The sequence below is a fragment of the Peromyscus californicus genome, unplaced genomic scaffold, assembly GCF_007827085.1.
Source record: "Peromyscus californicus insignis strain IS unplaced genomic scaffold, ASM782708v3 Scaffold_11__1_contigs__length_118956290, whole genome shotgun sequence".
NCBI lineage: Eukaryota > Metazoa > Chordata > Mammalia > Rodentia > Cricetidae > Peromyscus > Peromyscus californicus.
In genome coordinates this window covers 117,185,014-117,329,192 of record NW_026294402.1, presented here as the reverse complement: position 1 = coordinate 117,329,192, position 144,179 = coordinate 117,185,014, and the positions used below count along the sequence as shown (strand labels likewise).

At 46.4% G+C, this 144,179-nt stretch overlaps 1 protein-coding gene and 1 long non-coding RNA gene across 2 annotated transcripts; one reads left to right on the top strand and one right to left on the bottom strand.

Moving 5' to 3' along the window:
• Window positions 1-33,029: 33,029 nt before the first annotated feature.
• On the bottom strand, window positions 33,030-131,852 carry LOC128101896 (uncharacterized). Its single transcript, XR_008215222.1, has 3 exons — window positions 130,350-131,852; window positions 126,167-126,217; window positions 33,030-45,751 (listed from the first exon to the last, which is right to left on the bottom strand). It is a non-coding gene; the product is annotated as an uncharacterized LOC128101896 (long non-coding RNA).
• Window positions 130,430-135,539, top strand: LOC128101880 (translation initiation factor IF-2-like). Its single transcript, XM_052725336.1, has 3 exons — window positions 130,430-130,539; window positions 131,887-131,952; window positions 133,021-135,539. Exon 3 carries the CDS (start codon window positions 133,635-133,637, stop codon window positions 134,346-134,348), a length of 714 nt encoding a protein of 237 aa, XP_052581296.1. The 5' UTR covers window positions 130,430-130,539; window positions 131,887-131,952; window positions 133,021-133,634; the 3' UTR covers window positions 134,349-135,539.
• Window positions 135,540-144,179: the final 8,640 nt, after the last annotated feature.

The window sequence follows — 144,179 nt, the reverse complement described above, 5'->3', positions numbered from 1 at the left end:
AAAGGCATATGCCACCACTGCCATGCACTTGCTATGGCTCTAATAGCTCTGACCCCCAGGCAACTTTATTTAAAATACCACCACATAAAATTGTCTTTATTTGTAGGTGATGTATTTTTCTGTGTGAAAAACAAACAAAAAACCCAAGGTATCTAAAAAAACAAAACAAAAACCTAGAACTAGTAAGCAATTTGGGTGAGGGAGACAATAAGAGAACTTGATATTTATATGACAATAACAAACACATGGAAACTAAAATGAAAAACAATACTATTTACAATCACATTAAAAAAACTTAGGTATAAATCTAGAGTGTGCACAGGAACACTTTGTTGAAAATAGCAAAATACTAGTACAAGAAATCAAAGACCTAAACAATGGAAAGTCAAGTTGTGTCCAGGGACTTAACACAGCAAGGATGTCAGTTCTGTACAAACAGATCTATAGATACAATGACCTATCACCACATACTGCCCACCCCCCATTGGCTACATAAATTAACCCATTTATTGTGGGCTAGGGATGACTTAAATGGTAGTTTCTACTGGTCTTTCAGTTCTCTCAGTCTTCTGCTGCCAGACTTGTCTGTGACAGCAGAAATGGTATTGCAGGTCCAGGCCCTACAAGCCACTGTTTTCACGTGGAAATCACAGTGCCAGATGCCAACAGCCCATCTCTTCAGCTTGGCCTTGCCACAGAAGGAGCAAGTATGTATGAGGTGTAGCCGGTTTCCACAGAGAGGCCCCATAGTGCATCTGGTGTTTATTAGGGATGCCAACTTCTTGGTGCACTTAGTCATATCACCATGACCTAGGCTTAAGCCCAGAGAGAGTTCCCTTTCTCTTAAGTAGCCAAGGGTTCACTACACTTGAGGAACTCTGGAGAACTGGAAAATGAGATTGTCACTACCCAGGCAGTTCATGATGTAGGAAAGAATCAGAGTCCCTATCCCAGGGCCTTTTGCAAGGTGGCTAGAATGTGGTGCTGTGAGCACATCTCTAGCAAGAGGTCAGGATCAGATTCCACCCCCATCCCCAACAAGGCCTAGTTTAGCTCCCAGATGCCCTAGCTCCTGTAGCCCCTTCCCATCCCTCTGCTGAAAGCAAAAGTAGCTCTAGCTACTTTTGATTCCACAGTGATGGCTTGCTTCTGATCTAGCCATTTCTTTTTATGACCTCTCTGATGTTTGGGGACATCGTTCATTCTCTTTGCCACTCTGTTGCCCCAGCATCTACTTGATAGGGTGGCATGGCTGTCCTTTGCCTATTTTAAAGGTCATGCCTAAAAAATCCACATCTTGGCTAAATATGTTTTCCTTTCCAGAGCATGCAGCAAGGGATATCCACGGAGCTTTAAAAAGTTGGGTGTACTTTTCTTTTTTCTTCAAAGACACTTTAAACTCTTTGGTCAACATTTTCATCATTTCCCTTCAGATACCCGGGGTCAAGGGCTATTTTTAGCCCTTGTTCTCCCCAGTGGGGTTATCCTCAGAGCATCCTAACTGCTGGGGCTCCCCTTTCATAAGTTTCTTCACAGCATCTGCATCTCACCCTCCCCTTTGAAGTAGGTTGAATCATTTGCTTATTGCTTTTCTAGCTATTTTTCATTAACTGAGAAAACTGATTGGAGAGATGAGAAGAAATGTAGCTATGGTTGCTTTGAAAGAGTGTACTGTTTACCAGATGTCCTAGGGAGACACAGGTGCCTTTGAAAGCAGTGCTTTGTCAAACCCTTGGGAAGTGTTAGGAATCTCCAGGTGCCTGAGAATAGAATAGTCTGAGAAAGAAAAGAGCAGGGTTTGCAGGTTGGTCATCGTTTTTGAGAAGGGGAAGCACAGAAAGGAAGGAAGAGGAAGAGACACAAAGGGAACAGCTGTCAAGACAGCAGAAGGTCACTTGTTCTGAGACACAACCCATCACATGGTGGCAGGAATCGTTGGTGATGTGAGACTGTATTAGTCACTGTTTGGGTGATGTGATGAAATATCTGACAGAAGCAATGAAAGTTTGTTTTGGCTCTCAGTTTGAGGGGAACAGTCCACCATATGGTAGTAGGAACACAAGGCATCTGGTCACATTGACCTCTACCTATGGCTATTGACAGGGATTGTTCCATGACCTCCATTCCTGGCTGTGACCTGCAGGCAGAGCTTTATGGAAAGGTCTTATGTGAGCAGACACTGAATTCTCAGGCTGTATCCCCTCAAGACTGGTGAGCTCAGGTGTACAGTCTCATTTCCTTGTCTGTGACTGTGACACACTTTGGTTAGACCCAGAGTGTCCCCAGAACTCTCCAAGGTGTTGATCCCCTGGGATCAATGCCTGGGAGGGGGCATTGTCTGATACCCGATACTGTTTACAGTCTGGTTTCTTCTCACTCCTCTGTCTATTGTCTCCTGGGTGTGTTTTCTGATAAATACTTAGTTGTGGATCCTTACATCTGGGTCTTTTAGAAGAGATTCAGGCTGAGGCAGCCTATTTTCTTTTTATTCAGCATCCAGTTGGAAACCCAGTAATTCTACTCTACTCTAAGGAACCACATTAGTTGGGTTATTGATTTGACTCCAACAGAACCTCAAAAAACTTGATTTATCATGATGAATGATTCTTTCTGGTCCTGAGACAACCTTTGAGACTCCATGATACTGAGACCTGGGTTGAGAGGTCCCCCATTCCTCAGCGTTGGTGGCTTTCACCTCCATGGTATGGACAGCTCCCTTCACTTTCACCCTGGACATGAGGAAGGTGGGAAAGTTGCTGTCTTCACAGATGCATGGCCACGTTTCACAGGAATGGATGCTAGGTGAGTGAACACATCTAGATTATAACCTTGAGCTCGGTCATCGCTGGGGAAGATGGAGAAGAGACTTCTCCTCAGCTGGCACACTCACACCTTGCTTATGCGCTCCCTTGCTTCTGGAGAGAGGTTGGCTCAGCATCTACATTGCTCTATTTCACTTCCCTTTCATCCTGTCCCCATACAGGCTCAAATGCTGAGGTATGAGTTCTCCAGGGGGACTTGGTCTTAAGTTGGTCTTCCAGAAATGGGGTTTACTCCAAGTTTGTCATTCATCTCAAAGCCACTGACATTCTGTACTAAGCAGAGTGACATAAAAGTAGAGGTTTGGTTTCTTCTTTTCTTAGTTTTTAATTCTTGCAGGATAAGAAAGCAGTGAGGAGTGGAGGAAACAGAAAAAGAGAGGGTGATTCAGAAGGGGAGATTTGGGCTGGTGAGATGGCTCAGTGGGTAAAAGCAATTGCTGCCAAGCCTTAAGACCTAAGTTGGATCCCTGGGACCCATGTAGTAGGAGAGAATCAATTCTTGCAAGTTGTCCTCTGACCTCAACATGCATACTATGCACAAGCAAATACACATGCATGTGGAATAAGTGAAATATAATAAACGTTTAAAGATTTTAAAAGAAAAAAAAAGACGAGAAAGAATTCAGGTGAACCTACATTTTGTCTTAACCAGAAGTCCTGGAGCATGAGCTTGTTGGAATAGAGGCATGTAAGCTGAGTGTTCTTGCATGCTCTTTCACCAGCCATGCATTAGCTACAGAGCCCAAGGAGGCCAGCTGCAGGGGAACTACAAGGAGCCAGTAGGGTCCTTCTTATGGGATTCTCTTCTTGGAAGGAGTAGTTTCCGGTTCTGTGGGAGCAGTATTCAGACTCCTTGCAGCTTAGTTTCTGGGCTTTCCTCTGGATTCTGTTTGCTCATTCCAGAGGCAGGATTAAATTGGGATAGATCAGTGAGATCTGGAGTCCTGTGTCTACAGGGATGACTGACTTGACCATCTATCTACCCAAAGGGATAAATGCTATGACACTGGGGCTCCTATCCCAGGCATATTCCATCAAACAGAGTGGGTGGTAGATAGAGTTTAAGGGATTCTCCATGTATCTGTTTCTAGGTATGTCTTTTAAATTAGTTATGCTTAAATTAGCAGTGATCTGCTTTTAATATTCTTCTCTCGAAGCAGCTAGTGCAGTTTCAATCAGGCACCTGATTAATATGCAAAATGATTTGTTTTGATTTGTCTAGTAGACTTTTTTCTTTTCTTGTCCCTTTCTTCCTCTCTTTCTTTTCCTCTCTCTTTCTTCCTTCCTTCCTTCCTTCCTTCCTTCCTTCCTTTCTTTCTTTCTTTCTTTCTTTCTTTCTTTCTTTCTTTCTTTCTTTCTTCTTTCTCCCTCCCTCCCTCCCTCCCTCCCTCCCTCCCTCCCTTCCTTCCTTTCTTTCTTTCTTTTTTTCTTTCTTTCTTTCTTTCTTTCTTTCTTTCTTTCTTTCTTTCTTTCTTTCTTTCTTTTTCTTTCTTTCTTCTTTACCAAGTTCCTTTGCTTATAAAGGACAAGAAGAAACACCTCTCCTTGAATTCAGAGGGTCCAGTTTCTTTGAGAGTGCAGATGGGAAGGCCTCTTGGAGCTGGTGTGAAATTCCAACAGCATGGTCTAGTCAATAGCAAGACTTTTTTTAAAAAATAGTTTTCAGTCTATTAAAAAGTGCCAGCCCTCAGCTTTAGAGATAGCTCAGTCAGTAAAGTGTTTGCTGTGCAAACATAAATTCAATCCCATAGGCATGATGGCATGGGTTTGCAATCCTAGTGATTGTGAGGCAGAGACAGGAAGGTCCCTGGGACTTGCTATCCAGCCAGGCTCTCTGACCTCTGTTTCCCACATGCATGTTCATGTACTTTCAAGTCCCAGCCCTACCTTAAGGTATAATCAGCCTCCATCAATACTAAATCTGGTCTACGGTGAGTCATAATTCACATACTTTGTTCTGTCAATCTTTGTAGTTTGCTATTGACTGTGTGCTTTTGAGTTATTTAACATCTCTGAATGTAACCTACTATCTTTAAAAGGGATTAATATTACTGGGGACTGTGTGAAGTATAAATCTGTAATCCTTTGTCTCAAAACCTCAATATATCCAGAGTTCAGAATTTTGGAGGTTGTAGGAAGGTAATTCAGCATGTATATCATACTCTTAGCACCCCCAGTGGAGCCTGGAGAGGCATGATATCATCAACATATTAATATTTCTGCAGCCAAATTCATGAATATTCATGTAGCATTAGCATCAAGACTAAAAATAACCTCTCAACAGTGGAGGGCAAGGTTTGTAACTGAGTTACAAATGAGTCTTTCAGAGCCTTTGGATGCTGGGGCTGGAAACTAGAGGCTGTGACTCTGTCAAGAGACAGCTTCTGTGTCCATCTATCCCTTTCTCAGCAAGTTGGAAGATCAGAGGACCAAAGGGGGTGCATGACATTGGAGGACACAGTTTGCACTTGCTGTTTCACATTCCTCCTGCTTGGGCTAGGCTGGGCCTTGGTTAAGTCTTTTCTTCTCTGACACTTTAAATATTGTATGTGCAGAGGTCTGGTTCTGTATAGACTCTACTCTTTGGGCACAATAGAAGAGACACTTGAGAGGATCACAGGGACTTCTAGGTTGGCCTGGGCTATATAGAGACCCTGTCTTGAAATAGATGAAAGCAATCAGGCATACAAAACCACCCAAACCCAAATACATAAAGTTGATGGTTTTTAAAATCAATATGTGGAAATGTAGAAAGCTCTAATTTTCTAAATGACTTTTCTCAAAGTTCAGACCTAAATACACAGTCAAAGATAACACTTCCAGTGTCTGAAAGCCTGTGGTAAATTTCCAGACTCCCATGGTTCCTCCCTGCTCTGCACATAGTCTGCAAATCCTGGCTAGCCATGCTTGACACTGACAATGTTTCATCTTGGTTTGTTATGATATCTCCAAATATACGATACACAGTGTTTATGGTAATTTATCAACGTGATGAATCCCCTACACAATTCCACTTACACCACACATTCTCCTGAATATTTCTTGTGAAAATTTAAGTTGGGATAAATAAATAAATAAAATGTCCCAGGGATAGTGAATCAGAGGCCTAGATTACTTTTGGGTTGTTGGTTTGAGGTGTTGTCTTATTCTACTAAATTTTATTATTTTGCATTTATTAATCAGTTACTGTATGCTAGGGAGCATTGTTAGCATCTACAGTACAAGCTCAAGGATTCCTTATATAAATCAGTTAGGGCCAGGTGCCTCTGTGGGTTTTATCTTATTTATTATTTACTTTAAAATGTAACACATAAATAATCATACATATTAATGGGGCTAAGTGTGATTCTTACAAGCACACACTGATCAATTCCAGTTCCCCCTCTCTACCCTCCCCTCTCACCAAACTTCTGGCAATCCCTATTCTACTTTCAGGCTGACTTTTCTTTTCATGTCGCCTTCCATATGTGAGGGGAAACATGTGGTATTTCTCTCCCTGTGTCTGTCTTATTTCCTATACATGACACCCTAGTCATCCTTACTGCTACAAATGACAAGATTTCATTCTTTAGTATGACACACACACACACACACACACACACACACACACACACACACACACATGCTTAGTGTAGTGGCACACACCTTTAATTCTAGCATTTGGGAGGTGGAATCAGGTAGATATTTATGAGTTTGAGTCAAGCACGGTCTACATAGCAAGTTCTGGGTCAGTCAAGGCTTTATAGTAATACCTCCCTGTTTTGTTTTGTTTAAGACAGGGTTTCTCAGTGTAGCCCTGGCTGTCCTGGAACTCGCTCTGTAGACCAGGTTGGCCTTGAACTCAGAGATCCGCCTGCCTCTGCCTCCCCAGTGCTGGGATTAAAGGTGAGTGCCTCCACGCACAACCCTATCTCAACCATACACAACAGACAAATGAATACGTACATAGAGATGTGGACACACAGCCACACACTGAAAGAGACTCTCAGAGAGATTATGTTGCTTGTCCAGTGTCAGACCGCTGGCCTCTGGCAGGGTTGGTCCTCAGGCCTCTCTGACAAGAAGCTCTCTTCTGTCTACTTCACCACCTCTTTGGAACTAAGACACCTGACCTCACATAGTCAGTGACATCTGCTGGTACTAAAGGGTATGCTCCTGTCCACTGTGGGAGGGTCTGCTATTCTCATTCTCCCTGGTCCCTCCTCTGCTGCCACACAGAACTACATTTTTGGATGAGACTTTCCTGTTGGATTTCAGTCAGGCTTGGCCAATGTGAGGCACTTGAAGGAGGGTGGAAAGTGGGAGAGGCAGAAGCCAGCACGATCCTGTTTCTGGAGATGTGATTGACTCAGGGTGGCTTTGCAGATTTCAGCAGCACTTGGATTTTCCAGAGGGGTGTACAAGGACGCCACCTTTTATGATCCCTACAATCTCTTTATGCTCTGCCCTCTGCCCTAAGCCCTTTGAAAAACAAGTTATGTGCCCCCATAAGGATAACCAACAGAATACACAATGGTCGCCCAGTCACAGAGGGGAAGCACGGGTATATTGTGCCTGCACTGTCATTGCCGCAGTTTCTGATTTCAGCACCACGGCGGTGGACAGCTCCAAGCCAGCTGAGGTGTCCGCTCAGGCTAAGAAGTAGATGCTGAAACAGAACTAGAGGAGAAAGGGGTTTATTTAGGGAAAGCTGCGAAGGATAAAGGGAAAGAAGCAGGAGTTAGTAGAGAGAGCCTCAGGTGGCAACAGGAGTATAACCTCTGAATGGTTACCCACGTACACGTACTTACATATGTACGTACGTACGTGTGTGTGTGTGTGTGTGTGTGTGTGTGTGTGTGTGTGTGTGTGTGTGTGTGGTGTCTATGGCTCCCTTCATATCTTGTCTTGACTGGGCTAACAGAGAGACCATGAGCAAAGACTGTCCTCCAGAGGGGTTTTGCACAAGGTCAGAAGGTCCTGGTTCCAGTATTGCTGTTATGGTCAGTGGTTGAGTGGGAAGAGTCAAGAGTCAACACATAGCCATGGCATGTGTGCACATGTGTATGGTGTGTGCAGCAGGTGACTTACACCTCTGAGCAAGTTCCACAGAAGTACAGTGGTAGACGTCTATGGATGTTCCAAAGAAGCCCAGAGCTTCCAAGCTTTTCTCAAACTGAAGAGCTGACTGGACTTGCACAGACACTTTGTCCAAAAGCACAGGAGAGATCATGGGGACCTGTGGATGAGTGTACAGCTTACCACCTGAGGCAGGGTCCCAGTAGAACTGAGATCACTGTCCACAGCAGTGATCTGTTCATTCACATACAATTCCTCCACTTCCCACTGCCTGGCTCTTGTTTTTTGAGGTCACTCTTTAGGTGCCCTACTTGCACACAAGCCCTTATTTTAGAATCTGAATTTGAAGGGAGATGTGAATGGACTGACTGAGGTTGAGCACCCTAGAGGAGCTCAGTGGTGGTGTTCAGGGAAAGAGAACTGTAAGACTGGGGAAATGGGACTGACATTCCAGGGAAGAGCTGAGGTTTCTACCAGGGTAGATGTTGAATGGTAATAGAATTGTTTTATTTCATATATATATATATATATATATATATATATATATATATATATATATATATGTAAAAGTACACACGCATGCAGGTCCACATGGAGACCAGGGGACGACCTTGAGAGTTGGTCTTTAGGGGCTGTCCACTGAAGATTTTGGAGACAGGATCTCTCATTGGCCTGGGACTGTTTTCACCTCTCCAGTGCCGGGACTATAGAGACATGCCAACACCAACAGAAAGGAACGTAGGACAGAGGTTGTCTTCCATATCTGTGTGGGCATCTAAGGCTCCCTGTGTGTCTCTGACAGCATTGATTGATGAGGAGAGGAACTTATTGGAGCCTTCTTTACCTGGAATTATGGGACTTCTTGACCTTTGGTCCTTCCCCTATCAACCTAGTTTGAAATATGTGTACAAACCAGAAGGCTCCTTTGTTTTATCCCTTTTACCCACTGCAAAGAGGAAGCTTTTGTTTAGGAGGCCACTGGAGCTGAGATATTGTCCTCCTGGGCTGCTGTTAGGCCAGCTGCACTGAAAACTGTTCAGTGAATCTCTGTGCATCTATCTAGCAACACTTTAAAAAAATATTCCTTCAATACTTTTTAAAAACATTCCTTTATGACATCATTAGCTGCTGGACATGGTGGTGAACACTTTTAATTCCCAGTGCTTCAGATGCGGAGCCAGTTGGATCTCTGTGAATTAGATGCTAGCCTCTGCATAGTGAGTTACAGGTCAGCCAGGGCTACATGGTGAGGCACTGTCTAGAGACAAAACACAACAGAACACAATACAACCCAACACAGGGAAGAATGAACTCAGAGGATTTGGAGGGGGCATTATTTGTTTTTTAAAGTAGGGTGTGCTGGATAGTTTTATTTGATATAAGCTAAAGTCATCTGAGAGGATGAAACCTCAACTGAGAAAATGCCTCCATAAGATCCAGAGGTAGACAAGCCTGTGTTAGTGATTGATGGGGGAGGCCCCAGTCCATTGTGGGTGGTGCCACCTTTGGGCTGGTGGTCCTGGGTTCTATAAGAAAGCAGGCTGAGCAAGCCGTGAGGAGCAAGCCAGTAAGCAGCATACTTTTATGGCCTCTGCATCAGCTCCTGCCTATTTGAGTTCCTGTCCTGACTTCCTTTAATGATAAATAGTATGTGGAAGTGTAAATAAAACAAACTCTTTTCCCCAAAAGTTACTTTTGGTCACAGTGTTTCATCGCAGCAATAGAAATCCTAATTAAGACACAGTATCTCTCTATGGAACTCACTATGTAGAGCAGGCTGGCCTTGGGCTCAGAGATATGCCTCCCTAGTGCTGAGATTAAAAGTGTGTGCTACCACACTCAGATAGAGGTCTTTTTACTTATAACATCATTCTCTATCTTCTAAAAATAATGATTTACTTACAATATTTATTTACTTTTGTTGATGTGTGCATGTGCCACAGCAAGCATGTAGACAATCAAAACAGAGGACAACTTGTGGGGTCAGACCTTCTCCTGCCATGTGGGCTCCAGGGATGGCGCTCACATTGTCAGCAAGCACCTTTGCCCACCGAGACCTCTCACCAGCCCTTTGTTAGCTATTTTGATGCAGATATTTTTCTATTCTCCTGGATTTTGATCCAAATGGAGGTTATTACATGCCAGAACAAACAGGAACCTAAGGTGTGTACAGATGGACTATTCCTGGGCATACGTACCGAGTGGAGGGATGAAGTGTTCCTCTTTCAATATCAGGAAACCTAAGAACTGTCTGCAGTGTCCACCTGCACATCTCTAGCAAACACCTCCAAGGGAAGCCTGTGTGTTTCTGCTGGGTGGGATGTGTGTTCTCTTCAGAGGCTACACACCATGGCAAGCCCAAGCCCTGAAATCTATAAATAACTACAGATTTAAAAATCATATTCACTCGCCAGAATAGGAATGAATAAACTGGTTCATTTGTGGGTTTTTAATCCTTGAGGTACACATGCTTTGTAGAGGATCAGATTTCCAAACCGTTTTGTTTGCTTTTGATACACAAGCAGTGGTATCCTGTGATCTGTTCAAATACCTGTGGGTGCTGAGTGGAACCAGGGCTGGGAGGGGTGGTGTTCTAGGGACACCTGTCTTTGAGAGATGCTAATATAAGGGGACACAGCCAGAATCTAAAGGTGACCTTCACTGAAAAGGACCAGCATTCCAGGTGGTAAAGAATCTCAAAGACCCATGGGGTGGGACAGAGAAATTGCATTTAAAAGTCTCCACCTTTCCTCTAATGCTCATCTGTCCTAAAATCTGAAGATCTCTCGCTCTGAATGGGGACGGGGTAGCAGGTGAAGCAGGCAAGCCTCACTTCAGATTTCTGATTCAAATACGCTGCTGCAGGTGTCTGATCCCCTTCGTTTTCTTTTCTGCAAACACACAAAGCAGCTGAGTAGAATTAAAGACACAAAGGCTGACAGTAAACAGAATCAAGGAAGTTCATATTAGGGGTCAGAAAATGTGGCTTCTATTCAACGTGTTTGCAGGTTTGTGACTCCAATTCTATTTTTCTAAAATATGGGTAGACTGTGGAGTAGAATTTGAAAATCCATGCTAGTGGCTGGGGAGAAAAGTGCCCAGTACACAAGCTGGAGGACCTGGTTTGATCCTTGAGACTAGGAAGCTCCCAGAAGTTGGGGTGGGGTGATGCTCACTTGGCACAGCTCTGGGAAGACGGAGACAGGAGGATCCCCGGGGCTGGCTAGTCTTGCCCCATTTATGAACTCTAGGTTTAGAGAGAGATCCTGTCTTACAAAACAAGGTGGATGACTTCTGGGAAAGAGGATGGCTTGCCAATGACCTGCTCCCAGCCGGCCCCAGACAGCCATGGCGCGTGTTCCTTTCCCTCCAAAATTAGAGACAGTCAGTACACCTTAGTACCGATTTGCTCAGGGCATACCTCTGGTTTTCACAGCTGAGGTAGGATAGATTGCAGGAGCAGTACAGTGCTCTCCTGCCTGGCAGAGGGCGGGTCAACAGAAGGGTGCTGGAGAGAGTCTGAGGTGTGAAGGGAAGAGGAAGCACATCGTTTTGCCTGAGGACTTACCTGGCTCCCACAACTTCTGCTTTGTGTAATTGGGGCTTTTTATTAGGGAAACTGTTTTCAAGATGGAATCCTTTTCTTCCTTCCTTTCTTTTTTTGAGACAGGGTCTCGCTATATAGCCTTGGCTGGCCTGAAACTCACAGAGACCCACCTGCCCCTCTCTGAAGTCCAGGGTTTCCTTTTCTACCATTCTTATGAGTTTAGGGAATTTGTCACAGGAGCATCTGTAGCCCAACAGAATCCCAAAGCAGAGGCCCTTCAGAGAGTGGGGATGCCTGACAACCTTATAAAGAGCCCACTGTGCTGACAGCTTCCTGTGCCTTCCTGGTTCCTCCACCACACTCAGGGCACTGGGGATGCTGACTCCCTACAGGCTGTGGGAGGCTGGCGGGGCTGGGAGCAGGACCTCCTGGCCACTCCTTCGTCCATTAGAGACACTGAGGGAGCACCGCAGTTTGCAAGCCACCTGGACAGTGCACAGACTCTCCAGGCCTCTCTGAACCGTGGTACTGACTGTAACGTGAGACACAGGGAGAGACATGTGCAAGCACTGAAGGCCAGTTTCTCAGCCAGGAATGGTCTGTTCGCTCTTTGAGCCCCAGGGTGGCCCTTGCTCACTAGGGCTTCTCATTCTCCCTTCCTGAGGGTGTTTTCTGTGTGACTTAGAATAAAGATTGGACTATGTAGATGTTACCATGGCAACTAGTGTTTTAAATAAAAATAGTGCTACACCCCCGGTAGCCTGTCAGTGTGAAATGTGCCTATCAGCATGAAGGGCTGGGGGCACCTTATTTCTTCAGCTCCCAGCATCCATCTCCTGCACTTCTCCGGGCCTAGAGGGTAGAACTGGCTGCACTGACAGATGCCTGGCTCTGGGGCTCCTTGGGAAGAAAGTGGGTGCCTGGCACATGCAGGTCCTCCTCAGCCAGCCAGGGGACTCTGCTTGGTGCCTCTTTCTAGGGCATCTGCCAGTGCAGGAGGGTGTTGTATTCTCTTTCTGGAGAGAAACTTTGATGGAAGACTAGTTTTGTCTGTTTCTAGGAGGAGCACAGACCAGGGTGCATATGTTAGTGTTAGGTCTCAAACCTGGGACAAAGGCTGAGGTGCTTACTTAACACATCAAAGCAGACCTGTCTGTCAGGTTCTCCCAGCATCCCTCAGTCCCTACCTGTTACAGGCTATGGCTGGCATACCCTACCCTACTCTAAACTTCTCCAGCCCAGGGGTTGGGCTGCTCTTCCCCTAGCTGCCCCTCCTTATATAATCTAACCATTTTTGGTTACCTGGTCTCTTTTTGTCTACCCTTCACCTTCCCGGCCTCTTGGTCTGGCTCTCCCTTTCCCCTCCAACCTCTCCTCACATGGCTCAGGGTCATGTCTACTCTGGATTCTTCTAGATGTCCCTGCCTCTGGCTATGCTCTCCCTTTTATCTACAATAAACTTTCTCTTGTACCATACCTAGGAGCAGTCATTTTTTCTTTTTTTAATTTCTGTTTTCATTCATCTGGTGCTGAAACTCGGGACCAGTCATGTCCCTTCCTTCCTTTCTTTTTTTCCCCCCATTCAGTTAGTAAAGGTAATTTTGTGAAAGTGATTGTGTGGACATGCAGAGGACAGTCTTGCCAAGACCAGGTTGCTCAGGTATCCCCTGGGCAAGAGAACAGCTATCACTATCATTAGATGCAGCTCCTTTCTGAGGCATTAACTTTGCACTTTCAGCCTGACTTTTTTTCTTTTTATTAAGAGATTTTTCTATTCAAGTTTTACATATCAAACATGGATTCCCCTGTCCTCCCTCCTCCCACCCCCCAGCCTTCCTTCCCAACCCACCCCCTATTCCCACCTCCTCCAAGGCAAAGTCTCCCTTGGGGAGTCAGCAGAGCCTGGTACACTCAGTTGAGGCAGATCCAAGCCCCTCCTCCCTGCACTAAGGCTGAGCAAAGTGTCTCAGCATAGGCACTAGGTTCCAAAAAGCCGGCTCATGCACTAAGGACAGGTTCCGGTTTTACTGCCTGGGGGCCCCATAAACAGTTCAAGCTAAACAACTATCTCACTTATCCAGAGGTCCTAGTCCAGTTCCATGGGGCTCCTCAGCTATTGGTTCAGAGTTCATGTGTTTCCACTAGTTTGGCTAGTTGTTTCTGTACTTTTTTCAATCATGGTCTCATTATCTCTTGCTCATAGAATCCCTCCTCTCTCTCTCTCTCTCTCTCTCTCTCTCTCTCTCTCTCTCTCTCTCTCGTCGATTGGACTCCTGGAGCTCTGCCTGGGGCTTGGCCGTGGATCTCTACATCTTCAGCCTGACTTTTTGAACGATCAAAGCTAAAACTTCTGAAAACCCACAGAAGTCCCCAGGCAGAGAGCCAAGGGGTTAGAGCCTATGGCTTTAGAGGTGAGTAGCTACTTAAGAGGGTGTGGGCTCAGGGCCATATCTCCTGCTAGGGCCTCCCTGCCAAGCTGCAACACAGTGGACTCCACACAGATCAGATCACTGTATTGGGAAGAGGAGCCTGATCTGAAAATCTGGAGGGATCTGAAACAATGTTTAAATGTGACGTCAGCCTGAGTCTTGTGAGAGCCTATTGGTGCACTCGGGTCAGCTGCTCTCCATCACAGCAACTGGGGAAGGGCTGTGCTGGGGAAAGGTAACCCCAACAGGTGTTTTCTGTTTTTGTAGGTGTTTAAAGCTGGGCTTGGGGTACTCACTTGTAATGCTGTCACTTAGGAGGTGGAGGCAGGTGAATCATGGACTCAATTTTATAAAATGAACAAAAAAACCGATCTAAAAAGGCACCATTATGCACAGTTCCAACCATACAGTCCCTCTGGGAAAGGACAACCAAAGCAGTGAAGGAGTGGTTGTCAGGTGTGTTGGGGAGAGAGAGAGAGAGAGAGAGAGAGAGAGAGAGAGAGAGAGAGAGAGGTGTAAAGATGGGAGCCTCCAAGGGCAGTGCCGCTACTGATACTGACACACTGAAGAGTGTGTCACACATTGAGTGAATCCTGATGTGAACTACCGACTTTGTGTAGACTCATCAGTTATAATAAATGTGTCACTCTGGTCGGAGATGTTGACAATAGTGGAGACAATGAGTGTGAGTAAATTTCTGCTCCTTTCACTCAGTTTTGCTGTCAGCCCCAAACTTCTCTTAAAAACAAAACAAAACAAAACAAAACACCAAAATACCCAAATCGATTAAAAACAACAACAACAACAAAAACAAAAGGGGGTGGGAGGGCCAGTGAGATGGTTCAGCTGGCAAAGGTGTTTGGCACTAAGCCTGGCAGTTTGAGTTGGATCCCTGGGACCCACATGGTGGAAGGAGAGAACCAGCTTCTGTGAGTTGTCCTCTGACCTTCACAAATGTGTCCTGGCCTGTGCTCACCCCACAAATAAATGTAAAATAAAGCAAAATGGGGAAAAGCAACAAACCAGACCAGGAAACTACACAACTGTCTCCTGTTTGGATCCCTCAAAACAGACTCTGAGACCGCAGTTTATTTGAGAGAACATTCCAGGAATCACAAGTCTGGGGTAAGCAAGGAATGGATGAACCTTTCAGGGGCATCATGGGCAACGAGGCTCTATCTGCAGGAGAAAGCCTGGGAGCTGTGCTGAGTGTGGGGTGACCGCCACCCCCTCCTCCGTGGTGGAAGGCGGCTGGGGTTGTAGGAGAGGGTGAAGGAGAGAGGCATTAGCTCCCAGGCACTTCCTGGATGACAGGGCTTGCCCCCAAGCTGCTTTGGCTCTTAGGTACAGGCACAGGGCTTAGGAAGGCTGGGATGAGGCTGCGGCACATGTCTCAGGAACTCAGAGGTGGCTGGGATGATGGCAGGGTGTCTATTGCCCATGCCATGTGTGTATTTGAGATTTATGGAAAGAATCTGACTTCAGTTTCAGGGTGTGTGGTATGACTCAGGTTTTGGGAGAAGTAGCAGCCATGAGTACCCCATGGCCCAGGGCTTTCATAACACAACCTACCAACAGGTTAGCGAAAAGCAGCAGGTATTTCTTAGGTGCTTCTTTGTTTGGAGTCCAGAGGTGTCCAGGATCAGGGTGTCTGTGGGTTTGCTCTCTCCCAGGACCTCTCCTTCTTGTAGACTGGTACACTCCTGCTGTGTCCTCATAAGGCTTTTACTCGACTCTATTTATATAGAGGTCACTGGTTGCATTGGATTAAGGCCCTACCCTTATGACCTAATTTAATATTAATTACTTCTTTAAAGGTCCTATTCAAGGGCTCAGAGCTTCATCATATTGTAGCTAGAGTTTTCCAATAATCTATACCTTGCCACATGGCTCGTGGCTTACCGGTATCTTCACATTCTGTTTCTCATCGTGGCGGCTGGCAGCGTCTCTCTGACTCAGCCTTCTACTTCCCAGCTTTATTCTCCTCTTTGCCCCGCCTACACTTCCTGCCTAGCCAATGGCCAATCAGTGTTTTATTTATTGACTAATTAGCAACACATTTGCCATACAGAACATCCCACAGCACTTCCCCTTTTCTTTTCTTAAAAAGGAAGGTTTTAACCTTTACACATCTCCAAAGTCAGCTTGGTATATTTGGGAATTTGGGCGTAGCTTCTCTTACTACTTCCTGCTGGAGGGGGGCGCTGTATCTTCTGGGGAAACAAAGAAAATTTTAGGATCATGGAGTAGTCCGTGAGGCTGTATCATCTGAGCCAGTTGTCTTGAAACGGTTCTGGATGTTGGATCATCTGGGCCATGGTGTCATCGGAGACTTTCAGGGGGTCTTGGCTGGTCAAACCTGATGTATCTTACTCTGGAACAAATCCATAGCCCCTGGCTTTCTGTGGGAACAAAAGCAGAATCTCCTTTCCAAAGCAACATATCCTTATATCCAAATTTTGAAGTCAAGGCACCTTTAAAATATGCATATTGGTTTAACTCAGCTTCCTTTACAATCAAATATCTCTCTGTAGTTAAGAATCCCAAAGACAACATAATCCAGATTCTCTGTGTGATATCCATCTTTACGGGGCTTATTTTTTATATTAATTTTACTGTCTCTTTAAAGACTTTATTTTTTAAAACTATGTATTTGTTTCTGTAACTGTATATATCACCTTTTTTGTCTCTTTTAAGCCTACGTATATTTTACACACATTTTAAACTATTACATCTGAATCTGTCTTATTGTGACTCTATTGCCTTAAACTGCAGCAGCTGTGGCTGCTGGCTCCGCCCACCTCAGCTTCCCAACATGACTGTGGTTTACCGCCAGCTCTGGGAGCCATCGTGGGTCTATGCTTTTATCCAAGCAGCATGTAGCCCAGAAACCTCTTTTTTTTGTTTTGTACTAGCAAAGGCTAAATCCACCACACAGCTTAATGTGCCACTTGCAGAGGCCTCATTCCCGCCATACTGCAGGTCGAGCGCGCACGCCAGCAACCCGCCAGTAGCTCAAACCGGCAGCTGCCGCTCATTTGAGAGAGACAATTAGGAAGCTGTTTTTAGCTCCGTTTTAGAATCTTTTTTCTCAGTTTTTAGGTGGAAACTCTTGCCAACACGTTGGGCGCCATTTGTAGCTAGAGTTTTCCAATAATCTATACCTTGCCACATGGCTCGTGGCTTACCGGTATCTTCACATTCTGTTTCTCATCGTGGTGGCTGGCAGTGTCTCTCTGACTCAGCCTTCTACTTCCCAGCTTTATTCTCCTCTTTGCCCCGCCTACACTTCCTGCCTAGCCAATGGCCAATCAGTGTTTTATTTATTGACTAATTAGCAACACATTTGCCATACAGAACATCCCACAGCATCATATACTCTTAGTGGGACACAATTCAGTCAACAGTTGGAAAGAGGAGAAATCCTTATGCTCAAAGTAGCAGGAATCTTAGAGAGTCTTACTAATAAAATCAAACCCGGAGCCAAGTATTGGAGTGAAATGCTGGAAGATCAGAGAGACAGAACAAGCCACAGCTAACCTCACCTGGCCAACTTCTCAGCTGATCTTGTTTCCTCAGACTGGAAGCCTCTGTGACCTCATATCCGAATGGCTCTCAGCTGAACTGTGCTGCTAGAAAGCCTGAAAGCTTAACCAGCCAAATGCTTCTAGTTTCTGGTCTTCACGCCTTATATACCTTTCTGCTTTCTACCACCACTCCCTGGGATTAAAGGCTGCTTTCTGGGATTAAAGGCGTGAGTCACCATGCCTGGCTGTTTCCAATGCGGCCTTGAACTCACAGAGATCCAGAGGGATTTCTGTCTCTGGAATGCTAGGATTAAAGGCGTGTGCTAACATTTTCTAGCCTAAGTATCTTGTGGCTGTTCTGTTCTCTGACCCCAGATAAGTTTATTAAGGTACACAATATTTTGGGGAACACAATACCACCACACTCGACTTCTTCTGTCTACTGGTACTAGAAAACAGCTTGGTGAGAAGCCAGAGGCCACACAGCTAAAGTGGCAACACTATGTTGAGTTGGAATCAAAGCTGTATGCCCAGGGTGCCTAACACACTAGGGACCTTTGAGACCCATGGCCTACTCCATGGCCACTATGCCTCCAAGCCTGAGATCCTGGGGCTAACCTCTGGTTCTGAGGCCTAGGCTCCAGGGCTAGCCTTGCCGCAGGCCTGTGCAAGTGCTTCCTTCCGACCTCAGCTGGGCAATCAGCTAGGTTAAATTGCCAGTAGATGGATCTGCTCCCCTGTGACCCATTTCTCAGATTGGTGAAAACTTTGGGGAATGGGCATCCGCATCTGTTAGTGGGCAGGTACACTGAGCCCTCCACAAGGAAGGCAACTTGGCTCATATTCAGACACTCTTGGCAGTCTCTTTGCCATAGTCTCAGAAGGGAGCTACTGGACCCAAGTTTAGCTGTAAGTTGACATGGATCACCTTCTCCCATTTTTTCTTTATTAACATCAGAACGATTAATACCAAGGGACCTGGGAAACAACACCTTATTCAAGGGCGTGTGCAGACACAAAGCACAGTTCTGCAAAGAACATTTCATGAGCTGGATTTTTTTTCACACTACCAGAAAAGTCTAATTTCAGAGCACCCTACCATGTGGTCCTATCCCTGTTAAGTATGAAGAGTCAGATGAGTAAGCCAGGAGAAATCAGTGCTTAGTTGTGAAGGAGTGTGGAGACTTTAGATCTTTTTCACCCCCCTCCCCCCGCCTCCTGGCCCAGGCATGTCAGCCTGGCAGTTAAAAATCTATTTATTTTTATTTTGAATGTATGTTTGTCTGCATGTATATATTTGTACCACATGCATGCAGTACCTATGGAAGCCAGAAGAGGGCGTCATATCCCCTAGAGCCAGACTAAGATGGTCCTAAGATGCTGCCTGGGTGCTGAGAATCAAACCTGGGTCCCTTGACAGGACAGCAAGTGCACTGAGCTGTCTCTCCAGACCCGTACATTTTACCTGTTCCTTTTGTAAGACGCCTCACAAAATAGTTGCTATGTTAAAACCAGTTGTGTGTTCTCGCAGATGCTGCTGGTTGGCAGCAATGAGGGTGTCAGGGATTGCTGCTTTAGCTTTTTACTCCTTATAGTGGCATCTCAACTTTCCCCAATGTTCCTAGTTCTTGGGCCCAGGGATGGAGTTCTGCCCAGTATTCCCAAGTCTGCTGGGTTGGAATGTTCCTGGGAAGGTGGCATCATTTGATGAAAGGAGGGCACATTACTGGCCCCTCCAACTCCCCTTTATTCCTCTTGAAATATGGAGGTGCTGACTAGAAGGCCAGCATCCTTTCTGTGACCACAGAGGGAAGGGTCAAAGCTTTTGATAATATCCCCGAATTTTTGCATCAACTCCTTGATTTCTGGCTTCTTGATCCAGTTAACAATTCAGATGGAATAGCTGGGTTAGCAGTTATTTAAGATTTTGGCTGCAAGTGACAATGTTGAGACCTCCCCTCTAGGTCCTAGATCACACACCATTCCACTTTCACAGTGCCTGCAAGGAGAGAGGTATTTTCCCCACGCTGGCAATACCATCCACTTGACTATGAGCACTGCCCATGTTTTATTTACTGAGGAACACAAGCACTCCACATGCTAAACCCAGCAGGACACTGTATGAGATGGCAAGTCACATGTCCTGTAAATGCTATATGCCAGGTGATGGGGGACAGAAGAGCCCCACGCTCTGGGTTCCAGAGGCTTATTTCACACCATGATGGCTGTGCACCCTGTTGAAGGGTGTGGTACCACGTGAGTGTAACAGAGGAGCCTGACTGGCTTTCAGGCTCATAAAAGGTAGCAGGGAAGCTGCTTCCTGCCTTTAATAAGTTCAGCAAGACACAACTAATTACCAAGACTGTCTGTGACAGCCACAGAGTCACTTCTAGAGGCCTTTGCTTTAGTGCCCAGATTAGTGAGATAGGGTTCTACTGAGCTAACATATGAAGACAGTCTGAGTCTTCCATGAGAATAATCTAGATATGGCAGACTGGGACATTGGGAAGGCTTTCAACATTCCAGCATCGACAGTAGAGGAACCCATGATTGTTCATAGAACAGCCTTGCACCAAATGTCAACTGTGTACTAAGCTCTACTGTGTTGGCTTTGGGTACACTCAACAAAGTAGACAGTGAATCCTGCCCTTGGGGACTCATGGTCCTGTGGGAGGAAATGAGATCACAGGTGACTACTGTGGGCCCACATAGCCTCTGCTCCAACAAGGCATGATTGATGGTTGCTTTAATTTTTATTTTTTCTCACTTTCAGCATGCTGTCCCCAAGCCCCAGGTTTCAAGTTGGAGACAGTTAGGAACCTTTGAAATTAGTCACTTCTACATAGCCTGGGGTGAGTGGCAGGAACTGATCACAAAGTGTGTGCAGAATGTCCTTTAGGCAGGCAAGCAGCATACCTCCTCGGGGCATGATAACCAACTGCCAAACTATGGGACCCTAAGCAAGTGTTTTCATTGTCCTGAGCCTGGTCCTTACATAAACACTGGAAGAATGCTGCTTCCCTTCCCAGGGTGCTTTGGGCTCTGGAACAGTACAAATGTTTAGTACATGGTAAATATTACCGGGGTACTGGGGCCACTGCCTTTGTCCTGGATCATAAGAAGCTTTGGTTCTGGAAACAAAGGGCCAGGCTGTGTGGCCCAGGGCAGATTCCTTAGCCATCCTGATCTACTTCCTTGGCTATAAGATGTTGCTACTCGACTAGCCACCTAGCAAGCTCCAGAGATTCACCTGTCTCCCCTCTCAGCCGCTGGGATTACAAGCACATGATGCTCCGACCACCTGTTCTGTGTGGGTGCTGGGTAACCAAACTCAGGTCCTCATGCCTGTACATCAAGCGCTTTTCCACTTAGTGCTCTCCCGGCCCTTTCATGCTGATGTCTTTAAAAATAGCACTTCAAGCTCTGTGTGATACTCTTTCAGGAGTTTTTGTTTAGGGGATAGAGGGAGCAGAGGGTCAGATTATTTTTCCTCTGAAAATCCGAATTATGGTGAAGACCTGACTTCAGTTCTGTCCTCAAGGCCCACATGCTCTTCCCTCATTAACAGTGTGTGAAGTTTCCTGGGTTGTGATGGGAAGTAGGACACAGCTTCCTCCTGGTCTCACCACAGTGCACATGATGGAAAAGGTCAGAACTCTTGATCTAAATTACTGTGCTTTTCTTAGGGACACTTGCCTGGGTCAGCACCTACTGTGGCTTAAGGCTGGAAAGATCTTTGCCTCCAGTTTATCTGTTGTATGTATGAGATCATCCACAAGGTGAGCATAAAGGCTATTGATAACTACCACCGAGATAACAAGGATGATAACAAAAACTCATTCCGAGGTCAAAGAGGCACAAGATGTTCACATTCAATTGCAGTCACCACCTAGTCTCTAGGCTTCAGGTCAGGGTTTTCTGTTAGGGACCGATCATAAGTGGTTTTTCTCTGATCCCATGGACACAGGTGCTCTACACTGGACATTCTGGCTTCTCTGTTTCATATTTGTTCACGAAAGAGGGGCCAAATGAAAGGCAGGGCCAAGCGAAGCACTGGAGACAGCAGGTTCATGATTGCAAGGGTAAGCAGCCACTTCCACCTGGGGGAAGATTATTAAACCTCTCAAGATCCTCTTCTTAGAATGAGGTTGCCTCAAGCCCAGAGTGGAGAATGTGAAACCTTTGCAATGTGCCGTGTGAGAAGAGATGATAAGGCTTTGCATTGGTACCTGCGGCCTCCCTGGGGCAGGGATCAAACATGCCCTGGACATATTATTCAGAACATAGGAGAGGTCAGGACTCCATAGCCCAGGGCACCTGGAGATTTACTCCTAAGATTTGGAAAAACGGGTTATAAACTGTTATTCAATATTCGGTGAAAACCATAAGCATCTCACACTGCTGAGGATGGTGGCCTGGGAAGCTTCACTGTCACATGGTGCTGAAGCCATTTTATTTCCTCCCTCCTTTCCAACAGGTTCTCGCTGGCTGGGTTTGGTGATTTTGTGTGGAGGTGTTAAAGGTGTGCACTATCATGCCTAGATTTTTCTTGTTCCTGTCATCAGTATGATTTGGAACTCCTTTGGAGTGCTGGCCAACATTCAGCACAGCCAGGGTAGGGCTGGTGAGTTGCACACCCAGTAAGTTCCCATGGGTGCTGATAAGGTTGCCAGTCCCAGAAACACAATTTGAAAAACACTGTTCTACTTGGTATTCAGTATTACAAGGAAATGTCCTTTCTGAATCCAGCTTTTTCCAAAAGTACTGGCCATGGCTAGCAGGTGGTAGCCAATCTGAAAGGTCAAGACACTGGGTGTCAAAGTGTGTGTGTGTGTGTGTGTGTGTGTGTGTGTGTGTGTGTGTGTATGTGTGTGTGTGTGTGTGTGTGTGTGATAAGTCCACTGTGTCCACAGCTTTTTGTGGTCTGCATTGGGCCATGTTAGAGACTCTGCTGTTTGGAATGTGGCTTGCTGCAAATGTAAGCCTCACAAAACGTACAATGCAGAGATTCTAAACTTCCAATGACATGGCTCCTAAGAGAAGGCTACAGAAAACAGTGGCTGTATGGTCTTGCTCCCTTCTGATAGATATCATCAAGTCCACCTAAGTGGACAGTGTGGAATGTTCTGGGGCTGCAGTTGATGTTCTCAGTGAGACAGAATGCACATTAGAATAAAAGCCACACTGTGAGCAGATGTGTGTGGCTTGGGGTGGTGCTCTGGTGGGGTTAAGGACTGAGAAGAAAGCCCAAAGTTGTGTTCTCCCAAACACTGAGTTCTGAGGGGGCCCTCATCTGAATTTGCAGCTTTGGTATTTGAAGGTCACACATAAACCTCAGAAGAACTTACTGGTATCATGCCAAATTAAAGTCCACTTTCTTCTGGGTCTTATATGATTCCCTCATTTTCTCTGGGTGTGACCCCATTTATATTTTTATAAGGTTTTAAGTCAGGTCCCATTTAGCCTTTCGAACAAGGTTAAAACCTCTTACAAATGTGTGTTAGTATGTGTGTGTGGGACCTGGTTAAAGACCCCAAGGTGGAAGATTCTGAGAATAAAGAGGACTTTGCTAGGTCCCTAGGAGTGACCAGCTCCTCAGCATCATGGCACAGTGGCTCAGGGCACAGACGTCAGGGCCTAGGTTTGAACAGCAGGGTCACTGGTGACCAGTGGTATGGATGATATCTCCTTGGCACTTTCTGTAAGGGTGGTTCCACGACCCAGCTGATAGGCAAATCTGAGGCTGATTTGGTCAAATGCTGAAGGCAGCACCTGGCAGAAGATAGACTCTACACGCGGCTGTTGGTACAACATTGCCAAAAGGAAATAAACGACGCAGGACTCAACAAAAAGCAAGAGAGCCTTGGAGGATGCTCACAGCTTGGGCACACTCACCCATGCATTTAGCAGGCATTACTGTTCTCAGTTCTCAGTGAGCTGGGCCCAGGCTCTCACAGTCATGAGCAGAAGCCCTGCCCTCCAGGCAAAGACACATCCTGAAGTGGAATGCAGAAGGGCAATGGTGTGGGTAGGGGTGATGAATACTCCAAAGGACAGGAATTACATCTTGCCATATCCATGGACTGGTAGCTACCTGTCCCTCTCAACTGGGGAATTATATCTCTCTGAAAATATATAAACCATCAATCAGTTATCAATCATGGGAGGATGGGCTAGGAGTATCCTAACAAAGGCCTGGGTGTGGAGAAGGGCAGGAGGGATTTTGGAGAGAGAGGAGATGGATGGAAAGAGAGGGAATTGGAAGTGGAAGTAAGGATCTGTACCCCTCACCAGTCCTTCTCTGGGGAGGGTGATGCCAAGTCCTTGCAGATAGCTCTAAGCCTATGGAGGAATTGCAGTTCTTAAGGAGTATTTTTGAGAAGATGATTTGAGCATACAGAAAATATGGGTTTGGAACAGATGTTGGTGAGGATGTAGGGAGGCCACAGAGACAAACAGTGAAGGAACCCTGGACAGACTGCTATCAGTTACCACTGGCTCACTGTCCCTGTGAGTCTGATGGGGCATGGGGCCAAGGATCCATGTGTGCCCCATGCTGAAGCTGTGCCCAGAGGCCGAGCCATGAATGAATGGTGCTGGTCTCAGCCCTTGTGGTATCAGGAGTCAGGAATAGATGGTTTGTGTATTCTAAGGAGATGGTAGGAAAGTCTTTCTGAGAACTGGGCTCCTTTCACACAGAAAGCAAACATAATTTAGTACAAATGCCACATCTACCCTTAGGGGCTCAGGAATGGGGTGAGGAACAGGAGACTGTAGGAAGCAAGAGGCTCTTCTTCCAGACTCTAAGGTGACAGAGACAGAAGTGGCCCAGGATCTGTCTGGGTGACCTTCATGCTGGGCAGTATTTGCACAGGGCTTGGTCTTGTCCACTTCTGCTCCCCATGGAACCTCAGCAAAAGCCCTGTGCAAACAGCTTACAGTACAAGGATCATCAGAGTGTCGTGGCTCTTTATCCTACACAAAGGCAGAGAGGAAGATCCTTACTTTTCCTTGGTACTTCAGAAAGGATGTCATACAGCTCTTGAGAGTCTGCCTGGGCTCTGGAAAATAGTGTCACAAGTAAGATTTATTAGGCACAAAAATACTCAAGTTTGGGAGACCTTAGGTCTTCAAGTCTAAAGGGTGGGGCTAGGACACCAATTGCCAAAACAAGTAAGAGGAGCCTTGGACACCTCAGTGCCCTGCGACGCCTTGTGCTTGGCCCTTGTTGGTCTTTGTGTTGCTGGTAACTGTGCACGTACGTAGGGCAGAACTGTGGAAATCTCAAAGGATGGAGGCAGCTGCTTAGGGAATCTGGGACCATTTGGGACGAAACACAGGCTGCCCCTGTAGGGGAGCCCTTTGAAGGTTCCAGTGAAGTCACCCCTTAACCAGGTTCTCCCTCCTCCACTGCCAATATCAAAACCAAGGGCTGGGGAGCCGGCTCAGTCGATAAAGTGCTTGCTGGCATGAGGACCAGCATTAGGTTCCCAGTACCCACTGGTGACACACTCCAGTAATGCCACTTCTGGGGAGGCAGACTCAAGAGGGTCCCCAGGGCTTGGTGACCAGCCACTCTAGCTGAATGCATGAGCTCCAGGCTCAGTGAGAGACTCTGCCGAGAAAATAAAGCAGAGGATGGGTGAGCCGGCTAGCAGGTGAAGTTACTTGCTGCCAAGCCCGGGCCCCACGTGATAGAAGGGGAGAACCAACTCCTGGAAGTTGTTCTCCGACCTCTACATCAGCGGTTCTCAACCTTCCTAGTGCTGTGAACCTTGAACACAGTCCCCCATGCCGTGGTGATCCCTAACTATAAAATCATTTCGTAACTACTTCATAACTGTAATTTTGCTATGTTATGAATCGTAATGTAAATATCAGTGTTTTCCCAATGGTCTTAGGAGGCTCCTGTGAAAAGGTAGTTTGATCCCCAGAAAGGGTTGAGACCCACAGGTTGAGAACCACTGCTTTGCATATGCTTGTTATAGCATCAACGTGTACATGTGTGAGCACACAGACCAAACAAACAAACAAACAAAATGGAGCCGTGGAGTTAACCATCTGGGGTTTAAGAATGCTTGCTGCTCTTGCACAGGACTGTGTTCAGTTCGCAGAACTCACATGGCTGCTCATAACCCCCTATAGCTCTAGTTTCAGGAGATTTGACATCACCTTCTAGACTTCTTGGTCACTCGCACACATGTAGTACACATAAACACACATAGGCACATACACACAAATAAAAAATATTTTAAAAAGAGAGCAATTGAAGATACCTTTGGCGTACACACACACACACACACACACACACACACACACACATACACACACACTCATACCTACACATACACAATTTTTAAAAAGGAGTAACAGAAAAATAAAAAAGAAAGAAAACAAAAAAGGACAAAAAGGACCTGGTTCTATTGTCTCCACGTGCTTCCAGCCCCTCTGAGGAGACATTCAGCTGAGAGTGCTCAGCCTTTCTAAGGGCCTGAGAACATCTTCCCTCACCCTGGGAGACCTGTCTGCACTGCTGCCTTTGTGGGAAGCTAATGCTGCCTGGAGTGGTGTGCTCTTCTGAAGATGAGCTATTTGTGTTGCAATAAACAGCAGCTTCCGCTGCCCCATCGGAGCAGGAGTTGGAAAGTCACCACATGGGGCTGGAGCCAGCTGGGGGAGTCCTGGAATGACCTGGGGGTGAGGAGGTTGTCTTACAGGCTGGTGTCCAGGTGCTCAAGTGTCCGGATGCTCGATGCCTGTAGTGCAGTGTGACCCTGGTGTTGTGAAGTAGCCGTTCTCTGATTGGCAACGGCCTGATTCACAACACCAGCTGTCCCGCTACACCATGCCAGAGGTCTCTGGAGTGGCCGATGGAGGAGGGGTCGACTCTGCGGTACCTGAGCTGCTGCTGGGAGGTCCTGGCGATGGGTAGATAGTTGATGATTCAAGGGTGCCTGCTGGGAAGAAGTAAAGACAGGATGACAGTGCAGTCGGACCAGGATGCTAGCCCTGACTCCTACTGCAGAGACTTTTCCGTGTGTGTGTGTGTGTGTGTGTGTGTGTGTGTGTGTGTGTGTGTGTGTGTGTGTTCAACCTTCTGTGTCATTCCTCAGGAGCCATCCACACATGCCAAACAAACCAACAAAAACCGAGATAGTCATCAAGTAGTCCTCATGAAAAAGAGGGGTTTCGGAGACATCTGTAGTGAGTTAGATTCCTAGAACCCACATAAAAGCCAGACTGGTGCATAGCAACATGGGGGAGGCAGAGACAGATGGACCCCTAAGCCTTGTGGGCCAGTCAGCTTAGCCTATTCAGTGAGTTCCAGGTCAGTCAGAGACCCTTCCTCAAAAAGCAAGGAGAATGGTGTTCTGAGAACCAACACCCAGGGTTGACTTCTGAACTACACACACACACACACACACACACACACACACACGCACACATACTTATGCACTAGCTGGTAGAGAAAATCCCTTTTCACTATGGCTGCCTGCAACAAAACAGAATGTAACAGAAAACCCACCTCCAAATGCAGGGGAAGGCAGGGGCTACGTAAATGGCCTATAAAGGGTCATGATGCTGGGGGCTTGGGGCTTTTGAGTCTCAGACCTGTTCAGCTTTGTAGCTCACTTCTGTTCTTGGGGCCATCTTTCTCTTCCTTATATTTCTATCCCCATTCAGTGTTCCAGTTCCAATTCTTTGTTGCAGTACAGAAGAACCTGGAAACCTCAGTGGGTGCTGCTCACACCCTGACTCACATCTTTTATATCCCAATGGCCTCAGCAAACCTGCACACAGGCTGTTACCCTGGATCTAGTGGCTTCTTTGGGGGAGTGTGTCTAGAATGTGTGGCAGGAAATTACCCTCCATGGACAGCTACCAGCCAGGGACAGTAGGGAGCTGGTAGATAACTACCAGGCTCTCTTGCTCTTTGGGTGGAATGATCTGAGATGTGTTTTACAGGGCCCCTCAGAGATCCTCCCCTGCCTAATTCTTCTCCTCTATTGTTCCATCCCTGGGACTATACCCAATACTCGGCTGCCTGTTGGAAGTGTATTGATTTTGAATGGGTATAGTTACACTCTTCCTATGGTAACCCACAGTAGGGTAGTCTGAGGGGCAATGCATGAGTCCTCATGTGTTCACCTTGTTCTGAGAATGAGCCAGACCTGGTACCTCCTGAAATGTCACATCACTGGAGTCTTGCTTGCTCATGTTAGTCCCATACAGACTTTCAAGGAATAAGAATACACAAGTCAGGTCAACAGCCTGGGTCAGGTAGGCATTTTCTTTTTAAATTTTATATTTTGTATTTTATGAGTTTTGCCTGCATCTGTATCTAAGTACTATGTGTGTGCAGTACCTGTAGAGGCCAGAAGAGGGCTTCAGATTCCCTAGAACTGGAGCTAGATAACTGTTAGCTGTTGTGTGGGTAATTGGAATTGAACCTAGATCCTCTGGAAGAACAGCCAGGGCTCTTAACCACTGAGCCATCTCTCCAGCCCCAGGTAAATATTTTCTACATGGGTTTAACCTGCATTTCTTCATTGCTTTTTCATAGGTAAATAATCCTGTAAGTGGGACCTTGGCACCTGAGTTTTGAGGCATTAAGGATCAGTAAAGGGCAAGTGCTGTAGCAGGCACTGAGCCCAGAGTGGTTACTTGAAGACAGTAACAAAAATAAACCGAAGGCAGCCAGTCTGCACTCACACATCTTGGCGGATGCCACCAAGATGGGGTGTGCAAGAACAAAGTCATGGTTCAAAGAGGCTACCAGGCTGTTGGAGCCCAGCCTGAAGTTTATTACTACGGTTAATATTGCATGCAAATAGATTTCCCCACTTTGGTCATATCAGTCCATTAATTCGGGCCCTGTCTGCTACATCTTTATTCTCAGCAGGTTAATCCTGCCAAATGCCTTTTCTGGAGTTCACATCATGCTGTGCTTGTATGTAACAAAGCAATTGTGCTAATCCTGTCCTATCAGCTTTGTGGCTCTGGCTGGTCAAGGGGATGGTGGAGGAAGGGCATGTGAGACTTTTGTCAGGATCTTTCTCCTGCTCCGGTGCCTGCCCTGCCTTGTCTTTTTCTTTATTTCTTTTTAAATTAATACGTTTTTCACTAAATGGACCTAGAGTCAACCATAGTGTTGGACATCTGCCAAGGCCAATGTTTTGTGAAGAGGAATGCCAAAGCTCTTGGTGATCTCCAAGCTTTTTCTAGCAGCCCCGCACAGCCATCAGCTAAACGTGCCAATGAAGGCTTAAAATAGGATGCTTGGCCATCTTGGGCCTTTCTAGGCAGAATCATTAACATGGGCTGTAGAAAGATGGCTTCCGCCATCACCAGATGGGGGAGGGGCATGTCCAGGTCCCATAGAATTCGGTTCCTCTCATCCACAGCCCAGTGCTGTTAAGGTCTTGGATTTGAACCTGGACTTATCCCCAGAGGAGGGTCTGGGAGGTGTAACTCAGTTGGTAGAGTGCTTTCCCAGCACTCAGGAAGCCCTGGTGTGGTGGTGTGTACTTATAGTCCTGGTACCAGAGGCAGAGGTACTAGGGAATCAAGTTCAAGGCTATCCTCAGCCACACAGTTGAGTCTGAGGCCAGCTTGGGCTGCATGAGACCCTTGTTTGTTCATAAAGAAACAAACATCAAAGCAAATCCCAGGGAAGCTGCCTTCTGCCTCTGACTTTGAGCATGCTGTTTCCTCTCTGGCCTTCACGTGGCTTGTTTATAAACTGGTCACGGGCTGGAGGGATAGTTCAGCCGTTAAAGGCTAGGCTCACAACCAAAATAAACCGGTCACACCGTAGACCCCTGCATATGACATCTGCAAGGATTTAGTTGTTGAGACATGTTAGTCATGCAGAACACTGCTGGCATGCACTCAGCAAACATCAGGTGAAGGTTAGCTCACATTTTCATGGATCAGGAAACTATTTGTAGCTTCCTGTAGTACCTACACTGAGTACATGGTGAAACTCCACACAGGCATGTCTTTGAGGGTCTTCAAAGGGGAACTCTACTCTCTTTTCTGTTAGTTACAGAAACACAGCAATGCGGAGGCCTGTCTACCTTACTCCTCACTGTGATGTGGTCTTCTGCATTACCCTGGCAGACTTCACTGGTCCCAAGGAGGCACTGTAAGGGAAGTAAGCACCCGTGACTCTCTCCCAGCTCTGGGTCCTTTATCAGCTACTGTGACCCTGGGCAAATTAGTCAACCCAAGGCAAAGGGGTCTTGAGTTTCAGGTTATCCTGGGATACATAGCAAGACCCTGTCTCAAAATAAAAAAATAAATAAATAAATGAAGTAAGGAAAGGGTTAGCTGAGGTACCTGGCACTCTTCTACCAACACAGTGGTGCCTTCTAGTAATGGCTATTGGGACTTTGTGGCTATGGAATCCCCTTCAAGGTACCACAGCTTGTTTTCTAATCCTCATCCACCCGAGTTCAAGGCTGCATTGGAAACAGCCAGGCATGGTGACTCACGCCTTTAATCCCAGAAAGCAGCCTTTAATCCCAGGGAGTGGTGGTAGAAAGCAGAAAGGTTTATAAGGCGTGAGGACCAGAAACTTAAGCATTTGCCTGGTTAAGCATTTGGCTGGTTAAGCTTTCAGGCTTTGGAGCAACACAGTTCAGCTGAGATTCATTCTGGATAAGGACTCAGAGGCTTCCAGTCTGAGGAAACAGGACCAGCTGAGGAACTGGCAAGGTGAGATAGCTGTGGCTTGTTCTGTCTCTCTGATCTACCAGCATTGACCCCAATAACTGGCCTTGGGTTTGATTTTATTAATAAGAACTTTTAAGATTCCTGCTACACACCCGCCTTCTCGTCTCTCCACAGCATTCATGGAGATGCTGTTAGGTGGGTTGTGAGGAAATCCATCACATAGCACCCGGCTTCCAACTCAGGCTAAGGAGGTGAAGTGGGCCCATTGTCTCACTGTGGACAGGCGGCTTGTGTCTGAACATTCCATAGAGCCTGTCCATGTGACTCAAGCATGTGAGGGAATGCTTTTAATGTATGGCATTCATGGATAGATTTGAAACCTCCCCAAGTGTGACACAGCTGATTATGTTCGTGGCGTGAATGCTCAACATCTTTCTGGTGACCTTGAGTTAGAACATTGAACCTATCTGTACCAGGACAAGACTTTCTACCTTGCCCTGGAGACAGAATTACTTTGCTACAAGGAGGTGCTGTATGCTGCCCTCAGCGGCCAAGCCACTCTCCTCCCCACTTCCTCTCCCGGATCCTGATAGAGCGCCTCAGAAACAAAGTCCCATCACGAGTTGAACCCACATTATGTCCTTATCACCAGACTCCACATCACATTCCTTATCAAAGACCACTTATTTACCTATTGTGTGGGGTGCAGAGGGAGGTGTGCATGCCAGGTCGCTTGTGTGGAGCGCCAAGGACCACTTGTGACACTTGGCTCTCCCCTTCTACCACACGGGTTCCGGAGGAAGTGCACTGCTGCTGAGCCATCATGCTGGCCCCCCAGTTAATTTCCTCATTTAGTTTCAACTAGAGTGAGACACTACTGTTTTACCAGTTTCTCACCCAAGGAAACAGAGGCGTGGCGTGGTAATCAGCTTAGCCACAGCTGCAGATAGCAGATGCCACAGACCGAGGCTTGAGCCCTGATCTGCTGGCTCGAGGCCACTAAACTGCAACATGCATCTTTGGTGTGATGTCATGGCTGTGGTGACATATTGTGCACCCTAATAAAATTTGCCTGAAGATCAGAGAGACAAAGGAACAAGCCCTGCCATGTCTTACCTCTAGGACTCCTCAGCTTGAAAAGCTCTAGTTCCTGTCTCTTCACTCCTTATATACCTTTCTCGCCCAGCCATCACTTCCTTCCTAGTGCTGGGATTAATGGCGTGTGTGCTTCCCAAATACTGGGATTGAAAGTGTGAGATCTCAAGTGTTGGGATTAAAGGTATGTGACTCCCAAGTATTGGGATTAAACCTTCATGCCACCACTGCCTAGCTCTGTTTCTCTCCTAGACTGAGTCAATTTCATGTAATCTAGGGTGGCTTTGAACTCACAGAGATCCAGACGGATCTCTGCCTCTGGAGTGCTAGGATTAAAGGTGTGTGCCACCACTGCCTGACCTCTATGTTTAATCTAGTAGCTTGTTCTGTCTTCTGATCTTCAGGCAAATTTTATTAGGGTGCACAATATATCATCACATATGGCTGCTATGGGGCATGGGTGGGCTTCCCAAATTATCAATTTCATCTAGCATTTCCTTATTCCAAGTTGCAGCTATGTCTCCCGCAAAAATGCCAACCTCATGTTCCCCTTATTGTATATTTTTAAGACAGAGTCTTATGTATCTCAGGCTTGCCTCCAACTTATTATGTAGCTGAGGATGGTCTTGAACTTCTGATCCTTCTGCCTCCAGCTCCTAAGTGTTGGGATTATAAGTATCCATCATAACACTATGTTTATGCAGCACTTGTGCATACTAGACAAGGACTCTACCAACTGAGCTACATCTCCAGGCTCCTTTTATTGTTTTGATGAATATTGTACTTAGGTTGTTTTGGGGGGGCAGATAGGATGAGGGTATATATAAAAAAAGAGGGGAGGGGTAAAATTAGACAACCCCAGTACCTAACATACCATAATGATCAGAACAGGAACACACGAACACACACACACACACACACACACACACACACACACACACACACACACACACACAATCTTAGCCTAGTTTTCACTTGCCAATCTGTTGAGTAGAATCAGTCAGCAATACCATGCTAATTAAAACATGATGGAATCAGGCTATTTGCAAAATTAGCAGTTCTGACTGTCTGGCCTCAGTGGCTCAGGGGAGGCCCACTGAGGCCTGCTTCTGCATTGCCTTGTCATGAATCTGTGCTGAGAAGACAGTTTCTCCATCATGGCTGGAGCAAGCCTTGCCTACCTAGCAGACTGCAAACATCTCTGAACTTTGTTCACTGGATAAGAGACGACATTAACTTCCCATTAGCATCCCTGCACATTTCCTCCAGGAAGATCAATCACACTGCAGGCCAGACACATGGCCCTGGCTCATAATTCATCTTGGGAGGAGGCATAGCTGTTCTGTGATGGATCTAGGCATCTGGGTGCAGCTTTGGTTGGGGAAGCAGAGGGAAATTAGGTTTAGGAGCAGAATAATAAGTAGGGCTTTGGGAGAACACTGCTTTGTGTCATGTGGCCAATTTACTGTCAACAAATTTGCTTTATGCGTGCATGCTACTGTGAGCTTATGATGCCTTCTTTTCCACACTTCAAATTTGGTGTCTTATGTATGTGCATGTGTATGTGCGTGTGTACATGTGTGTGCGTGCATACATGTGTGTGTGTGTGTGTGTGTGTGTGTGTGTGTGTGTGTGTGTGTGTGTCCTCCTTTCTCTTTTTAGCCCAGTCAGTGTTGGCTGTGCTCCATGTCTTTGGTGTTCTAGGGGTCAAGTAAGAGAAAGTGTTTAGTGTTCTCTATTAAAATAATTCAAATATGGCAATTTTAAAATGTCCTGACTTCCTTTTACTTTGTTGTTGAAATTCTGCTTTTCTGACTCTGCCCCTGCCCCTGCCCTCTCTTCCAGCACTGTTCTCATCTCCATCCTGGGCTTCTTAAGGGCTGGATAACAAGAGGAAGTGAAAGCCCCACAGAAATCTGTCAGCACCGAGGAACTGTGGGGTGAAGGGTTCCCTGAGGAGCTGTGGGCTCCTTGTCTCCCTGAACCACGTTTGCTGCTGTTTTAAGGACCAAGAAACATGCAGGGGAAACGTGCTTTCTAGAAATTCAGTACCTGAACACCTCCATCTACAAACACAAGAAGCTGCTTCCCCTGGAGCTACCTCCCGCCACCCTGGAATCCCCGAGAGACACACTATATTGGGACCCGCTCCCTGGGTAAAGAGCTGCTGTCTGCATACATCCCTTCACCAGCCCAGGGAGACATCAACAAAGGGGGGACGGGCATGGACCACAGATAAAACTGTTCAGAGCTGAGACAATTCCTCGTAACCATGCTGACCACAAGGACCTACAGCTTCCCTTCCCTGCCTGTCCCATCAGAACTTCCAGGGGAGTCCCAGACCTTCTGGAAGGCTCCAAGCCCAGGGCACATGAGTGGTTGTCCTTTCCTGTGGGGGCTCTAGGCAATTCCATTTTCACAGCACCAAATGTTCCCTTTTCAGATAGAATATAGAAAGAAGAAGCTGGAAGGAGCAGTTTTTCTCATGGAAGACAAGACGTTTCAGTTGGGGTGGGGTTGGGGGTTGGAATCAGCATCAAGACCTGAGCTGCCTGCCTGGTGCATCTGTCTTCATCAGACCCACTTTCTCTCCTCCAAAGTCCTGCTTCCTTCCCACAGTTCAGCTGTGGAGCCCTGTGAGGCTTCTCTTGAAAGGTCTCGAGACTTTCGTCATGACGGGTTTGCAATCTGTCCAGTATTTCTCCTAGGAAATTCTCTTTGTAAAAGTGCAGCCATCAATATAGTCACAGAGGGAGACAAATCTTTAATGGATGGAACATTTACAGATCAGCAAGAAAAATCCTACTCTAGGACAGAATAAGTTACCAATAGACACAACCAGTGCTCAGGAACAGCTTCTGAGAATGAATGAGGGAGTCCCTGCCTCTCACACCCGAATCCCTGAGCTGGGACGACAGTGGAAACATAGACTCACGCCAGTGGTGTCAGCAATGCCACTGGATCACTTCAGATGTGCTGGCACACTGCCAGCCACTACTGAGGAAAATCATCAGCCAAAGCGAAGGTCAAGTCTCAAGTTCACATCTCCCTGCACGGCGCCACTGGCCTTGCAGACCTTGATTAGACGTCACTGGGATATTACTGTAGCAGCAGCAGCTGGGAACCACTGCAGCCCTGGGCTATCTACATCACCTCAACAGTGTGTTTAAGGGGCTGGGGAAATGGCTCAGTCAGGAAAGTGCTTCATGCAAGGCCCTCAGCTGTATTACAGATGTTGAGGGGAGGAAGACAAGAGGTTCCTGGGACTTTCTCAACAGCAACTCTAGCTCAACCAGTGAGTTCCAGGTTCAGGAAGAGACCCTGTTTCAAAAAATAAGATGGATGGCTCCTGAGGAATAACACCTGATAATGATCTCTGGTCTCCAACACACATGAACACACCACACACACACACACACACACACTTCTGAGTTCTGGGAACAGGAGGCAGCTTACTGCACACAGAGGCACTCTAGGCCTGAGTAGAGTCATGGGAGGAACAGGAAGGTGACAAGCACAAGTGAGATACCATTAAGGGAGCCACGTGGCTTCCCTGGTAATCCTATTGAAAATGAATCTTTGTATAAATATTGATATCATTAAATAAGGACTACTTAGACAACAATCCCAGAGACTTTGCTCAAAGTAAAGCCTTTTTGTCACAGAGGACATCAAAACACATCTCCATAGTCCAGAGAAGATGTATTACCTAGAAATGCTACATCCTGTGCTGGTCAGTGCTCCACCTGTGCCTCGGTTTCCCCATTGCTAAAATGGGACTGGCAACGCCTTTGAGTCTCAAAATCAAACACTATGTAACTGGTCTGAGGATACAGCTGTCACCAATTCAGACCCCATCAGCTGGCTCGTAAGTAATGCCTCTAGGCACGGGGTCCATTATTTCACAGGATCCATGACATTCTTGGAAATGCTTTTTTCCAATATCAAAGCTTGGGAAGACAGCTGGGTGTGCTGAGGGACACCTGTAAATCCCAATGCTCAGGAGGCAGCATCAGAAAGATGGCCTCAAGTTTGGGGGTGCACAGATTAAGGCTCTCAGAATAAAAGCAATGGGCAGTGTTAGACAACCAATGATGCCATCATTGGGAAGACTTTTTGGAGCCCATTAGCCACCACAACGACCTCATACCCAGTAGCTGGCAGCTGAGAGCTTGTCTCTCGCCTCTGCTTCTCTGTGACCCATCATCCCTTTTGAAATCAAAGAGCCCCTCTGTACTGGGTGGTTTTGTGGTCAACTTGACACAAGTTAGAGTCATCAGAGAAAGGAGCCTCAGCTGAGGAAATGTCTCTTTGAGATCCAGCTGGAAGGCATTTTCTCATTTAGAGATCAATGGGGGAGGGCCCAGGCCATGGTGGGTGGTGCCATCCCTGGGCTGCTGGGCCTGGGCTCTATAAGAAGGTGGGCTGAGCAAGCCACTGAGCAGTTCCCCTCTATGGTCTCTGTATTAGCTCCTGCTTCTGGGATCCTGCTGTTTTGAGTTCCTATCCTGACTTCCTTCAGTGATGAACAGCAATGCTGAAGTGTAAGCCTAATAAACCCTTTCCTCCCTAACTTGCTCTTTGGTCATAGTGTTTCGTCACAGTAATAGAAACCCTGACTAAGATACCCGCAATGGCAGACCCCTCACCTGGTGCCCAGCCACCCCACACTCTGCTTTGAGGTGGTTGCTCTCCTCAGTCACACATTACCAGGGACCTTTGTAAGAGACATCCTCCAAGCCTACTGTGGAGACAGGCTAAGGAAGTGGACATGTAGCATGCTTATGATAAATCCACTACACCACATAGATTCCCAGAACGTTTCATATACACTATGCCAAGAAAGTCTGGAAGTAGATCCTGGAGTCCTACTTCAGCTACTCAGATACCCCTGTGGCCTAGGGGGCAGATACCTTCTCCCCTTTTAGGGCTGAGGTAAGGCTCTCAGACCCTAATTGTCCTGTCTTTCCAGGGACCTCTGACATTGCTGCCGGTAGTAACAGTTCTCAGGAACTGAAATCCTGACAGATACTTGCTTCTATTCTAGTGTCTTGCCAGAGGTGAAATCCTGATTTCGAAGCTGAAGAATCCTTCTGACCCTAGAGGGACTGGAGAGGAAGGAGCCTGAAGCAGGGTTCAGCAGTTCTTTCACCAGACCCAGAAGCCTGAGGTAGGCCATCAGCATGCTGACTGAATCCAGGAGTCTGAGGCTCTTCCCTAGTGTTCTCTGGCCCAACCCAGCTGCTCTTCTGAATTAGTCTTCACGGGCTGGGACCTAAGAGACAATGTTCACTTCCACAGCACCTTCTTGCTCCAGACACCAGAGACTCAACCTAGAAAAATCAGCAGTAACCTAGTTCAGGGCTGCTGAGGAGGGACGGAGACACTCAGCCTGGCTTGAATATTCTAAAAAACACCACCAAGCTCCACTGCTCACATATACCTCCACTCCTAGCCCTGTAGTCATCCAGTGTGCTGGCTAGTTTTATGTCAAGCTAGAGTTATCTGAAAGGAGGGAACCTCAATAGAGAAAATGCATCCTAAGATCTACCTGTGAGGTATTTTCTTAATTAGTGATTGGTGGGGGAAGTCCCAGCCCATTGTGGGTGGTGCCTTTCCTGGGCTGGTGGTCCTGGGTTCTATAAGAAAGCAGGCTGAGCAAGTCAGTAAACAGCGCCCCCTCCACGGTCTCTGCATCAGCCCTGTTTGAGTTCCTGTCCTGACTTCCTTTATGATGAACAGCAATGTGTAAGTGTAAGCTGAATAAACTCTTTCCTACCCAATAGAAACCCTAAGGCCAGGCATGGTGGTGTACACTTTTAATCCCAGCACTCAAGAGGCAGAGGCAGGCAGATCTCTCTGAGTTCGAGGCCAGCCTGGTCTATAAAGTGAGTTCCAGGACAGTCAGGACTAAAACCCTGTCTCAAAAAAAAATCAAAACAAACAAACAAACCCTAACTAAGACATCTAGTGAGGAGGTATCATCAACCCTAGTTTGGGAGTGAGAAAATGAAGACATCCCCACCACCTGCATATGCTTCCTGTGATAGGAGGCCAGCCAGGATGCCTGCCTGGCTTTGAGATCCCAGACGGCGGCCTGCAGCAGCGTGCCCATCACAGGAGTGTGAGGGTAGACAGGCTCTGGCTCAGACACTCCTGCTGTAAGCCCCTCCCTGCATAACACTAAATGCACAATGCGGCCTCCGCAGTGGACTCAGCTCTGGGAAATCCTCTTAGACTTTAAGAATAATTATTGACCAGAGTGTGCAAGACTAAGAATTTTTAAAGTTCAGTATTGGTGTGCAAGTACAACAAGAGGCACATCTTTCTCAGCTGGTAGTTAGCTTATTTTTATTTTCAGTTTTTGGCAATGAGGATAAATAAATTCCTAAGTTATAGTTACAAACTTTGTGTGTGTGTGTGTGTGTGTGTGTGTGTGTGTGTGTGTGTGCCTGTGTATATGCCTATGGAGGCAAGAGGCCACCTTTGGGTGCCACTCCTCAGGAACTATCCTTGTGTTTTGAGAAAGAGTCTCTCATTAGTGCCTAGGGCTTGCTCGTTAAGATTGCGAGTCAGTCGGCCCTTTGCCTCCCCAGTGTTGGGATTATAGGCAGGTGTCACCATACCCAGTTTTCCCCTGTGGCTTCTGGGAATTAATCTTCGGTCTTTATGCTGTGGAGAAACATTTTAACAAACGAGCTATCTCCCCAGCTTCTCATCCAACTCCCCACTTTTTGACAAAATGTTGTTATCCTAGGCTGGTCTCACACTCACGGTCCCCCTGTCTTTGCCTGTCCTCTGCCTCTGTGTCCCTGTGCTGTGATGACAGGTACCTGCTGTCTGGTAGTTACAATCTTTCTGAAACATAAGCTTTGGAGAGAACATTGGGACTCTGGGTCAGCGATGCTTAAGCTTGCTTCTCAGCTCTGTATTTCCCCTGCTGCATGCATCTGTCTCCTCTTGGGTAGAATGGGGACAGTGTGTCCTTTGGAGGGCTGCTGGGAAGATCACTCCAGATGATGTGGGGGAAGAGGAACCATCAAAGGGCACCAAAGAGAACAGGGGAGTCCAGAGCGTCTTAGTTTATTCTTCTTACCTTTGGGACCTCTGTTCTGGTCACAAAAAGAGAATTTTCCACCTGGTCTATGATTTCCTGTGAGAATTCCTTTCTGATTCAATGTCTAGGAAGCTGGACTCGATACTACAGAATGTGTTATTCAAAAAACAAATCAGCAAAGAGCACGTAAGCATCGAAGTTAAGCCAGGAGCATGGACACTGCCACTGTGGTGAGCAGGACACCCAGGTAGCCTGTCAGGCTTTCTCCTGAGGATTAACAGACCCAGGCATTAACTGTCAGCTACGCCATGAGAAAATCAGTCAGCGATTCCCAGTGACAGTTCTTCTCCAAACAGTAAGAGAATAATCGAACACCAAGTCCTCCCAGTGAAGCTGAAGAGCAGGATCTGAGGAGTGAGTGCATCCCACCTGCCAGTCACTGGGAAGGAGGGGCAGAGGTCTGCTCCAGCTTCAGCTTTTATTGAGTTCCCAGGATTATCAGGGTCTGGACATTCTGAATGCAAAAACCACAAAGGCAGCGTGTGGTATGAGAGTGCAGCAGGTGGAGGCTTCCAGGTCTGGTTTGTGTCTGGATGGAGTCAAAAGTGTAACTATTGAGTCATAACTGCTAAGGTCCTGGCGCACCAGGGTCTGCTCTTCCCCTTCCACTGAGATTAGACCCATCACAGAGGCTTTACATGCACTGGTACCTCCTGCGGGGGCATGGCCTGCTGGAAATTGTGTTTTATGCTTTGGGTCTGATTACCCTGGAAGGTCACCCACCTTGGCATCTTGATTTTGTTTCTAGCCCATCTTTGGACTTTGCACTGCATGCCCTTCCCCCAGCCGTCAGTCCTGGCTGCCAGGGCTGAATTCAAGAGTGTGAGTGTCATTAATTGACATTCATCAAAACACTCTTCATTGTTCACAGACACTCCGGGCCGAGAGGTGGAACTCACTCGGTATTTCATGTTAATCTGCATTGAGGACTTGCCTGACAAAACACATTACTGTAAGAATTGCCAGCCTGAAAATGAAGCTATGTTTATGGCTCACCCCTATTTTTCTTTCCTAAAGGAAATGACACTTCCCCTCTCTATCCTTCCCAGCCTTCCGTGGCTCACCCTCCCCTATCATCCACACAGCCTCAACATTTAATTTTTCCTTCACAAGTAAAGCTTTTGTTGGTGGTGTCGGCAAAATTATAATAAACATCTTGGGCTTCTGCACTGGTGTCTGAGATTAAAAACACAAAACAATGAGCCTCGACATACTGCTTTTAATACGGTGTGATAAGTGGCATTTCCCAGGGGACCACATTGTGGCCATCTAACTGCAGCTCCCATGGGCTGTGTGCTGGGGCGGGGGTGCGGGATGTGTCTCGCAGAGGAGGCTACAAGCCATGCTGAATGGTGACAGTCAGGACTCAGTGTCCATGTGACATCTGCAACACAGTGTCAACTTGTGTTTCAAATTACTTTCACATGTAAAAACAAACAGGGTTCCTCTCTCACAGGGAAGATCTTTTATGTTCGTTTGGTCTGTCCTCTCTGGATGAGGACACTTCCCTAAGTGCCCGCCAGGCACAGCTCACTCTGTTGCTCCTGCTCCTTTCTTACCTCTCTTGCTTCTCTTGTCTCTCTGTCTGTCTGCCCGCCTCTCTCATGTCCCCACTCTGACATGGCTTTTCACTTCCCCCTCCCTCCTCCCCCTTCCCCAAAAAACCTCTTGTGCTAACTCTGTTGTGATGTGGCATGCCTTGGCACACACCTGTTTGCTCAGCGGCACACTTGGCAGGGTCCACCGAAGGTACCCACTTTGCTTTCCTTTTTTTAATCCTTTCAGGTGGGCCAACCATATGTCATGGGAAACCCTAGTTCTTGTGACAGGGAAAAGGTTACAGGGAATTATGAGCTTTGTGTGGGAAGGACTGGTGGGGTCTACTTCAGACTGTGCAAGCCTGTGCAGAAGCCAGTTTTGGAGGCCCCGGAACCTGGCTGGATATGGTGGTTCTATTGGCTCCTTCTGCCGGGTGAGTGCCTTAGATCAAGTTGTGGTGAAAGCATATCTGCTTTGGAGACCCTGGATATAAAATGGCTCACAGCTAAATTCATAATTCAAGCATCCCAGGTTGGTGCTAAAAGAATCCATTTCAATGACTTAAGATGTTTCTAATTAAACCTCGATGGGTACAGCTGTCCCCTCCTTTGGTACCAAATCCATGCTACCTAGGTGATTTTAAAAAGACATAATTAGTTTTTTTTATTGCTGTGACAAAATTTCTGACAAGAGCAATTTAAGGAAGGGAGGGCTTACTTGGCTTGTGATTTGATGGTTCATTCAGTGCCCTGGGGATGGCAGGGCAGCAGGATCCTTATGTGTCTGGTCACAGTGAGCTTTCTCTTTTTTCCCTTTTTATTTATCGGGGACCCCTGAAGGACAGCACTCCTCACCTCCAGGTGGTCCTTCCCTCCTCAGTCAATCTCTCTGGAAACATCCCAACAGACAGACACTCAGTGCAGATCTCAGGCAACTCTAAACCAGCCAAATTGACAACGAAGAGTGGCCATCAGGATGTGAAGAAGTAACAACTTTGCTGTTAGAAGCAATAACTGCAGTCCTTTACCTTCTGAATTTGAGGAATAAATAACAGAGGAGAGTCTTGCATGGCTTGGAATTGGGGCAGATGGATGAGAGCAGTGAAGACTGACTAACACTGACCAGCCACACAATGTCTAGACAGCAGGAACATCTATTCTAATCTAAGCACTGTTGTCTCAGTTAGGTTTCTGTTGCTGGATAAAATACAATGACCAAAAGCACCTTGGGGAGGGTTTATCTCAGGTCTCACTCTACCCCGAGGAAAGTTAGGGCATGAACTCAAGGGAGGACCCTGGAGGCAGAAACTGAAGCAGAAGCCACAGAGGGACTCCACTTACTGCCTTGCCCCCAGGAGTGGCACCACCCCAGAGAGCTGGACCCTTGCATGTCAATCGTTAATCAAGACAATACCCCACACACTTGCAGACAGGCCAATCTTACAGAAGGCCATTTCCCCAATTATAATTCTCTCTTCCCGGGTATGTTTATATTTGTATCAAGCTGACCATAGTTCTGATGTAAGAATTAGGTTAAATAAATATGCTCTATGAACTTCTTGAACAGATTATTAAATGGATATATTCAGACCCCTGACCCAGGCTCAATCCAAGATGGCCACTCTGCCTTGCCTTTGAGAGCTAGCTATCAGAAAGCTTGATGCCTCCACAGGCTGTCTGCAAAGAACTCCTGGACCATGTTGACTGCTGTCTGCAAACTAACCTCAAATCCAGTCAAGGGAAAAGAGGGAGCAGACAGGAGGCCTGAACAGAGATGTGCCGGCTCAAACCCCACAGGCAGACTATCAAGCGGAGACCAGACCCGAGCCTGCAGAAGATCCTGCTGCTGCTTGTGGACTTTCATGCCAGCGCATGATTCTTATTATAGCATTTATGCCCATCTCTTGTATTTCTGCACTAGGCACATCATATCTCTCCACAGGAACAGAGGATCCACAGGGATGGGGGTTTCTTTGACTTGCTCAGCTCTGGAGCTCGAATACTAAGCTCAGCGTCTAGCATGTAGCAGATGCTGAATCAGCTTGCTGAATGGATGAAGGAGTGAATGATAACGGGAAGGTGCATCACTGTTCCTCAGAGCTGCCCTCTGTACTTTTGGTATTTGCACAGAAGTAAGGGAGGCAAAGAGAATTCATGGAAGCTGATACAGAGCAGGTAAGAATCTACTCTATGTCAAAGGTAAAAAGTCTATTATTGTTGTTGTTTATCTTTGTTGCACTGTGAACTGGGCGTCACAGCCTGTTGACTGTGCTGTTTCCAGCCTGTTCTTTTAAGACTGGTAGTTACTGCAGAAACATGGTTGGGTAGGGGAACAGCAGGAGAAAAGAATGAAATTGGATGCCAAGCAAAGCATGCTTGAACCGAGAGGACAGAAGGGTCTCTTAATGCTGTCTGGAACTCACCACATACATGTGCTGGTGTCTGTGGGTGAGAATGACCCAGGGTCAGTGACAATTCATGGCTTAGAAGGCTCAGATATTAAAAATTCCCGTTCTAAGGGCAAGGGGGTTCTTTAAGCACTTCTTTCAAATCCAACTATGTGTAAACATAAATTTGTGTGTGTGCACACACACAGCATCCACAAAACCCTTTCCTAACCTATCGCTGAAAATCAAGGTGTATAGTGGAACCAGGTGTATTCAATTGAAGACTGGCAGGTTATATATTTATTTCCCTGGCTTGAATGTAAATCTCCATCCCCCTCCTCCAGTGTTTCACCCATGCTAGGTAAGCTCTCTTCCACTGAGCTGGAACACAGCACCCATGGACTTCTCTTTCAACTGTTATTTACTAATTTTTTGGCCTTACTTTACTCGAAATTCTTAGCTCTTCAACTGACCAGCCAACCTTTCTGTAAATGGTTAAGATTCTTATGAAAACTAAACTTATGGACAGAAGGTCGGATTCATTTGCAAACGGAAGCGACTGCTTCTTTTCCAAGCTCTACAGCTCCACATGGGAGTGAAAAAAAAACAAAACAAAACTGGCTTCATGCTCAGCCAACTGACTGCTTTTCTATGTTGGAGCAAGTCCCTGCATGCTTGTCAGGGGATGTCTGCTGCAGGCTGAGTGGTAACACATGAGAGCTGAGACCAGAGCCTGAGCACAGGGTCCTAGGCTAGCAGGATGGTTGGGCACTCAGAACTGAGAGCCATGCCTAGCTTAGATATACGTTAGTGACAGGACTCATCTTTGCTACCCGTTTTGAATGTGATGATCACATAAAGGGCTTAGATAGGAACACGGCACAACATGATTAAAAATGTGCCTTCTGCAGCTGGAGAGAAGTTGAAAAACCAGCCTGTCTCCATCTTAGATAAAGCCATCTTATAATAAAGACCAACTAGGTTCATTCATATTTATGATTAAGTCTGTTTCTCAAGGATTGGGCTCTGCCCCACCTGTCACCTTAACTACAAATGGCTCTGTACTGCCTGGTCCAGGAATGTAACCATGTCTTTGTTTTAAAGTTGTTAAGACCACCTTGCAACCATGTCATTGTTTCAGGGGTTGTTATGACCAATTTATTATGCATATGTTCTGCTTTTATAACCTTACCTATTTGCCTGCCAAATCTCCCATTTAGAAATTCCCTACTTATCTATAGCCATTCCACCCTGAACGTGCCCGATCTTGTCTGAAGGGCCCCCTACTCCTAAACTAAAAACCCTTATCTTTCCCATGTCCAATGTTGATCTCTTGAACCCCACCTTTAAGGAGAGAGAGCCTATGCACATGAATAATAAAGCTTGCTTTAATTAATTTGGCCATGGTGATTTGGGTCAGTGGTATTTCTCCTTGCATCCATGGGACTAACAATGGCTCAGAGGTTAAGAGCAACTCTGCTCTTCCAGAGGATACAGCTTCAGTTCCCAGAACCACATGAACCAGGCTCACAACTTCTGGTAGCTCCACTTCCAGGGGATATGAAGCGCTCTTCTGGCCTCCTTGGGCACTTGGCACACACAAAGTGCACATATATACATGCAGGTATACACACACACACACACACACACACACACACACACACACACACACACACACTTAAAAATAAATAAATCTTTAAAAAATGTAAAAAAAGAAAAGTGTGTCTTCTATTTAACCATGGGGAAAGAGCAGAAGAATCCAATTAGAGGCACATTCTCAGTTCTTACAACAAAAATGCCAATGTAGGGGTAGGAGCTTGGGGCTCAGCAGCAGAGCCTGGGCCATCAAGCTGGAGGCCTAGGATTCCCTCCTCAGCACCAGAAGAGAGGTGTGAAGGAGGAAAAAGGCTTCAGGTCACACCCAGTCAGAGACCTTCTGGGCAAATGCAGTCTGTGCTACTGCCTGGGTTCAGAGAAAAGGAGATGGCCAGGTGATGGTGGTGCACACCTTTAGTCCCAGTACTTACTTGGGAGGCAGAGGCAGGTGGATCTGCATGAGTACAGGGCCAGCCTGGTCTACAGAGTGAGTTCCAGGACAGCCAGGGCTACACAGAGAAACCTTGTCTCGAAAAATCAAAAGAGGGATGGAGAAACGGAGGAACAGAGGAAGGGAGAGAGAGAGATATTTCTGTAAAGCACATCATTGGGGTAAGGAGGAGAATCAGAAGGTAGACCATGACACTGTACCAGCTCAGCCAACACAATACAGCCAACAGCTGAGCTGAGACTACCCTACCTCATTATCACACTTTCCTAACTGTGCGTACTTTGTGTTCTCAGTAAACAGATGCTGAAATCCTAAAAGATGTATGAACTCCCGAAGAGTTTACAATTTTTTGAGATGTATTTATTTTTATTTTATATTTATTTGTCTTTGTGATGGCACTGGATCCCCTGGAATTGGAGTTACAGATGGATGCAAGACACCATGTGGATGCTGGAAACTGAACCTGGGTAATCTGGGAGAGCAGCCAGTACTCTTGACCACTGAGCAGTCTTTCCTACACTCTTGTTTTCCTTCAGTTCTGAAACATGCCAGCCATAACCACATGCTTCTCTCCAAGGAAGCAAAAGCCACATGGGAAATAACCAACATTACTACAATACCTATTTGTGTATTGTGGTATTTCTGTAAATGCCAGTATCATGTGACCCCAGTGATTGCTCTCTGTGTCACATAAAAACTTAAACTGTTTCCTAACTTTTGGGGTATTGTTAGAAAAACTGCTTGGGAAGAGAAATGACATTTTTATTTTATATGACATTAAGTAAAACAGATGATTTCTGCTTTTCTTCCCATAATATAACAGGGCTGGAATCATATAATGCCTTTGGTTTTTTAATTATGTCAGAAAAACAAATTCCAGAGTTATTAGTATCTTCTATTTGGGCTTCTGAGGGCCAGTGTGGCATCTGCCCTAGAAGCCAGACCATGTCTTACGCATGTTCAACCACTGAGGAGAATTCACTTTTAGCAAGGAATACACACACACACACACACACACACACACACACACACACTCCTGGACACTAAAATATACTTTCTTCCATTCAAGTTGCAGATAATCAAAAGGATACAAGCAAGAATATTTTGCTTGGCATGTGGCCTAAAAGTTCTAAATTTATGTATTCTATTTTTGCTTCTTTCTTAGACTGGATTAGTTACTAGGCAACTGAAGTATTTAATTTCATTTGCTAATAGTTCCATGTGCACAGTGGCAGCTAAGCATGTGGGACTGTGGACGCCAGTACAAACACAGCCCCCCACCCAGCCTCTGCTCAGTCCTCACTGTACCCCAACACAACCCATCCTTCCGGTCTGGGTCTGACTTGTGCTTATGAGGAACTCACATTTCTTGTGGAAATGTTTATGGTGCAGATGCTCTCGGGGTCTGTCACCCTCACTCTGAGATCCTTGTGTGCAACATTCACAACCCTTTTTCAGACTTCTGGTTCAAGATGGCAGACCATGCACATATGTTTTCTTCCCTTCCTAGAGAAAGGAAATAAAATCTTTAGTAATATACTACGCAGAAAAACAAACAGGCCGTTGTGAAAAGAGCGATCTGAGAGCAAAAAGAATCCTCGGGAATCAAGAACATGTAAAAATGTGCTCAGGGTTTGTCTTGAGGGGAGGGCAAGCTACAAATTCTGAATAAAATTGCATTGTACTATTGGTGGCAAGGATTAAATATCCTGCTTTAAGTAACAAAAGTATATCAGTAGAATATAGAAATTCTAAATCACCTTCTCCTACCAAACACACACACACACACACACACACACACACACACACACACACACACTCACTCACGAATGCTACTTAAGCAAACCAACCCCGTTGAATACAGTGAAACAGAAAAGGTGGGTAAGGAGATGATCATTGAAAAGCATGTTAAGTTAAGCAGGAAACAAAAATAAATGACAGGGACAAGCCTAAATACCAATGGCACAATACAGAGGACTTACAGTTCTCCTATTGAAAGACAGACTTTCAGATGGAAATGTATACAACCACCTATATGCTACACTGAAAGGGACTTAAAATGCTATGGCATGGAATAATTGGAAATAAACATAGTGTGTTATCAATAAGAAAGGAAGGAAGAAGGAAGGAAGGAAGGAAGGAAGGAAGGAAGGAAGGAAGGAAGGAAAAAAGCATTGATATAATTAGACCAAAGCAGAATCCTGGGACAAAAGTGAACATTGTTATGTGGGTTTGATTGAAACTCGAGGGGGCACCTGGGAAACCTGAGTTCAGAGGAGGGACTTTCCAGGCTTCTCGCTCAGAAACCCATGATTCAAGCACAGGAAACAGAGGTGGCTTGAACATACAGGCACTGAACTGGGTGGTTTTCAGATTCCAACTCAACTCTCAAATAATAGCACAACACATTGGTGGTTAAATCTCCACAGAACACCTTGAAAATCTCACCAGTACTAGGTCACAAGTAATATCTCAATAAAACTTACTTGAAAAGAGAATTATTCCAGGCCTCCTGGAGCTCTAACTCAAGAGTAATTTATGGAAGGAAATCAAAGGTGAAATTAGAGACAGTACTGTGATGAATGGCTACGGAGCACTCAGCTCAAAGTCTGCAGGAGGCATCAAAGAGACTCCAACTTTAAATGCACCCAGCAAGGAGAGAAGCCTGAATATCACTGTTAGCTCAAGAAAAAAATTTTAAAAGTTGAAGGGATTCAATAAAGAAAAAGATGATGAAAGAGAAACAAGTTGGTTTGATCGTTGGATCTTAAAGATGTCACAATGAGTAAAAAGGCAAGTCTAAAACAAACAAACAAACAAAACCAAACAAACAGAAAACTAAAACTTAAAAAAGGTTGAACAATGCAAAATTAAGAATAGGGCATTGCAGACATGGATTGATTTCAAAATTATAAGATGCATGTATGTGAAAGTACTAATAGTACATTTGAAAATATAAATGAGGAACGGAAGTAAGTGGTATTCTAAGAACATACACATTACTCTAATGAACCAGCAAGGGGCAGAGAGAACTAGGAAGCAAAGCTGGAGGCGGAGGGTCCCACATGCAGATGGTTTGGGGACTTGGCGTTTTCTTTGTCCTTTGGCAGTCTCTAAAGTACACTTTTGCTTCTGTGCTCTCCTGAAGAGACATGAGGTTATCAAAAGCTTTTCTGTTTGCTGCATGAAGCTGGAGGAACCTGGATACTCCAACAGCTTGAGAGATACATTTTTGAGGAAGTCGTCCTGTATCCACATTCCACTGAACTAAGAGGCAGAGAGTAGAGATAAACCTGACTCAGTCAGGACAGCTACCAGGCCTGGGTGTGCCCCCAAACACTGTGGCTGTTGTTTCCTCCCTGATTTCCAGGTCATCTCTGACAAAACAGTGATTGACCCTGGATTGAAAAGAATAGGTGACATCCAAAACAAGTCCAGAGACTGTCAGGTAACTAAAAATCACAGTGACCTGTGATATCAGCAGCATCTACCTAACTAAAAGTGAACAGTCCTTCTTGCTCACACACCTTGCCTAAGTGTTCCAAAACATGGCAAACACATTTGTAAAGCCATCTTCGATGACCGTGTGGTTTTAGAAAATCAATTGCTTTCTGCAGGCCAGGATGTAAATTCCTTCTTGCACCTGGGAAATGATGTTGACAAATTACTTATTATGTTATTAATTTTCTTCTTAATCTCTGTGCTCCTGCTAGATCACTTCTCAAATGTGCTCATCTCAGGGTGGCCTGTGTCCATCCATGAGCAAAGTGGACAAGATAGTAACACCTTCATTGTGGACATTTTAAGTTTACATTAGAGCATACCTCATGGTGCTCTTCTGGGAGCCTTCACCCACAAACCCTTTGGAAGCAGGTAATAACCCCGGGAGGCAGGCAGAACTGAAGTGATATCAAGAATTAAATGACTGACGCTAACATTTCCCAGTCAGTGGGTGAGTCAGAAACCAAACGAGATGCTCCCGCTTTCTATCATAGCATGCTTCTTTTTCTGGAAAGCATGGTGGGGAAGATAAGTATCTTCCTTATTACTCTCTACAAGATAGGAGTGGTCAGTGGCAGCACAGCTGTCCTGCTTTATGCTTTCCAACACTGGTTTCAACTTTATACCTGTTCTGCTCAAACATGAAAAGTTTAAAAATTGGTAGATATTTATTAATGATTCACTGTAGTTAATGACTTAACATTTTCACTGTGGAAGGGCCTAACTTAATTTCTAAAACAACACTTAGTGGAAGAAGCAACCTAGAATAAGGGGGTTCTTAACTTAAAATATATATATATATATATATATATATATATATATATATATATATATACACACACACATACATACACACACACACACACACACACACACACACACACACATATATATATATATTTATATATCCACACCCAGAGAAATGTTAGGGTAAGTAATTCAATTCAGTAATTCACACATATATGAGACTGGGCATACACACATGTATGTATGAATGTATGTATGTTTGCATGTATGTAGAGTGGCATATGCCTATAATTCCAGCATACAGGAGGCTGAGGCAAGAGGGTCACAAGTCTGAGGGCATTATTTAGTAAGACTTTATCTTGAAAGAATATGTGTGTGCATGCATTCATGTGTGTGTGTGTGTGTGTGTGTGTGTGTGTGTGTGTTCGTGCCTGCCCATGGAGGCCAGAGGCACTGGATTCATGGGAGCTGGAGTTATAGGTAGGTGGTTGTGGGCTGCTCAGTGTAGATCCTGGGAAATGAGCTCCAGCCTACAGAAGCAGTCTTGGCTGCTGAACCATCTCCAGCCCTCAGAATGTGTTCTGGCTTTTAGAAAAAATCTGCTCAGCACAACAAAGCAACTCCAGTGGGCCTGGGACGTCTTTGCTGCCGTTGTAAAAGAGGCAGACTTACTGAGTGGGACCAAGAGTGTATGCTCACCTACTGCCTAACTTTAAACTTTCTTGGGGAGAAATGTGACCAGAAGCTGCCGGACCACCTTTGGAGAGAGAACATGGCTGACAGAAGTCACATGACACAAATACAATCAAATAAAACCACTAGGGACAATATTGAAAACAGTGAGGAGGGCATCCTGCTCAGCAAGAGGGAACTGGGATGCAGCAGGAAGGCTGCGTGGGTGAGAGGCTGAGGAACGGGCTGGCTCAGAGGGAAGGAGGCTTCTTTTAGCAACCATTGAGAGAACATGGTTTGTGATGAATCATACATCCAGCCTCAACTCGTGTGTTAGAAACATACATTCCTTAGTGCTTCTTAAGCCAATATTCACTATAGGAAAAGAAGCCTGGATCAGGCCTGGACTAAAAGTTCCAAACGTTTAAGACGTTTGCTTTGAGAGCAGTGGCTCCCAAACACAGTTGCATGGTGGATGCTCAGGAGCTACTTGACCAAGTTGTGTAACCATGTCCTTTCTCCAGCTCTGTCTCCTCAGTTTAGGGCAAGTCTTGAAGGGTGCTTCTTTTCTCTTCCCTTTTTCTTCTACTTCACCTTTTCTTTTCCTTTTTGTCAGATAGGGTCTCATGTAGCTAGCCTTCAACTCACTATGCAGTCCAGGCTGGCCTTGAACTCCTGATCCTGATCTCTCCCAGGTGCTGGGATTAGAGGTGTGTGCCTCTTTATTCAAAGGGTGCTGGGAATCTAACCCAGGGTTAATCTACCTCATGCATGGTAGGCAAGCACACTACCCACTGAACTACATTTGTTGACCTTAAACTCAGATTCAAGCAATTCTCCTGCTTCAGTTTCCCCAGGAGCTGGGACCACAGTTACCACCACACCCAGCTAGAGAAAGCTCCTAAAAGAGGGGTTCACCCAGGTACTTAAATCCACTGAGGCATAGAGGAGCATCCTGAGCCCTAGATAACTGCAGACTGGGAGCCTTTTCCACACCCCTCTCCATCCTGTGCCTGGTTGCAGTTACCAAAAAAACCTGAAGGGATGGCAGAGAGTGGAAGAACATAAGGACTGCCACCCAAGGAGGGATGTCCATCTTTCCAGGCAAAACCAGCTGTGAAGTACCTTGGGAAACCTTCACTTTGGCCTTTACCTAAGGATGTCGAAACAAGGTAGGAATGAGGCTTGGTGTTCTCTGCCTTATGTAGGGCCCAGCCTCGGGGGTGTGTGTGTGGGGGGGAAGTGCTAAAAGTGGCCTCCTAATGGTCTTTCTTAAAATTTTCAGACATTTTCATTTTAAGCCAGTGGAAGGGCTAAGCCATTTATCTCTGCCTCGATCTGTACTGGAAAAAATCAACCTTGGAGTTCACCTGACAAGTCCCATTTTCCCACACCAGCCTGAAGGACTGTTTCTTCTCCTGACATAGATACATATTCTCTCTCTCTCTCTCTCTCTCTCTCTCTCTCTCTCTCTCTCTCTCTCTCTGTATCTCTCTGTCTCTCTCTCTGTCTCTCTCTCTCTCTGTCTCTGTCTCTCTCTGTCTCTGTCTGTCTCTCTACCTCTCCCCTTCTCTCTCTTTTGCCAGGCCTACTGGCCATCAAGCTCCAGGGCTTTCTTTGTCCCCACCTCACCAGCTGTCACATGGGTGATGGAGACTGAACTTAGGACCACATGTGGGTAGCAGATACTTTACTGGATGAACCATCTCTCCAGGCCACTAGAAATCTCTTGAAAAACAATGTGAGTTGAGAAAAGAAGAAAACATCTCTTCCTCCTCCAGCTGCTGTGGGTGAGATAACCTGGTTAAAGAACCAAAGATCTCACAGACAAGAGATCAGTTTGCTAAAGTGAGCATAAAATAAAGACACAAGAGAAGAAGAGACACAGATGTGTAAAGGCCCCTGAGCTAAGCACAAAAGGTGGGAAGTGAGGCTGGGATGCACAAGCAAGGGCCCCAGGGATGCTGGAGAGCAGCACCAGCTGACCTACTGACTTAAGATGAAAAACCAAGGCTTTGATTAAGACCATCAAATAAAAAGGCAGAGATTACCAAAGCCTTCATGTCTCAAATGCTTTTACCCTCCTGTCTCCTCCCACAGGTCTTTAGAAACAGACAATTAAGACAAATAGCAGCTAGAACAGTTGATATCTTGGCCAGTCTTGGTCAGGCCATTCTGAGGGCTGGGGACTTGGGAGTTGGGATCTGTTCTCAGTCCTATTGGCCTCAGATCCACACAGTGCCTGTGCACCAGCCGCGGTTGATGCTCCCTCTGCCAATTAAGTGTTTTCGTTATCATCCTTCCCACTACTTATTCATCCAGCATTAATCCCCTTAAAATCGGTCTTTGCTAGGGAATTTTGCTTTTTAAAACCCAGTATGCATTTAATAAAAGCAGCTGGCCACGGCCCCAGCTTGGCTGATGGGCAGGCGGCCTCCCTGCTTCTCCTTGTCTGTGAGTCCCACCTGTCTCTGCCACTTGGTCAAAATCTTGCCTTTCTAGGTTAATAGACTGTCTTCAAAAATGGCAGTTAATCCTGGGATGACAAAACATTAAGCCGCCCAAGGAAGAATTAAATATTTCAGAAGAAGAGGCGGTTAAAAATTGGCAAGTGCTATTTTAGATTCTTTGAAAATTTAAGTAGAAAAGCAAAAAATAGAAAATGGCTTGTCTCGGGTAAAATGGAGCAGAGTTCATTTATGAGACTCTTAAAAATATGGGGAGGGGGCAGTCAGGGACATATGGCAACAGCAGCTTCTGGATACAAAGTGATGGACCACTAAGTCCAAGCACACAAGTGGGGATGCTCTGGTTGGAGGGAACCAGTTGCTTGAGTTTGGGATATCTAGAGACTGCTGGAGTTCCTCCAGCATGGCAAGGAAATAGGATTTGAAAGCTGAAAACTGAACTGATTTCTTCTCATGGAACAGAAAGCAACCCTTGCGTTGTTGGAGAGTAGGTCCTGGAGTCAGGGTTGGGTCCTGGGTTTGAACTTTGTCTCTACTGGGCTGAGTTAAAATCAGGAAGGCTGTGACATAAGTAGGTGGAGAGGGTAAACTGCTCGGCTGCAGGCCTTGAGGTATCAAATCATCAATACAAGCTAGGCTGTGATGATACAATAGCCACAGACTTAACCCGACACAGTTTTTACTTCGTACACAGAGAGTGAGAGAGAGAGAGAGAGCACTTTTCCCTCCACGGACAGAGGGAAACCAGGTAATTGTAAAAACGCTGCAATCATTTTCCTACCCTGCACTTTAACAATCCAATTTATTGCTCTGCTCCTCACAGCTGCTTTCTAGGGCTACAGACTGAGGTTCAGACCTATTAGTGGGATCCGAATGTCAGGTTTGAGGATTTATGTATTTATGGCTCACTTCAGAGGCACAAGTGATGTGACTTCAATCGTTTTAATTTGCTATATCCGGTCTCCAGCTGCCTTGGAGTGTTTAGAAGGGGCTGGAATTCCCTGGCGTGCTGCTACAGGGGTCTGGGTGGTATTCATGGGCTGGAGGCGGCACATTCTGGGCACCATTCATGGTAAGTGCAGCTCAGACCACCCAGAAAGTGACAGGTAGAGTTCCTGAAGGCACCTCATGGGGTGCTGAAGGTGATGTGGCTCCAGGACACTAGAGTTTGTGGCCGGAGGAGGGACAGACCCCACACACTATCCATGCCCCAAGGATTCTGCAGGGCATGTGGCTTTCCAGGGACAGTTCCCCTGCTGCAGAGAGCCAGGTGTGGGAGTGGGAGCAGGGGTGGGGACGCAGTCCCTCAGAGGACACAGTGTGTTTCATTCTCCATCTCGCATCTAGATACGTAACTTGGGGCCAGTCCTTGGCCTTTCTTGGCCCCAGTTTCTCCACCTGTTAGATGGAGATTATAAACCTACTGCTGAGGGTACAGTTAGGATGGTGAGAATTCAGTGAGAATGCATAAAAGAGACCAGCAGGAAGGAGGGGGCACAAAAAGAGGGCATCAGCGTATGTGTAAGTGTGCATGTGCACAAGCGCTCATGCAGATACGATGTGTGTGTATCATATACATTATATATATAAAATGTATATATATAAATTACATGAAAATGTCATAGTGAAGACAATCATCTGTACAATTTAATATACATAAATAAAACACCTTTGAGTGCTGGGAGGGAATGTGGGACTCTAGATGTTGGCTGTGGTTTGAGAGATCACATGCCTGCTTCTCTTGAAGACTCCCTGGCTGTGGTGCATCAGGCCCCCATATGCTCCCATTTGTCTACTACAGGAGAGACCTCTCCATGCAGTGCACTATCCCTTCGGGGCTTTGACTCCTTGCCTGGTTTCAGTTTCCTACCAGTTGCCACCTCCTTCTTATGTGTCCCTGCTCTCAGCTGTCCTGCCTCCCTGGCTTCCTACACACAATATAAAGCAAATGTGGCAGGCACCATGCCATGACCACACCACTGCCCATGACTCCTAGGCCCTAGACACAGGCCCATGTCTTAGAGGACCCTTCTGGCCTCTCCACTGAGCCCCATGTAGGGCTTAAACGATGCAGAGTTACACACATGGGCCCCATCTTGCATCCTCTCATTCCGTGAAATCACCGGCTTTCACAGCTCTCTGACTTAGAGGCCTGACACTTTCATGGGCTAGACACCCACCTCAATCAGACATAAAAAGATACACTCCAAGCAGACTCTTCTAGAACCAAGGCAAGGACTCAGGACTGACGCTATCAAGTACTCAGAAAAAGTGCTAACCTCTCACTGCATCTGTGTACCTGGAAACGTCCATGGTGTCATCAGTGGGCCTGGTGCTGCTCGCTGAAGGACTGCACCTAGATGCAAATGCTGGTGAGACACACTTGAAAGGTACATGGACCCTGCTTCTACATCAAGACCTTGATGTTGTTGGATTACAATGCTTTGATTAAGAGGCTATTGTAATTTTAACTTCTCAAATGACCACGGATTTGGGGCTGCATCTTTGCTCAAATGTAAGTAGCTACTGGTTAGGGATTGGGTGCTGGAGTCTGTAGACCTGATGCCTAGTCTGTGCCGAGGATTCAGGCATGACCCCCCAGACATCTCTATGACATGAGGATTGATGGTACCCTAAATCTGACCCAGCAGAGGGCTGTACTGTGTGGAAAAATTGGGCTGGGAGCTTACAGCAGCCACCATCCCTGTAGGATGGTTGGAATGGAGGGTCAAGTTGGGTCCTCGTGAAGTAAATGAAGCCCCCACAATCTAGCATAAGTCAGAGATGATGGGTGACTTTGTTCTGCTTGGTCAGTTTAATTGGGTGCATAGAACATAAATAGGAAAGAGAAGAAATGAAAACAGAGTCCAGGCTAGAAACCAAAACACACCCCACCCCCAGGCACCCCAAAAGGCAAAAACAAAGATAATTTAAGAGATGACAGAAGAAGAAAGGTTATGTATTTGTGGCTCACCTCCAAGAGGCATGAGTGAGGAGATCTGCTGTTTTAACTTGCTACACAAAAGTGGGTAGAAGAAGATTGGACAGGCTTTCTTTTCCATAGACTTAAGTTTTGAAAATACCTGTTCTCACAACATTAACCACATCCCTAGCGTCCAGCTCATTGCTAAGTAGTCATAGGAAACAACTAGTTGGCAAATCTCAGCTTTTAATCCACACAGGTTGTCTGTCTTTAGGAAAGAGGCTAACAGCCAGGGCTTGAGAAATTGCCAGCCAACCCCTTTGCTTTTTAAAACCAGAAAAACCACAACAGCCTCTTCAACTAAGACACTCGATGGGTTCAGATTTGCTGGTGGCAGAGGGATTGTGAGGCCCGCCTGCCTCACGGTTAGTGGTGCTAAGGAGGTGGGTAAGGGAGGCTGTGAAGTATCTGCCTCCATTCCCCACTCAAATTACCCCAAGGAGCCAGAGGAAACCACTTTCCGAGTGTGCAGCAGGGGAGGGTGGTGCTGGGGAAATGTCTGGCTGTGAAGCAGAGTGCCATTTCAAGAAGGAAATCAGCAACCCACGGGCCATGCTATTTACCATGGCCCTGCTATTCACAGGTAATTTACCGAGAGCATGAGAGCCTGCTGCCCGCATCCCCTCTGGCTTTCATGTAGCCGCATTTCTGGGTCCCAGTGGAGCCTGGCTCCTGGGGCTGCAGGGCTGTTTGTTCTGAAGGGCGGCAGAGCTGTTTCCTCAGGGAGATGTTCACCATCTAGTTTCCATCCTGTGAACACCTCACCCCATGTTTGACTTTTTTATTTTTTATTTTATTTTATTTTTTAAATTCTAATCATGGGAAACAACAACAACAACAAAAAACCATCTTGTTTCTAGTTTCTCATGGTGGCTCCAGAGACCAACATCATCTCCCTGGGAGCTGGTTAGACAAACGCTAACTGTGGGAAATGCTTTTTCACAAGATCCCCATGTGGTGCACCCACAGAACAGCAGGAATCCCATCCCTATGTAGGTTCTCATGGGCTGCTTCTCCTCAGGTGATTTAAGTAAATTAGTCTACACTGTGAGCTGGGTCAGCTCTTCAGGGAAAGGGAACAAGAGAGTAGGTGGAGTTTGGGCATTGTGGGTTCTTGTCAATCCCCTCTCTCTTCCTTCCTTCTCCCTCCCATTCTCCCCTCCTCTACATAAAACAGGGTTTTTATGTACTCCAGGCTGGCTTTGAACTCGCTATGTAGCCAGGGATGATGCTGACCTTCTCATTCTCCAGCCTCCATCTCCTGAGGGCGGAGATTCCAGTCAGAGTATGTTAGGCAAGCACTCTACCGACTGAACTACACCCCTAGCCTGATTCTTATTAATTTCATAAAAAGAACACCGCAGGGTAGAAAGCCTCCTCAGCTGCAGGGAGGCCACTGGGACTCTTCACCCTTACCTCAGCCACATGGGTTATGCAGGTACACATCTATCGTTATTACTCTTACTCTGGAGGGAAGGCTGACCACATTCTGCTTGACTCCGGGACTCAGACCTACCCCTTTCCATCTTGGCTGTCCTCTGGTCATGACCCTGATTTCTCTTCCATGTTGTCACTACAAGAGTCACCACTGGCTTCCAGTTTCCATCCACCATGGGCTGGGGTTGCCCAGGACTCATCTGCCTCCACTCACCCTCTCCATTTTCCTGCCACTGTGTCATCGGGTGGGGCGCTCAGTGCTCCCTCACCTGACAGTCTGACTGTGATGCTTCCCCCTCCCACCTCTGCATACCTTCTTCTCCCTGTCACCCTGCTGTGGCTTTTGGGAGGATGACAGGAAGGGCTTCCTCCCCTCCTGGCAGCATAGAGAAGCCAGGGTTCAGGTTCCCTTTCTACACAGACCCATCAGCTCAGATCTTTGCATCTCTCTCTGGTACCTGCAGGTCACTATAGTTCCCAGACTAGACATGGCCTCATCTCTGCAAGTTCCTTCTGTTTGGTTCATAATCCCTTTATAAAACTTTTAATGCAATCCCAGTGTGGCATCTGCTGCCTCCGGGGCCCGACCAGGCTGCTCTCCACACATCACATTCCTGAAGGTCCCACTGGCCATTTCTCTCTCCTTTGTTCTCTGTTACACCCGATAGACAGTTCCCCTCACAGCCTCACACATGGCATGTTCAGAATGTCCCAGGTAGGTCCTCCTGTTACTCCTAGCTGGCCAGAGTGTTATCACTTGCTCTGTCCAGGTTTTCATCTGCCATCACTACCCATTCTACCTTTGACAGCATCTCAGGAGTCAGATGGGGAGGGGCCTCAGACTTCTCGTTCTAAATCAGGTCTGGAGAGTACTCTCCCAAGCTCCCTAGCTGGTGTAGAATGTGGGGGCCCACAGACCTTCCATGTCCCATCTCAAGTTCCTGATCCCCTAAACTGCCCTCCTGATGGCCTCTCCACTCCCACCTCTTATTCCAATCAATCCATCCCTGTGACAAAGACACTTTGGAATGTCAGCCCAGCTTAGACACTTCCTGAGGTCCCCAGGATGCTATGTCCTGGCATACAATCTAGGTGAGGTGACCATCTTCCTAGCGAGGGGACAGCCAGCAGGCCCTCTCTCCACTTCAGTCCCTGGCAGCCTTTCCTCCCTGCTGCTGCCCAGTGGAGGCTCTGTCTCACTCCTGATCATCCCTTTAGAGTCTAGACTGCTTGGGAAAACCCCAAAGGGCTCTGTCTTTCTCTCATTTCCTACAGACTCTTACTTTCTGTCCCACTTACCATTAAACAATTAATTACGTCCTACTTCTGGCTGGCTTGAACAACCTCAAAAGACACAGTTAACTCTTTAGCAGTCTAGGCCCGATAGCCCCAATCACACTATTTTCCAGAGGTGTGGCTACTCCACCTGAGCATTTCTTCAAACCCCTCAGCATCCAGGATCCAACAGGGTAGGCTACAAACCAAAGATATGCACAGTCCTCCCACTTTATGACATGACATTTATAGATATAAATTGGTAAAGGCCTTCTTTGAGTCTCACAGTGCCCCTGTGAGCTGAAGAAGGCACACTGAAGGGCACTCCAGCTTCCACTGTCCTCCCAACTGCCCAACTTTCAATTGTCTCCTGATTTCTATATAAACCTGGCCTCATTACAGCTGATTAAACACACTGCAATTTCTACTTGAATATAGGTTGTGATATAAACATCTTTTTTTTTTTCTGAAGACACCAAAGTGCTTCTGTGTCATCCCTCATGTGACACCCTGCTGTGCAACAGTTATACACCTCTGCCCCAAGGTGCAAGATGCCTCACTACATCCTACCTTGGAGAAAGCAATGATTTTTAACAGGTTCCCCTTCCCTTCTGCCACCCAGTCAAATCCACTGTCCCCATGGCAGCAAGAAGGATTGAGCAAAGAGTTGATTAGGTTATTCTCCACCATCTCTGTTCCTACAAAGCTGCCCTACAATGTTGTCCTGCCCGGAGGATCACCACCACCCCAACTCTTCCTCAGTCCCTCATTGAGTGGCCTCATGAACCCATCCATCCTGGTTAGTTTTTAGTGTTAACTTGGCACAACCTAGAGTCACCTGGGAAGAGGGGCCAGGAGCCAGTAGATGGATTAAAAGAGGAGGTCAGAAGTACAGAAAATGAAGAGTGGGGCCACAGTGGCCACAAAAGCATAGACTCAGGTTCTTGGAAGACACCTTATAGACAATGCCTCTCACTATCCCGTGTGCTCACACATCACCTGTGTGTTCAATGTGGTACCCTTGGGAGAGCCCAACATCTGATCTAACAAGCTCCAGTGATCTTACCTTGAGCCCCAAGATTCCAGGTAACCTAATTCAACTATCTGGTTTTATAAGCTGAAGACAAAAATGGTCGGGCAGGAAGGTCAGTGTAAGAAATGGGAATAATCTAAGGCAGCGCCTGCAACTCCTGCCCTCAGACCCTTTCAAGAGAACCATTAAAATGGACACGGATGATGGGGTGAGTGCTTCCTCTGCCCTCACAGTCAGCTTTGGGTGGGATGTCACTTGTAGACACTGCTCTGTTTTGAGGCCTGGTAAGAATTCAAAGCCTGAAAAGGAATTGATTTAGCGGCATGAACCTAAGACAAACAAACAAACAAATAAAAAATCTGGGACTCTTAAAACAGAGGACTCTCAGGATCATGGAAATTGGGTGAGTGACCTGGGACACACAGGACTCAGATGCTGCTGGAATGAGAACCTCTTGCTTTAACAAGACATTTGCATAGCATTCTTCAACACTGCCAAGTCTTACTGACCCAGGATGCTAGTTACTTGTCTTATTTCTGTGATAAAATACTCGATTCAAGCAACCGAAGGGAAGAGTGATTGCTTTCAGTTCAACATGGCAAGGAAGTCTTGGCATCAGGAACAGCCATGGCTGTGGCAGTGGCAGTGTAAGGTGCTTGCTCACATCTAGGCAGATCATAAAGCAGAGACATGACAGGAAGTAGTACGTAGCAATAAATCACAGGGCCCGCCTCCTTGACTTCTACTACCTTCAACTAGGCTTCATCTCCTAGCGGTTTCAAAACCTTCCCAAACAGCACCCTTGGCTGGGGACCAAGTGTTTAAACATATGAGCCTGTGGGGAACAGTTCACATCCAAATCATGTTGGAAAGGAGAACAGGAATCGGCTTTTGGAAGTTTATCATTTCCAGTGGGAATGGTCCAGCAGCTCAAGTGACTTGGCAGTTTCCAAAAGATCTTACCCTTCAGCTCCACCCCTGAGCCTGGATCATAGAACTGCAATGAGCAAAACCCTGTACTTATTACCACATCATCCTAACCCTTAATTAACAGCTTAGTAACCTGTGCTCTGGGATAAACCACTGTTTGGTCCAGGCCCAGGCTCAGAACCCTGACAGCTCATGTTAATGCCTGAGTTCAGGGCCCACCAGGCTAGATAACCCCCTTCAACTGCATTTAGCCTGGGGTGGGGCAATCAAGGACGCAGTGTTGCCTGTGTGCCCTCTGGTGGTCATATCAGAAGGTGAATCCAGCTGAGGACGGGTGGAGCACGCCTTTAATCCCAGCACTCGGGAGGCAGAGGCGGGCGGATCTCTATGAGTTCAGGCCAGCCTGGTCTACAGAGTGAGTTCCAGGACAGGTTCCAAAGCCACACAGAGAGATCCTGTCTCAAAAAAGCAAAACAACAACAACAACAAACAAACAAACAAAAACAAAAACAAAAAAAGCAGAAAGAAAGAAGGTGAATCCAGGGGCCCATTGCCTGAGTTGAGGAAGGAGAAAATGAGGGTGGCTGGGATCCTCTACCTTCTGATTCTGTTTGAGAAGGAGCAATATCACTAACTATGAGGACAAAGAGCCACCTTCATTATGGGAAAGGCAATCTAGATATTTTAGAATGTATCAAATATGAAGAAGGGATCAAAACTGAGTTGTCATCTCAAAGAAGAGAGGGAGTTGTTTCTAGAAGGTGCTTTTCAAGTGCATTTGCAACTAACTGAACATTTGATGTCGGACAGATTTCCCCTGCACGTGTGAGCAGCTTGCTGAATGAATTCTGAGCCATGTAGAAAAGCACAGCTGTGAGGACAGTCCATGAGGAGGGGTTCCATATCTCCCCATCCACAGGGGAAAGCAGAGGAAGAAGGCTCCACCAAGTGAGTCTCCAGGGATGAGGAACTGAAGCAGGAGCATTACTAGCTCCCATTCTTATACTATCCCCTTCCTCTGTCTTGAGAACTTGCCTTTGCACTCACAGGCTGGGGAGCATCCTTGTCTGCCCCTTGACTTTAGGTTGCCCAGGCAACTTTCTTTGGCCAATAGAATGAGGCAGGTGGATGGTGTGCTGCTCCAGTCCTTCTTAAGAAAACTCAGATGTGTTAGCTTGTTTATCTGTTGTTGCTGTAAGCAGAGCTTGCCTGGTTACCTGCTGGACCATGGAAAAGGTCCATGGAAAAAGAGCCAGATGAGTGGAGGTACTCAACCAACCCCAGACCTGGGGAGTAGGGAACACAGACACACAGCTGTGACACCTGAAGCTCTGGGACCCACTGAGTCAGCCCAGAGGAGCTGAGCTATAGTAGTCCTGTGGGCCTGTGATAACACTTGTGGGACCTGGAACAGATGCAACTGGCACCAGCCCTTCTCAGGCTGCCTGGTCAGGGTTCTGCTCCAGGCAGCTCCTTATCCCACAAGGCAGACTACTGAGCTACTAGAGGAGGAGCTATGACAACTTGAGTAAAGGGGTCATTGATGACTCTAATTTCATTATCCAATTGTCTTTGTTCCAGCATTCTGCTGATATTTCTACACAGTATGCAAAGAGAAATGAGACTTTTCGTCCTGCCCATTGGCTGGAGAGAGGGACACTTTTGCTAATAATGAACCTGCAATCATTAAAGCTTTGCCATGCCACATGCCTTCCCTCAGGACTCCTGTGTCTCCTAAGCACTTCCTCATCCATCATCTGGAGGTCTATAGCTCACTTCTGCACTGTGGGATCTCTCCCAAGCTCTTCAGTTAACAGTTTTCTGGGAGGGAAGGACAAGGAAGTGCCCATGGTCTCACTAATTAAATGACTCCCTACCAGCTCAGTTACTCACCACAAATCTGGCTGAGGTCTTCTTTATGACTGTCTTATCTTAGGAAAATCTAATTTTCTGTGCCTCTCATTCCTCTACAAAAAAAGCTTAAAGGTTGCTGTTGTGGTTAAAATAGCACACATCTAAGAAAAGCCCAAGCCTATGTTTACACATGGAGATACTTGTATTAACATTATGTTACTGTATCAAAATGCCTTATACAAGAGAAACGCTTTACTTTGACTCACAGGTTTAGAGGTTTTAAGTCCATATTTGGTTGGGTCTGGTTGTTTTGAGCCTGTGGTGATACATTAAGGTGAGAGTGTGTGGTGGCACAAAACTGCTCACCTCTAGGCAGGGAAGAGAAAGAAAGAGAAATGAACTGGGAAGCCCATTGTCCCCTTCAAGGACATTACCCCAGTGATCTAATCTCTTAAAGATTCTGCCACTCCCAATAGTGCCATTAACAATTCTTTAACACATGGGGACCCTTGTTGGGTAATACTCAAGGGTAGCCATTTGGTTTAGAAACACAAAGTAAGCAGGGTTGCCATACAAGGCATTGGGGTTGTGGTCTACATAAAGATTCCTGGTCACAGAGTTAAATGGTGCTAAGACCCAGCTCTACATGGCCTAGGCCTTGTCTCCCTTGAAGCCTGGAGCTGCCCAGAAGGACACCTGCTTCTAACTTGTACAAAGGCTTTGTGGCAGCATGCCCAGGGCAGTAAGCCTGAGGATATATTTGATATGTTTTCAGGCAAAGTGAAGAATATCCCTTCACTCAGTGGCTTGAATAAAAAAATAAAAAAGAGGGACTAGAAAAAAGGCTTCCCCTTTGCCCCAAAGAGTTTAACAGGGTGTATGGAGAGACTGGGACTGGAGTCAGGGCCTTGCTCATACCCAGCAACTACTCTGCCACTGAGCTACATCCCTAGCCTTTGCTCTGTATGAACGTGTGTGTGTGTGTGTGTGTGTGTGTGTGTGTGAGCAAGTGAGTGTCTGTATATGTGTGTGTATGTGTGTGTGTAACTCTGTGTTTATGTCTCTGTGTATTTGAGTGTATGTGTGTGAGTCTGTGTGTGTGTGTGTGTGTGTGTCTGTGTGTGACAGTGTGTGTGTGAAAGAGGGTGAGAGAGGGAGAGAGAGAGGAGGAAGGGGAAAGGGAGACGGAGGGGGAAGAGATATTGAGAGAGAGATATTAAGAGAGAGAAGGAGATATTGAGAGAGAGAGAGAGAGAGAGAGAGAGAGAGAGAGAGAGAGAGAGAGAGAGAAAGCTCTTGTGCATGTACAACTTGTGCAGAGGTCAACCTTAAATGTTGTTTCTCAGAAACTGTTACCCTTGTTTTTTGAGATACCTGGCATAGAACTTGTCAAGTAGGCTAGCTGGCCAGTGAGTCCCAGGAAACCGCCTCACTCCACCTCCCCGGTGTTGAGATCACAAGTGTGCACTAACACACTTGGCTTTTTAATTTTTTTTTAAAAATTCTTTTATGTGGGTTCTGGGGCTGGTACTCAGATCTTTGTGCAAACCTGAGTTATCTCCCTCAGCCTCCTCGGCCTTTTCCTTTGTTTGGTTGTTTTTTGAGACAAGATCTCAAGATGGCTTTGAACTCATGGCACACTCCAGGCTGGACCCTGACCCTGCTGCCTCTGTTTCCCAAAGGGCTGGGATTCCAGGCATGCACCATTTATACTCCATAGGCCTTGGAATGTCCTCAACAGCATCTTGGGAGCTGTTTGTACACAACTAGGTTTGAGAAATGCTGTGATGTTTCTGGTCTTTTTGATCTAGGTTTAGATTCTCAGAAGCCAACAGCAGGTCAACCAAACAGACCAAAAAAGAAAAAGAAAAGAAAAGAAAACAAAACAAAAACCCACCTCTAGCAGTTTATGTTTAAATTCTAGGGTTAAAGTTCCAGCCATATCTTTTCTGTCTTGTTAACAACCCCCTTGTGAGTCAGAACCTCCCAGTGTTTGGGCCAGGGAAAGGGACAGGGCCTGGAAGGGGAAGTTGGGTGAGCAAACAGCTTGGGAGGTGGCCTGGTCCCTGCCAAGTGGCCTCTGATGGCACACTAATGATAGGAAAGAGCTCGGCCACCGAAGGCAATTAGGGAGGATGAGACACCGCACACGCCAGGCAGCCGGGGGAGCACAGGGGGATCTGATTATCCCTCTGTCTTGTTTAATAGGAGTTAATAGTTGGAAAGGAATAAAAGAATAGTGTGTGAAGTTCACTGCCAATACAGTCTAATATGCATGCTATGTTTTTATTTCAAAGAGGATAAAGGCCCAAATTTTATACTGAAAACAAATGTTAAAAATTAATTATAAAGGAGATACCAGAGGGCCTCCAGCCTGTTCCCTGGGTGACTGATTAAATGCCTGCCTCATTTAGGCTGGTATAAACCCAATCTGTTGGAAGGAGGCCAAAACTACTTGCCAACGTCCACAGAGACTCTCCAAGAAAATGATCTTGGTGCCAGGGAAGAGAAAAACATACTTACCGCCACTGCCCGGAGCCAGCCACCACCACAGGGTGCCACCCGGTCACTGGAAGGACACTGAGCCATTCTGCAAAGTCACAGGGGGGCAGGAGTGTCCTTTATCAACTGGCCACCAGTGAGCCAAAGGAATGGTGCTGCTCAGGCCAGGAGGAGGGAGCCTCCACAGGCTGGGACTGGATGGGGTTTTTTTTTTAAATCCATCTTTGAGTTTTGTTTGGTCTTGGAAAATATCTTCCCAATTCTCAGAACATGCAAGCTCTAACTGAAAAGCTTTTCCAGAGCAAGCCAGGAAGTAAGCCAATGACTCCATTTATTCTTTGAATTTTGAAATTAATTTTAATGTCAAGATAACATTTTTTTTGTTCAAATAAAACTAGAGGATTGCCCCACAATGATCACAGCATACACTGACACTCCTCACCCCAAACCCCACCCCAAAGGTAATTGCTGTGAACAGGCTGGTGTGGGTCCTCCCAGTCCCTCAGAAAACACAAACATAGAGGGTTATGTTGTGTATTCTCTAGTTCACATGTAAGATCAAAGTGGCCTATTTTACTGTAACTTGCATTTTTTTGTTGTTGTTGTTTTTTGTTTTTCGAGACAGGGTTTCTCTGTGTAGCTTTGCGCCTTTTCCTGGAACTCACTTGGTAGCCCAGGCTGGCCTCGAACTCACAGAGATCCGCCTGGCTCTGCCTCCCGAGTGCTGGGATTAAAGGCGTGCGCCACCACTGCCCGGCGTAACTTGCATTTTTTATAAAACAGCAGATCACAGAAATTGACACACACCATTACTTACACTAAGTATGGCATGGTTATCCAATATGTGGACTGACCATGCCATGTGATAGTTATTTGGTGATGTATATAATGAGGCCCTCACCTATGTTTTCAACGGTCTGTCACTTGCCCCTCCACTTCTCCAAGACACTAAACACGAGCTGAATGACCCATCTGTTGACCCTAGGAAAGGAGGCCAGGCATTTCCACAGAGACCACAGTGTTTATGTCCTTTAAGGGCTACTCTCTACTCTCAGCTGGTGGTCACTACCCACCGCTCTGACTTCTGGTCCCATGGGCCTCACCTCTGCCTCTTCTGTTGCACTGCTGAGCAGTTGTGGGAATTATAGGTTATTCTCACCTACCCCACCCCTCAGTTTTGAAATAGGATCTCATGGAGTCCAGGCTAACATCAACCTCTATGTGCAGCAGAGGATGCCCTGAGTTCTGGATCCTGCCTCCATCTCCTGAATCCTCAGATCACAGGTGCATGTCCCTATATGGCTTATTCACCTTCCCACTTCAGTGGGCGGTTCCTTAAGAGCAAGAATGAATAGGAAGGATGGAACAGATGTTCAACAAATTTTTGTTCAATTAAAAAAGGCCTGGGAGCTAGCTCAATGAGTAAGAGTACTTGCTACACATACATGCATGTGCATACACACACACACACACACACACACACACACACACACACACACACACACACACTACACCAGGGCATGGTCACACAGGCCCTTAATGCCTAGGTGGTAGATGTGAAGACTGGAGAGTCACTGGGGTTTGCTGGACATCAGATTAGATGAGAAAAATCAGCAGATGTCCTGGTTGCAAGAGGCTACAGAGAAGCAGGCCATTGCTTGGAACTGGGTGCAAGGCCTTGCACTGGCCAACTAAAGAAGCAAGTCTGACCAAATGGATGGCCAGTTAAGGGAAAGGCTGATGTCTAATTCTGACATTATATCCCACCGGTCTCTCCTCACTGAGCTCTCTAAAGTCCACAAAACTATCCCTTTCTTTCCAGTGTGGATACATCTCCCAGCCCTGCCAGGTCTCTGCAGTAGCATGTGTCTAGTACCCCACTTCCATTTACTCCACATTAGTCTGGGCATCTCTGGGAAACAGCACTGTCCTGCCAGTCATTCATCTGGCTGTGGCTTCTTATTTCCTACAAGTTTCAACTCTGCATTAGAGACTGTCCCCACTGCTCGTGTGTGTGTGTGTGTGTGTGTGTGTGTGTGTGTGTGTGTGTGTGTGTGTGTGTGAGTCTGCTTGTCTAGATGTGCACCACATGTGTCTGGGTGCTCTGGGAGGCCAGAACATAGCATCAGATTCCTAGAAACTGGAGTTACAGGAAACTGTGAGTCACCCAGTATGGGTGCTGGGAACCAAACGTGGGTCCTTTACAAGAGCAGCTGGTGCTCTTAACCACTGAGACATCTTTCAAGTCCTTATCTGTACTTTTGATTATTCTGCCTTCCACCTTCCATGCACCACCCCTGCCACATACCCTCATCCTCTTTTCTTAAAACAAATCAGTGTTGGTGTCCCTGTAGGTTGCCTGGGGACAGGGACAGTGATGACCCGGTGCCAGCATAGGCTGAGCTCTCTGCCAATTTCTGATACTTGGCTGAGTTTCCAGGGATACAGTCAGTGTGTTCTAATGGACACACCCTCAAGAGCCAGCCAGCTTGGAATTACTGAGCAGAAAGTATAGGTTTGAAAGGATTCAAGCAAATACCGACATGAAGGACCCAACGTGCTTCTGCTGCTAGGATTGGCAGACAGGAGGCAAACCTAATTCCCGTCAACCTTTTCCAGGATATGCAAGCCAGAGCTGTGCACACAAATGGGTGTCCACATTACCCTCGTTGTTCTATAAATCACAGTTATTGCACAGGTCTAATGATGTTATCTTTGCTCCCAGGTCCGAGAGTCTGTAATTTAACCCAAGCACTTTTCCACAAAGTGTGAGCCAGGCTCATTCACCAGCTCTCTCAACTCCCTTTGTGCTTCTAAATTAGAAAACTAAAATGTCACTTCTCTCAGATCTAAAAAAAAAAAAAACAAAAAACAAAAAACAAAAAACAAAAATCCAAAAACCTCTCAAGGTCAAGGGAAAAGAATCAAAGCAATTAACTTCTTGGATAAATCACACGATGGTGGTAAAAGGATACACCTGAAAAAAGTGCTTAAGAAGTAAAAGCCGTTCCTGAAGTGACCTCTATGCAGTTCCTTCCCTGGGCTCCTATCACGTGAGCAGCCAGGTAGAGGCATCCCCAGATGGCTGCAGGAAAGACGGCCGTGGGGCACACTCCTGGCTGTTTGGTGAGGCACATCTGTGGCTGATTTCTTTGCTTTTCTTTCTTTTCTTCCTTTTTTTGAACACCTTCTTTCATCTTCCCTAAAAACACGAGTTTCATTTCTGGATTTCCAGGGGGCCACTGTGGTCTAACAAATGATGCATATTGACTGTGTACATGACCTTCTGTCACTAAGCCTAGAAATTAGGAAAAACAGACTTGTCTAGAAACAAAAGGAGGAAGTAGGATTCCAACTAGTTGATCACATCTTTGCCTTTTCTCCACTAGCTTTGATTCATATGAGGTTTAAAATTTGCCTTCTCCTAGTGTCTCTGTACAAGTGAAAATGCATTTTGAATGGCATGTTTCTTTCCAATAGCCAGCATGGTAGCTTGGAGGGCTAAAGGTACCTGCTGACCACATTCAGTGGGTTTTAAAGTCACAGCTTAAGCTAGGTGTGGTGGTGGACAACTGTCATTCCAGTACTTGGGAGGTTGATGCAAGAGGGTTGTGAACTTAGGGTTAACCTGGGACACATTGTGAGACCTTGACCTAAAACACAAACAACAAAACCTACCTTGAGATGCATGCAGGGCTAAGGTCAGCATCCTGGAATTTCCATATTCACATGAACCTGACCTGGGCTGGAGATGTAGCTAAGTTGGTAGATTACATGCTTACCATACTCGAAGTCCTGGGTTTGATTATTGGCACAAATGAATGCGGGGTGGCGGCTACACCTGTCATCCCAGTACTTGGGAGGATCAGAAGCTCAAGGTCACCCTCAGCTACACATGAATTCCAAGCCAGCCTGGCCTACCTGAGATGGAAGAGTACCACAAAATGTGGTCTCCTGCACATGGTGTAGCTGTTGAACTCATGAAGTCACACAGTTGTGCCTACTTGTACAAGACTAGGCCTATCAACTGTGAATATTGGAGGGTCTTGAGAGGTCCTATTTGCTATTAATGGCTACTGGGGATGGGAAGTCATTTTCCTTAATGGTGTAGCCCCTGGTCAATTGCTCATATTCCAGTAAATAATCTCTCACCCATGCTCAATCCTAATTAAACTTGGTGGGTCACATCCCCCACTGGGAGACAAACTTTTGAGAAGAAGTTCAGTAGGAACTAGAGTGGGAGAAGCAAGTAATTGGGAGTGAGTATAATAAAAATACAATATATGCATGCATGAAATTATCAAATGATAATTTTTAAAAGTAAGCCAACTATGAACCAAATATACATGGCATAAAAATTTTAAATTACCAGAGAGAAAAAAAATGTAATTATAAACTTGATTACTCTAGTAAAGAAGGAATTCAAAAGATTAAATGTAGTAAAACCAAATGTAATTGATAAAAAATTTTAAAAAGAGAAGGGGGAAAAGACACCTAAAGTACTTTGATCTGAGAATACTAGATAGTGCAGAGTAAAGCTGTGCCTGACCCACTCAAGGGTGTTTCTGAAACAGGCAGGACCCACCCCAAGTGGTGTCCAATCAAGACCTTGGTAGGTCTTATCACCTTGCTGCTATAGCTATGGTTTCATTCATAAGAGTGACACACACCTGACCCTGAGGGCTATGAAGTTTCTGTCCTGGTGGCCACACGTATGTCTATGAAGCTGTGGCCCATAGGTTCTCAACAGACACTGGAGAAAGACAAGTCTGGCCACAGAACTGTTTTCCCCACTTACTCTCAGCCAAAAGGTACACAGACCCCTGGGGCTTGGCTTGTAGTAATCGGAGGTCACCCACTCCCATGACTTCCCAAACACATCTGGAAGCAAAGGCCAGTCTCACTTCCTCCATCCTCCCTGGTGGAACCTACGTTTCTAAAACCAGCCCTTAGTACTACAAAAACACCTCATGAGCAGGCTCTGCAGAGATCCCACCGCCATGCTCCTTTCCCCTCCCCCATACAGACAACAGCCAGTGAGTCTCCATTCCTGGGTGTAGACAATGCTGAAGTCCACAGGTCAAGGGTGAGGTTGGACGAGGTGACTGTCTGGTGCCAGGGACCAGAGGGACTGCATGGAGAAGACAATGACAAAGGGATCTGCTTTCAGAAAGCCCTTGCAGACACTTACCTAACCTCTCAGTTGGGGTCCGCATACTGTTGGGCTGGGATGAACACTACTGGGCGTCACACAACACCTCACAGCACTCTCCTCCTTTGGGGCTGGCAAACTCACTCCTAGGAGCGGTGAGCCCAGCGGATTATGCAGTGCCAGGCAGATTGCCTGTGCCAGGTGTGCAGGTGGCAGGAAGCCCAAGGAAGAAGGCTGCTCACACCCACCTGTGAGCCCCAGCCTGGTATGCTAAGGAGGACAGAGTCACTCTGGCAGGCACATTCTGTCTGTGACTCATCCAGCTTTGCTCTTAGGACTGTTTAATGTCTTTTATCTTCCACAAACGATCTTGTTAGGCAGCTGGGAGGTGTGAGATGTTCAAGCAGGCTCGGGGTGTAAGCATGCACACACAGCATCCTTTGAACAGCACAGTTGTCTCACTTGAAAAACAATAAAAACAGCACACCTGCTTGTCTTAGAGTGCTCAGCGAACGAACAGCCTTTTGGTGACATCCCAGCTCTGCTTTCTCCCCCCCCCCCCCCCCCTCCGTGGGAAACGACTTCTTTTCCCCTAAGATAGCCAAGGGCTGGCTGTATAGCCAGTGGCAGAGATGCCCTGGGTGTCATCCCCAGCCTGGAAGCAAGAAAGAGTGGGGCACCTTAGAAGTGTGGTGGGCAGGACGGAGGCAAGGAGTGGGCAGAAATTAAGATGGGCTAGGTCAGTCGGCTTGAGCACAAACACTGCCAGTGTTGGGCCACCTACTGCCCTGGGCATTGGGCCCCGGGGATGGATCCAGTGTGGGGTTATCAGGGTCACTAGCAAAGGAGCTGAAGAGTGTTAGTGAAAGAAAAATGTGATTTAAAAACTTACTCTCTCTTTATTCCTTATTTAATAACTAACAATGGGGGGAAAATAGACAATATTTTCAAGTCACATGAAAAAAAAAAAAAAAACAAAAACTAAGAAGCCTGAAGCCACCTGGATGGAGGCGGGACTCCAACCTGACAGGAAAGACCCAGTTCCACTCCAGAGGAGCTTATTGAACAGCACTGTTCTCCTAAGAAGCTTAGAATGTCCAGAGAGAGGAAGACATGTAGGAAAAACAAGAAATAAGGTAACCATAATGATTAATCTTAACTGTCAACTGGACTGGACTTACAGTCACCATGGGAACACACCTCTGGTGCTTCTGTGATGTGAGGGCATTTCCAGAAGAGGGAAGGCCCCTGCTAAATGTGGGGGGTACCATTTTATAGGCCAGATTTCTGGCCTGGATAAAAGGGGGAGGAGCCAGCTGAGCACCAGCACTCAACTCTGTGTTACTCGAATGTGGACACAATCTGACCATCCACCTCAGGCTCCTTACAGCATGCTTCCCCAACATCACGTATCCACAAACTGTGAGCAAAAATAAACCCTTTCTCTCTCAGTTGCTTCCTCTCAGCAATAAGAAAAGTACCCACTACAATAACTGATGTAAGAGCAACCCCAGAAACACACTGTGTAGACCCCCCCCCCACATAGATACTCAGAAAGGCCCCAGCAAAGAAAGGCTGCCTGGTCCTCACAGAGCAGTGAGGGACTGCAGAAAGAGAGAGCTGGCAGGATATCTGGGGTCTGAATGGCTAGTGCTGGCCCATGAGTGGCCCATGTGACACAGCTCAGAACCACCAGCTCCTGGCTGGGGTGGTGGCCATCAGTAGAGAGAGAGAGAGAGCTGATGGCTCATTAAATGTTTCTTGGGGTGTGTTGGGCAGTAGGTGACTGTTCTCAACGTGAGAGTCTGCCTGGTGAAGAAGGGGGACTAGAGAGAAGGCAGAGTATAAAAAAAGAACAGGCAGTATTGAGAGAGATTTGGAAAGGAAGCCGAGGTCACAGGATGAGGTGGGGGAATTAGGAAGGCAGTAAGAGAAATGGGTCTGCCAGAGAGAAGCCGGGAGCAGTGCTGGTGGTGGATATGGCAGATCCGCCAGGGTGGAGCAGAGGTAGAAACAGACAGCAATAGAACAGAAACGGGCACCTTGGTGAAGACTGTCCCCATCTCAGGGCTCCTGGGCAGCAGGGAAGCCAGCTTCTTCCCCGGGCCTTTACACCTCAGCATTAAGATGAGGGTCAGCTTGGCTGGCAGAGGCCAGCCACCTACCACAGAGCATCACTGAACACTGCCAGCTTAAAACACAGACCACAAGAGCTTGATCAAGGACATACACGGGGTCAGATGTGAACAGGGAAGCACAGGAGACAATTTTCAAAGTAGAAGACAACTTTTAAGGCAAAAGAGAGCTGAGGCCTGTTGACAGCCTGTCCCAGAAGCCCAGGACTCTCACTTCACTGAAGGAAGGCTGGCCCAGGAGTCTTCAAGCAGGATGAGAAACAGCTACTGGGTTGCTCTAATTTCTAGAGAGATCCAGGAATGATTAAGGAAATAGGGTCTGTCTTGAGGGAGTACCAAATACTTCATAGAATTTATATTTTAGAGTAATACAGGCTTTTAATAACACTGGATTCCTGGCAAGAAAGGGGCTACCGAAATCAGGCGTGTTTAATCTCTGTTCTTACTAGAGGCATTTGTCTGCTTTATTACCCCCACAGTGGTCCCATATCCTACACTGGGTGTGGTCCCACCACTGGGGGAGCTGGAAGAAAGACTGCCATGGGTTACAAGCCACCCTCACAGGATTATACACTGAGACTTTGTCTCAAAAAACCAAAACAGAACAGCAACAAAATGCCATAGGGGTTGCTGAACCCTGGCTACCTGTTCCATGTCTGTTAATACTCCACAGAGCACAGCCCTCCGTCAGGGTCTCTCAACGACCACAAAGTGGACTTCTTCTCAACCTCTCTGGACAAACCACACTTACAAAGGAGAAAAATGCAGGAAGTATACCAAATGTGCTCTCCGTGGGGTTGGCTGGGTCCTCGGCTTCCCTTCCCCCGTGTGTGTGTGTGTGTGTGTGTGTGTGTGTGTGTGTGTGTGTGTGTGTGTGTGTGTGGTGTGTGTGTGTCTCTGTGTGTGTATATGTATGTGTATGTGTGTGTGTGGTGTGTGCGTGTGTGTGGTGTGTGTGTATGTGTGTGTGTGGTGTGTGTGTGTGTGGTGTGTGTGGTGTATGTGTGTGCTGTGTGTGAGGTGTGTGTGTGTATGTGTGGTGTGTGTCTGTGTGTGTGTGGTGTGTGTGTGTATGTGTGTGTGTGTGGTGGGTGTGTGTGGTGTGTATGTGTATGTGTGTGTGTGTGGTGTATGTGTATGTGTGTGTGGTGTGTGTGTGGTGTGTGTGTGTATGTGTGTGTGGTGTGTGTGTGTGGTGTGTGTGTGTGTGCGTGTGTGTATGGGGGGCTGCCGGAGTCTTCTTTTCCCAGACTGTCCTGGAACTCAGCATGGTAAACACTAGGATATCGGTGTAAGTCACCAACCCAGCACTACACTGTGTTTGAAGAAATGAAATGAGTAACTGAAGGAATACAAGGGTTCTGCTCTCAAGGTTCCAGTTCACAGAATACTGATGTCCCCAGACAACCCAGTCATTTCAGAATAAAACCAGCTCATGGGTCAAAAATGAGACTGCAAAGCTGATTCAAAGAGAAAAGCGCACGTGCTGTGGGCCGCTTGCCACCTCCATCAAAGGCCGATGTCCTCTAGCTTCATTTCCTTGACCCTTTGAGGTCCCCAAACTTTTTCATCCTTTTTTGTTTCTTTCTGAGACTGGATGTTGTGTAGCTGAGGATGACCACAACCTCACCATGACAAGAATAAACGGACTCCTGGTACTCTTGCCTCTATCTGCCAAGAGCTTCCTTCACAGGCCAGTGCCACCACAGTGCTGGGGCAGGGCTTACAAGCATGTGAGTGCAGTGCCTGTGGATCCTCTGGAGCTGGAGTTACTGATGGTCATGACCTGCCCCACATGGGTGTTGGGAACCAGATATAGGTCTTCTGGAAGAACAGCAAGGTCTTAATCCTCTGGCCATCTCTCTAAACCAGAAACAATAACTTTAAAATGAACAATTAATGGGTGGCCAGGTTAGTTTACTACAACTTTAATAGCACCTGCTATACTGGCTCCTTAACTTTTACTTTGATGGAAATCTTTTGGGGGTAGAATGAACGGCCAGGAGGTTTGGAAAAGAAAGGAAAATGGCAGATGCATAGTGTCTGGGCTTTCTCCTTCTTATGCCCTTGGCAGACATTAATAAACAATTACAGGACCCTTGCTGAGTGTTGATTAGATCTCAGATTTCACCTCAGATGCCAAGCTCAATCAGTCCCAGTAGCTCTAAAGAAAGATCCTCTTGCCTTTTTCTGTTAGATCTAGATTTTTAAAAGCAACACTGTTGAAAAAAGGACACAGGGTAATCCCTCTGGTTTTACTGTCATGTTTTTATTTTTAAACTCGTCTCCCTTCCTGCCCTGATTTCCGTGGCCCTCTTGACAGCCCGTGCTACCCTGTTTAAGCAGAACCACACCCTGATCTCGCTGGCATTCCTTAAGGATGCTCTTGGTTCCTGCCTGGCACCCAGGCTCCACTCGGCCTGGGGTCACCTCCCACACCTGGCAGGCCTCCACCAGCAGAGCTGGACATTAGAGAGGGAAACACACGGTCTTATTGGTTCTCTAAGCACAGGAGCTCAGATTTGCACTTTTATGATGCGTGAGACCTAGCTCTCCGAATTAGGGTTCTCCTCACTAACTCTGGGGGTTGTGGAGTCAAAATGTTCTTGGAGTTAGAGTCAGAACCTAACCTTATGGCCAGGCATATCGAATAAATCTTCCTTTTCTGCTTTGTGCTATTAAAATTGGCTTACAAGGGTGGGGTGGGGGTGGGGGGCACGGGAGTAGCTCCCAGGTGGACCCATGGTCCTGTCACATCAGAAATTTCTCCCATTCAGCTGTCAGCTGTTTGTCTCTCCCAGGGATGTAAGGCTTTGCTGGGCCACTGTGATCTTACACGATCCCAACCCATCAGCAGTGGATGCAGACGTGCAGACCTGTCGGTTAGTGATGCTTGTGAGACCTCTCCACAGAGGTGTGATGAGTCTACAGGAGGAAAGAAAGCAAGTCCCCACCTCTCAAACACACAGAACACGGGAGGTAAACCCAGAAGCCAAAAACTAGCCTGCCCAGCTGAAGAGAGTAAGGGCAGACAGAGCTCTCCTTATCTCCTTCCCCCGGGGACAAGCTGAGAGCCAGAAGGGCTGTAGCTTTCCAGTCAAGAGGAGGCTAAGAGGTTTCTGCAACTCAGTATTTATAGCCCAGGCTGCCCTTGAACTCCTGATCCTCTCTGGGTGCCACAGTTCCAGAGAGGACACATTTAGGGTCCATTTTTAGACTAGACTGGACTAGGAAAGTTTGACACCTTGCCCACAATTCACATCGGGAAGACCCGGGCTGAGAAGAGGCTTCAGGCTCACTGTGCTTGGCCTTCCCATATTGCTTTTCAACAAACACCCCCTTTGTCTTCTCTGTGTTTCTCAATGGCTCCAAGGTTGGATTCCAGCAGAGGGAAAATCAAGACAATTTTCTTAGCTTAAAAAACATCAGTATGGCCATGAAAGGGTCTTGTGTAGGCTTCTAGTGCCTGGGACTCAGTCTTGACTTTTGTCCTGAATGGGGGTGGCACCATCCCATGGGTTGGGCTCCTGGGATGACTAAGAAGGAAAAAAGAAGGAAGCCACCGTCTCCTGCTCTGTTTACTGGTGTCCTCAGATGTGAAGGGTCCCAGCTGCACCTTTCCGCTGCCGTGAACTCTGCCTTGCCTTTCCTGCCATGACCGACTGTTCCCTCCTAAAACACACCTTTCTTCTATTAAGCTGTCAGATATTTGGCCACACCTGGACACTAAGTCATCCTTAGAGGAGAGAAAGATCCTGGAGAGTGATGGGCCACGAGGTTGATGGGAGACCCTGGTGTCAAAAGTCTGTTGTGTGGCAAAATGCAGTAAGTGGGTGATACTGTCCTGGTGAGGCAAGGGGGACAAATATAAGGAGTGGGGTGTTTCTTGGAGAAAGTATACTGGTGCCGAGTATAAGGACTGGGGGCGGGGGTGGCCCTTGGGTAGGGGAGCCCTGGCTTCAAAGCAGGTCATCTGGCTACATGGGAGAGGAGGGTAAACACACATCCTCAACCTCTAAGAAGTCAAGACTTGGGCAGACCTGCACTACAGGTGGCATCTGGGGAAGGTCACAGTGGCTCTGCATCCTCAGTTCTTGTTCCCTGCCGCTCATTCTCTCACGGTGGCTCTGCATCCTCAGTTCCTGTTCCCTGCCACTCATTCTCTCATGGTGGCTCTGCATCTCCAGTTCCTGTTCCCTGCCGCTCATTCTCTCATGGTGGCTCTGCATCTCCAGTTCCTGTTCCTTGCTGCTCATTCTATTCTCTCATGGTGGCTCTGCATCCTAAAGTGCCAGGCTGGTCTCACTGTGATGAGGTCTGGGATCTGCAGACTGCGCCCAGCCGTCCTGGCCCTATAGGGTGCTGAACTGGGGATGACAGGAACTCTCAGTCATGCAGGAGTTGGGGCAGAGAACCAGTGTGGTATTCTAGCCCTCAGGATTGCCTGTCTCCAGAGCATCTGGGGCAGACTTTGCTCCGGAGATGGGAATGCAAATCCAAGGGGCAGACAAGGAGGCCAGCTCCTGGAGCCCACTCTAACTGGGCTATTTTCACTGGCTACAGTCGCCTTGCAAGCACTCAGTCACATTTAGACCGACAAAGGCCTTCAGTTCCTCTCTTGGTGGGTATTCAGTGACCTCTGGGAGTGGGAGAAATTAGAATGCCCTGATGTGTTCATCCCAGGGACTCCCACTAGGGACATCCAGAGCTGGGTCCCAGGGCAGAGGAGGTGGAGCTGTTTACCTGCAGGCCCTTCACAGCCTTCATCTTCCTCCCTTCATCAACAGTGCCTCATTCTGGATCTGGGCAGAGATTCAAGACACTAGCTTCTCTACCCTGGCTGTGGGCTACCCTCCTCAAGACTACAGTGTCCCCCTTATTCCTTCAGGGAAGGAAGGATCCAGAAAGCAATAAAAAAAAGTCACACACAACAAACAAACCAACAAACCATCTTTCATTGTACACACCCCTGTGTTACATAAGGACAGTCACACAACTGTACACAGCATGTCAAGCCTGTCCCCTTACTGCCTGTCTTCCTTTGTCCCACCCCCCACACCCTTAGTTCCCTTCATTCCTCCATCTTTACTTCTGGTTAACATATACATACACAACTTTATGTAACTCTATATCTAGGAACCACAAAGGTGAGAAAACATGATATTTGTCTTTCTGAAACTGGCTTAATTCATTTAATACAACTATCTTTGTTTGCATTCATTTTCCTGCAAAAAAAAATAGTTTCATCCCTCTTAATGGCTGTGAAAACACCATTGTATATATACACTCTTTTAAACCCACTCCTTTGACGATGGGCGCCGAGGTCTGTTCCATAACTGATGGTGAATGGTGTTGCACCAGTGTCCAGGGATCTCTGTGCCGTCAAGCTGATGCTATGCCCTTCATGCTTTAGAGACTTAGTGGAAACAGAAAACAGACCTAAAGTTTGGGGCCAAACTCAGTTCTCCAGTGGCAGGTGTGGGGCTTACTGCTCCAACAGCTGTGTATGACAGTGAGGGTGTGTTGGAGAACATTATACCAGACTCTGCTTTGTGTCAGCAACAGGCCAGCTGTGCAGCCTGGGAGGGTGGGCAAGCAGCCACATCAGGGCTGGAGATGTCTGAGGAATCCAACTATCTGATTCACTGCGACTCAATGGGAGGCCATTTGTGATGGTCTTGTGCTCTGGGGCACGGACATAAGGCCCAAGGAAGAAGGACCCATTTCAATTCAATAAAAACGTATTGAGATCCCAGGTGCCGGCATCGTGCTCAGCACAGGGAGAAGCCAGCTGAGAGGAGAGAGGACAGTTGTGTGAGGGCTGCAGTACAAGCATGTCTAAGTCAGTTGAGGCCCTGGCATTGCACTGCACAGACTGGACAGTGGGCTCCTCACATGCCATTGTCTTCACGAGGCAGGCCACTCACTCTAGAGTGGGAGCACTGTGCGCTTTGAACAAATGGACACACATTGCTTTCTGCTCAGGACACTGCTTTGCAGCAGCCAGCACTGACAAACTGTCCTCTGACGGGCAACAGTGTGGATGCCACAGAAGTATTCAGATGCTCAGACAGGCTGGTGTCTCTGCCAAGTGCTCTCTTCTTACACTTCTTTACACCCTGTGCTCCTCATCACACCATGTGTGGTGGTTAATCTTTAACTTGACTAGATTTAGAATCACCATGGAAACACACCCCTGAGTGTGTCTGTGAGGGTGTTTCCTCTGAGAAAGGAAGACCCATCCTGAATGTGGGTGGTACCATGCCACAGTCTGGGGTCTCTGATGAATAAAAAGTGGAAATCAAGCTGAGCACTAGCATTTGTCTGTCTCTTCTTCCCGTCTGGGTGAAACATGACCAGCATTCTCATCATGACGGACTATACCCTCAAACTGTGAGCCAAAATAATTACTTCCTTCCTTAAGTTGCTTTTATCAGTAAATTTGTCCCAACAAGGAAAGTGACGCACCAGGCGACAGGCACTCCTTGGCCACTGCTCCTTGCATTTGCATCTGTGAGTCTTAGCAGCTTGACAACTTCTGACAAGAACTGAAGATGACTTTTCAGATTCGATGAAGCATTTCAACTCTTGACCATTAAGCTATTCTTGAAATGTGAGGACCAAAAATTCTCTAATGAATTTGTAGATAAAATTCGTTAGAAATAGGAGAAATCTTTCTTGCATGATTCAAAGAAACCATCATACAAAGATATGTAAAAATACCCACATTAAAGAAAAGAAACAAAGATACATCTACTCATTTACTCTGGTCTTAAAGGATTTTATGCAAAAGTACAAGTACGCCAAAATAATAAATGAAATTTTATTCCTAAATCAACCTCTTATGGAAACGATCATAAGGTCTCCTCCTAATATCCCTGAGCTCCAGTCCATATTGTCCTAAGACAAGCAATGACCCCAGAGAGCTTCTGCAGAGGAGGCTGTGGTGGTTAATCTGTATAAAGGTTCTTATCTGCTAAGGGGAGAGCCCCGTGGAAAAAGCTCTGATCACATTTGATAGCTCTGCCTACAGAAGAGCAATCAACTCACATGCAGATGTGGAATAGACTTCACAGAACCACATGCTTCTTGTGCTACTGAAAAAAGATGTTGGCTCTGTGACAGGAGGGTAATCTTTCACTTGGGAAAACAAATGCTTTGATCAGATGTTGCTCAGCATTCAGAGGCTGACTCTTGGTAACTTCCGGCTAGTCCTTCACTAACACAACCCTTCACCAAGGCACTGTGAGATCCCACCACTGCCTGGCAGTGGAACAGGACCTTATACAGGAAGGCTGTCCCTGAGATGACAGGTAGATAACAGGCTGTCACTCCCTAGTTGTACCCAGACAGAGACAGTGTGAATCAAGGGGATGCAACCTCTTATTTCCCCACACCTATCTCAAGTAGTAATTCACTTCTGCACGCCTCAGTAACCCTGCCCCTCAACTAGGACAAGAATGTCTCCTCATTTCAAACCAGAGAGAAATCTCCTTATCTACAGCTTATGGACCCCAAGCCCAGGGTCCCTGCTAGAGAAATGGATTGTGGAAACTTTGTACCTACGGTTGTCTGATGTCAACCATCAGTCCTGTTCAGAACTGCAAGAATGGACCGTTTGAAGAAAGCTGGCTCAAAGAACTTGGTAGAAATACCAACACAGCCTGGCAACACTGGACCCTTTGTTTGTCTGGACTACTCATAGAGAACAGTCCCATTCAGAAGTATTTACAAAGAGCTGAAATGGCCATTCACCAAAGACCTCTTGGGTTGCTGTGAATTGATCAGTGATGGAAGGTTCAGTCACTGAGAAGACTGATAGAACATGCTTGTCCCAGTGCATCCCCAAGACAAGGAGGCTGTCATACAAGGCATAAAATTGCTTCTGTGTTGGCTTGATTCTTTGCCCTCCTCCATCCCAAGCCTTGTTGGTCATCATGTCAACTCTGGAGCTGCTGAGGGTCTACCTTCCACCCTAGAAACATGATGCTAGGTTGAAGTGAGACCCTTGACTCTCCAAACATGTGGATGCTACTAACTGAATGATCTGTGAGGAATGTGGGTGCTAATGATACTTTTAGATGGTTGGATGAATTCAGTAAGGTTCTTCTAGCTCCTATGTCTTCCCCTGGATAAAGTGCCCCCCCCATTTTTCATGTGTATGCATGCCTATATATGGAGGAACAAAGTGGATCTCAGGAAGCATCCATGATAACTCTTCCACCTTATGTTTTGAAGTTGGGCCTCTCTATCAAACCCAGACAGAGCTTGCTCATATGGCTAATTTTATTGTCAACTCCACACAAGCTAGAGTCATCTGAAAGGAGGGAACCTCAACTGATAAAATGCCTCCTTAAGATCAGCCTGCATGCAAGCCTGTGGGGCATTCTCTTGATTAATGATTGATGGGTGGTGCTACTCCTGGGCTGATGGTCCTAGAGTGAAGAAGGAACAAACTGAGCAAGCCTGGAGGAGCAAGCCAATCAATAGCATTCCTCCATGGCTTCTGCTTCAGTTCCTACCTTGGCCTCCTTTAGAGGACTGTGATGAGACATATGCAAGCCCAAAGAACCCTTTCCTCCCCAAAGTGCTTTTGATTGGTATTTTATCACAACATTAGAAATGTAACTAAGACACCTTGCCTCCACCATCTGAGGATGCATTTACAGGCCACCACACCCAGCTAGTATTTACATGGGTTTCTGGGAATCTCAACTCCAGACCCCACACTTGCCTCACTGGCAAGGGTGCTTTAACCACTGCTCCATCTCCCTTGCTTGGAGAGGGTTTTCTTGCTAAGAAAATCAGCAAATAATCAGAAGGTGGTATGTCACACTCCGGCTTTTGAGGCATGGTGTTGTATCAGACAATAACTTGAAACCAGTAAGAGTGAATAAGGTGTTAAAAATCTAAACTATGCCGGGCGGTGGTGGCGCACGCCTTTAATCCCAGCACTCGGGAGGCAGAGCCAGGCGGATCTCTGTGAGTTCGAGGCCAGCCTGGGCTGCCAAGTGAGTTCCAGGAAAGGCACAAAGCTACACAGAGAAACCCTGTCTCGAAAAACCAAAAAAAAAAAAAAAAAAAAAAAAAAAAAAAAAAAAAAAAAATCTAAAGTATGATTGACTTAAAAATAGCAATTGTCAGGCTTATTCATATAATCATATTGCTTGCATTCTGATGAGACTGCTGCAGTGGGGGTGGATGGGTGGACTTTCAGTGACTCCCATGGGCCTGCTCATAGCTGGTGCCCTGCTTTGCCCGCCCTTGGTTAGTAACCACTAATCCTGTTCTGCCAAGTGGAGGCAATTGCTAAGGACTTTTGTGCTTCACTGCCTAGCAGGAGAATTTGTTTTTTGCTGGTTTTACTGGAATCTAAGGATACTCATGGCACTGTAGCTCACATGTCAGTGTTACCTAACGCCTGTGTCTGGGGCGGGGGTGGAGGAACAGGTTTCTCTGAAGCAATCAGAATTCCTTTGATGGAGAACTTGGAGCTGGAAGAAGTAGGTCAATACTTGGAGCAGTTGGTTACAGCTCAGCCCAGGAGCCCCAAACCCTGTGTGGCTGGGATGACTTTGGGTTCAGATCAAGTCCATGACCTTTCAAACCCTTACCTCAGTGTGGTTTTTGTTACTGGGAATAGGGGACACAGCCGGGTCTCTCAGAACGGTGGGGTGGTGCATGTGTGGGAGCTGCCATTCAGCTGAAGGTTGCTGGGGCATTTAGATTTACAAAGGTGTGAGGAAGGCTGACTTTCTCAAGTCTTACCTACGAGCTAAGAAGTTGCCACCTTTAGAAACAACCTGTTCCTACTGTCTTTTTCTCACCTTTAGGCAGGAAGTACACACATACAGAGACAACCAGAAAACTGGGGCTATAAAACACTGTTTGGGAGACAGCTTGGGTGGTAAGGTGCTTGCCTCGTGTGCATGTGGGCCTGAGCTTGGATCTCCAATCCCACATAAAAAGCTGCATGTGACTGATGGCTCTTCATCCTAATAGTGAGGAGGCAGAGACAGGAGGACCCTGGGCTCTTCCTGGCCACCTATTCCTACTGAACCTGAGCTCCAGGTTCACTGAGGGACCCTGTCTCAAAAGACTAAGGTGGACAGTGACTGAAGACACCTAACATTGACCTCTAGCCTTCACACAAATGCACACACGTGTGCGCACATCCCCCCTCCCACGTGCACATATACATACATGAATGCAGCACACTGCAAACACACATACTGCTTAACATAATAACTTGAGAAGTCAAAAACGTGTGCACATAAAGAAAGGTATCTGAAACAGGAAACAATATTAATAATGGGTCTTCCCAACACCTTGTGCTCAGTCCTTTTCTCAGACAGAATGATGCTGATGACACTGTGTCCCTTTAGAAGGTTCTTTAGTCTATCATACAGAGCTAACAATAGACATCAAAATGACATCTCACACCCCAGTCTTCTGAAGGAAGTAATTCAAGTCGACACCACGTAGCACACAGGCTTAGAAGAAAATCACCACACTCCTGCATACGACTGAGGCCTTAGTGTTTTTCCATCCAGCGTCTCTAGATTCATGATGGCTGGCTGATGAAGTAGTTGTCTGTTTTTGTTGGTTTGTTTTAAAGGACATTATCCCAACAGTTAAAAAAAAAAAGCTGTTATCCTAACCCAGACATGTGTATGCTCTACCCGGCGCGTACTAGGTTCATTATCAGTTATCTGAGGATGGACAGTTACTATCTGTGAAGCTGCATCTTTTCTGTACCACAGTGGGTTTTCTTCTGTTTAAACAGCTAAGAGAGGAAGATGTTCAACACAATGTGGCTGATGCTAACTTGCAACCTGTGAGGTTTTGGAGACAGGGGCTTATTCCACTGGCATGCAGAGTTTACCAGCCATCACCTTGGAAACCCCCAGCCAGATATATGGAAAAACAAGTTATCAACAGGACTGCATTCTACCTTGGGCTGAAAGTCTCTCCCACAGGACTCAGGGCAGCTGGGACCGGGGACCTCAGCATGGGTGGCAGGGATCAAGAAGGAAAGCACTTCCCAGTATTTTTAGGGGATTATCCACAAGACGGTTAAATAAACAGGCTTTAAGGCTTCATTTTCTGCTAGAAATACACAACCATGAGGCTGGAGAGATGGCTCAGTGATTAAGAGCACTGGCTGCTCTTCTAGAGGACCCAGGTTCTATTCCCAGCACCCACACGGCAGCTCACAACTGTCTATAACTCCAGTTCCAGGGAATGTGGTATCCTCACACCAACATACATGCAGACAAAACACCAATGCTCATAAAAATAAAGTCAAAAAGAAATACACAACCATAAATAGAATAGTTTTAGTAGTAATACCACAGAATTTCAATGTTCCCATAAAAAACTGGTATCAATTAGGACATCAAGAAAAGTCAAAATAACTCAGTGTAACCCAACTTTCAAATAGTCAACATGAAATATGCAGAATCTGTGTGATTTTCTGTTTCATTCAAATAGGTTCTGAGTATCATGGGGAACCCCTTCAAGTCCAAATCTTAAAAATAGAGAGTAAAAGTTAATATAATCTCAATAACGCAGACCCAACACAAAGTGTCACAAAAATGTTACTTAACTCCATTTCCACCTGCATCAGGCAGAGACTCTAAAAATGTCTGAGACCACCCCCCAGCTCAAATTTAACACCCAAGTGTCAGCAGAAAGTAGAACAGCAGTGACCTCACTGTAGGATGCAGGGTCAAGTGGCCACCACAGAGGACAGAAGTCCAGGTATAAGTCTGAATGCCCAGTGCTCTGTGTCACAGATAAGCCTGGCTTTCCAGGGCCTCCTTTCTGCTAGAAACATCAATGATGGTAAGGATTCTCAACCTCACTGCACCAGCAATGAGGACAGATGACAGGGAACCCCCTTCAGGGTGCTCTACCACAGGCCTGAGCGAGCTGCAGAAGGAGCCCTAACCCTGCCTGGCAGAAAGTTCCATGAGGAGCCAGGCTGTGCTGGGTAAGGAGAAGTCTAGTAAGTCTTGAAGAAGGCTGCCTCTCAGGGCAGCCTTCCAGGCTAAGGCATTTCACCCTACCCAGCAGACAATGAGTTAATAGAATTGGCTTTAAGTAGGACATAGACCTCTCTTTCTGTACTTTTTGAAAATATGACTGGATTTGGAAGCAAAAACAGAAAAAAAAAAACAGGAAAAAAACCCTCAAATAATGTTAAAAGTTGAGATAGCCAAATAATTTATCTGCTAAGATAGGTCAAAATTTCATTTGGCTGTGGTGATATATTGTGTCCCCCAATATATTGTGCACCCTAATAAACATATCTGGGGTCAGAGGACAGAACAACCACTAGATAGACATAGAGGCCAGAAGATGGTGGCACACACACCTTTAATCCTAGCATCCTGGAGGCAGAGATCCATCTAGATCTCTGTGAGTTCAAGGCCACACTGGAAACAGCCAGGCATGATGACACAGGCCTTTAATCCCAGGAAGTGATGGCAAGAAGCAGAAAGGTATATAAGGCATGAGGACCAGGAACTAGAGCCTGGTTAAACTTTTAGCAGTTCAGCTGAGATCCATTCGGATGAGGACTCAGAGGATTTCAGTCTGAGGAAACAGGATCAGCTGAGGAACTGGTGAGGTGAGGTGGCTGTGGCTTGTTGTTTCTCTGATCTTTTAGCATTCACCCCAATACCTGGCTCTGGGTTTGTTTTTATTAATAAGACCTTTAGAGATTTGTGCTACATTTGGTCATTGTTATTTTGGGGCAAGATCTTGTATATAGCCCTGGCTGGCTTGGAACTCACTATGTAGGGTAAGCGGACCTTAAATTTAAGGAAATCCTCCTGCTTCAACCTCCCTGGTGCTGGGTTGTGAGCCATTGTGCCTGGCTAAATATTACTTTTGTTATTTTGTATTAAGGCCTCAAATTCTAAGTCATTAACAATGGGGCAGGGACATTTCATTGATTAAAATCCACCCAGTGCTGAGCACATGCTGGTGGCATTCTGTGGGTGGCTGTTACAGTGACCAATGTGAATTTAAAGCATGGAGAGAGAACCAAGGTGCCCCATGTTTGCAGGTGTCATAACTGAACTTCATCTTGAGAAAGTGACCAAAGTTGCTCAGAAATGTATCCAGGAGAGTCCTCATGGAAGAGACTGTATGCAAAGCATGGTTAGGTTCCTTAGGAAGGATGTTTAGAAACTTCCTGTGTTAAATTAAAAACCAGGAGGGAAAGCAAGGAAAGATGCCACTGGTCCTCAGAGACACCAGTGAAAAGCTAGCAAATTCCCCCTAAAGGGCAACGTATGTGGAGACTGCAGCCATGCTGGAATGAACATCAGAGAGGCACTCTTTGAAGACAGTATGGGAACTTCCTATGTTGGCTGAAGGGCAGAGGAAGGTCACAGACTGTGTGCTCCTGGAACTCTCTTCCTGTCCTGGTCAGTAGGAAGGTGACAGGTAGGAATTTTGAGGAACAGGTTTCTATCCTCAGAAAGGGCTCAGCTTGTCCAGGTCACTCTGCCAAGAGGAGAATAGTGTGCATTGATCATGGGGAGGCAAGGGATGAATTGTGTCAAGCGTGATGGTTCATGCCTGTGATCCTAGCCCTTGGAAAGTTGAAATAGGACCAGCCGAGGCTCCATGGTGAGACCTATCTCAAAAAAGAAAAAAAAAAGGAGTAAGAGCAGGAGGAGGGAGAAGGAAGGAGGAAGAGGTAGAGGAGGCGGAGGGGCAGTGGCCTTCAGCTGAGCTACTGGCTACACGCTGCGCTGTGTTGGGCGCAGAGCCTCCTCTGCTGCGCACTGCCCCCTTCTGGGTACTCAGGAGCATGGAGCATGTCTTTCCTCTTCATCCTCATCCTCAACATCGCACCTGCCTGAGGGCGACTTCCATCTCTGTGTCTCTGCCCCTCCAGATGTGTTACTAAGGAGGGTGTGTGGGCCTTACAGGCCTCTCAGAACGATGTGCTGCTCCTGAGTTTGTAGATAACTTGGAGTTTGTTAGCTTGTCACCTGGACATCAAACACTGGCCTGTGAGTCAAGTTTTGAAGAGAAGTAATGGTCTACCTCTAGGGCCACACTGTCCCAGATGAGCTCTTCAGGGAGCGAATGGGAAATGGAAGGAGGGCCAAGATGGGCAGAGTTTTGCTCACTCTCAATTGACGAATACAAAATGGGCTAAAACCCAGCAGGTGGAAGTAGGATTCTAATCAACTCAGAAAGGTGGGCTGTGGTCACAGGGTGGCCTTAGCCTTCACTGGGAAATGTGGCCTTCTGGTGACGCAAAGGTTCTCCGATCCTGTCTGCCACAGCAGCCACACAGCAGGATTCTCCATTAGAAAGCCCTAGAAGGAGCCTTTCACTTTATACACAGACAAGGGACCCCATGAGACACCAGGCAAGTGACCTCAACAGTGTGGTAGGAACAAGAATCGAGGTGTCCTGTTGTTGAGTAACCCTTAATTTATCTCTATAGTGCTTTGCCTGCAAGTGTGCATACCCACAAGATGTATGCCTGGTATCCTCTGAAACCCGAAGAAGACACCAGACATCCTGGAACTGGAGTTACAGATGCCACAAAGGGCACCATGGTGCCTCTCTCTGTTCTCACAGAGAATGGAGTAGAAAGCTTAACAGAGGAGTGGGTGGGATGCTGGGTTGAGGGTACAGCCTGCTCCTGGGTAGCACTGCCAGTCAACCTTCTAGCTAAGGTGTTGGCTGTGTCTGTTGCCTTTTAAGGTTATAATGTCCATTTCCTCCTTACCAATTGAATCTCTTTTTGAATGCCTATGCACTACTAACTAATTCATTTTTTCCCCAGTGCAGCGGCTTAGGCTTTTTACCCGGCTCAGCTTCTCAGTGGTTCAGATTGACTTCTAGGATCCCTTAGGAGAGTCTCAATCAGTTCTTTGTTAAATGTTGGGAACACCCTCACCAACCCTTTCAACTCAGTTCCCACTGCATACATCAGACTTCCTTAAATCATTGGTGCTTTTGGGAGCCTCTTTTAAGACATGCTTCCATGTCTGAGGTCATAAAGACATGTACACTTTCCTTCTAAACATTTTAAAACGTTGTCTTACATTTAGTTTTGGATCCATCTGGAAATTTATTTTTATGTCACATTTGAGAAAGCTATCTAAATTTATAGTTAGTTCCCTGTATGGAAGAAAACAACACAACAAAAAAAAACCAAAACCAGGCATCCCAGTAGGGTGCTCTGAGCTGGCTCCCTTCTTACACTGATTGACAGTGCCACCCCTGAAGATGAACCTGGACATACTCCACACTTCAAGGACAGAACCCAAGCATCACAGGTTCTTCTCTGCAAATGCTTTAACACTGTGTGATTCAGGATTGGTTGGTTTGTTTGTTTTTCTGCCAGGTCTTAGGTAGCCCAAGCTGGCCTTGAGCTCCTGGTGATCCTCCTGCCTCTACCTCAGTGCTGAGACTACAAGTGTACCCACCCCAACCATTTATGCTGAACTGGGCTCCTTGCAAGCTAGGCAAGCACTTTACAGCTGAGCCACACCCATTTACTCTTCCTGCCTGGTTAGCTTTTGGTCTTATAAGACAGGGTCTTGCTGCGCTGTCCAACTGTCCTGCCTCATCTACCACCACGCCCAGCTTGTCTTCCTTACTCGGTCTTTGGTTTTCGGTATTCAACATGGATTTCTGGATCAAGTCTGTGAATACCTTTATTGAAATTGTATCGAAGTAATATGCTAATTTGGGTGAAATTGCTGCCCCCTTTGCAGTATTAGTTTGTTTTAATTTAAATATTCTTTCTTTCAATGAAAAGCTAACAGTTCCCCACACTCTCATTCCTTTGCTATTAGATTTATTTCTGTTTCTCACTTTCCAGTTAATGGAATCCTTCAAACTTCATTTTCTTCTTATAAGTCGGGAGCCCTTAAGAATGTTACTAAACTAGTCTCTGTCAAAATTCCCAGATGCATGGAATGCTTCTAATTATGTAGATTATCTGGGATTTTCTAGGTAGACTGCCATATGGGTTTTTTTTTTAAAGGAAATTTCTCTTCTTTTCACCCTCTGTTCCATTTATTTCTTCATTAAGTTCACAGACTCTAGCCCTTTAGGACCCAGGAACCGGTGTCTTTGCATTTCTTACATGTAACATATTACTTACCGGTCAAGGTGTTTACTCTAACTTTCTGTTAAATATCCTTCTATTCACATTGGTTAGTAATTTTTAAAACTGAAAATGAATGTAAATTTTTGTAAAAAAATCTTTTTACTTATTAAACACTTGAACACATTAGCATGTGACTGAGGTCAATCCATTTACATCAGATTTTTAATGTAAAGCTACCCATGTGTCTCCTAGGTATCTCATAGGCTTTCTTAATAGATTTCTGCATTCCACTGACTTGTGGGCCATTTACGACTCCACTGTTGCTTCTGCCTTAGAGCCTTCATGTGTTCATGTGTATGTGTATGTACTCACGTGTGTATGTGTGCGCCATGTATGCATGATATCGAGTCAGACATTTTCAGAAGTTTTTAGTCACATGAGAAAAATTTTTAAAAAGCTATTTTCATGGTAGAGTTTTACGAAGGTACCCTGGCATCGTGCTGTTATTCGATTTTGTCGGAAAGTTCGACTTACATCTGAGAACCTACCATCAATGAATGCTGAGACCAAACGCAGGCTGGTGGCAGTAAGGTCGTTTCCCTGCTCACCCCTTCAGGGCCAACAGGCAGGTGAGCTGGTCTAAGCTAGTGGGAGCTCAGGGAGGCCAGGTCCACCTGGGCCTCATAGCATCCTGGTCCTTTATTCTACTTATCAATAGAAAAGAAGTTTGGCATTCTATCCACTCCTAAGAGATGGCACACAGCTCACAGGGGACAATGTCCCTCTCGGTTTCTTGCTTCCTCTGAGTGCCAGTCAGAAATAAAAGACAGACCTCCTCCATGGGTGATTTGTTTCTGGCAGCTTCGCCTCTCTTGCTCTACACCACAGAACACAGGAGAGAAGTCACTTAACCTGCAGGAAGGACACCTACAGGAAGCTGGGGAGAGAAGCTGGCAGCTACGGGAGCTAGGAACATATCACCAGGGATGGCTATAGTCCTGGTGACCCTTAGGACTCTGTGCAAGGAAGGCTACTGGATTAGTCAGTGTTTGCTAGCATCACACATACTCCGGGGCAGAATCTTGGTTGAGCCTAGGATCCAGCAGCTCCTTCCTTCTGGAAGATTCCATCATTTCAATCAAGGCTTCTAACTTCAGAAGAGAGATATAGAGTGTTACAGAAACACACATACAAGATGGAGGGGACCAATTCTGAAATAAAGTAAGGCTGTGTGAATTTTACAGAGCTGTGTAGTTTAAGTCTCCTGTCAAGGGTACAGATCTGTGGCTATGAGAGATAAATCCAGTAGTTATTCATTGTTATGGAATGTGGTAACATCTTAAATACTAGGGCATCTATGAATTCATTTGATTCTTGCTCCCTTCCTGAGTAGTGCTGCCATTATCCCCACTAACTCCTCAGAAAGGGCAGCCAGCCCAGAGGCACAGGGCTCCTGTGTCAGGCCTTTTAAATACCAGCTGTACTTCTCCAGAGATGGCAAAAGCAGCCTACGGGAATGGCCTTGGGGGAGCATATGTGATGACCTTCAGAAAGGGCACCCCACACTGATGCACAAGGCTGGCATCTGAGTGACCCTGAGTGTGGCAGCCTCACACAGCAGGCCAGAGTAACAACCCAGTGCACTGTGAACAGCAGTTCACAGGAGTGTTATTGTGAATCCAACCTGATCTTTGAGGAGTTGTGGGGAGTGTCTTCACCCCATCTCACCCCAAGTGATTATTTTAGAATTCTTCTACGTGACACCTACAGAGGTGTTCTGGGAAAGCCAATCTCCCCATGTTGGGAAGTGTCCTAACAGGGCAACTACGTTAGGGACACTAATATGACCGTCCTTCATCCACTGTCACCTCAGGAAGCAGTGAGATAGGCTCTCACTTGGCTCATGACCAGCATTCACTGGCCTGATGAGATGCCCCAGACAGATGTCTTCCTGTCCATCTCCCTAGGTCCACACTCAGTGTGAACTGAACAGGCTTTGTAAGATGGTTTTCTGCACACATCTCCAGTCTACACTGCTCCTGAACAGAGGCCGTCTCTTTCTTGGTGCCTTGGCAACCAAGCCCAAGACAACTTGTTAACTGGGTTGTCATCAGTTCTGTGCTCAGAAGCGCTCTTCTTCTCAGTAACAGAACTGGGAAAGCCTGCGTGTGGGAGGGCTGCATGTGGGTGGCACAGGGCTGCAGCCGACAGCGCCTTCCAGCCTCGAGCACAATGTGCAAAAACCCACCCCAAACCTCAAACCGTCAACCAAACCTGCAGTAGCAGGGCCTGTCCCTACTACAGATGGCCACGCCGGTCAAGTACCGATCTCTGCACATGAGTACAAAGCACAACACGTAATATGTACACGGAGGCCAGAGGACAACCTCAGCTGTGGAGTTTCAGGTGCCATCCATCTTCTTTTTTTAGACAGGTTCTCTCACTGGGACCTGGAGCCTGCTGACTAGGCTAGGCTAGCTGGCCACTGCTGGGATTATGAATGTGCATAATCTTTCTTTTTTTAAAATGTGAGTTCTGGGGTTGAACATGGTTCCTCTTGCTCGCCTACAAAGGACTTTACCAACTGAATTATCTCCCCAGCCATTCCCCTCCAAACTGTGCTTTCAAAGTGGTGGTGGTGGTGGTGGTGGTGGTAGGGAAAACAAAATGAAACCCAGTGCTTTTCTGTTCTAGCATAGGATGCTGGTGCTTTCATTTCTCATTTTCCCAGAAAAGGCATCAACAAGCACTTGAGCTCTGGGTGCAGGTGGATGATGGGGATCTGGTTCAAACTTTATTGGCCTTAGCCCTATGACCTCAGGCACTCTCTTCAGGAGACTGGGACTCAGTTTTCTCAACTTCAAAACTTGACTGCTAGTATCCCCATTGCAGGGGTGCCTTTGAGTACTGGGCAGAATTATATGTGGAAAGTCCTTGGAAGTTAGTAGCAAACGACTGAGCACAAATTTGATTTCTAGAGAAAGGAGCGTTAAATGTTCAATACACTCCATGAACTCATGTGCAAAATGCACTTGGAAGACCTGAGTGCTATCCTGTATGCACAACAGACCTTATTTTTAAAGTGCAGGGCTGGAGACAAGCCTGCAGCTTTACAACAATGAACAATGCCTATTCACAAAAATCTGGAAAGAAGCGTTTGTTTGTAGGGGAACAATTAAACACATGTAGCTTATATCCAGTCTTCCGAGTTCACTTGATTAATGTCATGAGAACATGCTCAACAGTGGACAGAGAGTGGGAAGTGAACAGGATGTGAACCCCAGCTTCGACCCTGTGTTAGCAGAGACCAAGGCAAAGGGACTGGATCGGAGGTGGCCTCTTATTGTCATAGGGTATGGCTGTGGGTGGTATATATTTTTCCTGTGTGCTTTGCTGTACTTTCCAAATTGTCTAAAATGAACATTTCTTACTTTTAGAATCAGAAAAAAAATGGATAGTAAAAAATAAATGTGTGTGCCACACAGCACTTGGGAGCAGTGATGCTATTATGGAAATGAGGTGCGCTCTGCGGTACTGTACTCCTAAAAGGGCGTGGGTGTGGGTGGGTGCGAGATGGAAAACCTGCTCACTACTCAGCACCATAGAAAACAGAGGCTTCGGCTCCAACTTCAGGACAGAAAAACTGGGAAATGGGCTTTGAAGAGTATAAAACTCACTGATCCAAAGCCCAAGGAATTATTTGCACTATCTAATCAGGAAATGAGAAGCCAGGAAGGAGAGAAAAGTCACAAAGTAGTTTCTCAATGAAAAATTGTTGTCAAACAATTGTTTTATATGACATGGAGAATATTCAAGAATTGCCTTTTATTATTATTATCATCATAATATCATTTTGAAAAACATGGGCTGGGGTGATAGCTGTCAGTAAAGTACTTGCCTTGTAAGCCTGAGAACCTGAGTTCAACCCCCAGAATCCTTGTTAAAACATCAGGTGGGGATGGAGAGAGATGGATCAGTAGTTAAGAGTGAGTGCTGCTCTTCCAGAGGACCCAAGTTTGGTTTCTAGCACCCAATGGCCTGCAACTCCAGCTCCAGGGGATCCAAGACCCCTCTTCTGGCCTCTGAGGGTACATGCACAGACACTCCCTCTCTCTCTCTCTCTCTCTCTCTCTCTCTCTCTCTCTCTCTCTCTCTCTCTGTCTTTTTCATATATATTATATACACACATGTGCACACACACTTGTGCACATGCACGCACACACACATATATAAACAGTAAATTTAAATTTTCTGAAATAAGATGGCTTATCTGAACTTAAATGATGGGAAATTGGATTTTATTCCCAAATGGAAATAATATAAAATCCCTTAAGCTATGTGCATTTACACTGGGTGGAATTTTTCACTTATAAACTTCTTCTTTCCAAAAAGATCTGAAGTAGAGTATCATCTTTGATTTTTAGTTTTTGTATCAAAATGTCTGCAGGGACGACATTAAAGAAGGCCAAAAAAAGTGAATTCTCTGGTCCCAGCAACTTCACCATGGTGGTGAGGGAGCACATAATTAGTGAGGCAGAGTATGTGGGGCTGCTGCTGCTGTGGGGGAGGGGCTGCAATGCTCCACAGCTTCCTTAATCCACCTGCAACTTCAGTTTATGGCTGCTTTGTTTATCTGTTGTCCTTAGAGGATGCCACGATGGATTTTGTGTTGGCTAGCCCTTGCTCCCATGGCAGGGCAAAGTGAGTCGCAGCTGGACCCAAGAGGCACTGTGAAGTCACTCCAGAAACTGTGGCACCTCAAGAAGCTGGAATGAGGCAGATGGACCACCCTGAAGCTCCAAGGAGAACACAGGAAAGGAAATTCGGTACATGGGCCATTTTAGGAGCTAACTTCCCACAGATAAGAACTGTGCAGGTAACAGAATGTGGGTTTCTGCCAAAGGCTGGTGATCCTGTCAAGACTGGTGGTGACACCATCGGTCACAAGGAGCTCAATGCGACATTCCTGACCTGCCTTCCATGAGAACTGCAAAGGGTTTCATTTTTCATCTTATGATGATTAAGCCAGGAAAACTTCCATCCATTCATCCATCTAACCATTCATCATCCATCCATCCACACACTTACCTATCTACCCATCCATCCATCTTTCTATGCACTTATTCATCCATCTATCTGTCATCTACCCTACCATCCATCCATCCATCCCCTTCATCCATTTATCCATATATCCATTCATCCATCCAACCATTCATCCACCCATCCAGATATCTACCCAGTCATTAGTTACCATTCACTGTACTGGGTGCTAAAAGCATACAGCAAGATTTATTATTTCCTAGCCTTGAGATCAGAATTGAGTAATAATAATAATATTCGGTAACAAGACATCTGTAACATCCCGTGATAAAGAATAACAGGTTGTGATGTGGCAGAGAAAGACTCTGTCACACTGACAAGGACTTGTGGGTCTTGGTTACAGGCTGGACTGGGGAGGTCAGTAGCATTCATGCCTTGGTTGTTTCCCACTTACCACTGGCAAACTCCTGCTTTATACTCTTGTTTACTGTTGTTATTATTTGAAGTCCTGGGGAGCGAACCTGGAGTTTTATGCAAGTCAGTAAATCTTCTATTGCCGAGCTGCATCTCCAGCCTTTTCAATTTTTATTTTGATACAAGGTCTCACTAAGTTGCCCTGGCTAGTTTTGAACTCAATTCTTTAGACCTTGAATTTTCAATCTCCCTACCTCAGCCTCCCAAGTAGCTGTGATTACAAGCCCATGATACCAGGCTCAGTTGTATCCCAGCTTCTGTAAAACTCTTTAAGAAAAGCAAGTACTTTGGAAGGCCTGGAGGGTTGAGTGATCAGAGGTTTGGCATTAAAGGCAGATGGAGGGACCCAAGTGGACCTGGCAAGGAGTACCACACTCCACACGAAGGCCTCCACAAAGGGGAAATTAGGAGGCACAGATTTTGCCTTGTTGTCAATGAGAGACTTGGTTTCAGATCTGAGCTAAGTGCTCAGTGGCACTTGCCCCTAAGGGTGCAGCTGAGGAGTGATGGGCTCATGCAGGGGTTGTGCAGTGGGCAACCTGAATAACAAAGGCCCTCTTCTAGAGACATTTGGAGGTAAGCAGGGCAGTATCCTCTGGTGTGTGTGCTGCACAAGCCTCCAGCAAAGACCCCTCCCTTTTCCCCTCCCCTTGAATTTCTGAGCAAAAAATGACAATATTAAAGATTTTACTTCTAGGTCAACAAAACGTCTCAGGAAAAGGTGCCGGCCAACAAGCAAGGCGAGCTGAGAAGAACCCCTAGGACTCACAGCGGAAGGAAAGAACTGACTTTGGAAAGATGTCCTCTGACCTCCACACATGTGCCATAGCATGCTCGTGCCCACATATGTGCATGTGCCTGCATATAAAATAAATAAAAATATAGTAAAAATTTTACTTTAAATAATCTGGTACCCTTTATTAATTCTACCCATGATAACAGTATTAGAAGGGCTCTTGAGGTAGGGATTGCCTGACCTGTTGCAAGCAGGAAGCTGAGATCTGGAATATAGCAGCCAGGGCTGAATAGGTGAAGCAGTGGGAGAGGCCTTTGAGGGGAGATGCTGGAGAAATGACAGAAGGCAAGTGGTGTGAGAGGGGAGATGCTATGATGTTGTGCAAGAGCCTGGTGCCTGGCTGTGCTGCTGTGAGATGAAGAAGCAGTGGGCCAGGAGAAGGCTAAGCTCGTCATTGGAACAGTTAATGCTTTGGTGGGATACACATGGGAAAGCCCAGCCAGACTCTGGAGTCCATTACTTGGGATGACTGACAAGCCACAAAACCCAGTCCCCGTTTAGAGCTCTGGGCTGAAAGATCACTCCCCTCCTTCCTATATGGAGCACACTGCACATACTTCTGTGTGAAGGGCCCTGACCAGGTTCTGGAGGTGCAGGAGACAGCAGACTGTCTCTGGACCTTGGGGCAATTCGTTTCTCCCTGGATGACTTTAAATAGCATAAAGGAGGCACTTCTGAAGAATTACCTTTTGAGCTGAGATCTGAAGACCACAAATAGAGAAAAGGGTTAGATTTCAAGGCATGAACCTTATGCTGAGGGGGCTATATGGCTCATCCAAGGAAGTGAAGAGAGACCAGGGTGGTCTGAGAGTATTGGCAGTGGGGCTAGGTATGGAAGGCAGTAGAAGGAGCTGCATCTTCCTTTCACAGGTAATGAAGAGCCTTGGAAAGCTGTTTCCCCTACTCTGAGAGATGGTTTCTACCTGGTGCCTGCCAAAGAGTTTGATCCTTTAAGGGAAGTGACTACTATAGCCTGAGTCAGGCTGTTATTTTAGTAACTCCCTCATTCAGGGGCCTGAGCCTGAGCCTACCAAAGACACATCATCCATGCTGGGGGAGGTAAAGAGAACCAGGGGTAACAAATACTTGAGTTGAAATGCCCCTCTGCTGCTAACCCATTGGACTTCTGTGTCTCAGTTCCCTCCACGTTTGCTTCCAGGACATTTTTTACACTTGTGGTCTCTTATCTAAGCAGCATGCATCTTGGTTGTGGACTGAGTCTATTCCCATTGAATAGAATTATCAACCATTGGTCTTAGTGGGATGACCCACACCATTTGAGTCAGAGTGCTATGTCCACCTTCTGTCACAGAAGCCTACCTTTAATTAATGGTCCTTGTTATTCTAAAATAGTCTAAGTCTCTAGTAATCACAATAATTCAGGGTACCTTTCAAGTGACTGGCGATGAGGTTTTCTGGAATCCTAGCAGAGTAACTCATGAAGGAATCTCAATTCTGCATTTGGTTGTGGGTGGTCTGCAGTGGGAGTCCAGCTTCAGGCTGGGGCTATACAGAAGCCAGTAGGAAGGAGATGAGCAGTACAACCAGGGAAAACCTGCCTTGTGAGTTGCTGAATTAGAGGGAATTTGGAAGGTTCTGGAGAGTTCTGGAAGGCTGGATGGTCGAGCGAGAGCTTTGGAGAGGCAATTCTCTCCCTAGCTTTAGGAAGTAATCTTAGAGCACACTGAAGATGTGTGTGACCAAAGTTATCTTGAGGGCTATGAAGAGAGTGGGATCTGACTGACAACCTTTCTACCAACCAAACCACAATGCTTTCCCTATCTGGGTCAAAAACAAATGATGGGAAAAACAGTTCTCATTGTTTTTCAAATACCTGGAACTATGGGAGCTCTGTATATGCATGGGAGACAGGACTGGAGAAAAGAAGGGAAGGGAGAGGGGGGGAGTAGCTAGGGCCTGGCACTCTAATGAGAGGTAAAGATGGAGAAGGGAGTCATGAGAATCTTGCCTGGAAACTAGGAATAAAATATTTTTCAGCATCTGTCTACCCAAGGCAGGTTGACCTTAGCTGAGGGTGGAGAGCAGAAAATCCAGAAGGAAGCTGAGAACCAAACCCACTAATCCAGCAAGCCTTAGACTGTCTCACTTCATGGTTCCCATGGCCCTTGCCCACACGTTCTTTCAGTTCCTGCCAACAACCCTGTGAAATAGAAGCTATTACTCTTTTTAGGGATGTGAGAACTGAAGCTAAGAAACCAAATGAGACTGTCAGTCACTGGCATCAGAAGGCTTAAAATGCAAACTCCCAACTCTGCCTTCAGAGGAATTAGGAACTCAGGTCTGGGGAACAGTAGGCTGAAGTTCCAATTTACATTCTTCATCCCCAGGTAGTCTCAATGCACCTCCACTGAGGGACCACTGAGTCCCTGTGATCCTGGTGCTGGGAGTCACCCTATCCTCAGCTCTCCATTAACCCACCATTTCCTAGAGACTTGTTTCTTGACTGATCATGAATTTCTACCATTTGGTAACTCCAGTGGGGCCAGATTTAACCATCATCCTGGGAACAGGACCATGAGATGACCCAAGAAGTCTGTGAGGGCTAACTGAAGCCACTCTACCTTATTTATTCTGATCACAATGTGACTTTGGAAGGCATTTCATTCATGCTATACTGATAACAATAAAACTTTAAAATGATAACCAAGAGGAATTAATGGGTTTAAAAATGGTCCTATATACCAACAAAGAATCAAATGCAAGAGGAGTAAGAAAGTCTATCACTTCATATGTAAGATGCCTCTCAACTGTACAGGAGCATCTCATCTCCTGCAAGGGAGCAGGGAAGAGCAACGGAAGCATTTGAATAAATCATGAATGACAGCTGCTCTTCTGCTTACACGGACATGTTCAGCTTTTGGTGATTTTGTGCTTCTAACCTGATGACCAGTTAATGGTTTCACTTTCTAAAATGCAGCTTTTTTTCATTTTGGGGTTTTTAAAAACATGAAAATTGGTTAGATTAAAAAAGAAATCTAAAACACTTGACCTAGTTCTCCTGCAGCACTTAAAAACATGGAGACATTTCCTCAAATAAAAGAGGGTGAATTAAATCACAACCATGAGGTAGAGAAAAGATAAGGAGTTGGCCTGAGCTACAACAGCTTGAAGTACATGCAGACTTTTGCTCAAAAGATGTTGGTGGCTTTGCCCACTGGCTGTGGGAAGAAATACAGAGTACCACAGTGACGAATGCACCCAGCAGCAGGAAGAGGAAGAGAGCAGCTTTGCTTTTAAAAACTTGACTCAGTGTGCTGATGAGTAAGAGGAACATGGAGCCATGAGTAAGCCTTACAGACAGTATTTTAAAAGCATGCCTTAGAAAGCAATAGTAGGTGCCTTGGTTACTTTTGCTGTGGCTGTGATAAAACACCCTGACAAGGCAACATAAGAGAGAAAGCATTTGTTTCTGGCTCACAGTGCAAGTGTACAGTTATCATCGGGGGAAGTCAAGACACCAAGGGCTTCAATGGAAGCAGCTGGTCATATCACATTTGCTGGCAAGAAGCAGAGAGTGGCAAAGGTCTGCACTTAGTTCACCTACTCCTTTTTATAATCTAGGACCCCAACCTAGGGAATGTCACCACCCACAGTGGGTGGGTCTTTCCTTCTCAATGAATTTTATCAAGGCCAGGATCTGTCATCTATGTGATTGTAGATCTCATCAAGTTGACAAGTGAGATTAAGCATCACACTAGGTAAGGAGTCTTTTTGGAGCTGCGGGATTTCAAAGGCTCCAGTTGTGTTTTAGAGTAACCTTTTCTGGGAATGACAGCAAAAGATCTAAAAGGAGAGAAATGCCTGATATGTCTACTTATGTTCCATAGAGACCAGGGATCCTTTCACTAGAATCAAGGAACAAATTTAGAGAGCAAATATCTCCAAGTGTGACTTTGTTTTACACTAGAAGTACAAGTAAGACACACCATCCCATTGTGGACAAGAAAACAGGACTGAAGACAGGAGGAGGAAGGAAAGCCAGATTCAGAAAGGTGAATGTCTTGTCTTCTTTTACTCATGGAATCTAGACTGAAGGAGGACTATCAAAGAAGAGGAAAAAGAAAGTGGGAGGGAGATGGAGAAGGTGATGCAGGTGCATATGAATGAAGTGATCATTGTATGTATGAAAGTGCCATCATGAATCTCATTAATAATTATCATATGCTAATAAAAAGTTTCAAGAGACACCAAGACAATTTATCTACTGCATATGCAAAGGCTCTAAGTTTTCTTCTTTCTTATTTTAAGTGTGTGTGTGTGTGTGTGTGTGTGTGTGTGTGTGTGTGTGTGTGTGTATCTAAGGAAGCCAGAAAATGGCTTCAGATACCCTGGAGCTGGAATTAAAAGCAATGGTGAGCTGCCTGGATGCTGGGAACTGAACTCAGAGCCTCTGGAAGAGCAAGCACTCTTAACTAAGCTGTTTCTAAAGCCCTATCTTTTCCAAAGGAAGGTACTTTTTTCCCCCCACATCATTTTGCTGGTTGTTTATTCTTTGGTTTTGTAAAGGGAATGGCATGTAATTTAAAGCTGTCTGATGCAGTAGAGCCCAGAGTCTGGATGGATAAATTATTATCTGTCATGTCAAGCGTTCTACGCAGTAAAGGAAACTGGCAGTCCCCAGAAATAAATGCTGAAATGAGAAATTCATGACGTGCCACCGTCTGAACGCACTGGACACTTTAGTTCTTCTGGAAGCTCAGATACACCCTCTAGCTTCTAGTATGACCCTGTGTGAGTGGCTTTCTCAGCAACTAATACTACCCCCAGAAATGGTGGTCCAAGCCTGAAATCCCATTATTTAGGAGGTGGATGGGGGAGGATCAAGAGTTCAAAGCCATCCTCAGCTACATAGTAAGTTTGAGGACCCTGTCTCAAAAAACTCAAAAAGCTTCCAGGACAGCCAGGGCAGGGCAGTTACAGAGAGAAACCCTGTCTTGAAAAACCAAAACCAAAAAAAAAAAAACCCCAAAAAACAAAACAAAACAAAAAAAACCCAAACAACAACAACAACAAAAAAAACCCACCATCACCATCAACAAAAACCCAAAAAGCAAACAGACAAATTAATAAATATTCCCACCAAGTTCCACTCAAAACCTAATACCAAATCATCTGTGATCAACATGCATGCAGACAACATGTCCACCCCATGCAAACAAGGAATGAAGCGCTTACGCTGGTGATCACCAACCACAGGCCGCACGGCAGAGCAGTGGGGGTTCAGGCAGAGAGGAGAGGAAAGACAATGGCGGCACCCATTCCTTCTGTGTCCCCATCCTCTCCTACTAAAGGCAGAAAGACCAGAGGACAGTTGACTCACCTCGTGCCTCACTCAGTCGTCCCCAGTGTGACCTGTGAGGGCACAATCTGAGGCATCTGGGCTCGTGATAGTGCAGGTCACTCACGTTTGTCCCACCATTGACACGTCCAGGCCCTCACTGCAATAGGGACCCTCATGTGGTGGGGTGTTCAGGATGACAGAGCCACCCAGCTGGTGAAAGTGCTGGGGCCAGTGTGGTGTGGGCTCCTACCCATCCCTGCACATTCGGAGTTAACAGGGCAAAAGGAATGGTTAGCACCAGGTCCTGGTCTCCTACGCAGCCACTTTAAGAGATTTGATTCGGCAAAGAAGAAATGCAAGGTCGGTGAGACAAGACGGGAGGGTCAAACGTTGTTGGTGCAGCAGCAGCAGCGTGGGGAGCAGGAGAGAGGGTGTGGCTCACCAGCACCTCGCCTGGCTAGCTGTAGGCTGCTGTGTAACCTAGCACCAGCTACTCACTGTCCCTGTGCTCCAGTTTTCTTACCAACCATCACATGTCAGCTGACCGACTGTGGAGTACAGCAACTTAACTGAACAGAGTCTTTTAGAAAAGTACCATGATACCCAGCACGCCCCTGTGAGTTCATCTCATTCACTAGCCTGAGTTCCACTCGAGAACGCTGTCTGGAACCAGGGCTCTCAGGCTGACAGTTCAGCAGAAGTGGGGACAGGAAAATAGGTCAAGAAAACATAGGATCTATGCACTGTGAGCGACAGGGCTGAGTCTTTCAAGGACCAGCCAAGGATCCCAAGCAGGTGGAGATGAGTAGAGAGAGCAGCTCTCCAGAGGCCCCACCATTCCCAGGTGAAGGGGTCTGACTTAAGTGCACAGCTAACACAGGGCTAGAAGTGGGAGGCAGAGCATCGCTGGCTCACCCACAAGAAGCTGCCAGAAGCCGTCACTAGGCTCTGCAAGGCTGCACCTGTGAGGACTCAGAGCGTGCACAAAGTGCCCAATGTAGTCCATTAGCAAATACTAACCACCTGCTTGGTCCGGTGGGGAGGCCCAGCACAGAACAAGGCCGTCTTTCTCTACCACCATAAAGGAAATGGCAACAGGGAAACAAGCAAGTGAAAATGAGGCTTCCTGCCAGGTTAAAGCACTACGAAGAAGAAAATAAAATGGGGCGATGGGACTAGGCAGAAGATTTCCTGTAGATATAGCAATGGGCCCCTCTGAGGACGTGAAATTGGAGTTGAGGCCCAAATTATGCAAAGGAGCCAGCCATAGAATACAGAGGCCAGTGCAAAGGTCCTGGGGCATAAAATGGCTGGTGAGATACAGGGCAGCTTAGGAGGAAGTGGGAGATTCCAGAACCACAGGAGGCAGGACCATCTCTCGGAAGGTATCAGAGGAGAAGCCATCGGAACATCTTGAGACGGAGAGATTACATGATCTGGTTGCTTTTTGAAGAAATGAGGCAACATTAGAAACAAGAATTAGCATGTGTTGCTTTTGTAGGCTGGACACAGGCAGATGCAGCTCAGCATGAAGCCTGTCCTAGGGACCATCACCGAGAATAAGGGCAGAATCTTCGGGGAGGAGCTGATCTTGAAAGAGCTGGTGGTGGAGGTTCTGTGGGAAGGCCCTTGTCATGTCCTGCCACCCACCAGCACGTGAGAACTCATCTATCAGCTTCCCTTCCACTGTTTGCTGGAGTCCCCTGCTCTGCTAACACAGCACGCATGTGTGCACACACACACATACACACACACACACACACACACACACACACACACACACACACACACACACACTCATGGTGACACAGATCACCTGTTTTGCCATTCATACAACACAGTGGGGAAAGGACTTGGCAGGATCTCTTTCCTCCTTCATCCTATTTCTCTTCCTGTTTCTGGGGTCTTGGAAGACAGAAAATTCCTGAAGGCAGAAAGACAGATCTGTTTAAGAGGTGACCAGGATGAGCCTCCACTTGCAGTGATGTGGTCCCTGCTTTAATGACTTGGGGGTTCAGTGAGATTCACCCTGGTCAATTCCCAAGGCTAAATTAGAACTCAGACCAGCTCTGCACACGGTTCTCTTCTTCCCTGCCACACCCTACTTAGCTGTCGCTGGTGGCTCTGCATTGGTGTGAAGGTTATGCTTTAAATATGTGTAAGAATATGTCACAAGTTTCTCTTTAGGCTGTGGAACCTCATCTAAGATGCTGTGTTTGGCAAGCTTTCTTCAACACTCCAAGAGACTATCACTGCACTCAATTTCTAAAATCTTCCACTGTCTAAGCACTCAAAGATATCTTAGTGAGGCTGTGCCCTTTGACCTCACTGTGCACTTTAACCTTGTGGTCATCCTTGAAGCACAAAGGGAGAGTGTGTTTGACCCCTCTGCCACCTGGAGACTGGTGCAGAAATCTGAGGAATGACATGAAACTTCATCTTACATTAGATCCCATACAAGCCATGACCACGGATTACCCAGTGGTCACGGGGAGAAGAGTCAGCGACTGTCCACTGTGAATCCATGAAGAACGGGCTGATTAGAGCCTTTGGGGTTTCTATGAAATGATTCCTAGTTATATTTTTCCAAGACATGTCAAATTGTTAACACTAGTCAAGCATCTCAAGTAGATCAAAGAGCCACCGACCCACAATTTATATAACAAAGGGATTATAAGGCATCTCATTGCTGCTGAGAGCTAAAATCTGCAAAACTACACTCAAGCCTTGTTCAATCTCTCACTCTCTCCTCCCACCCTCTTTGTATGGGGGAACCAGAAGCCAACCTTGTATGTCATCCTCAGAAACACCATCCACCTTGTGTTTGGAGACAAGGCCTCTCGTGACCTGGAACTCAGGAAGTAGGCTGTACTCCCAGTGCTAGGGTTAGGTGTGGTTACCATGCTCAGGCTTTTTAACTTGGGTTCTGGGGCTTGAGCTCTGATCTTCCTGCCACACGGTTCCTGGTAAACATGAGGGCAGCACCAACATGCCCTCAAAGTGTCCTATCTTACTTTTAGCTACAGTTAAAAACACAAAAAATAGACTCACATGCCAGTAAAGTATCTATGTAAAAATTTCTACATTCTCCAGAGGTACTGTCCCCTCCCCACACCATCCCCAACAAATGTGAAATCAACAGGACTTTCAGAGTGGAATCGATTCTCCAGATCCCTGATGCAACCACAACGGAACAACCTACAGCCTTTCACATTAACCTATCCCTTTTAATTATTCATCAAAATGAGGTAGTGCTTTTTACTTTAAGTGAATATTTGAAACGATGGTTTAACATCAGGCAGGGCTAGGATGTTTGCCTCAAATATTCTGAGACTGAAAGAAACTTTATTTTAATGGTTTAGACTGATTTTTTTAATCTAAACAGGACTATATGAAGGCAATAATATCCAGGTTGTTGTTCAATGAATGTGCGTTTGCGTGTATGTGTTTTATAGAATACAATAGAATTCAGGCCATCAGTAAAAGATTTTATAGACCACAATCCTCCCCAGGGACCAAGTGCCAACTGCACCACAATGAACAAAGGCCACATACAGAGAGGGTCACTATGGTCTGCTCTCTCACAAAATCCACATTTTAAACCATAGTATCTCTTATACTGGAGGGAGTCATCTCAGTCTCATTTTAAGCCCCCTCCTCCCTTCTTCTTGTCCCTCCTTCCTTCCTGGAGTCTGCTGTAAGGTTCTGTTCTCCTCAAGCTCTCAGAAAGATGTTTGCACGGCTCACTATAATAACCGCATTATTGCTGTGTGAACTCTATACGTTCCTTCCACGTGTAACACATCAGTATGGTGGTTCAGACAGGGAATGAGCTTTCCACACACCAGGCACAAAGACACCACACTCACTCAGTGTCTACTGTCTGGCTCCCCCATAAGCATTGCTAACATCTCCAACTCAGATCTACAATGATGCTCCTTAAAAACTAACCCATTCTCACACCGCATTCACAGCATTAACCCTAGGGTGACTTTTCTACTGACCATAAGGGAATTTTGACAATTTTGTAGTTAAATAAGCAAAATGAAAACAGTATATTATTGATCAATAAATGTTCTGCTTTTGTGTCATCTGTTCAGTGCTCTGCTGTGAATGGTCAGCCACCAGGAAAGCCTGTTGGAGAACGACAGCTAGGGACGCTTTTTGGTTCCTTATCATGCCGCTTACTCACAAATATTACTCCAGGGTGACTTTTCACTCACTCCTTCTCATCAAGGCATCCACTTCCTTATGGCTACCCGATGGCTGTCATTTCTACCCACAGAGTAAGTCACACATGTACATATGCACACTCCATCATCTATCTTAATACAATAGAGACGGAACACATGTCAGTGGATCATTTTTAAAAAGTGATAGGCACATGTTGGGTAGAATACAGAGTGAATTTACAGAGAATGTAAACCCAGAACAAATGCTGCTGGGCCTAATTCAGTCTTCCACCAAGCCTCCTCTCCAAATACAACAAATGCATTCCAAGTGTTTAAATTAGACAGGTATTTTACATAGTGAAATGTCTATTTTATTAGATGAGCTATTCCATACAGAGCATGTATAATACTTTAACAGTTAACAATATACATACATTTGGTTAGAAGGATCGGTTAGAACCAGTTGGTTCGAGCAAGCTTTTATAGTGCTGAGACTAAAAACAGGTTCATCAGATCTGAAAAGACATCTCTGCTAAGTGTTCACTGGCCTAAAAATAACCTCTTAAAACAATTTAGATGATTTGGCTGGGGTGGGGCATGACATATGTGCATGTTGACCCAGGCTGCGGTTTCCTGGTGCCACCAAATCCATAGCACAATCCAGGCCAAGTGTACAGACACAGCAGAGACCTTGGAAGTGACAAAAGAGGTTGAGGTCATTTTACTTTAAGTGATGTAGTTCTGGATAGAGGAGCAGGAGCCGGGGAGCATGGCCAGATGAAACCCAAGTTAAAGCCAGAATAAAGGGGGCGCCAACAACTCATGTCCCATTTCACTGTCACCGTAGGGAACATCTTTTGTAATATTTATTTTCATATACCTTATTAAACTATGCAAAATGCCCACCCCAACCTGGGAGTCATCTCTAAACAGAAGCCATACAGTGCCCTGTCCAATCTTTACATTACAGGCCAGACAGAAGCTGTTACTTGTCAAATGTTGTTGGGAGGGGATAGTTGTGTGCATTTTAAACATATAGGAATCCAAGGAATCTCAGAGGAGATATATATATATATATATATATATATATATAACATATAATAAAATATATAATATAAAATACACAATATATAAATATTATACACTCATAAATACATATACACACTTATGTGTGTGTATTTTTGTCCTAATTAGCTCTTCATAGAGCAACATATGTCTGGTCACCAAGCCATGGAAGGCTGGGCGGCACCTTTGTCTTTCTTTTCTAGTCATGAACATGCCTGCGAAGTGCAGGGCACTCCCATGAATCCTGGACTGCCTAATACCTAAAATAAAACACACTGTGCCAGGAAATCCATAACTCAGTCTGCAAATGTCAAGCCGGGCATCAGGCTCCAGGTTAGATGGGCAGGCAGGGCTACCGTGTCCCAGCACAGCCTCTGGGACTGGGCACCAAACCCCAGAGTACAGCTCCAGGAAGGCATCTGTGATGCCTGGGGAGCAGGGACTTATAATTTACCCCCAGGGGAAAAAATGCCGTGAGAGGTCGGGGGGAGGGGCGAGCTCACCTTGCAAAGTGGAGGAGATGAGGGTCTTGCACCCGCATCTGCTAGGTTCCCTGTTTGTTCCATGCGCACAACCCCAACGCCGGCTGGAGCGCGGCTCCTACTTACCGGTCCGCGTCATTAGCAGATGGAATGGCTCCATCCGATGCCGGAGGAACCTCTTTTTGTGTGTGTAATAAGGAGATTCGAAGTTAGAGGAACCCCGCAGCTGTAGCAAGCTCGCCTCATATGGACAGGCACTCGCCGCCGGCCCCCAACTCCCGCGGCGCCAAAAAAAATCAATGGGAAGCACTGCGCGGGGTGCAGACAGACAAAGACGCTGCCCGCCAGGGCCCGACCGGCTGGCGCACAGGGAGCAAGGGTTCTTGCATGCTGCTTCCCTCTGAGATTTCTCTGAAGACACCGGGAAGCATAATCCGGACACTGTCCCACCACAAGCATTCCTGGGTTCTCCAGATGACTGTCCTATGCCCTACACGAGAGCATCGTGGTCTCTCTCACACTCCACGCCCCGTGAACATACGTTCCTGCCAGGACCCACTTTGCCAGTGGCCAGTCCTCTGACACCTCCCCAGTCTCAGAGCAGCCTTCAAAAGCCCCTAGGGTTTGGGGAGGGAAGAAGGAGGGAGGGAGGAGGGAGGAGAGTAAGAAAGGAGGGAGGGAAGAGAGGAAGGAAAGGAAGGAGGGAGGGAGGGAGGGGGAAGGATAGATGGAAGGAGGAGGGAAGGAGGAAGAGGAGGGGTGAGGTTCTAGGCTGGTTAAGTAGGTGGTTAATACCAACCAACTATTGCTGCTTTTAATTCCAAGACAAACTGCCTTCTTAATGAATTAGTGAGGACAGGAGAAGAAGAAAAAGGAGAGGGAGAGGGAGGAGGAGGAGGAGGAGGAGGAGGAGGAGGAGGAGGAGGAGGAGGGAGAAAGTCTTGATAGAGGAGGTGTAGTCTGAATACATGTGAGCAATAAACACATTGAAGTGTGGCAAGGCTGACAGTGGGTGGCACACTCTCTAGATGGGCCTAGACTATCTTGTTTGTTACAAACCCAAGACCCAGCAGGGCCTGCTGAGCCGGTAACTGAAGCAGCCTTCATCACACAGCTTCATGGAAGATTCTAGTGATGAGGCCACTAATTCTGAGACCTGTGATGAGTAAATCAGAGTCTAGCTCAGGTAGACCAGCTGGCTGCTACCTGTCCTGATGCTGGGGGGGGGGGGGGGGTCTTCCATGCAGCTTAGGGGAGGTGCCCAAGGCTATGGCTTCTCTTCCTTTGACACATCTTCCAGTTTGGGTCTTGTTTATTAAGGAGGCTTTGTAATTATACAACCATGTGGTGGTTATGATTTTAATTAAGTTATATTCTATTTCATATTATTCACTAATAACTACATCTTTCTCATAAGCAGCAAGACACCATTAGTCCAATTACTATTTCTCAGTAAATCAGTTTGGCCCCTTAAACAAGTTCCTCATCAGTAAAAATACATGCAGAGAAAATCCGAGCTTTTCATTAAACCTTAGAACAGTGATTTTTCAACCTGTGGGTCGCAACCCCTTTGGGGACAAACCACCCTGTCACAGAGGTCTCCTAAGACCATCGGAAAACACAGATATTTACATTACGATTTATAACATTAGCAAAATTACATTTATGAAATAGCAACAAAAATAACTTTTTTGGTTGGGGGTTACCACCACATGAGGAACTGTATTAAAGGGTCGCAGCATGAGGAAGTTTGAGAATTGCTGACTTAGAAAGTTTTCATGATACATCACAGGACAGGATAAAACCTAGTAAGTTTCAGAATCGCAGATATTTGTAGAGATATACAAATAAATGGCTAATGTACTTTTTTAAAAAAATGGCTTTTACTGAGTACCTGTAAAAGTTCAGTGGCAAGCTATTAGCCCCTTAGGGGTCTGCTTGATAAGGACAGTGGCCAGCCTATACAACCCAGAGTCCAGCACATTTCAACAGCCCAGAGCAACACAGCTGTAGAAACAAGTCAGTATGACCAGGTAACTGCCCTGGGCAAGCAGATGCCTAAAGAGAAGACGGAGCGGAGCAGGCCACTGAGGTTCACCCTACAACAGATAAGGAGCTGTTTTCTTTGGTTTTCCAGACAATGCAAAGCAAGGCTTTGTTACCGCCTCCCGCTCCCCCCATCTTTCTTCCCCCTCCCATCTCTCCCCCTCCCAGCTCTAGAGAAAGACGTGAGACGGTATCAGCCTAGAGTCACAGGGGCTGGCTGCATTAGGCATCACACAGCACTGGGGTGATGTCTTCGCTCTCCAGCTCTCTAATTATTTACCCCGATCAAGCCTGACTGCTGGAAAATCAGCTCTCTCCAGGAGGTGACGGAGCTGAAAGGTTCTTTTCACAGAGAAATCAGGGGCTGGTAGCTGGCATCTAGCCTGCAGGCCAGTGAGCCCTTGTGGGCAGTGTCATGAAATAAATACCCAGGACCACACCATTTTTCTCATTCATCCTTCAGCAAGCATCCATTCATGTGAGGAGACCTGAGAAGAGAATTGCTGAGTTACAGAGAACATACAGAGAGCCTGGGCCCCTAGAACAGAAGTCACTGTTCTTAAAATGAATGCTGTGAAATTCAGAAGAGTGCCACGCATGTCTTAGCTGGAGCATGGCTCACAGTTTTTACAGGCAGACAGAGCAGAGTGCTTCATTGTTCCCACGGATGGGTGCTGCTCTCTCATGCAGGTTTCCTAAAAATGGAATGTTCAGGAAACATTTATGTTAGAATTTGCTGGAGTTCTGATAAAAACAGAAAGCCGCCAGCCCTGTCAGCTCACACACTCCTCCGACTCCACAGAATAAAAATCCTAAGAAAAAAAATCAATGGGAATCAATCAATATCATTTATATCCGTCTATTTTGGAGAGCTTCAGTAGCAGCAACATTTCATCTGCTCTTATTTGCTTTCTAGGACTGAAAATCTATTGTCACACATATGTAAAATTTTAATTTCTAGACCCAAGATAGAACAAATCACCTTTCGGTTCCTTTCTTCTTCACCAGCTCATAAGGAACAAGGCAGACATGACAGCCTGCGGGGATGTGGGAAGTACACCCCATGAGGTACAAATGCCACCACTATTCAATGACAAGGGTCACCCACAGGCTTGGGAGAAACACTGATTGGTATTTCCTACTAAGTTGTGTTTATTCTAACATTAAAATCAATCTGCATTATACGGGCACTTCTTAATAGAACATACGAGCATTTCCCACTTCTCAGGAAGGGCTGGGATTCTAAATCTGTGGTAGATGATTAACTTGCTAATTAAATCTCAATCTCTCTCTCTCTCTCTCTCTCTCTCTCTCTCTCTCTCTCTCTCTCTCTCTCACACACACACACACACACACACACACACACACACACACACACACACACACTTCTTTTCCTTTTTTAGAAAAACATCTCTTTGACAATTGACATTCTAGTTCAAGGTTGGCCACGGGACTGCTGTGTCCAGCATCTAACTGAACATCTCTCTCCCAGCACAGCTGAGGCCATGCTTGCTGTCCAGCCTCTCTCACTGAACACTGGCCTCAGTATTACGGCATGGAGGGAAGGGGCTGAGTAAACTCATAGCATGGGACTCCTGAAAGCCTCTACCCAGCTACTTGTTAGACACCACAGAAGCCATATCAAGTTTTCCACAAAATACAGCATTAATACAAAGAATCAACAGAATTTTGAATGGGGTACACATTTAACTAGGTGGGGTTATGGTATCATCTCTCTTTCAAGCATTGAAACCACTGCCCAGCTATTGGTGACCCCTTTGAAGATGTAAAAGCTTATCTTGGAAGAACAAAAATAAGCTTTCATAATAACTCATGGTAACAAACCATTTTATAGGGGAAATTGGAGTGCTATACATGAGATTAATATTCATTGGGAGAACTAATACTAATTATAAACTATTTTTGATTGGTGGTTTAAGTAATTTAATAAGTGTAGAACAATTTCTTGTTTTTAAGGCAAAGCAAAAACCCTACCATTCCCACAGCATGGAAGAAGAGTAACCTTGTTCAAGTTTAGAATTTTTATCCTCCATAGGAAAATGTTTATTGTAGTAATTACAGCGGAAATCTTGTGGTATTGGGACTTTTCCACTGCTCAGAGGATTTGCAGCTGTTCAAACATTTCGATCTTTTTGTCTCAATCACACCTGCCTTTGCATAGACTCAAACTCCCGTTCTGTACCCTCAGTGCAGGCCAAGAGACATTTCCTGTCACGTGAGTTGCTCGACAGCTCTAGACTGGACTTGCAAGCTTTATTTTCCACAAAACAGTGCAAGATGCACAGTTCCTGGAGCCTGTGCCACAGCCCTGGCACACCGAGCAAGGGCCCGTGTGCAAAGAGGCTGTGGGTCCACTTTCTGACTAATTTGGCCAAGGAATTCCAGATCCAAGCCAAACCAGTCAACTCCACAACTCAGGGTTGTGACTGCCAGCCGGGGGTGTCCTGGGACAGAGGGCTCCTTTGGTCTTGTCTGCCTGCTCAGTGTCCTGGCCTCCTGGTCCTTCCTTCCCTGAGATGCTCTTGCCTGGCCCTGGCATCAGTTATCATGCTGACCTGGTGGCAGCACCCCTGGCCTGAGAGTGCTGTCTGAGTATCTCACGAAGGGTTACAACAACATAATTACAGAAACTGACTCTATTCTACATAGTGACAGGGTCAGAATGGTTGAAGCCATTAACATATCAGTGTTTGAAAGGAAAACACAACAGATCCAAATGTGGTCGTATTTACACAAGTGTGACATCTGCAGCACTATAGTAAAGCTTTGGTAGTGACAGTTCTACTTTGCAGAAGAGGCAAAGTGACAGCAAGGAGGTGACCCATGACTGGCGTCCTAGGAGTGTGTCCACTGATTTCAAGGTGCTGTAGGCTTAACACCTCAGTTCACAGCAGGATGGAAACCAAAGATGGAACCTTTGAGGGGTCTTTCAGCCCTGACCACCCTCATGTCGGCCACCATCACTGTTCCCTACATGGGCCAGTGCTGTCAGCAGGAGGCAGAATTACTCTATCACCCACGAGTGGATTAAAGTGAGCCTGGCGGTATAGACCCTTCCTGCCACGCAGCTCAGATTTGCCTGACCTACACTGTAGCCTTTATAGCTGAGCCTGCTCAGAAGCAAGAGTAGTACTGACTTGAGCGTGGAGCTGGACTCTGTCAAAAAGAGGGAGCAGCTTCCTGTCCCATGGTGTGTATATATAGCTTGTGGGATTTGGGGAGAGGGACCAAAGATGCAATCTCTTCCCTTCCTCCCTCCCTTCCATCCATTTTCTTTTGAGACTCGGTCTTAGTATGTTGCCTAGACTGAGGTTAGGCAATCTTGCTGCCTCAGTTCCTCCAGTCACTATGCCTCCTAGAGTAGAAATTCAACTGCTGCTGGCTGGGAGAGGCTGTGATGAAAAGTTATAGTCTGAAGAAGCTGGTGAAGTTGCAGTCAGGACTGATCAGTTGCTTTCTTGACTGTTTCCCCTCAGGTGGACCTCAGGTATAAAGTGGGGTACAACACGAATTTCTAAATGGTCTTTTAATAAAAACCCAGAGTCAAATATCAGGGTGAAAGCTGAAAGATCAGAGAAGCAGAGCAGCCACAGCCACCACCTCTAACCTCACCAACTCCTCAGCCTGAAAAAGCCTCTAGTTCCTGTATCCTTGTGACTTATATGCCTTTCTCTGCCCAGCCATCACTTCCTGGGATTAAAGGCGTGTGTGCTTCCCAAGCAAAGGCATGAGATCTCAAGTGCTGGGATTAAAGGTGTGTGCCACCACTGCCTGACCTCTATGTTTAATCTAGTGGCTTGTTCTGTTCCCTGATCTTCAGGTAAATTTTATTAGAGTACACAATATATCACCACAGTGGGGTAAACAGTGCCTCTACTTCAGAGCTTGGATGGGAAAAGAAGAGCATCATGATCTTGTAAGCCTGGCAGGGAACAAGCTGGGAGGTAAGGCAGCAGAGTGAAGAAGAGGTCAGAGCAGAGATGGCTGGAGAAACACTGGCCATGACCGTGCACTCTCCCATGCACCTCAGTGAGCTCTGCCAGCACAGCCTGGGACCCAGGGCAGGGATGCAGGGACGCTGGCAAGGGTGTTGGGACAGGCTTCAGGAGGTGGTGCTGCAGAAAGAACAGCCATTGGGCCAGAGCTGCCGTCAGGGGGCTCACTCCCTCTGTGCAGGGGAAAGCACTTTATACAGCAGCCTGGGAGAGGCTGCTCTGAGCACTGCTGAGGGGTTAAGGACCCCCCACCCCCACCCCAGGCCACAGGGCCAGTCAGTGGCATGTCTGAAATCCTGACAAACACATAGGACACTCAGCCTCACACCCAACAGCCTCTTGAATTCTTTTTCTGATTGCTTTTGAGACTGGGTTCCATGGAGCTCATACAAATTCTCTATGTAACCGAGGCTATCCTTGAATTCCTACCACCCAAGTGCTAGGATTGGAGGCGCTCCTGCCATGCCTAGAGTCACCTGAATTCTAGTGTCTACTGTCTGAGTTCTGTTCTTTTGTCTACTTCCTTTAACTGTCTCTTTCACAATCTGTTCATCCTGCCTACGACAGCTGTGCCTGCGTGAATGCCATTCTCTTTCCTGTGTCACCAAACTGCCCCACCTCACAGCTCCCAGACGCTGATGTAGATGCACGTGGGGCCACACCCAGAGGAGACTGGAGTCAGCTCTTCTTCCCATCTGTATGGCCATCCATCTCCCCTATACTCCACGCAGGTACTGACAACACTCAGTCCCAGGGAGAGATCTCCAGCCTGCTTGATTGAGCCTCAGTTGGTTACACATGGCAACCCTCTTCTGGACAAATCCAGACAGCACCTACATTCTGTGGGAAGAAACTCTGCCCTTCTTTACAAATCATCATCATCTCTGAACAGTCCTGGTGTGTGTTAGACCCTATCTTGCTGATGACCTGGAGATGGCTGTGTGGATCATAGTGCGGCAGGAATTTGAATGCTTGCTTCTTCCTGGGAGAATTGCTCAGTGCATGTTCATGAGGATAGGGAAGCAGGGGAAAGGGGGAGAAGAGAGGAGGGGAGAGGAAGGAAGGGGAGGGGAGGGAGGGGAAGGGGAGAAGGAAGGGGAAGAGAGGAGAGAGGAAGAAGGGGAGAGAGGAGAGGGGAGAAGAGGGGAAGGGAGGGGAGGGGAAGGGAGGGGAGGGGAAGGGAGGGGAGGGGAGGCAGCACCAGCTTCTCTGAGTTTCCCTCCACTTCCTCCTCCAATGAGAGAAGTAAATGAGGTCAAATAACTCCACGAAGATTGGACATCAGTGAACAGAGAGTGTCAGCACTGTACCGGTGACAAAGGTATTAAGGAGCCACATTAGGGTCTTGTGACCAGAGAGGAAATGCCCTGTTCCTTCATGCACCCAGCAGTACTTCTGCTGCCTGGCCAGAGTGGCTCCTGGTAGCTCTCAAAGGCAAGAGAGGCTGGTGGGTGGCTTGGGGACTTCCTTCTACGGCCACTTGCTCCTATCCAGTTACTTCCAATGGGTCCTCTCACCTGAGCAGATGGTCCCCAGACATTTCTTGGTTTATATGTCTTCTTGGGTTCATTTCCCGACTCCTGAGTCATGATGGTCAGGATGGTTCAGGGATGAGGTACGGAGAGTAATAGACACAGCCTTGGTGGAACTTGCACTAGTGGTGACCAGAAGAAACAAACAATCCCAAGCACACAAATAAAACTGCAAGCATGGAAGAGCTGCTGGTGCTCAAGCGAGAACAGGAAAAGGTACAACACACGTTCTTATGGGCAAGATGTCCCTGGACGGTGAGTGGCTGGGGAGGGGAGAAGCGGGTGGAGGAGGCCCTGACACATATGGACACAGGAAGTCTGGGCTCCACAGCAGAGGAAGGGCTCCAGTTAATGGCAACTCTGAATGGGGTGTGTGGGTGTGAGGGAGATGAAGGTGCCAGGGTGACAGCGGGCTTACGCAGTTGGCTGCCTGGCAACTGTAGGAGTGTGTTCCAGTCCCCTGAAACACACTCACACCCTGCCTACCAACACAAGGCTAAGAATGTCCCACCAGGGAGCAGCAGGGGCAAGAGGGCGGGGTGAGTTCCCAGATGACATTCCATGTATAATTTTGTAGCCCAAGTCCCTGGGGCCATCTGATGTCTGCTCTGTAGACTTTAGATATGGAATGGAGGCTGTGATGGACCAGAACCAGCCCAGCTGCAGCACAGAGCAGACCACTGGGTGTGGCATAGTCTGAGCCTAAGAATAGCTTTTTGCAAAGGGACAGGTGTCTGTGAAAAGGACAGGAAAGCGTACACAGCAGCAGGTAGAGCTCTGTTTTCCCCCAACACATACTGGGCACAGGTAATCAGAGGAAGAATGGCCAGCCAAGGGTGTGCAAGCACTTGAGGATAGGGGTTCTGGAGCCCCAGGCCTGGTCCAGAGATGGATCAATGCCTGCCTTCATCTCATTTATCAAGAAGCAACTGAGAAAAAACAAGCGGAAGACAGAACAGACTATCTGTGGAACTCCACATGGCACAGATCGACTAAATAAACCTTACGGCACATATTCTCCCTGAAGCCTGAGATGTGGCTGGCAGGGACCTCTCCTGGTTTTGGAGGGCTAGAAACAGGGATTGTCACTGTGACGTGTTGGATGGAAAGCTCTCCCAACCAACTGTTCTGAATAGCCCTTCCTAGAAACTAGCCTTTTATTTCCGCTGACAATGCCCGGCACACTTCTCAGAGTGCTAACAAAACTCAGAGTCAAAATATGATTTTTTTGAGAGGTTCGATTATTTGCCCAAAGACACACAGCAGCAAGGAAGTGGTATAGGCAGGATGTGTCCCCGTAAGTCTAAATGAAGGCATGTGCTATTGTACTCATGAACAGGCTCAGGAGGTAAGCCCTGTATGGAGGCTTACAGTCAGTGCCCCCCCCCCCCCCGCCATCCCCAAGCTTCCACCCATCTGCCTCGGGTTCTCATTTTGCTCACATGGCTATGAGGCACCAGGGGTGACAGACACTGTGTACCCCAAAGCATTAGCCTGCTCTTCAATTGTGATGGCTAATATTGATTGTCAACTTGACTGGATCTAGAATCACTGAAGGCCTCTGGACATGTCTGTGAGTAATTATCTAGGCTAGGTTAGTTGTGGTGGGAAGACCCACCATAAATGCTGACAGGGTCATCCCATGGGCTGGGGTTCCAGACTGTGGATGCGTTGTGAGCAGCTTCCTCACGCTTCTGCTGCCATGCCTTCGAAACCAGGGTGGGCCGCACCCTCCGTCATGAGCCAGGAGAGTTCTTCCACCCTTAAGTTGCTTCTTTCTGATATTTGGTCACAGTAACAAGAAAACTAACAAGACCCATATCTTTCCATATCTTCTGGCTAAGGCTGTCACAAGACACAGTACCTGGGTGCTGACCCCACCCAAGCCCATTTCCAGGGCTGAGGGCACACAGCTACAGATTTTGCTGAATCAGGGATCGTATATATACAATAAGATATATATCATATATATAATATATATTATATATATGATATATATATATGTGATAGTCTTTGGAACATTTAATCAAAGCAGACATAAATCTCTGTGCAGGATGTTTATTCTTCTAATATGTAAAGAAAAAGGAAAAGTTGAGGAAATGAGTCATTTATACATCAGGCAGAATTGAGTGGGGCCTGGGGAGTGCGTGGATGGTTCCTGAGGCCTGCTAGCCCAGCTGGGAAGAGGCAGCTATGGGAAAGGAGGGCCTGGAGCACACCAAACCTCTAACTCCATCCTTCCTTTTCTTCTTCACAGCTCATGACTCAGAAGCACCTGGAGTGGGTGGTGTGGAGGGCCTGGATGCCTGGGCTGAGACCACATGGAGTCCAGGCCTCAGAAAGCAGGATGGCAAAAACCATGCCACCTTGAGCCATTGGGTCTGCCCATTCTGGGCCGGATTCTTCACTTACAAAACGCATGGGTGGTTATGGAGATAAAACAGAAACAGCCAGTCAGGCACGGAGCCCAGACAATGCTGCACAGTGAACACAGTCGTGATAATGAGCGGGGGAAGGGAGAAGGTCCCTTATGTCTTGGATGCTGCTGCTCAAGAACCAGGTGGCCAGCTGGCCAAGGGACACAGAGCACACCCCTGGACATTCCCAATTCAGAGGATATACCTGACCCTGGCCCAGTGACTAGGTATGACTCTGACCTGCATAAGGCCCTACGTTTCAGACACCCCTGCTTCTCCAACAGTCTATTAGGGCAGGACAGGTACTGCAAAAGAGACCTGACTTGGTATAGCCAGCCACGTGGGAAGCAGATAAGCTAAAGGGGGGCTTCCCAGCTGCTCTGACTCCTGCAGGTGGAGATCATCTTTAAAATCACGCCAGGTCCCTCTGAAGATGTCTTCAGACCAACATGTCTATATAGAAGGTTCAGAGGAGACATCTATGAGCTGTCTTTGTGAGTGGATAGAGCAACCACTGTCCTTTCCATGCTGGCTTTTGGTACTGTAACGTTAAGTCACCACTAAACCCAAGCCAACCTTGGATTCCCTGGCCACACAGGCCACTGTGTCCTTTCTCGGAAGGTTCTGGGGCTGGGCAGGGCCTGTCACCCTACTGCAGCCGTGAATCAGCCTCCCTTCCTTACAATCTCAATGACCAAGGCTCTGCCAGCCAGAGTGGCAGCCACCGCGTCCATGTGCTCCTGTCCCCCACTGAGCAAACTCAGGGCTCTTGGGCTAGGGCCGCCTCACAGCTGGGAACAATGAGCTCTCTCGGGATGCTATCCATAGAATGGCTAAACTCTATTCTGAGCAAGGTTTCTTGACCATTTTCAAGTACAGTCCCTCCTATACACAAGACTTAAATGGTGCCAACGGGGACGATTCGGCCATTTGTGGCATGAGAACACTTCTCTGTGTAGGCCTGTTGTGAATTGTTCTTTTTTCAGTGGCTTAATTGTCAGCCCCAAGCCTCACAGCAAAGAGGAGAAGAACGTTTTCCCTGAGGCCCGGGCCTTGTTGGTGAGGAGGCGTGTGCGTGGGGGCCTCCCAGAGCTATCTGCCTTCTCTCAGGCTTCAGACCTGTGGGGCTGCTAAGGGACATGGCCTGGGAGGGCTGCAGTGGGGAGGGGACCAAGAGTGAGAGAAAGGCTGGCCATGACTCCCCACCATGGCCTCCTAGTGACATGTGAATGTCCTACTCCATTCTGTAGGCCCAGCCTGCTGGGATTTACCACCATTTCCCTCTGCCCCACTGAGACTGAGGGAGGTGAGGAGACCCGTCAGCACTGACTCTGCCCCTCAGACTTGCAATGACCTCAGCGGCCTGCCACCTCTGCAGACACAGCAGTAACATTCGTCAATGATCATATAAGAAAAAGCTGTGCCAGCCCAGCCAGTCAGGAAGGCTGAGGCAGGCAGCCATCTGGGTTGTGGTGCCCTGGAGACAGAACTGAAAGGCCTGTGAGAGCAAGTCAGACCCAAAGCAGGTACTCCATTTCTATCCTACACTTGTAGTCCTTGGTAAACCCTGCCTTCCACAGTCCCTCAGACCTGCACTGATAGGTACCTCTCAGCTTCTAATGCTGTGGTTGCCCACTCTGCCTCCCTCTCCTCCTCCAGGACTGACTCCTACCTGGCCGGCAGGATGAAGCCCTCAGCACCCCAGCTCCCACTCTCTTCATCCAAGGCACTCAGAAGCAGGACCATTCCCAAGGACCTCCCTCGGGGGGGGGGGGGGAGGCAGGTGACTTGGAAAGCATGGTTTGGACATCTGAGGCTACCCTCAAAGCAGTAGTATTTGAAATGGGAGCTCCCCAGGCTCAGCTAGGAAGGATCAAACTGGGCTAGCTTCGATCTGGCCATCCTGGAGCCAGAGAACTGGGGAGATGGACTGGCCTTTGTTCCTGATGGCTGTCCTTGCCAGTAAGGTCTTAAGGGTGTTATTTTGTGATAGAAGAATGTGGAGGGATGGGTCGGGTTTTCCAAAAGTACCATCATGGCACAGGAAACCACTTTGCAGATACAGGAACAGTGAGCAGCTAGGATAACAGAGGGCAGAGGTGACAGTGGGCAAGACAGGGGATGACATGCATGTGTCCTCACCTCGCTCAGTCTCAGTGGGACAGAGGGAAATGGTGGTAAATCCCAGCAGGCTGTGACTACAGAATGGAGTACACATATATACTATATATCACATTATATACATACATCATATACATTATATACACATATACTTTACACACACACACACACACACACACACACACACACACACACACACACATATATATATATATATATATATATATATGAGAGAGAGGGAGAGTGAGCCCCTGAGCAGTGGCAGAAGTACACTCATACCCAAGGGAAAACTAAAGACCTCCCTCACTGCCCAGAACACCTACTCAAGAGCACTTAGAAGTCACACTCCTTTGGCATTGGTGGTAGAGTGTGAAGCAAAGTGTGTCTCTGCAAATGTCCTGTCCTGAGGGAGGGAAAGGTACAGCTGGGACTTGGCTGGGATGGCCCAGAGCTCTAGCCCTCAAGACAGCTGAACAAAAAGCCCCAAGTAGAGGGTGTAGGGCCTCAGGGCAAAGCCATCTGAGGAAGTTTGTGGAGAGATCTGCTAACCAGACCTGGCAGTGAGTTCAGAGGGGCAGGTGAAGAGAAGGGAGGTTAGCAGCCGGCTGGGCATGGTACTGAGGAGCAGGACCACAGGGTGGCAGGAGGCCACAAAGGAGGATGGCTTAGGACAGATGAGCAAGATCTGTGCTACCCTTTCCTCAGTGAGAAGCATTTTTGATCTTTTAAAGGGAAGGGCAGCCTGAGACAGAAAGCCATGAGGAAGGCTGAGAGCAGCACTGGGGCCAGCCCACACGTGAGACAGCGCCAGCCTCAGGGGAGTCAGAGGCAGAGCGGGAGGAAAATAGACGTCACAGGAGAATGCAGGGTGGCGACATCCGGAGGTCACCAGAGGCCTGCATCCAGATCCCTAGAAGGGTGGCATGGGAGGAGATTGATATAAGTGTGCTATGCTTGGAGAGCTGGGAACCACGGAGACACAGGCCCAGGGGAACCTGCCCAGTGGGCTGGGCAGACATGAGACTACAATGGGAGGTGAGAGAGGACTAGGCCAGGGACACTCCAACACCGTGTCCTGCTGATGCAGGTTCCTAAAGAATGCTGACAGGCTTTCACTAGCTGAAATGTTTACTGAGCACCCTAAACTCAGGATGCACAAAAGACCTAAGGGAAGGAACCTCACACTGGCCAGTACCCAGCTTCTTCCCTAAGATTCTGATTCTATCTGCTACTGATTGTTTCTCTGAAGACAGAACTGAAGGGAAGGCTCTAATTCCGCAAATGAGACATGGGGCTGGGTGTGAGATTTCTAAGGATAGTTGTCTACCTAATGCAGCTCTGTTCTCTGCACTTACACAGACCTGAGTACTCTGTGTATTCTGAGTAGCACAGGGTCACTCTGGGCAGGTCAGCCATATGGCCTCCTCTTCCCACTTTCCCTCCCCTCATGACTGTAAGCAGACAAAACCAGGATCCACTGGGAAAAACCCACTTGCCTGAAGATGCTTGTATCTCTAGCAGGCTCTGAACCCTTCACAGTCAACTCAGTCGTGACACTCGTGGGTGGGGAAGAGAGTCAATGGCTCTACTTAGAGGTGTGCCAATGTGTGAATGAAGTATCTCAGCCTATTAGTGGGTCTTGCCTGTACTAAGATGATTTAAGAAATGTTCTTTGACATGCCAGGGGCTGGATGTAAGTGAGACAAAGAGACCAAATGCCATACCAAAAGAAGGATGCCAAGGCCAGGAAAGAATTTAGAAGGGCCAGAGGTTCTGTCATAAAGCTCTTCTGCTTAAGGCACACCATGGTTGGCACTGCCCAGCCTCCAACTTCCAGAGCATTAAGGACTTTATAGCAGAATCAACACATGTCCATCAGTCGCCAAAGTGGGATGAACCAGTATGTAGCCACATGTGACACTTAAAAATTTTTAAGTAAGGAAACACATTCAGTGTCTTTGCCACACTGGACCTTTTTCAAGCTCTAAGCAGTTGTACCACAGAGAACGTGTCCATTACTGCAGGGTTGCGTGGGTAACACAGGTAAGATGCTGACTCTGTACACAACTCAATAAGCTCATGTTCAGAGTAGAGCTAAGAGGGTCCAGTCACTGTAGTCGCCAATAGTGGTATCTATTGGGTACTACAAAAGAAAAAAAGTAGAAATTGCTGGCATTTGGCCAATTCTCTTGCATTTAGTCATACCTCAGAGAGGCATCAGCAGTCACTGCTATCAATCTTCACCATGTGCTGTTTTGTTTTTTATTTTACTGTCAATTTAAACCCTAGCCTTAGAGGTTTGTCCGTCTGCCTGATTTAAGGCATCCTAGTCTGCACACAGAGGAACATTTGCTGAGAGCATCTGCAGAAGCTAGTGCTTCACCATGTAGGTAGAACCTCACAGAGGCTTAAATTTTGTTGTCTCCCCAAAATGATGTCCAAGGACTGTGCCTGAATACAAGAGCCCGATCATGTGGTCTGTGCAGGTTTCACGTTTTAAAATCGTATCTTGAACTCTGTAAGCTTTCATTTTGTAAGAGTAAGAGGAAAAGGCAGTTTTAAAGGGTTTTATAGAAAAGCCCAGGTATCCACAAAGCAGAGAAATAACCCAGTCTGGGGTAGAGCTCAGTGGTTCCGTCCCAAGCACCAGGGGAAATCCAGCAAAAGATGAAGGGTATGAAGAGTGGTGGCTGTCTGGACTGAGAACCACATTGGCTCTGACACTGGATATTCAGATCCCTGGGGACAGAATTTATAGACAAGGCATTCAGCTACTTGGACAAGTTGAAATCAACCCAGTTCCTCTTTCACTGGGTTCGCATGTCTAACTGTCACACTGTTGTGGCCATAACATGGTCTGAAGGGGACCAGAGCCACCGCAAGGTGAAAGAGGAAACTGAAGCTGAAAGTAGGGTTTGTTGGGTTCACAGATTTTTGATTTTTAAAAGAGAAAAGAATCTCACTCCTTAAAAGCTTCCTCACCCCCATCAAGCAAACAAACAAATTCACCAGGTTCTATGAGGCTATGATCAATCTGCCTAGCAGTGAAAAAGTAAATTTAAAAAGGCAAAATCTGTGTGTGCATACGTGTGTGTGTGTGTGTGTGTGTGTGTGTGTGTGTGTGTGTGTGTGTGTGTGTGACTGTAGGCTCACACACACCATGGTGCACATGTGAAGGTCTAGGACAACCTTGGGTGCTCACCCTCCCTTTCACCTTGCCTGAGGCAGGTCCCTGTTCCACACAGGTAAGCCAGGCCAGCAGGCTCTGAGTGTCTGAGGATTCTCCCTTCTCCACCTCCCATTTCACTCTAAGAGCTCTGCAATGATGGATGTACACTATTGCTGGTGCTGGGAACCAGAACTCGGGTCCTCACACTTGACTCTGCAAGAGTTTTGCCCACTGAGCCATGTTCCCAGTCCTCGAGAAAAACAACTTAATATACTATGTGCCTCATACAAAACTAAGTAGTGGAAATCAACAAGCCTGTTTTCTTTAATTTTCTACATCCAGCCATGTCTAAATATTAGGCTTCTGGTTAAACAGAATGGTTTTGGCTCATTTGAAATGATGTACACATTTAAGTATCAATTTACTTAATGAGTACTTACAGTGTTTTCTATACTTATATAGTGTACATATATTAATAAGCATGATATGAATTCCTGCTGACTGTCATTGCTTTTGTGGTGATCTAGAGGTTTGAGAGACACATGGCGGTGAGCTAGAGGCTTTCCAGTTACAGTATTTCCTTGGTGAAACCAACTTGTACGGCACTCAGTTACATGCCCTTAGCAAATTTCTCTCAGTTTTCTCCTAGCAAGCAATTAAACCTAAAAATAAACTTTTTATTAAACAGAAAGCTAAATTATTAAAAGTCATTTACACCAGATTACCCTGCTGATAGCTGCATTACTACATACACTGAAAATTTTCTTTACTCAAATGTGTTTTTTATTAAAGTGGAATAAAAACCAACCTCACAAGTTTTTAAAAGCAAATTATCATCTTCATTCACGGTATTACCCTTGGTCTCACTTGCATTACTGTGAGAACTAGTCTCGGCTGCCCTTTTATGCAGTGGTCATAACTCTACACAGGCTGCGTTTAAGCTGCTAAAAACACAGAGAGAATGAAACAAAAACATAAGGACTTCTAGACCTTTCTTAACTTCTCTGCAGCCATAAAACAGCAAACTCTAGGGGTGGGGACATCGTGTTTGTGAAACAGCACTACACTCTGCTGCTTAGCACTGATGTTGAGTACTTTGTGTGTGTGCATGGTTCTGCATGCACACACACATGTAAGGCCAGAGGACAACCTCGGGTGTCGCTGCTCAGTCACCATCTACCTTGTTTTTAGAGACAGGGTCTCTCAATCACTTACTTAGCTAGGCTGGCTGGCAAGTAAGTGTCCCGGATGCTCTTGTCTCTGTGTTTCTAATGCTGGGATTACAGGTATCTGTTGTCACACCTGCCTCCACCCCTTTTCTTAACATGGCTTCTAGGTATTTAACTCGGATTACTACTCTATTGACTGAGCTATCTCCCTGGTCCTTGAATATATTTTTAAATGATGTGAAAGTTTTACCCAAAATTTGATAGGTATATTGAAGCTGTTTTTAATTCTACCAGATTTTTTTCTGTTTACCTTTAAGTAGCCTCATTCTAAGTATAGGTTAAAAACTGGCAAGAAAGCAATCTATTTAAGCAAAGTATTTATTTATATTACCTAACTGGGTAGTATATAGCCAAAAGATACTTTAATGTTCTTTCAATGAAAAAAATGGATCATGTGAGTAAAGGTGGTGGTCCAGTGGTAGGGCCTGTGCCAACAGGCCCAAGGCAAAAATCATATAGCTCTTTTCCGGTCCACTTTAGTGAGATGTATCACTAAACCACCCAACATTCAAGACAAATAAGGTCTACAAATGCAGGTTTCCTACTCAAATTCTTTAGAAATGTTTTTTCTTTCCAATTTTCTTTTCTCTAGGATTTCATTTTCTCTCTCATCACTGACATCCAAGAAGTCCCAGTTTTCTTCCAACTTTTGCATATGTACTTCTCTGTAGGTTAAAATTCATGAGCTTGTTCTGACAACTGAGTTTAAGCTTACCTTTCATTAAAGTCTCACCAGATAGTCTCCAAGCATAAGCTATGTAACTGACTGACTCTGAAAAGCCACACATACCCTACACAGTTTTTAATTGGAACCAAGTTGTTGACATACATAAAGATATGTATAGATTATTTATCAGGCATATTTTATAGTTATCATTTACTAGTAAGGGCAGCTTTCCCATAATACACATCCCTGAATCTCTAAATACCAGCTTTCTGGTAATGCATTTTCTCAGCAAACTTTGCACCCAATTCATTTGCAAGCCAAAAACTTAAAACAAAACAAAACAAAACAATAACAACAAAAAAAGCATTTCATCAAAGTAGCAGGAAAAAAATGCAAGTTCTTGCTATGGAAAGGGAAGGTTGAAGCTCAGTGCCCAGCAGTTTTACTTGCCCTGATTGGCACACTGATCAGTACAAATGTCACCTGAGGTGGAAACTGTGAAAACCACACCACACCACACTTTACCAGATCTGCAGTGCTGCAGGGAACAGGAACAGACAAGGAATGATGATTGCATTTGTGCGTGTGAGTGTGTGTGTGTGTGTGTGAGAGAGTGTGTGTGAGTGTGTGTACATGTATACAAGGAGGTCAGAATGCATGTGTGTGAGAGAGAGAGTGTGTATGTGTGTGTGTGTACATATATACAAGGAGGCCAGTGTGTGTGTGTGTGTGTGTGTGTGTGTGTATGTGTGAAAGAGAGAATGTGTGTGTGTGTGTACATATATACAAGGAGGCCATAGTGTGTGTGAGTGTGTGTGTGTTTGTACATATATACAAGAAGGCCAGAGTGTATGTGTGCATGTGCATGTGTGTATATGTGTGTGTGTGTGTGTACTTATATACAAGGAGGCCAGTGTGTGTGTGTGTGTGTGTGTGTGTGTGTGTGTGTGTGTGTGAACTTATATACAAGGAGGCCAGAATGTGTGTGTGTGTGTGTTCTTATATACAAGGAGGCCAGAGTGTGTGTGTGTGTGTGTGTGTGTGTGTGTGTGTGTATACTTATATACAAGGAGGCCAGAGTGTGTGTGTGTGTGTGTATGTGTGTGTATGTGTGTGTACTTATATACAAGAAGGCCAGAGTGTATGTGTGCATGTGTGCACATGTGTGTGTGTGTGTGTGTGTGTGTACTTATACACAAGGAGGCCAGAGTGTGTTTGGGGTGGTGGTGCATACACATATACATGGAGGCTAGAGGAGGATGTCAAGTGTCCTCCTCTATAGTTCTGTCTTATTCCCTTGAGAAGATCTCCCACTGAGACAGGCTGGCAGTCAACAAGCCTCAGTCATCCTCCTGTCTGTCCATACAGCGCTGATGTTACAGGTGCACATACAAGCACATCTAGCTTTTTATCTATGTGTTGGCATCTGAACTCAGGACTTGGTTATGCAGCAAGTGCTCTTACCTACCAAGCCATCTCTCCAACCACCAATTTCTTTGTGCATGCCCCCTCACACATACAGCATATCAGAACTTGCTGCCAAGCCTGATGACCTGAGCTCGTCTCTGGAACTCACACGGTGGAAGGAGAGAACCGACTCCCACAAGTTCTCCTCTGGCTTCCACAGCACATGGTGGGAAGTCAAACTTGTAAACACACACACTAAACAATTTTTATAAAACCAAAATTTGATTAGCAAAAGGCCGTTGGCTTCATTTGCTTAGAGAAGAGGCGGCACACGTGATGGCCGTTCTTGCCCAGCAGACTGGGGAAAACACCACACTCCAGACTGCATGGGGTGAAGCAGCGTGCCATCTAATGCCACGGACATCCCATGATCCCTTAGTAGCAGGATTCTGTACTGACAGCCAGTAGCAACAGAGTCAGCTGCCAAGTCAGTGCATAAAGAAACTGGACCCTGCTAGAAATGCCTACCATTACCCAGGGCCACACCACCATGTAGCAGGAATCTTAAAGAGTCTTATTAATAAAATCAAACCTGTGGCCAGTTATTGGGGTGAATGCTGGAAGGTCAGAGAAGCAGAACAAGCCACAGCTACCTCACTTGCCAACTTCTCAGCCGGTCCTGTTTCCTCAGACTGGATGCCTCTGAGTCCTCATCCAGAATGAATCTCAGCTGAACTGCTGCTCGAAAGCCTGCAAGCTTAACCAGCCAAATGCTTCTAGTTTCCGGTCTTCACCCTTTATATACCTTTCTGCCTTCTACCACACTCCCTGGGATTAAAGGCTCGCTTTCTGGGATTAAAGGCGTGAGTCACCATGCTTGGCTGTATCCTTGAACAGATGGATTTCTGCCTCTGGAATGCTAGGATTAAAGGCGTGTGCTACCACTGCCTATCCTAAGTATCTAGTGGCTTTTCTGTTCTCTGACCTCAGATAAGTTTATTAGGGTACACAATATTTTGGGGAAACACAATACCACCACACCACCCTGAAGGTCCCGTCTCACTGAGAACACTTAGCATCTCAATGACTGCTCTCTTAGGAAGTATTAGTACAAGTAGTAACTGTACACATGTGTGGGTGTATGTTCATGTGGGTATACATGCATGTGTGTGCATATGAGTGTGGAGGCCGGAGGTCAACTCCAGCTGTTGTTCCTCAGGCACGATCTTCCTTGTTTCTTGAGACAAGGTCTTTCCTTGGCTTTTAGTTTGCCAAGTAGACTAGGCTAGCTCCTGGGATCCAGCCATCTCCATCTTTTTTATTGACTGATTGACCACTTTGTTTTATTTGAGACATGGTCTCACTATGTAGACTAGACTGGTGTGGAACTCACCAAGATCCTCCTGCTTCTGCTTCCCAAGTACTTGGATTAAAGGTATGGGTCATCAAGCCTGGTAATTCAACTGTTTTGACACTGGGCCTCACATTGTAGCCCAGGCTGGCCTTGAACTCATAGCTAGCCACCTGCCTCAGCCTCTCTGGTACTGGGTTTGTAGAAATAATCCAAGACTTCTGGCAGGAAAAGTAAGTTTAAAGAATTGCATATAAAATTATAAAAATGAGATTCCTTCACATAACATCCAACAGCAAGCTTAAAGGGGGTTGAGGGGATTAAAATGTGGCTTTCCTAATGCATGGCTATTTCTCTGTTTGGTCGCTCTTAAAAATAATTTATGTAAAACAGCCTTCTCTCTAAATATACTGTGTGTTCCCATACATGCATTGAAAATATTTGCATACAGTGTGTGTATGCCCTGGTACACACATGGTAAAAATTTTAAAAATATGGACTGCATAAATCAGTAGCTGATTTTAAATATACATCAACTTAAACAGATTTGTTTGCAATTTATGAATTCCTCAGGTATAAAAGATCTTTCTTACTGGCGGTGCTTCTAGAAGATGTTTATACTCTGCGGAGTGTACAAAAATGCCTCTCACACAAACAAAGAAAGGAAAGATTCAAGAGCTCGGCATTCTAACCCTGCCTTCGCTATTAAAATCCACCATGAATGCGGCAGAGACTGGCCGAGACCAGGGAGGTTCGCTTGTCATGCTACAGTAGACATGATATTTTGTGTGCTGCCCAAGACATTTTCCTCATGAATATAAGTCGCCTGCCATTTATTATGAGATTTTTCTCCGATTGACACCCCATTATGTATATTCAGTCAAGCTCGAAAGAGATTTCGGTGATCAATACACTATTTGTGTTGAAAGTCTATTATTGGCTCTAGCAATGAGTTGCAGAGAAGCAAAAATGGATGTGGTATTAAGTGAACTGAATGATACAGAAATTTGTGTTTTAGATGAGGAGGCAGACACAGGATGGCATAAAAACAAGAGAACGTAAGAGAAATGTCTTTTCTATTAAAAACCAGCTTTTCCAAGCCCATCCACTGACAGAATGCATTAAATGCCTGATAATTTTTTTAAAATATCTTAAATTACATATCATGGTGTGTGAAGCAGTGGGGAGACGTGTCTCTCCTAGCACCAATCCCTTCACGGTACAGACGATCGCTCTTGCTTAAAGAGTCACATTTGGAAGCACTTGATACCCTAAGGTGAAGAAGGCAGGTCCAGTCCTGGGGAAATCTGTAAACTCTTGCACCATGCAGTCTCTTTGTTGGGTACTTCAATACATTTCATTTTCTAACCTACTAGTACAGTACCCCAACAGCACAGCCTTCATCGGCTGGGAGCTGGCGTTTTGGTTAGTATATGTGGTTAAGTTGCTAACCACAGAATTTCATCTGACCTCAAAGAATTCAGCTACTGAATCTGGAGGTAACTACATATTAGGAGCCATCTGCTTGAGCTAAGATATTAAAACATACAAGGATACCCAGAAAGAAAAAGTCATCAGGGAAATATCAATTCGGCATTACCCAGATACCAAAGCTTCACGTCCTCTTACAGTGTAGCAAGGAAGAGCGCAAAAGGAAGGCAGTAAAAGGTCACAGTGACCTAGGCAGTCATAGACAGTCATGTGGCTGGGTTGTATGTAATGTCCCTGTGTTACAAGTCCCCCGAGCCATGGTCTCCAGCCCTCTTCCTGAATCTTGGGTAGACAGACTGGAAAATCAGTATAGATCTCTAAAACTATCGATATTTAATTATTTGGTTTGTTGAACTTACAGTTTGAACTACTCTCGGGCAGAAGGGCAGCAGCTGGACGAGTCAGAACACCTGCAAGAGCAAGACAGCCAGAGCGTTAGCAGTTAGGGTTGTCTGCAGAGTCTTCGAGCGCCAAAGAAGAGTCGCAGTTGTTTGACCAACACAGGTGAGTTCTAAGCTGCATCCGCTGCAACGCTACTCATCACGGCATTTTGACTCTAAATACCTAGAACTGGATTGCTTTCAAATTAGCAACCCAAAAAATGACACATTGAGACACTGAAAAAAAAAAAAGGTGGAGGGAGAGTGTCTGCCTTGCTTATAGGAATACCAATATCCATTCATCGCTTGTCTTGATGGTCCGGAGATAGCCCACCTAGACCTAATCAGAATCTAATATCCACAGGAAAGACACAAATAAAAATGCTCCTGACAACCTCAGAGTCTCCTCAAAATGAAAATCAAGTAATCTTGAGCAGCAAATTCAGTCTGTGTGGGATGTGTGTGCATGCGGCAGAATCTGCATGCAAAGCGCATTCTTGAATCCTGCAGGAATGTCTGTGCAAGTATTTAATACCACTTAAAATGAAAAGGGTTGCAACTCCAAATGTTGGGGCAGGGGACTGCTTGCTGGCTTGGGGCTTTTGTGTTTTGAGACAAGTTTTGGCCTTGAACATGGATCCTCTTTCTTTAGCCTTTCAAGAGTGCTGGAATCATAAGCATGTACCACCACACCCAGTTTCCAGTTTTTAAAAAGCTACTTTTCACTCTCTCAAACACCACACACACACACACACACACACACACACACACACACACGCACGCACACACGCACGCACACGCACACACACAGAGAATAAAAATGTATCAATTTTAAAATACACAAAAACTAATGATATTACAAATTAAAATTTCTTGAAATAAGTTGATTTGCAAACTGGGTTTTCAACAAATTCCTTATAAACCACAAGTGTGATGTGACATGCTCAGATGAAACAGAGAGGTTCTCAGAGGCTGGCTCCACATCAGACATCAGATACCCCACCCCACCCCTGGCTTTGTCCTTCAACCCTCTCCAGTGCCTGAAAAAGCTGTGTTCATTAACAAAAGTGCTCCTGGGGTGAAAAATGAGCATAGTTGGCATGCTTTAGTAGTTCAGGTGTTAATTCAGTCAGATCACTAGCTTCACTGGGATGTTCTGGAACGTTCCTCACACGGTGCTGTGTATATATTTACTGTGGGAACTCAAGGCAATAATATTCTGGAACCTTCTCACACTGCAATCAATAGCAAGCAGACAGTGCCAACTCCCTCAGATAGTCGCTGGATGTCTTAGGAAAAGACCCTTTGAAGCATGGCTGCCAAGGCACTAGCATCCAAGCAGAACGCTAAAGCCATCCTGCCAATCTGAGTCCCGAAGCTACTGAAGTCGGTCTTGATTTTAGAGTGACCTGCAATCACAGGCAATTTACCTGACTGTTTGTTCTGTGACTCAACGCCTTCAAGGTGCTGGGATTTGTAGGTATGTTTTGTAGATTTAAGAGAGGGGAAGATAATGTAAGGGGGGAAAGGTGTTTGTGTTGGGGGAACAGAAGGAGCTTCATCAGCTTTGAACTTGAATTATCAGTTTAAAAAGGAACATGCAATTTTCACTCAGAGTAATGGCTGAGGTAAGTGCTAACAGGTCCAGCAAGATCTGGAAATGTGCTCACTCATGCTAGTGATCAGGTGAGAAGTATCTTTTTTCCTCTTAAAATAATGTATTTACCTTAAGAACGGATGGTAACCAAGTAGGCATCTTTTAGGGGGAAAAAAATAAGAAAAGTAAAAAAGCTTTGGTCTTCCCTTCCTCTTGGTCAGCCCTGCTGTCTGCGGGAGACGATGTGCAACGGTGGTAATGGGAATTAGGAGTTAGGAATTCATAATGCCTTTTTCTTCAAAGAGCTTACAACACTTTCTTTCCTATAGATTTGAAATCTTGTCTTGCAGAGGTGGTCTTCCTCTAGTCAGGTGGCCTGGCTTGACCTGGTTCTGCTTGGTGGACCCTGCAGTAAAGGGTTAGTCCATTCATTTATTTCCTCCTCCTGCCCTCATGAAGACACCAGGTTCTTGGGTATCCCACATGCTGGCTTATTCCATATATTACCTGAAAACCTCATAAAAAAATAAAATAAAATAAAATAAATAACAACTCCGAAACCTTATCTTCGTAAAGAAATTTCACCAGGAGACCCAAAGCCTTCGCCGCTGGTTCTCCCCAGGTCTGTCAGCCTCCCAGACCTTAAAGTTTGGAAGCAGTTCTCATTCTGTATCTTTCCATCAAAATCAGCCTCTCAAAGTTATTATCAATGCTTTGCCAAGCTGACAGGTGAAATGGAGAAATGTCAGGCTTTGAAGCCCTGCACATGAGTTGAAGTCTACCCCCTAGAATATCAGTGAGCATGCAGTGTAGGCAACACCCAAGCTTGACACTGCCTCGCCCTGAACCACTGCAATTGCAGGGCTCCTTCCCTGGCTTCATGCAGAGGCTCAGAAACAGGGTGGGGCTCCCTGGCCTTGCAATGGCAAAGAGAATCTTTGCTATTAAGAAAACTGAATTGTTCACATTCCAGTTTTCCAATATTTTCCACAAATACTTTGGACATAATCATGTGGTTAGGGGTGCCACTGTTTCTAATATTATGATGGAGATGAAAACCTTTGTGTCAATTTAATGAGATGTGTGCACCAGCATAGATGGCGGGTATTGAAATGAAGGGGGTGAATCTAAAAACCCAGGAGACAGTCTCCCAGAGGAGAGCTATGAGGAGACTGGGTTCTCTGATAAGGCTTATCATATATTTTTAAAATCACAAGTATGGTTAAGGTCTAGAAGTAAAATCTAACTGTGCTGGCTTCCTTATGAGTCAGCAGACCTCTGAACCCTTCAGCCAGTGCAGCTAGAGTCAATGGCCAAGAGCTGTCTTTGGACACACCCATTTTCCCAACCCTGTCTCTCTCTCTCTCTCTCTCTCTCTCTCTCTCTCTCTCTCTCTCTCTCTCTCTCTCTCTCTCTCTCTCCTTCCCTCCCTCTTTCTCTCAATATCATCTCTATGCTTCTTGGTGTCTTAACTCAGAGCTTGCATCCCAAACTGCACCCTGCCACCTCCACCAAGCCAGAATCCGGCTCCAGAGTGGAAGGGCTAGCCTTCATCTCTTTCCTGAGTACAGCTGGATTAGGGCCTATTTCTTCCTTCATGGGCAACTCCTACTTCATTTTCTCTCCAGTCTGCATGTTATCAGCTTGACATTCCCTTCAGTGGCATATGACAAATTAAATTGGCCATCACTGTACTCATCAAAGGAGGTTGTCTTCTATTCTCCAGAACTGCTTTCTCCAGTCCTGTTCACACACACACTCACACACACACACACCTTGGTATTTATTTATTTCTATTTTTTAGGGTTTTGTTTGAAGGGGAGAGGGTTGTAAAAATAATATATAGCTGAAACTCTCTACGAAGAAAGAAAAGCAACCCAGAGCCATAAAACCAAAGGTACAGTCGCAAAATAGGATACCTGTTCTACCTTGCATTTAAAACAAAAACTTTACCCAAAAAATGCAATTAAATGATTTTTCACATCTTTCCTCGTAATTCGACACTTTAACACGTATTTTCTGCCCCAAAATCATAAAGTAAAAATAATATTTTTAGGTACCTTCAAGTCTCACACCTCCTTGGCAGAATCACCTGCAGTACAGAGGGTAGATCAGAAACCGAGGGGCTTGGCTGGTTAGCACCGCAACATCTACAGCCACTGTTTCCCTCTCTCCAAAAGCATTTCAAGTGGCTTTTGGAGACAGAGTGACCGGAGGCAGAGGCTTCGCCCTATCTGGGGCTGATTCTCACTAGGGCCCCCGCCCCCCACATTCAGACTCTCTGGCAGTACCCAACCCGCGCCAGCCAGCTGCAGCTACCGGCTCCCACCTGAGTGTCTTTTCAACCTTTGTCAAGTATCTCAAGACAGGAATTCTTCAAATCAAAGCTCTCTTCCAAACCAGAGACTGAGGAAACTCCAAAGGGAGGCCCAGAAGGCTAGCGACTTCGGACTCTCTCTGCAAGCTTGACTTAGTCATTACATCAATCCGCGGGTGCCTCAAGGACCCTGGGGTCTCCACACGGTCGGAGAGCATCCCACGCCTGCGCTCCCTCTGGGCACTCACCTACTGCTAGAAGGGGAGTCACACTCTGTGGTCCACACTTCCGCCGCAGAGAAACCTAGCACGCCTACCCGAGTGGCTAGCGCGCCTCGCAGTGTGGTCGTATCATAGGGTGCCCAGTGCACCCACTGAGGTGGCCGGACCTCTGGGTGTCTGAGCGTGCCTCTGAGGTGGCCGGATCGCCGGTGACCGGGTGGGTACCAAGGCATCTGCTGCGAGGAGCGGTCCCGGGCGGGTCCGCGCCGAGCTCGAGCGAGCGGGCGAGCGGGGCGGGAGGGGCCATTTGTAACCGAGCAGACGCTACCACCGCCCCTTACTCGCGGGGGGCGGGGGCGGGCGGTCAGGTGACGGCGGCCCACCCCGCGCCGCTGAGCCGGGTGGTTCCTGCCCGGGAGGAGCCCCCTGGCGCGCTCTGATTGGAACTCCCGCTGCAGTAGCGGGGGAAGGGGGACACGTGACCGCCCGGCTGGGCAGCCCGGCGCGCCCCACCCGCTATGGGCACCCCATCTTCCATCCTGGAAAAGCCGGGGAACACAGGGAAGGCGGGGGAGCACGCAGGGTGCAATCAGCCCCTTTAGCTGCAGTGCTGGGTGATCACCGCAGCTGAACCTGGGAAGGCTTTCTCACTCTACCAGCCGGCCTTCACTGTCCTCCTCCCTGCCCTTGGCAGTAGAACCCTCCCTTCTCGGCTGCAGCGTGCGCGCGCGCGCGCGCACACACACACACACACACACACACACACACACACACACACACACACACACACCACACACACAGAGGCACTGACACTCTGGGTAGACCACCGTCACTTCATAGTTAAGAGTGACCGCTCCCCTCCCTGCCTCTCCTTTTGAGCACCGGCTTAGGGTACGGAGAGCAGCTTAAGGCGATGCATTGCAGACGTGGCTCAGCTCAAAGGCTAGAAAGCCCCCCTCCCCCCGCCACGCACGACTGGACCACGCCCGGGGATGCCCGGTAACTCTCAGGTCTAGAAGGAGAGAAACTCTAGCTGACTCCCTCGGGGAAAAGGGAGCCGCAGTTGAAGGTCCACCCTCTCCCGAGAGGGCAGTGACCATCGGAGTGCAAGTCCAGTCCACAGCCTAGGGGAGCGAAGACCCAATAAAGATCAAATTAAAATATAAGGTAGTGGTGCCGCCAGGGACATGCCTCGTGGTCGTGGGAAGCCGGCTATTAACCACCCACAACCGGGCGTTGCTTTTCTCTTGAATTGTGAACGCCTTCAGAGTTTCGCGCTGTTCCAAGCTCCAGTTCCTCTGCAGAGAGCGAATTCCGCAGCCTCGCACTCCACCTCCCCATCCATGACCCCCTCCCTTGGTTGCACCATCCTAGATGGCAGAAATTCAGAGAAAATGCGGTGTCACGTCCGCCGCGATGCCCGCGGACGGGTCCCCCCAGCAGCACGTGGGGACCGTGAACCCCTAGTCTGCTCGTTGCTTGGGCCGTACTGTAGTTATACCTATGCGATTATTAGAAACAAATTGTCTCTCTCTGTACTAACTTCTTTCTAATTCTGTCCAAGGGAGTTTTGTACTGGATTTGGTCGTGGATGCGGTTTCCGGCCAAGGTGGCCACTGCAGAGTCCAAGGTACAGAAGGAGAAGAAGGCGGGACTCTGGCCCTTGGTCCTTTTGCGCCCCACTTCACTCCCGGGCTCCATCCGCGATGGTACACCCACCTTGACCCAGATGGCCTTTTCCCAATCCTTTCTTGATGTGTGAGTGTTTAGCTTCGCTGGGCACAGGACAAATGTCCAGCAGGTTTGTTCAGTAGGAAGTTTAACTGTATGTAAAGCTTTGGGCACCAACGCTAGACAGAACTTTGGAGGACGCTGAACAGCTAGCCATGGGAGAGAGAGAACGGTAAAAGGAAACGGGACTGTCAAATTGAGGAGAATCTTACTTTTAAGCGGACGCCTCTCTGCTCGTCTCCAAACTACACTACATAAAAGGGGGAGATAATCCATACACACACACACACACACACACACACACACACACACACACACACACACACACACCTCTACCTTTTAGTAAGAAAGCTGGGTCAGTTTTGTGTTCCCAGGTGTTAATTTTGATGTTAACCACCACTTTGAAATGGAAAGTTGGATATGGCCAGAAAGTCAGAAGACACGGGTCATAGGGTTTTCACAGTTTAACTTGCTCTCCCAACCGTCTCTCAGGGAAACTGGGAGAGTACCGGACACTTGTGGCATGGCCTGAAGAGATAATTTCTGGGAGTCTGGCATGGATTCACTTACGATATACAGAAGCCTAGACAAGCCTTGAATACCCCTTTAGAACCTCAAGGATGTGTTTTTTGAACTTGAACTGTAGACCCCCACCCTCCACCCACCCACCCCCACCCACCCCCACCCCCGCTCCCCGCTTCAATGTTTTATCTTGCACGTCTGGGAATGATTGTGCATTTAAACGCACACACCTACGTACGATGGGTCCCCCACAGCTGGAGGTGCATGGTGTCAGATCCCGGACTTTCACGTGTCCTGACCTTGGGGAGCATTCAGAGGGAGACAGCCTTGGTGTAGCTGACACCGGGCAAGGGAGACTCGCCTTGCTGAGAAGGGTGGAGGTGTTTGCGGCAGTGACTGGATGCTGGCAGGCCTCTGATTCTACCCCACTGGGGTCTGTCTACAGGGTCACACCCTGTTGAGAAAGCGCCAACAGCCCAGATGGAGGGAGTGACATTGAACCTGACAGGTCGCTGCAGAGCATTTGCCTTTAACGTCCTCCTACCGCTTGGTCCGAGGTCTGGGGAGCTGTGTCTTTGGAGTGACCACACCTTGTGTGGGCTGTGAGAAGCTGCTTTATGGTGGCGGGTGGGGCAGGTTAATAAAGTGCAGAATCTGTCCTGGTTTTTACTCTAAAAGGGAGCTGGTAGTATCGACAGGTTAATCTTGGAAAGCTAAGAAGAGGGCGTGGTGGTAGGGGGCAAATGGCAGCTTGGGGGTCCCGGGATAATATGTATTTCAGAGGCTTCCTGTCTGCGGGCATGCCCTAGAGCTGCGTTAAGTGTCACTATTTCCTTCCATAGGGCAGGCACTGTCCCCTCTCCCCTCCCTTCCTCCAAGTCCCTAAGGCCAGATCTCTGCACTGGCAAGAGTCTGGGCCTGCCATTTCCCCCGGTTCATTCTTAGAGCGGAACAAGACCTGCCAGGATCATAGGTGTGCCTGGCAGGCACCTAACTGCCCCTGTCGTCTCCACCGCACCCACTGCAGAGTTGCTGCGACAGTGGGACCGCTACCTTCTAATGCCTTCTGCCCCCTCCTTTTTGGCTGTTCACCTCTCGCCCCGCCCACCACCTTCCTTCCCCAGCGCGTTCCGCTGCACACCCACCAGGCACGCGTGGATGCCTAGGGCTGGGAGCAGCCTTTGCGGAGCGCCTACGACGGCGATCCGCAGCCGGGCCGGGGCTGCCCCAGCTCCGGGTGCACCCACGTGGAAACCGCCGGCTACCCCAGGGTCCCGGGCTCAGCTGAGGGCAGAGTTCCCGCGAAACCCCAAGGTGGTCCGCAGGTCAATGTCCATCTGTCTCCGCCCCACCACCCCTAGTCAGGATGTGAACGGAAGGTTTGGAAGCTCCAGTGTCCCCAGCTATCCCTGGACAAAGCCTCCCGCTTTCCGGCTTCCCACTCCGGAAATTCAAGGAGGCCCGGACCGCGGGAAAGGGACGCGTGTGGAGAGCGCCTTGAAGCGTCTGGCCAGGATGCGGGTGCCGGTCGTGTCCCAGCCTTGCCTAGCGCGGCTGCTCCCGCGCCTGCATCCGCGCCGAGGTGCTGCAGAGCGCAGGCCGGGCGGCGCCGGTGGCTGCACACCCACGTGCCGGGGTGAGCGCGCCCTTAGCCAGCCGCTGCTGCTCGGCTGGCGCCGGCTAGATCTCCGCAACGCCCCGCCCCACCCTCCCAGTGCTCTCAGCCTCCTTGGCGTCTCGGCCACAGCTTCCGAGACCCAGTGCCGCCTCTGAGAACCGCACTACCCGGCATGATTGCGGGCGGTTGCCAGGAAGCCGCACCTCCGCGCTAGGTCCGGTGCTTACCTGGTTCTGTGCATGGCCGGGTTCGGTCACTGCTCCCGGGGGTTCGTTCGCCGCCCACTGCCTCCTGAAAGGTGCACGGGAGGGCGTTCCCGAGGCTCCAGCACCTCCTGAAACGCTTCCCCAACTGACATTCTGCATGGTACCTTCTTAGCCTGTCACCTTCTTTGATAGGAGGGGATGCGTAGCCCTGGCGTTTTCTTTCTGGGCCATGCCTCTCGCTCACATCAACGCCCACTTCTACACACACCTGATCGCGGCTAGTCCAGGCCCCGAATCCTCCTCACCCATTCCTAGATCCAACACTCCGCAGTCGCTGACAGCAACGTGAGGGGGTGGCACTTAAGAGCGTGGTAGTGTCCCCAAATTTAAGAAACAGTCACCTATCCCTTGTCTTTGTGTGTTTCAAGGCGTGTAGCATGTTTAAGAACACATACAATCCGGAAGCACTCACACAGTTGGAAAATCAGACCAGAGTATCTTGAGAGAAGTGTAGATTCACATGCATTTCTAAGAAAGAACTCAGGCTTTGTTGGTGCTGATTTGTTTCTGAAACAGGGTCTCCTCTCGCCCTGGCTAGCCTCAAATTTAGCAGGTAGTCTAGGATGATGTTGAACTTCTGGTCCACCTGAGAGCTGGGATTACAGGCTTGCACCACCACTCCTACTTATGTGGTGCCAGTAATCAAACCCAGGGCTTCCTAGAGGTGAGGCAAGAGCTCTGTTAACTGAACTGCAGGTCCCAGGCCCCTCGATGAAACTACAAACAATGCTGTATATTAGTGGATATTGGTACAGCATGAATGGAATCCCTCCTTCCGTCCCTTTCTCCCCAATCTCCAATTATTCCTGTTCCCCCCCACACAAATGAAATTTTGGGTAGTCACCACCACTGCCGACTCACCAAAGTCTCCCTGTCCCCGAGGATGACAGGTGACCCCTGACAACCCTGTATTTTCCACCCCTCCCAAGTTTTGTCCTTTCAAGACTGTTGAATAAATGGAATTACACAGTCATGTGGTCTGTTTCTTTGTTCTTTCTTAAAACAACAACAAAAACCTCAATGTTATTTCCCCGAATTCCATCCTACTTGTCAATAGTTGGTCATTGGATTGAATTCATGATGGGCGGGGTCAGTCCTTTAACTGTCACGTGGAGTGCTCCTTCAAGGAGTTTCTGTATGTTGGCTATTATGAATAAAGACGTTATGAGCATCTGTGTGCAGGTTTATGGGTTTCTTGGGGAAGAATGACCATGAGAATGATTGCTGGGCTCTGTTGGCACAAGCTTACTTCTATAAGACATTTCAGATGTCCACAGCAGCAGTTTGTGGTGACTCAGGTTTTCCTCACTGTTACCGGCACTTAGTACTATGGGTATTTTGTATTTTAGCCATTCTGACAGATGTAGTAGTATTTCAAGGAAAATGTACATTTCCCTGGGGGCTAGTGGTAGTGAACATCTTTTTTTTAATTACTGGTTTAATTTTGCTGTACATTTTTTAAAAAATAAAATATCTGTTCAATTCTTTTGTCCACATCCCACTTGGAGAATCTTGTTTATCTGTTCATTGGTTTTGTTTCAGCTCTTAGGGTTGAACCCAGTGCCTCATTCATGCCCGGCAAGCAGTCCTTAACGAGTTCTTTGTGTGTCCTAGAACAGGTCCTGTGTGAGATGTTTACAAATGTTTTGTCTGAGTCCGGGGCTTGTCTGTTAATCCTCTTTTTGGGCATTTGAAAAACAAAAATTTCCAGACCTGATGAGGTAGATGCAGCTTAACAATCTTTCATTTTGGTATCAAGCTTGAGAATTCTTGTCTAACCCTAAATCTTGACAATTTCCCCCAATTTTGAGAGTAAACTTGTTTATTTAGTGTGTGTGTGTGTGTGTGTGTGTGTGTGTGTGTGTGTGTGTGTGTGCGTGTGTTACAGTAACAACAATAAAAGCCCAGGTGGTGTATTTACATGGGTCTTTCTCTGTTCTGCATTCTGTTCCATCAGTCTATGTGTCTACCTACCTTTCCCCAATGCCATGCTGTCTCTCAGCTGAGTTGTGAGTGGTTATACCAGGGAAATTATTCCTCTCACTTAATTATTCTTTTCTTAAGGATTGCTTTAGCCATTCCCTATACATTACAAGCTTTTCTAAATCTATTTAAAAATTTTGTTAGGATTTTGTTAGAAATTGCATCATCACCTGTAGATCAGGGAAAGAGGTTTGTTTTTTTTAACATTCGAATATATTATACCTCTTAAGTTATTTATGTCTTCATTTATTGGTAATTGACATTTTAGAATTGGCTTAGATTTATGCCTAAGGATATCTCTCTCTCTCTCTGTATCTGTAAATATTATTTCATTAAAAAATTAGTTTCCATATGATCATTGTATAGAAACACAATTAAAATGTGCCTGTTTAGGCTGGAGAAATGGTTCAGTTGTTATAAGTGCCTACTGCTCTTCCAGAGGACTGGAGCTGAGTTCCCAGCACTCAGATCTGGGCAGCTCACAAGCACCCAGGACTCCAGCTTCAGGGGATCTTACATGCTCTCTGGCCTTGTTGGTGCTGTATGCAGGTTCCTATATCCCCACAGACACACAATTTAAAAAAATAAATCTTAAGAAAATTTACGAGTTGACCTTAAGCCTTGTGATCATGTAGACCTTACTTATCACGTTTCCTATAGAGGCAATCATGTTGTATCTGAAAATAAGGAGCATTTTATTTTTTCCTTTCTATCTGCATGCCTTTCTGCCCCTTGTCTTATTTCAGTGGCTACAACTTCTAGCTCTTTGCTTGGCAAGAATGCTGACATAAATGACTTGTCTCATTCCTGATCCTCTGGGGAAAATTATTCACCTTGAAGAATTCTAGCTCAAGAGTTTGTAGATATTTTTTATCCTTTTCATGATTTTACGATATGACACACTGTTATTATTGGTTGATTCTCAAATATGGAATCAAACTAATTCATCTATGTGTATCCCAATTGGCCAAAACATATATTAATAATAGTTCTTATACATATTTAGGTTCATCTAAGTTCGTGATATTGACATGAATGTTACTCCTTTTTTTCTTTGTTTACAGCCTGGTTTTATGATTAGAGCCTCATAAATTAATTAGGAAGTATCCTATCTTCTTCTGTTTGGCGGATTACATTATGTAAACTTATTGTTAGCTCTTTAAATTTTGGTAGAATTCTATTCTAAAACCATTTGGCCATGGGAATTTTTAAAATAAATTTTTAGGTAAAATTTCCTTTAATGGTTGTAGGACTATGATATATTTAATGTTGGTTGAATTTGGCTAGTTTTTAGTTTGAGGAAAATTAAGTTACTTTCTAAGTTTTAAAATTTCTTCTGGGACTGGAGAGATGTCTCAGTATTTGAGAGCACTTGCTGCTCTTCTAGAGAACCAGGGTTCAGTTCCCAGCACTTGCATGGAGATGGACAACCAGCTATAACTCCAGTTCTAGGGGATTCTCAGTGCCTCTGGCATCTTTGGGCACCTGGACTCTCTGCATATACCCACATACACACAGACATCTTAAAATCTTTAAAAAAAAATCTTAAAAAACAAAAATTATAATTTCTTTTAATGAGTGGAGCATGGAGTTTGTAGCAGCACCTCTTGCCTGTTAATAATGTAGGAATGTGTGACATCACTGGTTTCACTCCTGACATTGGTGACTTGTGTTTTTCCTCTTTCAGTCAGTCCTGCTAGGGATGTATCAGTTTTATTGATTTCATTAAAGGACCAACTTTTCATTTCACATTTTTTGTTGTGTTCTTATTTTCAATTTAGTTTTCTTTTTATGCATGTCTGTGCACTTGTATGTGTAGGTGCATGTGAACATAATATTTGTGTGTGTGTGGAGCTAAGAGAACAGTGTCTGATGTCATCTTTCAGAATGCCAACCATTTCCTTTGAGACTCCCTGACCTGGAGCTCACCAAGTAGGTTGTTTGGCCAGTGAGATCCAGGATACTGTTGTCTCTGCCTGTGTTGTCATGCTCAGCACACCAGAGTATGATTACAATGTGTATAGTCATGCCCAGCACAGCAGAGTGTGATTACAATGTGTCGTCATGCCCAGCACAGCAGAGCTGGGGTTCCAGCATGTGTCGTCATGCTCAGTACACCAGAGTGTGATTACAATATGTATAGTCATGCCCAGCACAGCAGAGCTGGGGTTCCAGCATGTGTTGTCATGCTCAGCACATTAAGTGAATTCTGAGGACTTAATCTTCAGAGGCCTTGCACTTGAAAGCAAGTGCTTTGCTGGCTGAAACATTCCCTAAGTTTCTTACTTTAAATTTTATTATTTTCCTCCTTATTTTTTGCTCTGTCTGTTGCTTTGAGTTCACTTGGCTGTCATTTTCTAGCCTCTTGAGGGAAGAGTCTGCATTGTTGGCTTGTGAATTCTTCCTTCTGCTGTAATCAACTAAAGCTGTAAATTTCCCTTCTGGCACAGCTTTAACTGTGTCTTGATATTTTTGATAGGTATTTTCATTACCATTCAGCTTTAATACATTTAAATTTCCTTCTCAGACTTCCTCTTTGACCAACAGTTTATTTATAAGTGTGTTGTTTAAATTCCAAGTGTTTGAAGATTTTTTTCCCTATCACTTTTGCTATTGATTTTTAGTTTGACTATATTGTAGTCAGAAAATTCAGTTTACAAAATTCAATTATTTTAAGTTTCTAGAGGTTTTTCCTATGAGGCAAGATAGGTTCTTTGGCTCTTGAGAGAAATACACACACACACACACACACACACACACACACACACACACACACACACACACCACTGTTGTTGAATGAAGAGTGTTCCACATGTTGGTTACTTCCTCTGGATTGACACATTTTCTCCTGGGCACTCCCAAGAAAGTAACAAGACTCATGGTGCAGCCCTCACCAGCACCACCACCAAGATTATACACACAAGTGAAAAATTGCTGCGGAAGAGGAGACCCTTCCATGGCACTTCCCTGCCAGCTGCACTGGGAACTCCGATGGTGCATGAGTTACAACTCATGCTGAATAGTTCCTCGCTCAGCTCCACTACCCCAGTACCCCTTGGCTTACGAGGCTAGACTTGAGTAGAATCACTTCTTGGGTTCATTGTTGGTGCTCTATGTGGGTGAATAAACATTTGTTCATGTGACAGGAGAAGTCATGCAACCTGCTGTCACACAGGAACCGACAGAACTGAAGATGAGTCTAGGAGAAACTGAATGAGCCTTATTGTGGGTGACAATCTTGCAATTGTGACTGACCTGTCTGAGGGTGGAGTGTTTGCAGGGCAATACCAACATGGCTACTGTCCCTGTGTGCTTTCTTTCTGCAGTGGTAGTTATTTATTCCCTGCTGTGGGTGGTAAGACATGCATTCAAGGCTAAGCTGCCTGAGGATCAAGTGTGCTGAAGGGAAACCCCAGGGTAGGCATCTTCTGCTTGGTACGGATTGGTGTGCTTCCTAACTCAATGAGATCTGTTATGTGAGTGCCCCCAAATGGCTGATGACTGGGGGAAACAGTGTGAACCCTGCAAGCAGAATGCATGCCATGGGGTCATAAGCAGGCTATGGCAGCAGTTGCAGACATTGGTGATTTTCCTCCACACCAGCCTCCGATTTGGCAAGGAGAGTGGAATAACAGGAAGGTGAGATAGAATTGTTGGCTGCTATTTCTAATAGCCTGGGAGCAGGCATAAATTATACCTGGACTAAAGAGCCCAGAGGGAAAAGGTCCATTACCATTATGGCTGGGAAGTGTGGCGGGAGGCAGGCATGGCATCAGGAACAGCTGAGAGCTCAGATCTTCCACCACCACCCTCCGCCCCAAGACAGGGTTTCTCTGTTTGGCCCTGGTTGTCCTGGAACTCACTCTGTAGACCAGGCTAGCCTCGAACTCAGGGATCCACTTGCCTCTGCCTCTCAAGTGCTAGAATTAAAGGCCTGTGCCACTACCAGCTGGCTTGAGAGCTCACATCTTAAACTGCAAACAGGAAGCAGAGAGAGTGAACTGGGAATGACATGTAGAATTTGAAACTTCAAAGCCCATCCTCAGTGACAAACTTCCTCAGTGACAAGCTTCCTCCAGCAAGGCCCTACCCCCTAATCTTACTTACACAGTCCACCATCTGGTGACTAAGTATTCCAATGTCCAGATTATGAGGACAGCTCATTCAAACCCCCACACATACCCAAAGCCTTCATTTCCCCACCTTCCCTTTTCTGGTATTGGTCTGTGTCCATAGGATTGACAACCTCACCTACATGCCCTAATGAAGAATGAAATTACAGGGTCTTTTGTTTAAAAATTGTTAGGAATTTTTAAGGCACGTGTGGTGGTGCATACCTTTAATCCCAACACTCAAGAGGCAGAGGCAGGCAGATCTCTGTGAGTTACAGTCCAGCCTGATCTATATTGTAAATTCCAGGCCAGCAATGGCTATGTAGTGAGACCCTGTGTGGTGGTTTGAAAGAAAATGCCCCACATAGGCTCACATGGAGTGGCACCATCAGCAAGGCACATCAGTGGCCTTGCTGGAGTAGGTGTGGTGTTGTTGGGAGGGGTGTGTCACTGGGGTCTCAGGTGTGTTTGAGGCCTCAGATGCTCAAGCCACGACCAGTGTGGCATTTTCTTCCTGCTGCCTGCCAATCCAGATGCAGAACTCTCAGCTCCTTCTCCAGCACCATGTCTGCCTGCATGCCACCATGCTTCCCACCGTGATGATAATGTACTAAACCTCTGAAACTATAAGCCAGCCCCAATTAAATATTTTCCTTTATAAGAGCTGCCATGGTCATGGTGTCTCTTCATAGCAATACAACACTGACTAAGACACCCTGTCTCAAAAATGAAAGGAAAACAGAATTTCTAAATGGAGAAGGCAGAGCATTAAATTAAGTGCTGAGCTCCCGGAAGCACTGATGTGCCAGCCAGGGCCACGAAGGCAGCTTTATTGGTCACTGTATGAAAGGTCACCCTTAATGTCACACCTGGGAAAACCTGTCACTTGAGTGAGGACTCACACATGTTGAACTGTTATCTGTAAGGGCATTTTATGCACAAATACCACAGATGAGAGGCTGACCTTCCAATGAGCCATGTAGCTAGTATCTCTGGGAAACAATGTGCTAATGAGCAGTCCCTGGTGACCTAGGGAGTAATACAGGGAAGTGAGATGTCATTGACAAAAGCAGATGGGAAAGGATTCAGAGTCTTCATGTAACACATGTTCACCATGCACCAGCTGGACATCAGGCTCTGGACTGAGTGTTCCACAGTGGTGGGATGGCTGTCACTCTGGACCGTCTGTCAGTCTTTGAGACCTTGGTTTCCTGGGTTGTTAGATGGGAACAAGAGTATTGCTGACTTGAGAACCTTTAGGAAAAAGGCTCTAGATGGACTATTAGTTATGGTGGTGATAAGCTGTTAAAAAATATTTTCAAAAACATCACAATACATGTAGATTGTAGCTCAAGGGAGCTTTTGACTTTCCTCTCTGTTCTTTTTCTCATTTCAACAACTCAGTGACAGTGTCCATACCCAGAAATCATAACCAAGTCCCTCAACATCTTAAGTGAATTTATATAATTTTGTTCTTGGACTTCATGTACATAAAACCTGGTAAAGGAAACTCCCTGCTAAATCTATTCTGAAGGTTGTGGTGGTTCACCGTGACTGTCTACTTGTTCAGATTCTGCGTGTTTGGAATCACCCAAAAGACGCCTCTCTGAGCATGTTCATCCTTTGGGGGAGGTTTAGTTGACAAGAGAAGACCTGCCCAGATGTTTGTTGCACTGTCCATAGGGTGGGGCCCTATAGTGAGTAAAAAGAAAGTGAGCTGAGGACAGGCATCCCCTCTCTGCCTCCTGAATGGATGCAGTAAGACCAGCTGCCTCGGCCTCCTGCCACTGTGCCTCCCCACTATGATGCACTGTATATACCCTCAAATGTGGGCCAAAATAAATCTCTCTTTCCTGAAATGACTTTAGTCAGGTATTTTTTCCCACAGCTTTTGTACAATTGATGTGTTCCTTTAAAAAAGAAAAATTCAACTGATGTTGGGAAATAGGGTTACATTTGAAGTACTTTTGGGAATTTGGATATTAAAAAGGAAATTTGCATTAAATTATATATTTTTAGAAGAAATAACTTTTGTCAAGCAAAGATTTGCTAGATTTGAAAACTCAAGCAAAAAGCAAACTTCCCTGGGTGCACAAGTGAGGGGTCTGTGGCTTCTCTTCTTGCTCTTGAATCCTGAGGGTGTGCAGATGGAAGTAGGAGCTGGGCGGGATGGGAGGTGTCAGCATTCTCTGCAAGGTTCCTCATCCGGTCCTAGTTAAAGGAGGTGTCCTTCCCAAGCAAAGGATGACAAGAGGACCCAGAGTCTTCAAGGGCTGATGCGGACACTTTTAGGTAGCTAGTAAGCTATTAGCAGTTAGATACTGAAGGACAACAAGGATGACCCTCCTTCATAATCAATAACTTATAGAAGCAAAGCTGTGATTTCAGGGAGATCATGTCCTCAGCTTTATAAGTTAGGATCACTGTATAGCAGGAGGCTCTGTGATGAAGAAGAAAGACACTCCGTTGCCCTCCTGTAAGAGTCCATCCAAACAACCCATCAGTCACTCAGAAAATTGCGCCTTAGGAAACTGTCTGCTCCAGACACTTAAAAATAGTATAAAACCTTCCTAAATTGTAAATCAGAGCAATGTTCTCTTTGACCAGGGGCCACTCTCACCCTTTCAGTGTGCCCCATTGCCATGTGATGAACTGCCTGTCTTCCTCACCACACTGCGTTTCATCTGAACTCTCTCAATGGAGATCACAGAGGCCAGTGGGCACGTGGAGGCCAGAGAGAGACTGTAGTGACAAATAAGACCAGCTGCTCTTTTCAGGATTCACAATGAGTAGTTTGATGTCCAATAAACGTAGATATTTCAGTTCATCAGGGTGAGGCAGTGTGGTGTGCAGGGTTCTAAATACGGACACCTAAACTCTCAAGCAGGTGAGTGAGGAAAGAAGAGGACTGAGAGGCTAGATCTCAGCTGCCAGCCTTCTGCACTCTGAAACATTGAAAATTATGTCCTTGAATGCAGAAACAAACAAACAAAATCTAAGAAGAATTGTGGTGATAAATTGTGAACCCTAATAAACTTGCCTGAGGATCCAAGGATAGAGCCAGCCAGATTAGACATAGAGGCCAGGCATGGTGGCACACACCTTTAATCCCAGCGCTTGAGATCTCATGCCTTTGCTTGGGAAGCACACACGCCTTTAATCCCAGAAAGTAATATAGCAGAGCAGAGAAAGGTACATAAGTCGTGAGGAAACAGGAACTCACTTTCTGAGGATTTCGTAGAGGTAAGAACTAGCGGCTGGCTGCTCTGCTTTTCTGATCTTTCAGCTTTCACCCTGATATCTGGCTTTTTAAAAAGACTATTTAAGATTCAAACAACAAAAAATAATCAGTATCAAAAAAGCAATATAAAATTATATTTCCAAGAAAATGTATTATCTGACCTAAATCATAAAAGTTTTATTGTAAAAGTAATATTATTATTAATAATGATTATTATTATAATCTGGGGCCAAATAAATCAATAAATCAGGATATAAGAATACATATTGGCAATTGAAGTTGTTGTGCTCTTAAGGTGAGTCATGAGTGGTAGAGTGAGTAGATAAATGTAAGCAAGTCCTTGTTGTGATCTAAGGGTATTGACTAGAAAGACTGAGTTCATGT

What these genes read in the sequence shown, in the direction of transcription:
- LOC128101880 (XM_052725336.1), top strand. Translation starts at nt 133,635, where the DNA reads ATGCCTTCTGCCCCCTCCTTTTTGGCTGTTCACCTCTCGCCCCGCCCA.